At 32.7% G+C, this 144,179-nt stretch overlaps 16 protein-coding genes, 1 long non-coding RNA gene and 1 other non-coding gene across 20 annotated transcripts; 11 read left to right on the top strand and 7 right to left on the bottom strand.

Moving 5' to 3' along the window:
* Positions 1-4,265: 4,265 nt before the first annotated feature.
* Positions 4,266-8,054, bottom strand: LOC105967668 (putative isoprenylcysteine alpha-carbonyl methylesterase ICMEL2). Its single transcript, XM_012992285.2, has 11 exons — positions 7,477-8,054; positions 7,240-7,316; positions 7,063-7,132; positions 6,902-6,982; positions 6,686-6,760; positions 6,493-6,594; positions 6,251-6,388; positions 5,921-5,986; positions 5,686-5,829; positions 4,788-4,878; positions 4,266-4,663 (listed from the first exon to the last, which is right to left on the bottom strand). The coding sequence occupies exons 1-11, from the start codon at positions 7,911-7,913 to the stop codon at positions 4,502-4,504; spliced, it is 1,443 nt and encodes a 480-aa protein (XP_012847739.2). The 5' UTR covers positions 7,914-8,054; the 3' UTR covers positions 4,266-4,501.
* A 2,943-nt stretch (positions 8,055-10,997) lies between these two features.
* LOC105967455 (phosphate transporter PHO1 homolog 1) lies at positions 10,998-14,921 on the top strand. 2 transcript variants are annotated; one of them, XM_088827008.1, is made up of 13 exons: positions 10,998-11,216; positions 11,312-11,687; positions 11,752-12,076; positions 12,169-12,217; positions 12,341-12,412; positions 12,542-12,671; positions 12,767-12,887; positions 12,992-13,244; positions 13,362-13,511; positions 13,630-13,782; positions 13,956-14,234; positions 14,329-14,465; positions 14,565-14,921. In XM_088827008.1, exons 1-13 carry the CDS (start codon positions 11,013-11,015, stop codon positions 14,653-14,655), a joined length of 2,340 nt encoding a protein of 779 aa, XP_088683134.1. In that variant the 5' UTR covers positions 10,998-11,012; the 3' UTR covers positions 14,656-14,921. The 2 variants fall into 2 exon arrangements, with proteins under 2 accessions (XP_088683134.1, XP_012847504.2); XM_012992050.2 differs by having other exon boundaries at positions 11,312-11,606; positions 14,565-14,920.
* Positions 14,922-15,435: 514 nt separating this feature from the next.
* ABCG21 (ABC-2 type transporter family protein) lies at positions 15,436-19,361 on the bottom strand. The gene is made up of 4 exons (XM_012992264.2): positions 18,128-19,361; positions 17,125-17,331; positions 16,823-17,001; positions 15,436-16,284 (listed from the first exon to the last, which is right to left on the bottom strand). The coding sequence occupies exons 1-4, from the start codon at positions 19,140-19,142 to the stop codon at positions 15,631-15,633; spliced, it is 2,055 nt and encodes a 684-aa protein (XP_012847718.2). The 5' UTR covers positions 19,143-19,361; the 3' UTR covers positions 15,436-15,630.
* A 7,047-nt stretch (positions 19,362-26,408) lies between these two features.
* On the top strand, positions 26,409-27,894 carry NUDX1 (nudix hydrolase 1). The gene is made up of 2 exons (XM_012992079.2): positions 26,409-26,709; positions 27,389-27,894. Exons 1-2 carry the CDS (start codon positions 26,565-26,567, stop codon positions 27,697-27,699), a joined length of 456 nt encoding a protein of 151 aa, XP_012847533.2. The 5' UTR covers positions 26,409-26,564; the 3' UTR covers positions 27,700-27,894.
* A 3,256-nt stretch (positions 27,895-31,150) lies between these two features.
* LOC105967456 (dirigent protein 22) lies at positions 31,151-32,044 on the top strand. Its single transcript, XM_012992051.2, has one exon. It carries the CDS (start codon positions 31,308-31,310, stop codon positions 31,890-31,892), a length of 585 nt encoding a protein of 194 aa, XP_012847505.2. The 5' UTR covers positions 31,151-31,307; the 3' UTR covers positions 31,893-32,044.
* Positions 32,045-40,039: 7,995 nt separating this feature from the next.
* Positions 40,040-41,418, top strand: LOC105967477 (protein MIZU-KUSSEI 1). Its single transcript, XR_016034931.1, has one exon. It is a non-coding gene; the product is annotated as a protein MIZU-KUSSEI 1 (transcript).
* A 12,567-nt stretch (positions 41,419-53,985) lies between these two features.
* Positions 53,986-56,954, bottom strand: LOC105967607 (uncharacterized). Its single transcript, XM_012992213.2, has 2 exons — positions 56,091-56,954; positions 53,986-55,448 (listed from the first exon to the last, which is right to left on the bottom strand). The coding sequence occupies exons 1-2, from the start codon at positions 56,307-56,309 to the stop codon at positions 54,234-54,236; spliced, it is 1,434 nt and encodes a 477-aa protein (XP_012847667.1). The 5' UTR covers positions 56,310-56,954; the 3' UTR covers positions 53,986-54,233.
* A 3,775-nt stretch (positions 56,955-60,729) lies between these two features.
* LOC105967567 (nuclear matrix constituent protein 1) lies at positions 60,730-69,283 on the bottom strand. Its single transcript, XM_012992171.2, has 8 exons — positions 68,646-69,283; positions 66,096-66,305; positions 65,648-65,901; positions 65,278-65,548; positions 65,115-65,198; positions 62,374-64,313; positions 61,214-61,415; positions 60,730-61,118 (listed from the first exon to the last, which is right to left on the bottom strand). The coding sequence occupies exons 1-8, from the start codon at positions 68,928-68,930 to the stop codon at positions 60,924-60,926; spliced, it is 3,441 nt and encodes a 1,146-aa protein (XP_012847625.1). The 5' UTR covers positions 68,931-69,283; the 3' UTR covers positions 60,730-60,923.
* Positions 69,284-71,210: 1,927 nt separating this feature from the next.
* LOC105954086 (protein decapping 5) lies at positions 71,211-87,467 on the top strand. Of its 2 annotated transcripts, XM_088827194.1 has the most exons (9): positions 71,211-71,260; positions 81,618-82,147; positions 83,003-83,103; positions 83,465-83,536; positions 83,611-84,555; positions 85,084-85,146; positions 85,742-85,942; positions 86,031-86,141; positions 86,873-87,467. In XM_088827194.1, the coding sequence occupies exons 2-9, from the start codon at positions 81,967-81,969 to the stop codon at positions 87,047-87,049; spliced, it is 1,851 nt and encodes a 616-aa protein (XP_088683320.1). In that variant the 5' UTR covers positions 71,211-71,260; positions 81,618-81,966; the 3' UTR covers positions 87,050-87,467. The 2 variants fall into 2 exon arrangements, with proteins under 2 accessions (XP_088683320.1, XP_012833210.1); XM_012977756.2 differs by lacking the exon at positions 71,211-71,260 and having other exon boundaries at positions 81,549-82,147.
* Positions 87,468-88,293: 826 nt separating this feature from the next.
* On the top strand, positions 88,294-90,917 carry LOC105954064 (clavaminate synthase-like protein At3g21360). The gene is made up of 3 exons (XM_012977734.2): positions 88,294-89,026; positions 89,514-89,767; positions 90,465-90,917. Exons 1-3 carry the CDS (start codon positions 88,664-88,666, stop codon positions 90,811-90,813), a joined length of 966 nt encoding a protein of 321 aa, XP_012833188.1. The 5' UTR covers positions 88,294-88,663; the 3' UTR covers positions 90,814-90,917.
* A 699-nt stretch (positions 90,918-91,616) lies between these two features.
* LOC105954065 (Cytochrome b561/ferric reductase transmembrane protein family) lies at positions 91,617-93,167 on the top strand. Its single transcript, XM_012977735.2, has 4 exons — positions 91,617-92,023; positions 92,136-92,187; positions 92,308-92,504; positions 92,685-93,167. Exons 1-4 carry the CDS (start codon positions 91,898-91,900, stop codon positions 93,006-93,008), a joined length of 699 nt encoding a protein of 232 aa, XP_012833189.1. The 5' UTR covers positions 91,617-91,897; the 3' UTR covers positions 93,009-93,167.
* A 2,942-nt stretch (positions 93,168-96,109) lies between these two features.
* CHUP1 (Hydroxyproline-rich glycoprotein family protein) lies at positions 96,110-102,015 on the top strand. The gene is made up of 9 exons (XM_012977757.2): positions 96,110-97,853; positions 97,979-98,070; positions 98,151-98,984; positions 99,318-100,664; positions 100,761-100,892; positions 101,001-101,182; positions 101,275-101,386; positions 101,482-101,625; positions 101,718-102,015. Exons 1-9 carry the CDS (start codon positions 97,733-97,735, stop codon positions 101,802-101,804), a joined length of 3,051 nt encoding a protein of 1,016 aa, XP_012833211.1. The 5' UTR covers positions 96,110-97,732; the 3' UTR covers positions 101,805-102,015.
* A 389-nt stretch (positions 102,016-102,404) lies between these two features.
* LOC148766576 (uncharacterized) lies at positions 102,405-103,189 on the bottom strand. The gene has a single exon (XM_088826876.1). It carries the CDS (start codon positions 103,075-103,077, stop codon positions 102,583-102,585), a length of 495 nt encoding a protein of 164 aa, XP_088683002.1. The 5' UTR covers positions 103,078-103,189; the 3' UTR covers positions 102,405-102,582.
* Positions 103,190-106,844: 3,655 nt separating this feature from the next.
* On the bottom strand, positions 106,845-108,419 carry LOC148766575 (uncharacterized). Its single transcript, XR_016034777.1, has 2 exons — positions 108,106-108,419; positions 106,845-107,185 (listed from the first exon to the last, which is right to left on the bottom strand). It is a non-coding gene; the product is annotated as an uncharacterized LOC148766575 (long non-coding RNA).
* Positions 108,420-109,056: 637 nt separating this feature from the next.
* LOC148766574 (uncharacterized) lies at positions 109,057-110,693 on the top strand. The gene has a single exon (XM_088826713.1). The coding sequence runs from the start codon at positions 109,272-109,274 to the stop codon at positions 110,355-110,357; it is 1,086 nt and encodes a 361-aa protein (XP_088682839.1). The 5' UTR covers positions 109,057-109,271; the 3' UTR covers positions 110,358-110,693.
* A 5,147-nt stretch (positions 110,694-115,840) lies between these two features.
* On the top strand, positions 115,841-116,507 carry LOC105972840 (putative ETHYLENE INSENSITIVE 3-like 4 protein). The gene has a single exon (XM_012997821.2). The coding sequence runs from the start codon at positions 115,923-115,925 to the stop codon at positions 116,505-116,507; it is 585 nt and encodes a 194-aa protein (XP_012853275.2). The 5' UTR covers positions 115,841-115,922.
* Positions 116,508-118,928: 2,421 nt separating this feature from the next.
* Positions 118,929-121,920, top strand: LOC105954088 (coiled-coil protein (DUF572)). Its single transcript, XM_012977758.2, has 6 exons — positions 118,929-119,048; positions 119,513-119,575; positions 119,671-119,750; positions 120,714-120,822; positions 120,912-121,071; positions 121,150-121,920. Exons 1-6 carry the CDS (start codon positions 119,046-119,048, stop codon positions 121,650-121,652), a joined length of 918 nt encoding a protein of 305 aa, XP_012833212.1. The 5' UTR covers positions 118,929-119,045; the 3' UTR covers positions 121,653-121,920.
* Positions 121,921-129,991: 8,071 nt separating this feature from the next.
* Positions 129,992-131,668, bottom strand: LOC105966490 (uncharacterized). The gene has a single exon (XM_012991045.2). It carries the CDS (start codon positions 131,523-131,525, stop codon positions 130,110-130,112), a length of 1,416 nt encoding a protein of 471 aa, XP_012846499.2. The 5' UTR covers positions 131,526-131,668; the 3' UTR covers positions 129,992-130,109.
* Between the last annotated feature and the right edge of the window lie 12,511 nt (positions 131,669-144,179).

Here is a 144,179-nt window from a genome sequence, read left to right as displayed (position 1 = left end):
CTCGAGCTCGAGTTCGAGCTTTTTTCGAGCCGGCTCGTCGAGTTCGCGAGCCGGCTCGACTCGTTTACCACCCCTATTCCAAACTAACACTAGTAATATTAATTTTTAATCTTGGATTATCATACCATGAAAATGTTAAAAGAAAATATGTTACCTCATTAGTTTATAAGTGATAGTACTTAATCTTGATCCTAGTCGATTTAATCTGCAAAATATTAGAATTTATAAAATATCTTCGAGATATTTTTACCCATACTAGTGATAAGGAAATCAGTTGACTGACATTGGATATAATCATGGTTGTTAAATTGTAAACCGAATCATAAGTCGATTCATCAGAAATTTCAAATCGTAATGAGTCGTGAATTTTGTAATTCTTTCAAAAATAATATAGATAGATAAAATAATGATATAAAAATATTTTAAAGAACTTTGTAGTGCTATAATAAAAGACTATGTCTTCTAGAATTTATACAGTTCAACTATAAAAGTTGTATCATAACACGTTAAAATAGAAATTCTGTAAACGTTGGAACAGAATTTTCAATACAATGAATCAAGAAGTTCAATAAAATTCAAAACTAAAGATAACATGTATAATTAATTGTCATAGTACATGCATTTTTAAGGACTAAGCAATTTTGGATTGCCGATCGAATACGACGTATATCTCATGAGCGAAGCTGATGATTGTTCCTAGAGCCATCGTTTCGCTTCACAAAAAAAAAAAAAAAAAATTTGGTTCGCATAAGTTGGAAGAGATCGAACGAAAGATAATATAAGTAGTTATAAACATGTTTGAGAAATAGTAAAAAGAAAAAACTTTTAGCATATTGGAATTTGAAGGAATGAACTTTTAGCTAAGAGATATTTGTACCTTGTCCTTTTTCCTTATTTAAATTCCATATGAATGACTATTAGCTAATTTAACACTAATAGCACAACTGAATGTGATTAAGATTAAGGGTAAATTACAATCACCTCCTGAGATATGGTCAAATTACAAAGAAAACCCTTTTGTTTGGATAATTACAACCACACCCTTGTGGCTTCAAATTTCGTGGAATTTTCGAGATTATATGGATTATTATTACTTTTGTACTCGTTTTATGATATTTGAACTCCACATTATAAAGCAAGATGATCATAATATGTGTTTTTAAGCTTGTATATATCAGATTGTGGTGCATCAGAAACTGTATTTTTACACAAAAAAATACAAACTAGAGCACATTTCACGAAATCTAGATGATTATGTTGAATTTGACACCATAAAGATGGAGATGTAAGAAAAAATCATAGCTGAGGGGTAGATATAATTATCCAAACAAGATGGATTTTTTCGTAAATTGACCATACCTCAGGGGTGGTTGTAATTTACCCTAACACTATTAGGTCTATAAGTGTCAATAAGGTTGCTAATCAGTAATTAGCCCACGTTTTTGGTGTTTAATGCAACAACTTGAGTTTAATAATAATAATAATAATAGTTTGTAATTGCGTGGAATAATAACATCTTAAAAAGCGCGTGGACCACTCCAGACAAACCCAAATATAATTTTTTTTTCATTAACTTATTGTGTAATAACCAGTACTTACATATATATATATAAATCTAGACAACGAAATTTTGTAATTATATAATAACATTGGAATGTATGTCTTCTTCACATTGTCAATTATTAGAAATTTTGCAGTAAGTCGTAACGTAGAGTTATTTTTTCAAAGTAAAGTGGCGTGAATTAGAAGGTTGGTTGCCGTCAAGACTTTCGTCTTCATATGTTCCAATTTCAAAATAATGTAACTTTGATGTGAACATGATAATAATCACTTCAAACACAAACAAATAGAGTACCAAACTCTTTCTAGATTTAATCTAATCCTATAAAAAAATATACCGCAACTAATTTTTGTAATTACGGTTACACTGTTATTCGATTGTATGAATCGGACTATTTAAAATGGAATAAATTGTATTACCTTCCTACTAACTAATAAATTATTTCTCTTTGTTTCGTAAAAAAAAAAAGGGGAAATTACAGTCAACTCTCTGAGATAAGGTCAAATTACGAAAATTTTGCTCCAGTTTCGATAATTACAATCACCCCTCAACTATGAATCTTCTTACACTCACACCCTTGCGGTATTAAATTTAGTGGAATATTCTCTAGTTTGTACCCGTTTTATCTCATTCGAACTCCATATTTTAAAACAAGATGATCATCTGGTGCATCAAAACTGCATTTTTGCATAAAACGAGTACAAACTAGAGAACATTCCAACAGAATCTAGAAGAGATTATGTTGAATTTGACACCATAAGAGCGGACGTGTAAGAAGATTCATAATAGAGGAGCAGATGTAATTACCCAAATAATAGAGTTTTTTTTCGTAATTTGACCTTACTTCGAAGGATTTACCGTAATTTACCCAAAAAAAGAGATACAACTATATAGGAACAAAACTTATTAGGCCTAATAATACCAGAAAAATTGAGAAAAATGGTAATTAATGCATAATTAAAACACATTAGACCTAATAATACGGGAAAATTTGAGAAAAATGGTAATTAATGCATAATTAAAACTTATTAGACCTAATAATATGGGAAAATTTGAAAAAATGGTAATTAACGCATCATTGAAATTCTCAAATAATAACAACACAAGAAAAGTCCTTCAAATATAGGAAATACAATTTAGGATTAATCACAAAAAGGCCCATGACAATGGCACTTAATTAAAAGAGGGACATTCAACTTTTTTGTCTTTCAAATAAATCCAGCTCATTCAAACTTATTTGCAAATAAGGAAAATCCTTTTATATATACCAAAATTACCTCCAATTCATTGAAACCCAATTTAACTCTAATTTCATGATTTACACCCCAATTTAGCCCAATTTCATCAATTAATCAATTTTAACCATAATTTCAATTTTGACCCAATTTTGACCCGCCACCACCGGAGACCGCCGGTCTCCGGCGTTGACTTTCTTTTCTTTTCTTTTCTTTTTTTAACTTTTTTTTCCCTGAATTTTTTTTTCAACTGCCGTCGACCGCCGGGTCTCCGACGTTGACTTTTTTTTTATATATTATTTTGTTTTTTCCTAAAAAAATATATTTTAATTAATATTACTGTCTTGGCTGCTAAATTACTGTCTCCGGCAGTTATTCAACTGTCGGAGACAGTAATTTAACTGTTAATTGATTTTTTTAAAATATTTTAATTAATATTACTGTATTCGTTGCTAAATTACTGTCTCCAGCAGATATTTAACTGTCGGAGACAGTAATTTAACTGTTAATTGACTTTTTTATTCTTAAAAAAAATACTTTTAATTAATATTATTGTATTCGTTGCTAAATTACTGTCTCCAGCAGTTATTTAGCTGTCGGAGACAGTAATTTAACTGTTAATTGACTTTTTTATTCTTAAAAAAATATTTTTAATTAATATTACTGTATTAGTTGCTAAATTACTGTCTCGAGCAGTTATTTAACTGTCGGAGACAGTAATTTAACTGAACTGTTAATTGACTTTTTGTTTTTTTTTTAATTTTTTTTCTTAAAAAAAATATTTTAATTAATATTACTGCCTTGGCTGCTAAATTACTGTCTCTAACAGTAATTTAACTCTCTTAGACAATAATATTAATAATATTATTGTTCGAGAAAATAATATTCATAATATTACTGTCCCATACAGTAATATTACTGTCTGAGACAGTAATTTAGTAGCCAAGACAGTAATATTAATTAAAATATTTTTTTCTAAGAAAAAAAAGTCAACGCTGGAGACCGGCGGTCAACGGTGGTTGACCGGCCGGTAAAAAAATTCAGGAAAAAAAAAAGGTTTTCAAAAAAAAAAAAAAAAAGTCAACGCCGATGACCGGCGGTCGACGCTGGAATCTGGCCGGAAAAAAAAATTCAGAAAAAAATTATTTTCTGGAAAAAAAAAATTGGGGGTTAATGTGATATATTTGTTTAAATCTGGGGTCAATGTGTAATATTAAGGAAGTTAGAGCATAATGGATAGAATTGATAAGAATTATATTATAGAGGGTATTTTAGGGTAAAGACATGGGAATGAGTTTAATTGAGACATGGGAATGAGTTTAATTGAGAGACTGTTTTTTTTTTTACCAAAATGCATTTAAGTCCCATGTGATCGGCCTTTTTGTCATTCGCCCTACAATTTATTTAAGTCAATAAAACAGATGGCAACTGAACTAAACTTGTATTGCATATTTGGTAAAAAAAAAAAGTTATATTTAGGGTGTTACTTTAATTCATCAAACATAACTAAATCATTTTAGTTTATAAGTCACAACTCCATTACTGTTTCTGTAACTTTCTGATCAAATCTTTCATTTGATGCTAATTACTATCTCCAGTGTTACATATACTTTAGCCACATGCACAAAAGAATATGTTAGCCCCTCACAGAAGAAATAAACACACAAAAGAATTAATTAGTGATCTAATTAGAGCAATAATTTGATCAGAAAGGGCTAACAATGCGGGCCAAGCGCAACATGAGCTCTGGCACTAGCCGTTTTCTTGGTGTGGCCTTAGCATCTTTCGCCGCGGCTTCCGAGTCGCCTGCATGAATCATCCCTACCAAATCTTCAAACAAATCATCTCTTCCTCCTCTCATAGGATCCTATTTAAAAACAAATAAATAAAATCGTCAACATTAATCATTACAACATTATTATTTAATTAGGAAAATCAAGAAAACTTGATTAATGTTAGCACGTTTTAAATGTGTCGTCTAGCTAGGGTACCTGAAGAAACAGATCCGTGTGCGTTTTCCCTTCGTAAAGAACTGATTCCGCTTCAACTCCCATGCTTTGAAGAACCTCCGCGAAATTTTTACTGTTGGAAGAACAAAGAACAATATTTCAGGTCATCGTTAATTGCGAATCTCTTGTCCTGAATTATTCTTATTTGTGCAACATAATTGTATATATTTAATTTTTGTAATGTAGACAAATTGCGACGACATTCCAGCACACAACCTCATAAATGGTGCGTTTTTAGGGGGTAGATTCTAATAAAATTGAATCATATGGGGCGATTTTGCTAATATTTAGGACAAAATGCACTTCACCCCCTATAATTTTCCTATTTTTGCACTTTCTCCCTTGAAAATTCAAAAAAGGGATAGTCCCCCTTCGAAATACTATTTTGGTTGCACTTTGCCCCATAAACCAATTTTTGGAGGGCATTGTGCAATAAAAATAACATTTTAAAGGGGCAAGGTGCAAAAAAATAGTGTTTTTAAGGGGCACCGTGCAACAAAAATAACATTTGAAGGGGCAACGTGCAACAAAAATACTCAATTCCGATTACTAATCCATCGGAGTTTTGTTATGGGGGCAATATGCAACAAGAATAACATTTTGAAGGGGGACATTCACTTTTTTAAAAAAATGAGGGGGTAAAGTGCGAATATTAGAAATTTACAGGGGGCAATGTGCAATTTTCCCTAATATTTATAACACGAGGAGTTTTTAAGCGATTAGAGTAAACAGTAGGGGTACTAAATTTAATAAACCCTATCCGCTATCCGTTACTATATCCACACACAACTGTCGTTACGAAAAAGCCGAATCATCTATAATCTTAAAACAAAAATTAAAAAAATAAAGAGTTGCTACATTAACTAAATCGGATTCGAACCTGGAATCAGAAGGGATAGAATAGTCAGCAGTTCCATGGAAAAGAACCGTATGAGGCAAGAGAGAAACTGCACTCTTATTGTTCGGGTCCTGCACGATCACTTCGGGAGAGTATCTACGTAAAGATTCTTCCCCCTCCATTATGCTGTGCAGTTGAGATAAACCATAAAATAAGAAACGGCATAAAACAAATACATCCATTACAAAACGGAACTGAGGGAAAAAGTAGTTGGTACCTTAAAAATATCGAGCGGTATAAACCTCGACTGTGGAAATGGTCTACCAGGTTGAAAAGATTATACCTGTCCATAACCGTTTGCCGTAGCCAATACATTCGAGTTTCAAAAATTTAATTATGGCTGATTTTGCATGAATATTACTAATTGAGTTTATTGCAACCGGCACCTTTGTGTTATATTGAACCGCTAAAAAACTACCCATTGTTATTTTATCGGCAAAAACACTCCTATGATTTAAACTATGGGGTAGTTTCTTAATAATTCGATATAACACAAGGGTACTAATTGCAATAAACCCGTATTATTAATTACACCGAATAATCTTACCCTCCAGATAAACCAAAATAGGCTTTTATCCGAGACACACTCCACGAAGTTTTCTCGCCCCGAGCCTCTTTAATTGCTTGCTCTAATAAAGCACAAGAAGCGATATGTGCACCAGCTGACTGCCCCATAAGATACACGCTATGCAAATAATAACGAAAAAACGGGGCTATTAAATTATTAATTCTTCAAAAAGATAAAAATAGCATCTTAATATTGAAAAATGAGTTCAAAAAATAGATTACTTGTTCGGGTCGCCTCCGTATTCAGCAATGATATTGCACACGAACGAAATACCTTGAGAAGCATCTTTCACCATATCACCGATAGTTCCTTGAGGAAAATTCCTGCATTGACCAAATTAAAACGGAGAACCGGCAAGTATAATTATCTTAGATTAAACAAAAAAAAAAAAAAAAAACGAAAAAATCGAGTTACCTGTAATCTATGCAAGCCACTATAACATCTCTTTCTGATAGTTGCTGTCCTAAAAGTGAACCCCATGCTTTATAGCTGTACATCGGCAGAAAGCCCCGTTAGATATTAAAACGAGGAAAAAAAGCTTATAAATTATGAATAGCTATAATTCCCGTTTACCCGATTTCAATAAAGAATCCATATATATCTATATCGACAAATGCATACATAACATACCCGATAATCCACGCTCCACCTGTTACAAACGCAACAACCGGTTTCGGTCCGTTTCTATTTTTCGGTAAGTAGAGATCAAGCCTGCGGTAAAAGTCACTTTTAAATGCTGTTAAAAAAAACAGAGTGTAGTTAAAACTTCAATGCAGGTTGTGAAACGATACCTATTTCTCGGCTGGTCTCCGTAAATTACACCTCTACGTATTTGACTCGAGAAGAAGTAGTAGTATCCGACTGTAACCCGAAAGTAAATGAATAATTTAATCAGTCAATATTCAATATAGCATGTTAAAAAAAAAAATTATGCAGCATGTACAAATGTTTATGCACAATGTACAAACCTTGGATAAAACCAGGGAAAAGAAGAACTGCATAACAACCTAGGGCTAGAAATCTGATGATCCATCTGTAGCCTACCCTGAATAAAGAAAATGATTAGATTGTGTTTTAATTTAATTTTAATTTTAATTTAATTTTCTGTCTGAAGGATATTCCACATGTAATAAATAATATAATTGAAATTACCCCTATGCATGCAATACACACACACACACAGAGTAATGAAGATGAGATTTTACCCTAAATATCCCAACAGCTTGAAGCTGAGGCGAGTGATCAGATAGGTGTCGGAGGCAGCTCTGCCCATCCGCCGGAACGGCTGGCGGCGGGCGGCGGAGGGGGTGAAAATGGATGAGGTATCGCTAGCCACGCGCCGCCGTCTCTGCTTCTGATTCAGATTCGGTTTGGCGGTTAGGGCGGCGGAAGGGGGGGCGTATGTGTAGCTTAGCGATCTGGAAATGAGGGGTTTGGATTCGATTTCCTTGTCGTCGTCGTCGGCGGCGGCGGAGGAAGGAGGGATGGTGATTTTTGTGGCGTCGCCGCGCAATTCATCTTCGGATCCGAGCAGCATTCTGGCCGATGCCGCTGCGGCGGCGGAGGCGGTTTCGATCATCGGAGGAAACGAGGATGTGGTGGTGGTGGGATTAGATATATGAAGTAGATGTGATAGCATCATTTATATATATATATATATATATATATATATATATGGATTGAGTAAATTATTAATTAATGGATGTGTTTGGCTGGGTGGAATGAGTTGGATTTCTACATTCTGTTGAATTTAGTTCAAATTCTTGATCAGAAATTTTTGGCTGAGAATTCAATTTTTGCAACATTTTGGGTAGCGTCCACTTTTGCTGACGTGGCAGATTGGGCAAAGTCAGGTGGATGCCACGTGTAGTGTTGTGATAAGCATGGGAAACTTTGGAATTGGTCTATTTGCTATCTCTTTTGTCCTGTTGCTGCTTTTAATGGGCTTTGCTTGCTGTTTATGTTGGATACCTTTTGGTGAACGCATGTTATTTTATTAATTTTAATTTTTAATATTTTATATCCATTTGTACATATTTTAAAGGGATAAATACATTTTTCGTCCTTCAAGTTTGTACCGATTTTATATTTGGTCCCTCATATTCACAAAAAACACATTTGACCCATTAAAACTAACGTAATTAAGCGTGTGACCATCACCTACTTAACTGACCGAGTAATAGTAAACTGACGGAAATGACAAAAAATGTTAAATTATTGAAAAATGAAGGACCAAATGCGTGTTTTGTAAACATAGGGGACCAAATGTGAAATCGGTGCAGACTTGAGGGATGAAAACTGTAATTATTCCCATTTTAAATAAAAAAAATTACAATTTCGCTCTTTCATTTACACTTGCTACATTTAGTGTCGAAGAAATTCGGATGTAAGCAAATTTCTTTTTCTAATATCTACAATTAAATTAGGGAAAATCAGCTTAAACTTGAAAGAGGCTTTTACTTTTCCTAAAGAGTTGCTTGATCGATTTTGTTGGATTAAAACACAAACTTAATTTGTTCGAAATTTTGACCTAAGAAGATTTACATCACCAAGAAAAAAATTAAACATGCGTATGCGATAGGTGCAAGTTCATTGTTGTTGTGTCTGAGCGAGGCGCGGCGCAACTTTGGTGTTTAAGGCATACACAAATTCGTTGCTTTTGCATCTGCAATAAACCCAAGTCTGTTGTTTTCGCATCTGTCTCAGATGCATTTATGCGTGTCGTGCATCTGATTCAATAGCAAAATTGACGAAAAAAATAGACTATAGCCCCATTAATTACCTTGGATTCTGAATGCCATTTCAAAAGAAATTCAAGCAAGTGTTGTGCTATTTCAAGAAATTATGTTGGTGCGACGATCGTACAATCAATAAACCCCAATTGTTTTTCAATTCTTCACAGTGAGAGAAATTTTCATCGCGCGACTCTAAGAGGCGAAGTTATCTTCGAGACCGAAACGAGGCCGGACCATCGGAAGTATGAAGATAGAAAGGTCTCGAGACATCATCAACACGCATGTAAAGTTGTCCGAAAAGAAGAATCTAATTCTAAAAGACATGTAAAAGTTTTATACTTAATTAGTACTGGCTGTTAAGATATATATGCCTAGGCAAATGGTATAATTAATTCACTCGACTCATTACATGAAATTCTATTCCATTTATATATATAAGTGGCACTCAACAAATCTCGGTTGTAAATGCAACTATCTTAGATGTTTCATTTGGAAGTTCATTTATTTATTTATTTATTTGAGCTAATTGTACATAACCCCCTGTGTAATTTCTAATTGTCAAAAAAGTCTTCGTGTTAAAAATATTAGCAAGGACCCCCCGACGTTGTGTTTTACGAAGCACACCGCACCTTACTTCAAAATCGATGGTTGACTTGTATGCAATGACTAAAGTACCCCTAATAAGTTTTTAGTAATTTTCAGTTTTAAACAAAACAAAATGAAAAAAAAGAATACCACAAAAAACAGAGCAAATCAGCTTCTCTCCCATTCATTGCACGGCTAGGAAAAGAAGAATGGTTGATGACAATGGTGGGTGGGGATTATTTTTTTTTTTTTTTTTTTCAGATTGAAAGAAAAAAGGTGCTGCAACGGCAATTTTCTGTGGATGGAAATTGTGGATTCAGAAGCTATAGTAGCGGTGGTAGCATTCAAAGGCAGCGGCGCGGCAGCGAGGTGAGATCGGAGAGTCGGCTTCGAGTTTGGCGGAGTAACTGTGCAAATGATTCTTCGAGTTTGACATTCTTCTTCTTCTTCCTCGGGATATGAATTAGGTTTCACAAATTGGAAGAAAATGGTATGAAAATTGGAAGAAAGTAATGAAGGGTTTTCGTTTTTTTTTTTTTGTTTGGGCAGGGATGTGCTGTAATATTTGAGGCGCCGTTTTTCTTCCCTTTTGTTTTATGGGATTTGGAATAGAAATGAACTTCATGCTCAGATTTGGGTTTGGTTGATGATGGAAAAAACCATGGTGAAAACCGCAGGGATGCTCTTAAGGTTTAAGAAGATGGCTTAATTGTAAATATAAAGGACTCAATTGAAAATTTTTAAAACTTCATTTTGGTACTTATGAAATTTCTGGTTGCATTTTGGTATTTTTGTGTCAAAAAACGAACTCCCACTCGCATTCATGGCGAGTGAAGTGCACGGTCAGCTCTCAAGGGCCTTATTGCCTTTGACTAATTTTTATAGGGGGGGTATTTGCTAATTGTTTTAACATGAGGTCTTTTTCAGCAATTCGAGATTACACATGGGTGGTTTTGCAAAAAAAACCTTATTTATTTATACAAGAACAATATAATATCAATATCTATGTATGTTTCTATTATGGGATACAAATTATCTTGGGGATGAAGGAGAGATTCCAAAATCTGTATTAATTATCAGAACATGACATAATAAAGTAATTACATAAAGTATAAAAAGAATTTATGATATATACCAATTATATCAAGAATAATATTACATATATACATACATGTTTATACTAATGCGAAATACCAAAGCATATTAAAATTGGCACACGATAAAGATGCAAAAAGGATATAATCGAAGGTGTCTGACGAGTGTCGTCGAAGCATCATTACTCACAGCCCGTCAATCGAAATTCCCGATAAATATATCTCCACATATCTATATATATATAATGTGATCTTACTTCTCTACAGAAAAGAAAAAAAACACTCATTTGTCATAAATCAGACAATTATATAATATTTACAGCCAAGATGGTGAAATTCTCGAAGCAGTTTGAAGCTCGGTTAGTTCCCGAATGGAAAGAAGCCTTCGTTGACTACAGTCAACTCAAGAAAGATCTCAACAAAATCCATCTCCTCGATAGTAATCAGATCAGCTCGAATAAATTTGTTTCATCTTTGAGAAAGTACATTTTTCTTGGACATAATAAGCACAAGCAACATAGCCTCATTCAAGTACTAATTAATTAATTCTTGTCATAATCGATAATCGTATTTTCCGACACCCTTTTTTTTCCCATGTAATATATAATTTATCATGTAATTTTCAGGTTCGTAAGAAACTTTCGACCTCGGCTAGTAAGGGAAACTTGTACGAGACTGAACTTACCGAACGATTCTCCGATAGTGAAGAAGCTGCAGTAGTTCGTGAGTTTTTTTCGTGTTTGGATAATCAACTCAACAAAGTGAACGCGTTCTTTAGTGCAAAGGAAAAAGAGTTTCTTGACAGGGGAGAATCTTTGAAGAATCAAATGGAGATTCTCGTCGAGCTCAACACTTCGTTAAGTAAACAACGAGACGACGACTCAAATGAGGATTTTTCTATATCAGCCACTATATCATGTGGTAATGTAACAAACACACGTACACACACAAACACTCGTACACACACACACACATATATATACATATCCTCTGCTTTTATAAGTTTTTTCAATTAAAAATGTCTATTACTTGTACTAATTTTAACAAGATTTTCGATTGTTGATAGACGAGGGCTTCAATAGGGAAATCATGGAAATTGATCTTTCGGACTCTCCTAAATATGGTGCGCTAAAAAAATCGATTGACCGAGTTGTCAACTTCAGACAGAAGGATTTAAGAATTCACATTCCTTTAACGAATCCAACGCGCACGTTTTCAGCTGTCACGTATTTGCTTTGGGATGATCTGATAAACCAATCATCCAAGAAACGTGGAACGGAGGGAAATAACAAATTGCATATTAATAAAAGGAAGTTATACCGTGCGGAGAAAATGATTAGAGGAGCGTTTATCGAGCTTTACAAAGGATTAGGGTACCTCAAAACTTATAGGTATATATGATCACTTGTTCATAGTATTATTATCTTGATAACTTGTAATTAATATTTATGAATTTTGATTTTTTTCTGAAATTGTACTCTAGGAACTTGAACATGCTTGCTTTTGTCAAGATTTTGAAGAAATTCGACAAAGTGAGTAATATGCGACGACGAATCTTCGGTTCGGTTGACATGCATGCATATTATTTAATTAATTATTACCCTTTTAAAAAAAATAATTAAATTCATGGCCAATAAAGTTTAAGTGGTTTTCAGGTGACTAATAAACAAGTTCTTCCCATTTATTTGAGAGTGGTTGAGAGCTCATACTTCAACAGTTCAGACAAGGTGAAAATCACCTAGCCGAAAAATTACATATTTTTCTTTTTTTTTTTATTTCGTTACATATTTTTATTTAATTTCATTAAATTATGTCCGGAAATTTTTAAGTTGAGTTTCCTAAATTTAATTTATCAGGTTTTGAAATTAGAAGATGAAGTTGAGGAGCTCTTTGTCAAGCATTTTGCTAAAGATGATCGAACAAAGGCCGTAAAGTACCTTAAACCAACTCACAGAAAAGAATCACATTCTCTGACATTTTTCGTCGGTGAGTTTTAATTTCTTGCAATAATTCCATGTTGCAATAGTCGAAAAAAAAATTTATTTTACTTTTTAATTTCAACATCTGTTTCTTGATTCCAGGACTATTCACGGGTTTTTTCGTCGCGCTTCTCGTTGGATATGTGATCATAGCGCATACTACAGGAATGTACGAAATTAAATCCGATTCGATGTATATGGAAACTGTATATCCAGTCCTTAGGCAAGTACATACTTCAAAAATAATTACAAATTCAATCAACCATTAATTTTCGATATCTAATTAATTAATCGTATATATACGTACACTCTAAATTTAATTTGCAGCATGTTTAGCCTGTTATTCCTACATTTATTCCTCTACGGGTGCAACATTGTTATGTGGAGAAAGACGAGAATAAATTACAGCTTCATCTTCGAACTTTCTCCGACAAACGAACTGAAACAAAACGGCATATTCTTGATTTGTAGCACATCAATGGCTGCTGTCGTAGGAATCTTTTTCGTTCACCTCTCACTTGTTGCGAAAGGATATTCTTTTATTTCTCGAGTTCAAGCCGTCCCTGGAATTATACTCCTGGTATATATATTTTTCAACATCATTAATTTATAATTAATAAACAAACTCTCTAAGTATCTAATTAGTACCAAGTAAAAAAAATTAATTGATTTTTTTTTTTTTTTTTTTTTTTTGTAGGGGTTCATACTAGTGTTATTGTGCCCATTCAACGTAATCTACAAGTCGAGCCGTTACCGTTTCATTTCCGTAATAAGGAATATAATCTTATCGCCTTTTTACAAGGTTGTAATGCTGGACATTTTCATGGCTGATCAACTTTGTAGCCAAGTAAGAATTAATATATATTATTCAAATATTTATATATAATAAATTAAATGACATATTTATTTAATAATAACTTAATTAGATCATAATTAATTTGTTCTAATGTTTTATTGATGATCAGGTGCCCATGCTTAGAGAGCTAGAATATGTAGCATGCTACTATATAACTGGAAGCTACAAAAATCAAGATTATCAATATTGCATGAGAAACACTTACTATAGGGATCTTGCTTATGCAGTTTCCTTCCTCCCATATTACTGGAGAGCCATGCAGGTTAATAATTATTAGCAAACTCCCCCCTATAATTCAATTTTATTAGCAATCGACCCCCTAAAAATGCACCATTTACGCGATCGTCCGCTAAAAAAATGCATCATAGGTTTTTTTTTTTAATGTCTATAACACGAGGATCGAAGAGTTTAATATCTAATTGTGATGTTTTGCAGTGTGCTAGAAGGTGGTTCGATGAAGGTGAAAAAAGCCACCTACTAAACCTCGGAAAATACGTCTCCGCCATGCTGGCGGCCGGAGCCAAGGTGGCGTACGAGAAGGAGAGAACCGTAGGATGGCTTTGTCTAGTTGTGGTGTTGTCAAGTGCGGCAACTCTTTACCAGCTGTACTGGGATTTCGTTAAGGACTGGGGCTTGCTCCGGTTCGACTCCAAGAACCCGTGGCTAAGAGACGAATTAATGCTTCGACAAAAGTTTATTTACTTTTTATCCATGGTATATATATTCTTTAATCAATATTCCACCTGATTAATTAATCAAAAGATTCCAAATGATTAATGAACTATTTACATATCACATTATTGTACAGGGATTGAATCTTGTTCTGAGGCTAGCTTGGTTGCAAACGGTTTTTCATTACAACTTCGGAAAAGTCGATTACCGAGTGACGATGCTGTTTTTAGCAGCACTTGAGGTTGTAAGAAGGGGACAGTGGAATTTTTACAGGTAATTAAATATACTGAAATTATATTATTCTGATATCAATTTAATTGTGGAAATTAATTAACTTATGAATTATTTTTATTTTTTTTTAATTTGAAACAGATTGGAGAATGAGCATCTGAATAATGCAGGAAAATATAGAGCTGTTAAGACAGTGCCACTTCCATTCCATGTAATGGATGAGAAAGATTGATTAATTTATACTTTGGTCGCTCGCTGAACATGTGCAGGTAGTGGACGCGTTCTGAAGTCTATAAATACCAGTCCACATTGCCAGTTTTCACTACTGATGCTAGAAAAGAAAAACGATTAAAATTATTAATATATCTCTCTCTTAGATTTTGCTGTAAGTATTCATCTTTGGCGCATAGTTTATAAGTTAAGAGATCTGTTAGTTTGTGTTGAAAAAACTTGACTTGACTGTACGAAGGATCTGTTTAAGATACCTTTATAATAGAAAAGATTGTTTACATCCTTTCATGTGTGTTCTTGTACTTGTAATAATACTGTTTAAATAAGTATTTCGCCTTTGAAGACAATCGGTCCAAAGTATTTACTTGTGAATTAAATATTAAATTCCGTGTTTCTTTTCATTTATTCCGTCGTATGTTATGTTAAGTGTTATCACACTTCACATGACATTTATGTTTTAATTATTTACTACGAATTCGGAGACTCTAGTAGAATTTTTTTTTTTTACTACGATCATTAACCGTAGCAAAAGGTATCAAATTCGTACTAAAAACGCCTTTGCTACGCATTTGCTACGTAGCATATACGGGTGTGACAAAAGCTATGCATGCTATGGTAAATGACCGTACCAAATACTTTTTTACTACGGTAAATTTTAGTATTTACTACGACTTCAAAATTGTTCTGTAGTAAAAAGTACATTTTATTACCCTTTTTTAGCAAAAAAAAATGGTAGTAATAAGCAAATTTTCTAAATTGAATTTCATTATGAAGAAATATATAACTAATAAAATCCTCCTCAAAAGGCTTTTGAATTTCATTATGAAGAAGGCAATGCACACAATTCACAAATAAATAAATTAGGTTACACATTCTAAAAATAATATCTAAAATCTAATTCAAACAATTACTTCAATAAATACATTTAGATCTTTATTATTAGCTTCTAGCACAGAGTAACTAACTAACTAACTACTCAGTGATGTTTCTGGCTCAGCCTCAAAGCCACATAAGCCAACACCCTATACCCGACGAGCATCACCGCCAGAGCCGCCACATCAGCCGCCAAATTATGAATACCGAGATATTTTATCGCCGGAGAATCGACCACCCTACACACCGAACCCAACCCACACTCGTAAACCTCGTTTTCCGAATACTGCACCCCAACTAAAAGCCTGTAGCAGAACTGACTAAACGAAACGTACTTCAACCAATCGATAAACGGCGGAATGTGCTGAATATAGTATCCACTTACTAATAAAAAAACAAGCATTAAAACCGACGACAGAGTCGTGGCCTGTTTTACGTCCATTAGAACTGCGCCGAGGGCTAACCCTAATCCCTGCGCGACGAGCACGTTGAGCAGGACAATCGAGAGTGTTAGTAGGAATGTGATTAAGGAGGGTTTTAATCCCCCCATCCAATACGTTATTGTTACGAATAAAGTCGGCAAGACGAGCTCCATCGGTAAATCGCCCACGATTCTTGCTGTGTAGTAAGACGAGAGGCGGTACATTCCGGAAGAAGTTTCTCGCGCGAGCATCGGCTTTTCTTGTGGGAACACGAAGATTGCGTTGAATAGTGGGAAAAATCCCCAGAAAATCGAGAAGAAGAAGAGTAGTCCCACCTGGTGATATAGAAAATCAAAATTTTTGGTTATAAATTATAATGTTGTTTCTCATTTCCAATAATTAATCGTGGATGGCAAAATTGTAAATCATGTCGTCTAAGTTGTCTTATTTCAATTTTACATGCGCGCAGTTACTATGCAAAGTTGGCATTTTTGGTCCTATTTCGCTCAGACTTTGAATTTTATGCAAATTTATTTAAATGGGAGCTTTGCTTGAAAATTAGTACTAGCGCGCTAGCTCTTCTAACTTGGTTTATATACTCGTCCTTTCGCATAAGAATCAAAGTTCTATCAAGGCTGAGTAAGATTTCGAATTATATAATTTTTAAGGGTCATAATAAGTAAAATCCGTCATGTTTATTTGTGTGTAGTAAAAGTAAAATTTGATGCAACATCGGGCCAAAACTAAAACCTATGACAAGTTAGATGACTAAATTCCTAAATAGGCCAAATACAGAGGACTAAAAGTACAATTTTCTCAATCATGGATGCAAATAAAGTGGAAAAAAAAAAATTATTTGTTTAAATTTTTTACCTGATCTTGAATGTGATTTGGATCGGAATGCCACCACAGAATCCCGGAGAGAATCGAAACGGACATGACTTGGAAAATTCGTAAACCGGAAAAGGACTCGTGTTTCCTTTCTTTAAGCCCCCTGCTTAACAACACCCTGAATTGCAACCACCAACTGCTGGTCCATTGATTGTCTGAACCTATACATACACATTAAAACACACACACACACACACATTATGTTAAGGCACATTTAACACGTGTGAATATATATATATATATATATATATATATATATGACATATGCATTAATTGGGACTTACTGGTTGATGATTTAGTGGAATGGGGTTGAATATGATGCTGGGAGGGGAGGTGGTGAATTTCTTCCTTGAGAAGAGGATAAATGTTGTTTTTGTAAGAGTGTATCAGAAATTGTTTGGTTGATTGGATAATATTATCATGCTTATTATCTTGTCTCCCATTTCCATGCAACTCATTTTCTTCTTCCTGTCTTGAGTCTGGTGTCACACCTGCCCATGTTATAAATTCATTACTTAAATTACACAAATAACCCCAAACTGAGAGGGAAAAAGAATTACTTCAATTTCTTGATTTTTTTTTAATAATAAAAAAATCATTTAAATTCATTTATCGTGGATAAGTTATTGATGTATGACTTTGGAGTACTTCATCTATCATCATAATTTGTCAACCGCAAAAAAAAAAATAAAAAAAATAAAAAATAAATAAATAAATAAAAAAAAATAAAAAAAAAATAATAATAATAATATAAAAATAAAAATAAAATAACCATGGGCAATTATGGTCAACCCACCCCTGGTAAGGTCAAATTACAAACAAATCATTTTGTTTGCGTAATTATAGCCACTCCTCAACTATGTGTTTTCCTACATGTTTACTCTTACGTTTTCAAATGTATACAACGGTGTTCATCTGGAGGGTAAACCGACCAAACCAAACGAAAGTTCGATACATGCCGATTAATGAACCGGTAATTCGGTTCGATATTCAGATTTTTATTTTTATATGAAATATTAGTATATAAACCAAAATTAATTAAAAAAAAACAACATTTTAAATATTTTAATAAAATTTCAATAATTCAATTATTTACCAAACCAACGGTATGAAAATTTGGCGTACCGAAATTTCGGCACGATTTTACCGAATGAAAACCTCTAAATTTACCAATTAAAATTATTTTTTCATAAGACAATGAATAGTTGAGGGGTGACTGTAATTATGCACACAAGAGGGTTTTTTCGTAATATCAGAATAAATAAATAATAATAATAAATTTAATACCATTTGCAAGATCGAGTAGAAAATCAGCCGGGTTCACGAAATCAAACCCGGGAGCATACCCAATGGACGCAAAGTAATCCATAACCCGACCCGCACCGCCGCTGTAAATCGGGCAACCTTCCGACAGCACAATCACCTTATCGAACATCCTGAACAACCTACTCGACGGCTGATGTATAGTGGTCACCACCGTCCTGCCGCCACGCGCCACCCACCGGAGCGTCCCCACAATCCTCTGCGCCGTCGTGGAGTCCAGCCCCGAAGTCGGCTCGTCCACCAGCAACAGGCTCGGATTCACAAGCATCTCCTGCCCGATACTCACCCTCTTCCTCTCGCCCCCCGACACCCCCCTCAACAACGGGCCCCCGATTACACTGTTCCTGCACCGGGTCAGCCCGAGTTCCATCACAATGAACTCAGCCTGCTCCATTTTTTCCTCCTTAGTGAGTGAACTCGGTAGTTTAAGCAAGGCCGCGTAGGTTAGGGTTTCCAGAACCGTGAGGTGAGGGTATAGCACGTCGTCCTGCGTTACGAACCCCGTTTTCCGCTTCATGCAGCTCCCGGAGAAGGACTGGCCGTTGTAGCTGATCGTGCCGGAGACTTTTCCGGAGAGTTTTCCGGCGAGGGCTGTTAGTAGGGTTGTCTTGCCGCTGCCGGACGGGCCCAGCATCGCCAGAAGCTCGCCCGGCCGCACGGTGCCCGTAACGCCGTTTAGCAATTTACGCGTTACCTTAGGCTGAGAAGATGCGTAACAATTTGTTCCACTTCTGCTTGTTTGTAACTTTATTGTGTACGAGACATCCTCAAACTTAAGCGTGACGGGGCGTAACGATTCGCGTAAAACGGAGCATCGGACAAGAATTGCATGATTAGTATTATTATTATTATTATTATCGGGAGGCAATTGATGATTGTTATCAAGAGAGGGGCTAGCGTTGTAAATATTGGGTTGTTCAATTTGTATAGAAATGTTGTCAGTTGAAGCAGTAGTGTTTTCTTGCTGAGGGGGCATCATTTTTTTTTTTTTTGTGGAAGATGGATAAGAAATTGGAAATTAAGGGAAAAGAGGAAACTTAATACTGGAAAGAAAAGAGGTGATAAAGGAAGATTAAATAATGGGATTGTTGTGTTTAAATAAAGGTATGTGTGTGTTAAATGATAATTATCACATTCACATGCATAAGAAAAAAAGTGAAAAATAATGCACGAGAAATGAATTGTGTTGCGACTTGTTGATATAGGCCGAAGCACAGTGCGTTCTTCATAAAGTTTTTTTTTTTTAGAAAATATTGTTCATAAAGTAATTAAATGCAAAAAGTCCTTTTTAACCTTTTTTATTTAATTTGAAATTTTGATATTCAAACATATTTAATAAGGTGTCTGTCGAGTGTCGGACACGAAACGTATGTGAAACACGGCATCGTTAATAAGTTGAAGTTTTCATGCTACGTACATAGATAAGATTTCGATGCTCTATATCAGGTTTGTTAACATATATAGGGGTGGTAGTATTTTTGGAAAAAATCCTATATGTTTTAAGTGAAAAACTAATTTCAATTTCATTCTAGAAACATTCGAGAAAATTGAAAAATCAGGACTTCGGAAAAATAGGATTGAAAAAAACTTGTTAATTCCAAAATTGAAAATTTTCGAATCAGAACTGACGGAATTCGAAAGTTCTATTTTTAGTCACCTATAAAATACATATAATAACATTGATAATATAAATGTAATATTTTTAAAATAATCCGGTTTTCAAAAATACTTTCAAAAATTAAAACAAGATTCATAAATTCGCATTTTACGAACAGTAGCAAACCCAAAATAGGTCTGTGGGGGGCAATTACCCCCACTCGCTTTTAAAAAATGTAATATTCATATTTTGCTGCGTGAAGAGAAAATCCTGATTTCGCTACTGATTAAGTGATCAAGAATTGAGGAGGCTAAAAATGCATGAACCAAGTGTTCTAAATAGTGATGACACTAAGGAGATACCCATTTAACGTGTCACAATAATGCAAAGTGAAACTTAATTGTGACGATCGGCCACTTGTTGGAACTACAAAATGCGAATCTAAACCAAAAATTTCTCATCACAATAGTGTAAGTATACGATATTTATTTTTTTCGATCGGTCTCAAATTTATTCTTTCTCCGAATGTCCGAACGCACGATTCAATTTCCTCAATTTCAACTTTATTTTTTAGATCATATTGTTTGATTACATCAAAATACGGGCTGTATATTCGTTAATTTATTGACCGCTATTTTTCTGACATAAATTATACTAAAAAGGGCCCTTAAGATATATGTCCCTACTGAGAAAACTTATTAGAACTAAATGACAAGCTTAACTAAATCTTTGCTACACATTCTTATAAAATCCATTCCAAAAATGTCCCCCACTCACTTAAAATATGCTTTAATTAAAATTCATATTGCATTTATCATCTTTTTAATCTGGAATATTTTCATTTTTCCATCTTATATTTTTATTTTTATTTTTACAAAAGACACATTATTCTTTTTTTTTTTCTTTTTTTCTTTTCTCTTTCTTCATTTATGCATTTTCTACACTAATATAAAACAAAAATAAATCCTATTTTTTCTATATAATACAGAAAATTACAAAAAAAAACATTTTTTTTTATTTTTTTTAATCTAATTTACATATGTTTTTATATTTTATTTTAATTTTATCTGTTGTTAATAATATTGTAGTAGAATTTGGTGTACTATGATATACTACGATATATTATAGTGTACGGTGTACTATAGTTTACTACTGCGTACTATGGTTTACTTCGGTATACTATGGTTTACTACGGCGTAGTATTCCATAACCCTAGCATAAAAAAAAATTATCAGCCGTCGGCAAACCGTAGAGCAAACAAATCACAGCCGCCGCCAACTACTATCCACCAGCACTAGCCGTCAACCAAAACCCTAGCGCCGTAAAAAACCCTAGGTTGATGCAATCGCCTCCAACCATCGATCTAACCTCACACCACCATCTTCAATGGCCACCTCCACCATAACCATCACCTGATCTATAACCACGACCACCACCGCCATCGCCATAGACCCACCTCCGCTGCCCCCTTCTACATCCTCCCCCTCCACTGCACCGTCGCCGAGGTCTCCAAGAACCTCGAGATCTTCAGATCTATGCATCGCCTCCTTCACTCTACTCTACTGTTCGGCGACAGATCTCGATGGATCCTCAAAATCTTCAGATAAACCTAATCTTTTATTATTTATATTAAGGGTATTTTTGGGTTAAACAAAAATAAGGGTGTTTTTGGGTTAAACAAAAATAAAAGGATGTGAGTCAAATTTTATTTTGAACTAAGGATTTAGTTAAGATATTTTATTTGAGGTTGTCATCTACTTCAAATTAAGTTCGTATTGAGGGGCTCCTAGCATATTACCCCACTAAAAAGTGACACAATATTTTTTTTCTCTTTTTTCTTTTTTAAATAAAAAAAAAATTAATGTTAAAAGTAAAAGTGTAATAAAGAAGAGACAAAGGTGGTTTATATATCTAAATTACTTTGTTTAGTCAAAAAAGTTCAAGTGCTGATTCGATATGTGTCAAATTCTTATTCCATGGAGAAAGATAGTGCTGGACACTGTAACGTGTATCTTTGTATACATCGCATTTCTGAAGGTGCATGGTGTCTAAATCAAATGAATGTCTTTTTTTTTTTTTTTTTTTTTTTTTTTTTTTTTTTTTTTTTTAATTTTGGTTTTTTAATTTTAAGTTTTATATTTTACTTTTATATTTTATTTGAGATTTTAGAGTTCTAACTAAGAGCGTGAACAAGCCGAGCTCGAGCCCAATTCGCCTTTTTGGCAGGCTCGAGCTTGAGCTCGAGTCTATTTTGTCGAACTCGAGCTCGTCGAGTTCCTTCTTTTTTGGCTCTAACTCGAACCCAAGCTCATTTTGTTGTTTTTTATTTTTTTAATATATATTTTTTTAATTATTATTTTATTATTATTAAAAAATATTTTAAAAATTTACAAAATAAACAATAAATTGTAATTATATATATTTTTAATATTTATATTTTATTTTTATTTATCTCTATAATTTTTATATTATTATACATTATTTAAATAAAAACTAATATATAAAAAAATAAAAATAATAAATAAGGTTCGCGAGCCGACTCGTGAGCTCACGAACAACTAAAAACTGACTAGTCAGAGAGCTCGACCTCGTGAGCTCGAGCTCAAGCTTGAAAAACTCGAGTCCGGGTTCGAGTTTTTCTCGAGCCGGCTCATCGAGCTCACGAATCAGCTCGACTCATTTACCACCCTAGTTCTAAGACAAATTTTAAATAAATATCGAACAAAATATGTTTAATATTTCAAAAAAATTATATATATAATTACTTGATGTAACAAACAATATATAGAGAGAGTACACTTTTGATGTGTTTGATATATATAAGACTATTTTTGTATATGAAATATATATTTTTTTGGTGATAACCTCATTTGTGATTTAAAAACAAACAATTGTAGTAATAATTAATGCACATTGTATAATGTCCAACAAAAAAATATATTTTACTATTGAATGAAACAATTGGAGTTGATATTTTGGTTCGACAGTCGAGGGCGTCAAACACCATCGATGGCGGAGGTTTGTTAGCCCCTTATTCAGAGACATCGGCTAGGACTCGGGTGTGGCCGAGTCATGACCGAGAAATGGTGCTAAGTGAGGGATAGCAACAAGACAGCCATACATATCGACTATTATTTATATGGTTAAACCATATAATGCGTAAACTTCATGTATTTATATGATTAATAACGCACAAATCCGACTCATCTAAATAGAAAATTCAGATTGCATTGTTGAGCATTTGTGTAATTAAGAATTTTGTGTATTGTGCACCTTATTCTTCCTCTGTATTATTTGTGGAAAATCACTATAAATGTTGCGACTTGCCCAAATTGTGTTTGTGTGTTTGTTTTCGTTGCATACTCTTTCAACTTTTATGTTTGCCTTACAAAATCGTATGTTCTTGTCCGTTAATGGATAAGATCGAGCAAAGACTGACTAGTTTTTCGTGGAAACCAGATCATATGAAGATGAAATTTCTTGTGCAAAGAAACTTCCGTGACAGATACTATAGTGGACTGATCACACCAAACGAAGTGACAAAATAAAATAAACGTACACGAAACTAAATTATATTGTACGTTAGAACATGCATGTGTGGGAACTTTATTAAAGAGAAACCAAATACAAAAATTGTCACCTATATATACTTATCCTCAAACTCATTATTTACGTATTGCATCTTAGTTCATCATCGTAACTGTGTCGTGCCCAATGCTTCCACTAATATCAGTGCCCAATTTAATTTTTAATTTATTGTGTAAACAACCCTTTTCTTGATTGAGACAGGTACATTATCTATATATTGATTGGAAATTTTATTCGGTTTCTTACAAGTCCAATAATTTCTTAATGAAGAAATCAAAAAAAAATTAAGTGAAAAATAAATACTAATTCAATTTCAAGAAAAAAATTCGTAATTATGGGAGTTCAATTTTCAATCTACCCGTATAGAATAAAATAATGCATAATAATATTAATAATATAAATATAATTTATCGAAGGATGAAATATTCAAAATTGTTTTTTTTCTAAATGAAACTCAGATGATAAATTAAAATTGAAATACTATTCAAAAATAAATTAGAGGGAAATTCTCTTTTATGAAACCGTATCATAAAAGAGAAATTCTGCACAGCTATTTAAGACGATATATTTTATGCTTAATAAAGTCAGAAATGATTGATAAGAAAGCACTTCAATTGATGATGACCATTCTTTTGAAAATAAAACAAAAATAAATTAGAAAAGTAAATAAATTTGATGATTACCACGTGGTAGGCAATGACTGCAGCTTCAAAGGTCTATTCTATGCTACACCCGGTGAACTTCACCGAATGTCTTGAGATTTTGACATGTGGTATTTAATAATTAAGTAGTTAATTATGTAACTTTAATTATAGGAAGATAAATAAATTAATAGAATCACTTTATTATAGGCAATTATGATTTTCTCTCTACAATTCTTTCCTTATTCTTCAATTACACATTCGTTAACCATCTTCCACCATTATAATGCATTTCTCCATTATTTGTTTAGATTATGTAACAGTGGCTTCCCACCCAAATGAAGAAATTAAAATGATACTGATAATGCAAACTTTACAATTAAATTAACATAAGCATAAGTGGAAAACCATTTTTGGATAAATTAATGTCTGTTTTTATTTTTCATTTTTTATTTTTGAGTGATCTACAAGCATACCAATATTTGACTCGGAAGTAGAAATTTATCAAAGTCAGATTTCACAAATAAGAGCCAATATCTTATTTTCCAGTGCAATTTATCGTGAAAGAACTTAATAAAAATTAAAATAGTGAAGAAGTGCAGTAATGGTAGAACACAGTTAATGGAGGAGTAAATTTTTTTTTCCTGAATCGAAAAATGGAGAGGTAATTGATAACAAAGAAATAATTGGAGAGAGAAAATCTTATTAACTATATTAAAGCGATTTTATTGATTTAATTTTTTCGCTAACAATTAAATTTTATATAATTAACTATTTATATTATTAAATGCCACATGTCAAAATCTTAAATACCCGGTGAAGTTCACCGGGTGTAGCATAGAATAAACCAGCTTTCAAAATATATATAGTTGGCGGCAATTAGTTCAATTAATATATACCATAGCTTTTTTTTTGACCTATTTTTATTGGTTTATTGAAAAATTTATCTCAAGGTGAAAAGTTGGTGTGGTGTCTATTTGTTGCACAAGTAAGAAAAGAGTGGCATATTATTCTACAAGAAAAGCAATGGATAGTTTGATATTACATTATTGGTGAAGTTGATTTGAAGTCCGGGAGAGACGAAAATACATTAAAAAAATTCTGAATAGAGACGTTATAAATGTTGTTATACACGAACTTTTTTATATTTTTATATAAAATAATACGAACTTAAGAAATGTTAGAGGGACCATGACTCTCTTTGACCATATGCTGGCTCCGCCACTGAATTTGCATCGTCAACTTTGTACATACTCTCATCCATACAACTTTTGGCACTACTAACATTATTTTCTTGTGTGTGGATATTGTAAATAAATTAATATATACTTTATATATAACTATAACATATTTTTCGAAATATAGAATCGAATATAACGGACAATTTTTGGCCTAAAACGGATAAATCGAGGCTGTTTTTAATTTTTTTTTATCTCCTATTATTATAATATGATGTGAAGTTCAATTGTATTTTTAAAATAATTTTCTTCCAACTTTTGTAAATGCAAATATATTGGTTAAATCATCATATATTCAAGTTCTTCTAACATAGGTGGTTAAATATTACTAAAATTTATTAAATATATATAATATAATAACTTCAAAAAAAAGTTTATTAATTAGTTTTGTTTAGGATCAAATCTCTTATTTTTATATTGATGTCAACTTAAAATTAGGTCAACCTGCAGATGATGATGGTTCGTCAGAGTTCGACACTTGTTAATTAACATGCTTAAATATTATTTTGTATTATGATTTGTGATTATTAAGCCAATGCATCGGGAGATCTTTAGTTTAATTAACAATATAATAATAATTGTACGGAAAAACTAACATGTAATTGTGGGATTGGCATGCATGATTATTTAACATGAAAAATCCTTTCATATATATCTCTTTGTACGACTTTATTATAAGTGGGGTTAGTCGTCAGTTTACCTTTATTTTTAATAATATTTCAATTTAAAAAAAATACAAAAATAAAATATAGAATACAAATAAACTAGAAAAAATAAAAAATATTATCTCCACATTAGCAAAAAAATCATAAAAAAAAAGGGAAAACAAAATACATTAACTTCACGGGTATTTGAGTCAAAAATACACTTCCAGTCACAAATTAGGCGAGTGTAGTGCACGAATGACTCGCAGGGGCTTTATTGACCTTGAATAAATTTTGTAGGCGGTTTTTTGCTTATTTTTTTAACATGGTTTTTTTGACAATTAAAGACTACATAAGTGCTAAAAGCCCAATAAATGATATCTGAAATATAAAGAAATAAAATTCAAAATAAAAATAAATGATATATTGGGCTTTTTTAAGAACTTAACTTGGGCCCGAGCCCGTGACGTGTCCAGCCCAAATAAAATTATATTATATTAATTTATTTATGGCCCACATACGACAGCGGGAAAAGACGAATAACCTTCTTGCCTTTCTTCCTGGAAATAAATTTTTGAATTTTGATCATCGTGCCCTAATTTTCTCCCCCAATTCACTATAATATTAATTCAAATGTTAATGATATTTAGTGAAACTGAGAGGATATTAAAATAATTAGTAAGGATAGGAGAAATGGAGAATGGTGGGGAGGAGGCACCGAGGCCTAAAGTTGCGGTGGTGGTGTTTCTGCTGAAGGGGAACAAGCTGCTGTTGGGGCGGCGCCGCTCTTCCGTCGGCCGCGACACCTTCGCGCTTCCCGGCGGCCACCTTGAGTTCGGTCAGCACTTACTAATTTGTTTTTATACATATTTGCAGATTTGTTTACTGTAATTGTTTCCTTGATTTGTAGTAATAAATTCCTCGTCACTGGTGAAACTGTTGAAGACCTAATCAGCGACTAATAGAACATTTAGTAAGTGTTTAGCTCAGAAATTAGTCTTAATTGTTTTCCTTTGATTAATGACAGACACCTGAAACGATGTCGTATTTTATGCCTAGGGTTAGTCTATAAGTGTGAAGAGTTTCTCTATTTATCTGATAATTTGTTTAGAATAAATTATCAAGTAGTTCCCTGGGCTGAGATTAGGAGTGGAAATTGAAACCGAATTTCCGAATTCCACTGGATAAAAAAAATCCGAATTTTCGAACTACATTTTTTTATTCCGGTTTCCGATTTTTTTGGAACGCTATTGGAATTCATATTAGATTTTGATTTTCGAGCCGATTTTATGTTACAAGTGACTAAAAGTTTGGAATTTCCGGATACCGTTAATTTCGATACGGAAATTTCCGATTTTGGGGGGAAAAAAATCATTCCAATTTCCGAAATTCCTTTTTCTGATTGTTTTAGGAGCAAAATTGGAATTAGTTTTTAACTTCCGAAAAAAGTTGGAATTTTTCCCCAATTGTCAATTCCGATCCGATCCGGTTTCGACCCTAAGTTGAGATAATTTCAGGTGAGAGCTTTGAGGAATGTGCAACGAGAGAGGTGAAGGAGGAAACAGGGCTAGACATTCACAAAATCGAGTACCTAACTGTGATCAACAACGTCGTCTCGAGAGTGGATAAGCCTCTTCACATAGTAGCAATATTCGTGCGCGCATTTCTTTCCGATCCAAACCAAACGCCACAAAATCCCGAGCCTGAGAAATGCGAGGGTTGGGATTGGTACGATTGGAAGAATCCCCCACGGCCTCTTTTCGGACCTTTGGAAAATATGTCTGCAAGCGGTTTTAATCCCTTTCCTTTGGATTGTAACGACGATTGAGAGTTGGGTTTTTTTCAGACAGAGAATCATTGGGGAAGTAAGTGTCTTTGTTTCTGACATCATTCTTGATTATGTTCGAATTTGCAGTGAATGATTTTCATGAAATTGGCTGGTGTAGTGTGTGATGTAAAATGTGTAATAGTTGGGAGGTTTTTGTAGTGTGTTTCCTATTACGAAGAAAACGAAATTTTCGAAGTGTGGCACAATATTTCTCATTCCGAATTTTGAAATTTCGATCGATTTTCCAAAAAGAAAACATTAACTGAATTGAAATACATATTCCGAAAATATTTTTTTTGAAAATTACACTTATAGTATCAAGTTTATTATGCATTTTTTTATTAATTATACAAGGTTCTATAAAGTGTGAGTCAGATCGGAGGCGGTTAGGGTGCCTCATGATTAATCGGCACGACGATGATTATTCGCCGTTAAGTCGGAAATAAACCAGTTTTTTAAATTTAGTGTAATATAATTCTAAATATTATTTGTAAATACTCAAAACATATACATAATAAAAGTTTTATGATAATAAGATCATAATTATATATTTAATCATGATTATATTCCCATTTAATAAACACGATTCTATCCTCGTTGATTTGTAGAGCGCCGTTGCTTTCTTTTTTTACGGAAAAAACAGATCAAGAGAGCTCAGTGAGGGAAGAATAACATAGCCCTGCGGTTTGCACTAAAAGCCCTATATTTAACAAAAAAAAAATAAAAAAAATTGGAAAAACTAAATTTTGCGCAATTTTTACCTCTAAGTTTTGACCCGTCTCTAAGGTTTGATCCACATCGGATAGCCTCAAACCACCACACATGCCAAAATCCGATTTTTCAAATATTTACATCAAAATTGCAAAAATTTTGGTCCGCCTCTACCTCGGCGACTGATTTTGGTTATAGTTAATTAAAAGTTTGAAATTTTTGAATTCCATCGATTCTGATCCAAAAAAATCTAACTTTGGAACAAGTTTTTTCATTCCAAAATTTTAAATTCCGATTTCTGATTTTATCAGATTCTTTTGGGGCGAAAATGCAGTTAGTTTATTCACTTCGAGAAAAAAATGGATTTTTTTTCCGTTCGATTTACACCCTATTAACTATAATACATATCTTCTCTCATGGGCCCCACAGGCTGACTGCGGCTCGGTCCTCTAAGCCAACGCTGCACACGGTGAGGTTCTCACCGTACGGCCGTCACGGGTGCTGTTATTTTGTTTGTTCATTGTTGGATCAATTAGAACTGTTCGCACCTTATTGTATATCGTTTAGATGGTTAGTTCAACTTTGATGTACTCTTGATTTTTAATCAAATAAAAATTAATGCTCGTGTTACTTTAACATTATTAATTTAGTGTTGGATTAATTAGAATTGTTTGCACCTTAATTTAAATCTTTTAGATGGTTACTTCAACTTTGATGTACTCTTGATTTTTAATCTTATAAAAAATAATTAATGCTCGTGTTACTTTAACATTATATTGTTTAGTGTTGGATCAATTAGAATTATTTGCACCTTATTTTATATCCTTTAGAGGGTTACTTCAACTTTGACGTACTCTTGATTTTTAATCTTATAGTAAAAAATATGCTCGTAGTCATCTCCATTACTACAAAGCTTGGATTTTCAGTGTTAACTATAAAAATCTCGTAGTCAATTATAATTCCTTCTTTAATTCCATAGTCAAGTAGATTTTATTCACACTTGTTGGCACTGTAATCTGGTGTTTTGCTACAATTTTCTAGTGTTAAAGTATAAAAATTCGGTTATCAACTATAATTTATTCATCAATTAGTACTAGATTATTATTCAGTTGGCTATTCAATTTACCATCTCCCTTTACTAATTGAATATATCCCAATAAAAAGTACAAAAGAAAAATAAAAAAAAAATTATGGTCTGTTGTGTTGCACTGGTTGCCACGTGGCAAAAATCCAATGCAGAATCACACGCGCGGCAGGGATTTATTTGCAAAATTGTATAGATATTATTCACCGTTGACAATATGGGTTTAATTGTACGGTAGAAGCTGAAAGAAATTTCGTACAAATGGAAGTTTAGCTTAACCACTCTACTTTGACTTTTATAGTACTTCATATCGAACCTAGAGAGAGAGAGAGAGAGAGAGAGAGAGAGTAACAAGATCGTAGATCCGAGCCTGACTCGTTCAATGCCCTTAAATAAAATCTAACGTTGATTGCCATATACTCCATGTATCTATATATTTTTTTGACTTGGTAAGTAATTAATATTTACATTTCCTTTCTTTAATATAAAATAAAATAAAATTACTCAATTGGTTGGCTCAGTCAAATAATTAATTAATCCTGGAACGAGTATAATGAAATTAATTATGAAATACATTAATTAGTTTTCCGTGCGGATAAAAGGAAGAAAAATTACTGATTTCAGCATACTTTTCTTGGCCTAGCTAGGTTCAATTAATATACCTTGAAAGTTTACACGTACTCTTGAAAATTCAAACACATAATATAATATTATATAATATAATATATAGATTAGGTTGAGAAATAAGGACTAATTATTATATAGTTGGTAGATTGAATTTGAAGAATTCAAAAATCTCAAAACTATATATGTTTATAAGCCACATAATATAAATATTGTATGTATCCCTTTCACCACACAATGGCTTCTTCCTCGAACCAGATTTTAATTTATTATATATTAGATGCTAAGAGTTAAAGTGACGGTTTGAATAATGTTGTATTTTTCGAGTTAGAATTAATTAGTAGAACCGTCGTCTAGTTTATAATAATTAATATTCAAATATGAATTAGTATAATACAGTTTGGACTAGCAACATTCTATTAATTTAGTAAAATATTAAATTATTGAGTTAATAATTTAGTATATTTTTACCTACTCGGAATCAAAAGAAATTATTATTTTAATTTATTGAGTATTAAGTTATCGAGGTTCTACTATAACATGATCTAATTTATAGAGAGGCGGCTAAGTATTATTATACATGCATGTTAATTGAGAGTACAAAGTATATATATATTTCATAATTTTTATTATTTGGTATTACTACAAAACATAATGGAATGGAGGCCAGGTAGCTTTTTATGTATAATATATACCCAAGTGTTACATACTTTAATTAGGCTGCGGAATTAAGTACATGTGATCAAACCCCTAAGCAACTCCATCACAAATAAAAATGAAAAAATAGAAGGTGAAATTAATCACAGCTAAACCTCTATGATTTAATACTGCCTGAACTAGCAAAATTTTATTAATTTATAAAAACCTTAGATTACTGATCTAACAATTTAATACAGTATCACCGAGTCAGGATCGGGATAAATTATTATTTAAATAATGTTATTAGTTTATTGAGGGTCCAATATATATATATATATATATATATATATATATATATATATATATATATATTAAAGTTTTGTATAGTAGCATGCCACGAATTTCTCCATGTTTGAATTTTTCCGAAGCCATCTTAGCTCCCAAGCAATTTCTCCTATAAATAATCCCCATAGCTCCACAACATCAAAACCATCATCAATTTATACACCATACTGCATTTACTAAAATAAAAATAAAAACAATACATACAATGGAAAAACTCTGCAGAGTTCTGATTCTTTGCTTACTGCTCATCTCAGCCGCACACGCCACTTCAAGAAGAAGAGAAGCGAAAGAAGACGAAGCAGACAAATGGTTCAAAAGCTTCTCACAGCAAAAGCAAAAATTCGCGAAACTCCGTTTCTACATCCAGGACAAGCTCGGCGGGCCCAACGCCACCATCTGGGAGGTTGCTCGGGCGGAGATCACCGCAACTTCGCCGACGATGTTCGGTCAGGTTAGGGTTTTGGACGACCTGATCACGGCGGAGCCCGACCGGAACTCCGCGAAGGTGGGCCGGGCTCAGGGGCACATCGCCTCGTCGGACTTGACGAACTCCGCCCTGACGATGAACCTCAACTTTGTGTTCACCGCCGGAAAGTACAATGGGAGTACCCTCTGCATATTAGGGCAGAACCCGATCGGGAGTAGCGATAGGGAGCTGCCGGTGGTGGGTGGGACCGGGGTTTTCAGGATGGCGCGTGGGTTTTCGATCTCGAACACTTACTCGTACGATGCTGTCGAGGATTATGGTGTTTTGGAGTATACTGTTTATGTGTCTTATGTTGACGTGTGATTTTTTTGATCATAATATTATTGCATTTATTCTTTTTTTTTTTTAATTTAATTATTATTGTTGCAGATTTATTTTGTTTCTAGTAGGCTTCAGCGTGTATTTTGTTCTTCAATATATAATAAAATAATAACGGTTTGTGTGTTTTTTTTTTATTCTTTAATAATATATTTTGTTTAATGTTTTAGTTTGAAGATTTCGGTTTAATGAGGGAAGTAATGCTTCTTTGATCTTTCACTAGGCGGCATGATATTTTTAATACATGGCATTTTTGTAATATAGACATAATACACAAGACTTTGTGCTAGTAGCACTGAAGAGGTCAAATTAACTAAAATTTAGTGTTTTTTTTTTCAAAACCTAAATAAGATGCGAATATTTAAAAGAGATAGTTCGACAAAAGATACTCAGCACAAATTTTCATAGAGGAGATGATAATTAAGGTAATTGTTGTGATTCGAGAATACATACAATGCGAAAATAAAGAACGAATTCACAAAACGACGACTCGTAATTTACACGGTTCAAATCTTTTGACGACCCTAGTAAATGGGAGCAGTAAGAACTTTTTATTACTATCAAATGATCACAAACATTACGAATTAAATACATCAAGATCACTCATTTCACATAGAAACCCTAAACGAAATGAAAACCCTAGCTCTCTCGCAATTCGTTATGCTTTCTCTCGTGTATGATTTTACAGAGTGTTGTTTACAATATAAGAAGTCTTTCTTGATCATTTGAACTAATCTTTTAACCACTAGTAGAAACATTGGTTTTTACAATCATTAACTGTAGCAAAATGTACTAAATTCGTTGTAAAAATTAAGTTTTTTGCTACGGTAAATGGCCGTAGCAAATACTTTTTTGCAACGGTAAATCCTAAACTACGATGCCAAGATTGTCAAGTGGTAAAATGTACCTTTTGGCTTTTGCTACGGCTTTTTACCGTAGTAAAAAGTCCTGTTTCTACTAGCGAACAGTAATTAGTTTAGGTTTTAATTAAATTACTACGGATTTCATTTTTGCAGATGACCTCCGTTTATTGTTTCGTTTGATTCAAAACCGGCCCTCGCCGGTGCAAGTCGCCGAAGCCATGAACTAACCTTGATCAATTACATTAGTCCACTTTCTTTTTGGGCCAAGCCAACCAATATTTCGGATTAGTCAACTTTTACAAGTCAACTAACTATTCACTAAGTCAACTTATTATGTCATAAGTCAAACGATATAAGTAACTTATCAAGTCAACTGGGTTGGTTTGGCTAAGTCAGGCAATATCTTTTCCTTAGGTCAACTAAGTTTTCGATCACTTGATCTATCTATTATTTTATCCTCTGCCATATTAGTCAAATAATTTATTGTTTTATATTATGTTGAAGTTCTAGAAGATATTCAAAAACAAGAACCAAAAATACAGTTTAGAAGATACAACCATTACAATTTAGAATAAAAAAGGTATTGCTACTTTAATTAATTTGTTAAGCTCGAATTCGAACTTGAACTTTTCTTATCCAGTTTATCGATCAATAGGTGATTGAAATTGACGGTTTTTTTCTTTTCTTTTTATACGATTTTTATATAGGTAAATTTTGCAAAAGATATATATATATATATATATATATATATATATATATATATATATATATATATATATATATATATATATATATATATATATATATATATATATATATATATATATATATATATATATATATATATATATATATATATATATATATATATATTGATCTAATAGAAAATCCAATTAAAACTCTTAATTTTCAAACATATTTTGTCACATTTATAATTTTCAATATAATCAAACTAATTGAAAGAGGTTTATGAACAATCATGTTTAATAAACAACGTCTTCTAGAAAACACGGTAATCACAAGAACAAAATATTCAACTGCTTGTACAAGTGTATATACATGCATGGTTGATGTTTGTCTCATAGTTTCACCAACTTATTCACAGATTTGAAAATGATATTTTGTCTGAATCTTCAAATAAAATGATACATATTCCATGTTTTGAAAATTCCACATTAATTTAATTAAACAGAGATCAATTTCTATTGTTTTTAGAGTCAATAACAATTTGCTGATGTAAAATAGATGATGTAATAAAAAGAAATTGTATTGCTCTCTTATTTTGATTGCACAAAATAAAGATTCGGAAACATTCTCTATGAATAGATAAGGAAACTTGTAAATCACACAGGATAATTATGTAAGGGCTCGTCCGGTTACCTATATATTGAGTTAAATTTGATTACATGATATTGAATTAACTCTCTACTGACTAATTAATTATTTAGTTAGTAGAATGTTCGGTTTCTTAGATTAGATTTTCTATTAAATTTGTTAAAATCAGTTATTACATATGAATTGTCTATAAAACCACTTAGTTTACAATAATAAAATATAATTTTAAGGATAAAATTGTATTTTTCCTTTTTAGTCACCCCCTATTAAATTAATATCAGGGAGAGGGGTGCTACTAATTTAATGAAATAGTAACATTTAATAGCGGAGTTTGAATTTAATAGCGGGTTTGAAAAAGTGTGAATCTTACAAACCGGACATGTTATTAGCCCCTACTATTTAGTCAGTAGAACCTTATAGCGGTAACCGAACGATCCCTAATTAGTATAAAATCTCGGATAAATGGAGGAACTCTCAAACAGGAAATGTCTATTGTTGAAACTTTACTAATGAAGTTCACTAACCAATTATTCAATATTTAAGAAAAAAATTTAGAAGTTGTGTTGTCAAACATCGAAGTTCGCGATCAATATTATGCCAATTTTCGAAAGTTTGGTATCGTATATCTTGTTCAAATAATCTCAAAAGTTAACCAACAATGTTCATAATGTAAGTTCGATGTCAATTTGAGAATGTTGCCAGCAAATTTTTAAAAATTGTTCGTAATTACTGCCAATTTCATGCAAATTTTAGAAGTCCGCTGACAAATTTAAAAGTTCGTCTGCAATTTTCGAAAGTTTACTGCCATTTTTTGTTAAAATACTCAATTTTCATAAGTTCACTCGCAATTTTGAACTACTTTGTGAAGTTTAGTTCTATTTTTTTTGTTAAACACTCGATTTTAGAGTTCACCGCCACTTTTCTTTCTTTTATTATAATAGAAGTTCAATACGAATTTGCAACTAATTTTAGCAAGTTTTGTTGCAATTTTGCAGCCATGTTTGTCATTTTTTTTTTGTATATACCAAAACTTAAGATTTTATAATTAGTTTTGTTAAAATAAACAAGCAAAAACAATTTATAAAGCATATAATTATACAACATCGATAGAGAGCCAAAATCATATGACCTAGAAACACGAAAAATAGATATAAAAAGTTCGACAAATCTGAGTCATCTCAACGTCTAAAGGGGAGTTAGATGTTACACTTGGTTATTTACAACGGTTGGCTTTGAACCGTAGATTTATATAAATAACTATTTACTAAGCACACATACACATGGATGTGTGTGAGTGTGTGTTTGTGTGTAAATCTACGATTCAAATTCTCCCGATGTAAATAACAAGGTGTGACATCTACCTTCCAATCAAATTTATCCACCATTTTGAATCATCACCAACTAAAGAATATTAGCTAATTTTCCCTGTAACAATTCAATTCAACTCTATTGATTAAAAAAAAATTCAATTCAATTCATTAAAGAAGATTAAAACTGGCCATTATATTGGGCCACAAGTTTCAATCAATCTTTCAACTTATTCATAGATTGTGACCGGCCCAACAAAGAGTTTGTCCGATCTAGCTCGGGTCGACCGGATTATTTAATTGTTTATTTATTTATTATTTATTTTTTAGATTAATAGTTGGGGAATAACTAAAGTGGTCTATTTTAGGGTCTAGTTGTTGGGTGCAGATGATGATTAGTTGATCCATAAAATTTTGAACCCCATAACAACATATTATATACCATTAATTAAAGCAGGATTTCAATAACAAATGTCTTTTGAACTATATTATATATATGAAATTAGTCGAATGTAAATTATATATATAAGGAGGAAGCTAAGGTTTGACATTTAATTAATACTATATGCACAAACAATATGTGGTGCATATTGACTCGCCGGTGGAACAAAATTCAACAATCAAAACTAAGTAATTATTGGGAAGCACTATCTATATATATAGTTAAACTTTAATAAATTAATACAGTGGAAATAGCAAAATTCTATTAATTTAGCAAAATATTGACATACTGAACAAAAAAAAAAATTACTATTTATCGAGTCGAGACGGAAAGAAATTATTATCTAAGCGAAATTATTAAAGGATTGCATATTAATTTATCGAGTTTCTACTGTATTTGGCGAAATTCATGTGGCAGATTAAGGTTTTATTGGCTCAAAAGCAAAGAATTATCAATACTTCACCATTACAGTTATTAAGATTTTTGGCTCTCCCCCACTCAAATTCTATGCTTTAAATACTTGTAGTTTATATATTTTGGTGACTCAAACTTGCACAAGTATATATATTAATATAGGTCCGAATTAAAGAATTAATCATTTTATAGTAGATTAGTGTAGATATCCAATTAAACTATGGAGTTAAGCCCTCCGATTTGGCTAAAACTATAACCTACTAAAACGAGATTAATCATTAGATGTTTTAGAGCTTATAACTTCTTTTAAAGTGTTTGTATTTTTTTTAAAATAAATCTTAAAGATTCTCAAAGTAAGCTATTGCAGAGCTTTTAATATATTTTTTTAAAGTACTACCCTACTTTTTTATTTAAGATCTTACGATAAATAAAAATAGCTTATAAGATCATTATCCAAATACTTTTAATTCTAACAACTTATCAGCTATTAAAACAGTTTATCATACGTAAGGGTTTATCAACTATTTAAAATGCGTCTAGCTAAACGGGCTCTTAGTTCAATCCAGATTTTCGTTACATTAGTGGCCGGTTTATATATATGTTGCTGAAGGTGGTGTATATTGAATGGAACCAGAGCCATTTCAGTAATTTAATTTCATATATTTTAATATGCTAATTAAAAATAATAAGTATAATAAGTTTCTTTCTTTTCCTTGTATATATACTGGTGCGTTCAAATGCTAGAAGTAATCAAATGTAGGCTTTTAACTTAAAAACAAGTACCGAAGCTGCTTTAGCTTTAGCTTTTAAAAATAAGTTAAAGTAGATTAGCAATTCTGGGAAAATCTCCAGGTGATGCTTTTTAACTGCTTCTCCTATTTTTGTACTTTCACTTGAACTTATTTAATTTTTGTAAGCCCTCATTTTCAGTCTTCATATTTAATTCACATAAGTTTAATAAAAGTGGATATTTTAATAAAAAATGTAACCAAACTTAACCTAATGCCAAAAGAAACTCACAACCAGGGATGACAAGTTGCCCGCCCCGATGGATTCCCGCATCTCCCCGACCTGAAATTCCCAGGTATCACCCGCCACGAAAAAAGTATGTGGCGGGGAGAGGGATTGACAAAAAAAGTTTGACCGGATACGAGGATGGGGACTGGTTTATATGTACACGGCCATAGACTCGACCCTGTATATATAGTTTTTGTATTATTTACTAATTATTATGTTAAAATGTGATGCATATTTTTAATTAATGGGTTTTTGTATGAGATTTGAAGTTAAAGGGGGCAACTATTTTAAATCCCAACTTTTGCTTACTTGAATACTACCAAGTTTAAAACCAAAATTGAGTACATATTTATCAGTTTTTTCTTACTTTAATACCAAAATAAAAAGAAAAGTACAAAAACACCCTTTCATACAAAATATCAATTATATCAATTTTTTTTAGAAATTACCTATTCAAAAACCAAATAAAAAAAAGAAAAAAAAACCCTTTGTTGTAAAAAAAAAAAAAACTTCCACCATTTCTTCTCCTCTCCAACCCTCACCGCCGCCGCCGACGCCGAACGCCACCGTACGTGCTCGTAACTGCCGCGACAACCCAATTAACCCTATCTTTTTCATCTTCTTAAATCCTCCAAAACATCTCCAAATTCAAAAAATCAAAACCTCACAAAACTTATAAAATGGAGTTATAAGACAATAATATGGTAGTATATGTGGAAAGAGAAGCCATTAAGGTAAGTCTTTTTTGAGCTTCGAAGTCTTTTTTGAGTTTCGAAGTCGATTTTGAAGTTTTTTTTTTTTAACCCGTCGGCAATTTTCGACACATACAGGTCGATTTTTTGGTCAATTTTCGACACCAACGTGTCGAAAAAAAAAAAAAAAAAAAAAAAAAAACAAATTTCGACACCTACCTGTCGAAAATTCTCCAAATTTCGACAGGTATGTGTCGAAAAACACTATTGGTTAAAAAAAAAAAAAAAAAAATTTTTTTACCAACAGTATTTTTTCGACACATACCTGTCGAAATTTGGAGAATTTTCGACAGGTAGGTGTCGAAATTTGTTTTTTTTTTTTTTTTTTTTTTTTTTCCGACACGTTGGTGTCGAAAATTGACCAAAAAATCGACCTGTATGTGTCGAAAATTGCCGGCGGGTTTCAAAAAAGAAAACTTCAAAATCGACTTCGAAGCTCAAAAAAGACATCGATACTTACCTTAATGTGTTCTCCTTTCATATATACTACCATATTATTGTCTTATAACTCAATTTTATATGTTTTGTGAGGTTTTAATTTCTTTAGTTTTGAGATTTTTTAGAAGGGTTTGTTGTGAGATTTTTTAGAAGGGTTTGTTGTGAGGAAGATTTTTTAGAAGGGTTTTTGGGGAGGGAGAAGAAGGAGGTGGAGAAGGAGGGAAATGGTTTTTTTGAGTTTTTGATTATTTGGTATTTAAGAAAGAAAAATAGTATTTGTAATATTTTTTTTTTTGTTTTAATTTCATTAAGGGTATTAAAGTAATTTACAATTAATTATTTATTTTTTATTTTTTTGGTATTCAAGTAAGCAAAAGTTGGAATTTGAAATAGTGATCCCCGAAGTTAAATTTGCAATGTATTTGTTTGTTGAAACTTGAAACAAGTCTTTACAATTAATAGTAAATTTTGCATTTTTATTAATAAAAAGAAATAATGATTGGGAATTTTACGAGGCGAGTCTCTGTAGGGATTTACGGGACGGGTCTAGCGATTCCAATTTATAACATTTGAGAATTTTAACGGGATGGGGATAGAATACTCTAGAACAGGGCGACTCGTACCCAGTGGCCGGTTCCATTACCATCCCTGCTCAAAACCAATAATTCGAGTATAATAAGTTGGAATTTACAAAAGTAGCCACCAAAATAAAGAAAGAAGGTGGCAAATGTTTCTCATGAATAAGCGTGCAATTGTGTTGTGTGTGTTTTGGGAGAGTGGTCCAAATTTGGTACAGTTTTGGTGTGTGTGAGTGTGTCCTTAATAACTGTTTCCAATGCAAACTCTCTTTAATCAGTCAAGCCCCCACTCTCTCTCTCTCTCTCTCTCTCTCCTCTTTCCAATAATTTCAAATAAAAATTTAAACTTTATTAATTCAAGATTCGATTAATCCCATATTATTATTATTATTATTATTATTTATAGCGTGCAAATTTAGACCGGATAACCTGTTTTAATAGGAAAATCGGATGCCATAGGATGATTGACACGTGGATAGTTTAAATAAAAATATAACTAGGATTCTTATAATTGGAAAAAAAAAAAACTCAGCATAACCCGTAATACCTATAACCCTAATTATAATTAGCATAATTTATTAAGAGTTAAGACTTAGGAATATCACATGTCAAAAAATTAATGGAATCCAATTTATATTAAATATCGGCTGATCCGCTCATAATTTAATCTCTTATTCATATTACCTTTAAATTATTTTTCAAAATGTCTACCTGTCTCTGTGTGTGCAGTGGTGTGTCTGTGTGTGTGTTTCAATTTCTTGTCTCCAGACAATTCTTCTTCTTCTTTGCATTTCTAAGATACTAAAATATTTAAATTAGATTCAGTTAATTAATTAGGTGGGGCTGCTCACCTTCTTTTTTTGTCAGCATTATTTACACCATCTCACCCTGACAAAAAGAACCCTCTCTAACCTCACAATAAATAAAATAAATAAATAAATAACAATTAAACCACAATACATATAAAAGGTGGAATTCAGATCAAAGCATCACAAAAATCTTGTTGTTTATCATTTCTTTTCTTTTTTTCTTTAATTATTATTTTTCAATTTTCACACACACACACAGACACACATTCCTCAGGCCAGACAAAAGCAAACCTCCTCACCCTTTAATTTATTCCTTGCTTTAATCCCTTTTTCTTTTTTTATTTTATTTCTTGAGAGAGAAAAAAAAAAAAAGAAAAAAATGAAAACAATCATGGCTAGAAACCCTCACGACTCATTCTCATTCTCCAGAAGATACTTCCACTGGAAAAACAAATTCCTCGACGAACAAGACGATGATGACGTCATCATGCACGAAATCCTAACCTTCACCACCGGCATCACCTCTTCCTCCTCCTCCTCCTCCTCCGACGACAAAAAAACCGCCAAATCAGAAGACCCGGTAACTAATAATTTCCCGCCAACAATGCTGCAGCACTCACTCTCCGTCGGCGGTGGGGGGCAAGCGAAGCCGCCGGCGAGGAAGAAGCTCTCGGTAATCGCGCTCTCCAGGCAGCTGCGTTCGGCCCTCGCGCTGGGCCGGGCCCGAACACGAGGCCCGTCTCCGCACCTGGGGTCGAAGGTGGTGGGCACGCTCTTCGGGCACAGGCGGGGCCACGTGCGGTTCGCGTTCCAGGAGGATTTCAAGGCGGCGCCGGCTTTTCTGGTGGAGCTGGCGACTCCGACGAGTGTCCTGGTGAAGGAGATGGCTTCGGGCCTGGTGAGGATTGCTCTGGAGTGCGACAAGATCAATAAGATTGAGAAGAAGGGTAGTTTGGTGGTGGCGGCGACCAGGATCCTCGACGAGCCCGTTTGGCGGACTTACTGCAACGGGAAGAAATGCGGGTACGCGCTGAGGAGGGAGTGCGGGCCCGATGAGTGGAAGGTTTTGAACGCCGTCGGCCCGATTTCAATGGGGGCCGGGGTGCTTCCCGGGTCGGAGCCTGATGGGGAGATGATGTATATGCGGGCTAAGTTCGAACGGGTCGTCGGGTCTAAAGATTCGGAGGCTTTCTACATGATGAACCCGGATGGTAATGGAGGCCCGGAGCTCAGCATTTATTTGCTCCGAGTTTGATCAGTTTTTTTTTTTTTTTAATAATTTTATTTTAATTATGTTGTCCAATGGGGTTTTTTTTTTTTTTTTGGTTTAATTTGGTGATGTTATTAGGGGTTATTGGGGGTTGAGGTATAGTGAAAAAATGAGATAATATGAGATAGCATTGGTGGGGTTTAATTTGGTGGGAGTTGATTAATTAAGGATATAATCTTGTGAATAGTTTTTTTTTTTTTTTTTTTTTTTTTAATTTCCTCTTATGAATGAATTGAAAGTGGGAAACAAATGCAGTAATTGTGTTTGTCTGCCCATTTTTGTGTCACTTATCTTTTGATTCTTGAATTTTGTACCTTATGTTATACTCATATGAGTGGAGTATTTATTTATCGTTTCAAAATAAGTGTCGTTTAAGATTGATGCACATCGATCAAGAAAGTTGTTTAATATTCTTGATTTTAGGGGAAATAGTTCGTATTTGATAAACTTACCCCTTTTGTGGCTTCAAATCTCTCTTTGTTACTTCATTATTCTGTCATTTTGAACCAAAACAAGTTGTCATATTTTGAAATTGTAAAGGAAACGACACTTAAAAAGAAACGTAAGGAGTATATTAGTATCTGAGTTTCGAAGATGCTTCCGATTCTCTTAATAGAGTTTATTAAACTAAATAGTATTAATATATTGTAGGATGATGAGTGGAGGAGGGAACATTAGCAATGATTAATAGGCATGATTAATAACACAAAGCAAATGAAGTAAACACACATGTGAATGGTTAATGATTGGTTTCCGGATAGATAGATATTACCCAACACGGGGGTGATGATTTCCTTTTAGTTTCTTCATTTCTAAGTTTTATCTCTACCTTGTGATTGCTTTCATAAAGGAAAATTGAAGAAACCTCGTGCAAAATGTTCGATAATTCGACGTTAAAATGGAAACTAATTTTTAATCTAATTAAAATTAGGGTAAATTCAACTTTCCATTTCAGCTTTGTATCGTTTTACCTGCTTCTACTTTGAATCGTATCGTATCGCTATATTCCTTGGGTCTTGAAATCGCTTCAATTAAAAGCTTCCCTCAAACTTTTGTCGTCTTATCACTTGCGCATTCAAATGCCTCATTCTCACCCTTAGCTGAACTAGAAAATGTTATTATTGTCCTTAAACTCCATCACCACGACACATTCTCTCGAAAAATTTAGTCGATCATATTAGGTGATTGTATCAGTGATCCATCCATACATTAATCTTTCTTCTTACAAATTTAGATAGAACAACAAATTATAATTGAAAAGGAGGATAGTTACTAGTTTTTCAATTCCCCTCATGGTATCTCGAACTTATGATCAAATAGTCATAGGTGCAAGGTGCTTACCAACAGGCTACTTGTCTTTGACAAAGATTTTAGTTAACCACTAACATTGTCCATGTAGATTTAAACAAAATAATAAGCTGGAGGACCTATATTCGGCTGACCATATTCAGTCAACCTACCTAATTCATCATTCATAAATTTTGAGTTGGGAATAAGTTCAAAAAAAAATGGAGGTAGATCGATGAAGTAAGGAGAGCGCGACGTATAGACATCAATCATCCTTTCAAACAAGTGAAAACCTATCTGGGAATAACTATCTATATTATATTTTAGATAATTAATCCATCAAACTAAATTAAATGAACAGCTCGTTACATTACATATAACAATATACTTACATATATTGTATATTTTTAATTTTAATTTGTAGAGAGAGAGCATAGTCAGTCTTATGAATGATAGTCACAGCTCAATAAGAGTTGAAACAAAATATGAATAATGTTGTCTTGTCTTGTAATTGATCAAATGAAGAGCGCAGAGAATGTATCAGTAATTGTTGGGGTTCAGACAGCGCTGCCAAATATGTTCATTGGGATTCACTATTTTAGTCAAGTCCCTTTTTTTCTTTTATTTATTTTCCCACTCCAATTCCAATAATCCTCTTTCTTTATTTTTATTTTTATTTTTGTTTAATTTATTTTATTTTTGTGTGTTTGATTTTCAAAAAGCTTTTGGTTCTTTTGATGCACTAAAGCTTTGATGGATGCTTTACACATCATCGTACCCTACCCCCGCTTGTACTTATTTTAACCTTTATTATATTTTCTTTTTCTTTTCTCCCCATTTTAAAATATTTGATTACTAATTTGTTCTTTTCCCATAAAAATGTGGCTCATCTTGTATTCAAATTTAAAAGTAATTAGATTGTCATTCAAATCTTCGTGTACGTTGTAATTGTTACTTTCTCTCTTCCATGTTATATTTCTTCTTTTGTTGTTGGTCACATATAAAAAAAAAAAATCTTATGGTCAATTTACGAAAAAATCATTTTACTTGGATAATTATATCTATCCTTTCAACTACAATTTTTTCTTACACTTCCATCCTTATGGTATCAAATTCAACATAATCCACTAGATTTCGTGGAATGTGTTGTAGTTTGTACTCGTTTTGTGTAAAAATACAGTTTCTGATGCACCACAATCTGATATATACAAGTAAAAAAACATATATTATCATCATCTTGCTTCAAAATGTAGAGTTTGAATGGGATAAAACGGGTACGAAAGTAATAGTATGCCATATAATCTTAAAGATTCCACTAAATTTGAAACCGCAAGGATGGACGTGTAAGAAGATTTATAGTTGAGGGGTGGTTGTAATTACCCAAACAGTAAGGGATTTTCGTAATTTGACATACCTCAAGGGGGATGACTGTAATTTTAAATAAAACCCAAAATAAATATTATTAATTCTAATTGAAAAATAGACATGACCGGACTTGGACCAGCAACTCATTTGGTTGGGCCTAGGATTGAATTTTGTTTCATTGGACTAATATATTATTCACATAATGGACTTAACCCAATGAGAATGCACTAAAAATATAGTTAATCAAAATTGAGGAGGTATGCATGTACACTAAACTAGTCATGCCCACGGGTCCGAACCCGCCTGGGTCACGGGTCGGACTTAACCGGTTTATTCACATAATGGACCCACCCAATATTTATTTTTTGTTTCGTATGTTTTTGTTTTGAAAACACTTGAGCTTAGCTCTAAATTTAAAATTTAAAACTAAGCTTATATATTCGATATTGAGACGAGAGAGAAATTAAAAAAAATGAAAGTTGTGACAGTGAATTGTTAGGACCAAACCGATTTTTTCTTTTATCGAAATTAAGAAGTAATTATGTTCCAATTCCACTCATATAATTTATGGTAAATTGTACTTAGAAATAACTGGTTCGACATCCAACTCATTCGATTCCATTTTACTATTTATTACGATACATTCACTTGCGTACGTATTTTCGACTAACAATCAACATACATCTAAAGTTCAAATCTTGCTCTTCCCCTAGTTTTCTTTTCTTTTCTTTTTTTCTTAAATTGTAATTTAAGATTTCAACTCTTGAAAAAGAAAGGTGACTACATACAATACCCTAAAAAATTGGACTATGTCAATTTAATTGACAAATGGAACGTAACATAAAGTCAAATCACACGGTGCAATGGTCATAATATGACAGTTTCAAACTCAAATTAAAGTGGGGAGATGTAATTAAACTACATGTAGCTTTCCTGGAAGTGAAAGCTCTTCAACAAACTAAAATTGACAGAAATATTAATTTGGTATGGACCTAACAATTGATGCAGCTTATTAATTGAATTGAAATTACGAAAATAATACAATTGGGACCAGTCAAATTCTATTAATTTAGCGAAATATTAATTTATCGATATAATCTTTAACACGTCGTCCTCAAATTGGGATAAAAATAATTAACTGAACGAGATTATTAATTTATCGATGTTCTAATGTAATTCTCATCAACCAAATACACGTATTAGAAACCCGCAATGTAAATAAAGATAATATAAACAAAACTAAATCAACATATAAAAATTATTTGCATTACAACAATTGTGTTCAAATTTCTCCACAATCGAAACCATCAAGACCCTTTCACAACAAATTAAATGAATAAATAATCCTGAGAAAACCAATCCCCAAAATCAATATATATATATATATATCATACATTTTAAAAGAAATAAATAAGAAAAAAATGACCCCAAAAAAAAAAAAGATATACATACATATATGATAGATGATCAGTCTGGAGGTGCAGAGTTGTGCCTTTCGGATGGGCCAGAAGGAGGAATAGGCACATCTTTAGGGAGCCTAGCGAAATAAAGATTTTCTGCAGGGACTAATTTTTCTCTTTCTTCAAAAGCCATAAACGAAGAAGAAGCATATTCCTTCACCTCCACACTCATCATCTTTCTTCCTGCCATGCAAGGATTCATCGTCTGAACAAAAATAAGAAACATTATTACCAGGCTAAGTTTCGCTGAAGAACCCATTCTCTCTCTAGATCTCTCTCTCTCTTTCTCTCTCTAGGGTTTTGGTAGATGAAATGACTTTTCTTGGAGAAGAAGAGAGGGATTTATACATACGCGGATGGCAGGCAATTAATTAAAAGAAAAATATAAAATAATAAATAAATAAAGTTAGGTGTGATTGAATGGAAATTAATTTGAAGAATTGAGAAATTAAAAAAAAAATTGTATATTGTTGTTGTGAGTGTTTGACACGGAATTTTGTTTTGAATTTTCATTGTCAACGCTTTGTTATTATATAGCTAGAATGTATTTGGAGGATTTCTATTGGATGCTGCCTCAAGATTGTATTTTTTGAATTTCTTGTACGTCAAAGGTTGTTATTTTTGTCACACTTTATTATTTTGTAAATTCTTAATCGGAATTAAGTGGACTTAGGTAAGATTGTGATCACAGTGTCATATGACACGTGGCGAGCTGAATTAGCTTGCACAATATGTGACCTCCACCAACACTTATTAGCTACTTTAGATTTTTTTTTTAAGAAAATGTACTTCTATTAGACTTTATTAGTGTAATTCTCTATATTAATCGTATCATAATAACCGGTACTTTAGAAAAATATTTTTGTTTCATATTATCTGTCAATTTATAATTTCAATACTGTATCAATGCATTTTTTATGTTTCACTCATATTTATTCAACTCTAATTATTAATTCTCTCCATCACATCATTAAATAATCAAGGTTATTCTAGTATTTTTAATGTGTTTTTCCTAAAATTCAGCAACCTTGAAAGTATAATTGTTACTTTCTCAAATTTCAATTCGTTCACTCAAAACGAAACTTAAAGCTAAGCTTAGATCGTTTGATGAATTTGACACTAGTGATTAAAGCCGAGTTCGTTTCTTTGAGTTTTTTTTTATATAATTATTGTGAATGGTATACTATGAGAATATCATGTAGGAAAATCCATTCTACGATGATTTTATATTCCGAATCTAATTTTTAATCTATTTTGTAAGTCATTATATTGAAATTTATAATTCACATTATGTACACACACTCATTTGAAATCCTTCATTAAAAATTCAAATAATATTAATATATATATATATATATATATATATATATATATATATATATATATATATATATATATATATATATATATATATATATATATATATATATATATATATATATATATATATATATATATATATATATATAAGTTAGGTAGAATAAAATTTAATATTTCAAGTCAACTGATAAAGGAAAATCTTGACCAGTAAGTATACTTAACTACTACGTAAGTATATCTTATCATTTGTCAAACTATAATTAGGTTAATAAAACTTAATATGGTAAAATTAGCTAAATTCGGTGACTAATTAAAAAATGGGGTTGTTGAGAACGGAATGTAAGTCCTATTAATTGATGAAATGAGTAATCACCAAGAAATAATACAAGACTTTGTCAAAAGGGTGTGCATATTTGTTGTGTTATGAGCACTTGAATTAGCATTAAATAAAATGGGAAATTAGCTGAAAGCCTCTAAAAAATATTTTCTAGAGCTTTAGAAACAAATTAATTTTATTTTTTTGTTAAAAGTCTGTGTATCATATCTCGCTCTGGATCTGACGTTAGATCTAAAGTTCCGCTAACAAAATAGTTTATGAAAAACAACAGTAAAAGTGATGGTGATTTGGGCAGTTTAGTTAAAATAAAACTTACAGTAACGGTGACAGTGATTTGCACTACTTACATGTATTAATAAGCAACAATTAAATAAAAAATGCACAGAAGAAAAAACTTAAACATGAGTAGATGCATCCCATAACACATACACAACTTATTTACAGAATTTAGTTACACTAATGAACAAAAGTCTAGTAAAAAAAATATATTTCATGTTAATTAGACAGCTTAATACGTTTACTAATGTTGAATTTTGATTTTTATTTCTTATCAAATGTGATATTTTATTTAACTTTGAAAACGAAAATATCAATATCTGTAAAGTCTTGTTATAGAACGAGCGAAACTCGAGTGACTATTATTATTTTAATAATCAAATTGATTCTTGTCAATCCGAAGTGGGGCATCAATACAACTAATTTACTTTATTTTTTTATTCAACGAATTTCATATTTGAAAGAAGGTTCGGTTAATTAAGTTGTTTGGACATGTCTGGTCAAATGCTTGTAATTTTTGAACTCGAAATACATTTTGATAGGTGATTAAATAATTTACATTAAAAAAATATATAAAATATCTTCAATATTTTATCATTTCCATAAAATAAAGTAGAATACATTGGTTAATGCAGTTGTCCCTCAATATTTATTATACTAGTATTTTTCCCCGTGCGATGCACGGGATATTATTTCAAAAGTGAAAAAAATAATCAATTTAATGCATAATACGAAAATATAGTACACTAATATAGTAAAATTTAATAATGTAGTATTATTACCATTAGAATTTTTTTTAGAGTTATCCAGCGTTTCTTTCTTTTATATATAAGATAAGATATCATATATTATTTAATTTCAATAAATAAAATCAACGGACAACGTGTTACGAGTATTGTGTGAACAATTAAAACCCATTTAATAAATTCAGCATAATTCTTTGGGCCAGGCCGGCAATGTAGTCCACTTTGTAACAGTGTCATTCTATTATTTTAATTTTAAGATATAAATTTAATAATGTTAAAATATATAAATAATCATGAAAATGTATTGTAGATGTACAGTTAAATCATGAAACCGTGTATCTTTTTGTGAAACATTTGTAATTTCTTAATTTTTATATAACAATGTGCCAACAAGTATATTGTTGACTTTGTTATATAGCTACTTATTTATTCATTAATGTAATAATAAAATAATTAATTGATTCAGGCAGAAAAAAGGAAATAACATGAATTAAACATTCTAATCAAACTCATCATGCCAACTTTTGTAATTTATATTCTCGCCCCGGCCCCTAAATACGTCAGACCAGCCATGAGTCCTAGAGTGCGGATTCCGAGTTTGCTGGAATAACAAGACGTTTAAGTGGTGTGCAAGAACGACAAAATACATAAAAAGAACGTCTTTAGTGTTTTTATTAAGTCCGTGTATTGTATGCATAAATCTTGACCAGTGAACCCTTGTTTGCATGCCATGGTTGTTGTAGGGCACATTTGTATAGCCATGTTAAATATTGTGTGTTTTAAATGCTTTACAAACTTATAAATTGCACACAAATGTTTGTTGAAACATAAAACTTGATAGAACAATTTATCTGTTAGAATTAACTGGTAGATTTTTATAGACATATAAATCAATAAGACTTAATTAAAATATATATTGTATGTAATAATAAATCATTTAAAGCTTTGATTAGTTATCCCTAAATTAGGTAGTTGATTACTTAAAAAGGAAAAAATAAGAATTATTACATAAATAGCAAAAGATGGGAAAAGATCCGAAATGACGTGTCTGTCTAAGTGGGAAAAAAAATATGAGTATGAATTGTATGGTTATTTATTTATATGCTATACTGGGTGATATTTTACCGTTGATCTACACACACAGCTATGTATGAGTATTTGTGTGTATATGAATGGTAAAAATCTACCGATGTCATCTGGTGTGTAGCATAGAATAAAACCAAATCGTATGTGGGTAGTGTATGTTAGAATTCTACATATGTAGGGTGGCACTTTACTTTGATATATTTTTAGGAGCTTATTGCAATTAGTATCCATGTGTTTTATGGTATCGTTGAAAAACTATTTTATATTATTTTATCGACAAAAATCCTCTATAATTTTATTTTCTTTAGCAATTAGTACATGTTTAGGGGTTGTGTGCTAAAAAAAATTGAATAATAGGTCGATTTTTACAAACAAAATAATGTAGAGTAGTTTTTTACCAATTCGATATTACATGTGGGTATTAGTTGCAATAAACCAAATTATATAAAGATATAGAGGGTGGGACGGAAATTGAATTACTTTGTATTATTTAGTGTGAAGAACTTAATATTTTTTTTTTAAAACGACACACAATGAGGGTGGGGTTTGGGTTTGACCCCAAACCTGTCTATAGATTGTTGGAAATTTCTGCTACAAATGAATGTTTGCCGAGGTGAATTGACTTTATCCTTAAGACGAAATTTTCCCGCAACAGTGCTAACGGTTTGAACGGAAATCGTCTCCCAAGATACAACGGCAAAGACTTGGAATATGAGCACTTCAAATCCCAAGTACAACGAACTGTACATTGTGTAGAACTTTTCGAGAGAATCTATAGAGGGTAGGCTAAATATGCAGTAGGCTGTTTTTGGATTGAAGTGAGGAATTGAGGGAAAGACGAGGTCTATTTGTAAGGTTTGAAAAGTAGTCTTTTGGGCCGAATAGTTGCACCATTTCGAGTTGAGCCGATTGGTTTGCATTGGTTCGGCCGCACCAATTTAAACCAGCCAGACCATTCGAGATGGGCTTCGGGAACGAACGAGCCGAGCTGGCCAGATGGACGGCGGCGGCGCGTGCGCGCGTGTGGGCACGATTCGAAACACATAACATATAGGTTTTTCTCACAAACAAAGTTGAATGCCCAAAGGGCGTGACCCTTAGTCCAACATTGAGATATATAAATAGTTCAGTATTTTTTTACTTTTCCAATGTGGGATAACTCAAAATCCCACTTTCCTTATATTTTGGACTAGTAATTCTTCATTCACCACAAAATTGGTTTTAAACTAATCTAATCCAAAAATAAATTTATATAATCAATTAGACCATACAATAAATAATATTGATAAAAAATTGTTCATGACTCAATTTTTAACCAATTTTCCCAACAATCCCCCACATGAATGAACACGAGGACGTCGATTCTCTCTAGAGTTCCCACGAATAGGATTGCATTGGGATAGGTAGCATATAACTTTGAACCTTCCGTAGTGGAGTTACATTGGATTTACTAGGCTGAGTTGTGAACGCGATGTCTTGAACTGTCAGCTGTTCGTGTAAACCAAGACAATGCAACCCACACAATACTATTCTCACATTTCCTTAGTTCTCATGATTGTGTCCGTTTTGGCCTTGGACACACATCTTGGATTCATAAGTGTTTGTCAAATTTTGATGCGGCCCTCACTTCATACACTTATATAGGTGATCTCCTATTAAAAGTATCCTGCCAATACCTCACATTTATTATAAGGTTTTGGAATCATTAAAAGCGTTTGTTTATCATTTACCCTTTCTGCAGGTAGCACTATTATCTTTCGCATGAATGAGTTCCTTAGTGCTTGACTGAACTTTCTTAGCTTAGTTGTCCCTTTTGAACCAGTTCTTGGGATCTCCAGTCAGCATGGTTGGGTTACCACTAAGATTGTCCTTAATTGATGGGTTTTAATCACATTCCCCTAGATAGGCATTGTAGTTGATATCTTGGTAAACCTTTAGTCAACGGATCCGCTAAATTGTCTTTAGACTTTACATAGTCTATAAAATTACTCCATTTGAGATCAATTGCCTTATGGTATTATGTCGGCGAATGTGTCTAGACTTACCATTATACATGCTTGTGTGCCCTTCCAATTGCTGATTGACTATCGCAATGTATCAATATTGCCGCCAGTGGTTTATTCCAACACGGAATATCTTCTAGGAAATTACGAAGCCATTCCGCTTCTTCTCCAGCTTTATCTAAAGCTATCAACTCCGATTCCATTGTGGATCGAGCTATACATGTTTGCTTTGTAGATTTCCATGACACAACAGCTCCACCTATAGTGAAAACGTAACCACTTATGAATTTTGAATCTTTAGTATCGGATATCCAATTAGCATCACTATAGCCTTCTAGTACAGATGGATATCTTGTACAATGCAAACCAAAATCTAGAGTATATTTCAAGTATCTAAGTACTCTAGTTAGTGCATTCCAATGGTCATTTCCAAGATTGCTTGTAAATCTACTTAATTTACTAACCGAATGAGCAATGTCCGGAAGAGTGCAGTTCATGACGTACATTAGACTGCCTATTATTTGAGAATATTCCAGTTGATCCACTGGTTTTCCACGATTCTTGCCTAAGTGTATTTTCAAATCGATTGGGGTCGTAGCAGGTGGACAATCAAACATTTTAAAATTTCGTAGTACTTTCTCAATATAATGAGATTGAGTAAGAACTAGTCCATTGTCATTTTTGATAATTTTTACTCCCAAAATTACATCGGCTAGACCCATATCTTTCATGTCAAAATGTGTCGATAAGATTTTCTTAGTTTTCACGATTATATCGTGATTGCTGCCCATAATTAACATGTCATCCATATAGAGACATATAAGTACAAATTCATTTGGTGTGTTTTTAATGTATACACATTTATCGCACTCATTTAGTTTGAACCCATTTGCTAGTATTGTTCTATCAAATTTGGGAGCTTGTTTTAGTCCATAAAGTGACTTCACAAGTTTACATACTTTGGACTCTTGTCCATGAGCAACAAACCCTTCGGGTTGTTCCATGTATATTTCTTCTTCTAATTCACCATTTAAAAAGGTTGTCTTAACGTCCATTTGGTGAATTTCTAGATTGTGCAAAGCAGCAATTGCTAGAAGTACTCTAATTGATGTGATTCTCGTTACGGGCGAATAAGTATGAAAAAAATCTAGACATTCATTTTGTCTAAATCCTTTGACTACTAATCTTGCCTTGTATTTATCAATCGAGCCATTGGCTTTGTACTTTCTTTTGAGAATCAATTTGCAGCCTAACGACTTATTTCCCGGAGGTAGATCAACCAATACCCACGTATGATTTTGCATAATCGAATCAATTTCACTATTGATTGCTTCTTTCCAAAGCGGCGCTTCGGGAGTGTATAAAGCTTCCTTTATGGTCCTTGGATCATTTTCCATAGTATATGTTAGGAATTCCGGTCCAAAGGACTTAGCAATTTTTGCCCTAGTACTTCGTCTAGGTTCTTCATCACTTTGAAGACCACCATTAGCAGTTTCATATGTTCTTTTGTTAGAACTAGTTGCTGGTTTTTCTTTATAGGGAAATATATCCTCAAAAAATGCAACATTTCTTGATTCAATGATTGGGCCTTCATTCATGTCAAGAACATCAGACTTGTGTATTAAACATCGATATGCACTACTGTTGTTAGCGTAACCAATAAAGATGCAATCAACAGTTTTAGGCCCAATTTTTATTTGTTTTGGTTTAGGTACTTCTACCTTAGCCAAATACCCCCACACTTTTAAATATTTATAAGATGGTTTGTGACATTTCCATAATTCATAAGAGGTTTCTTTCTTTTCTCGGTGCGGTATCTTATTAAGAATATGAGAGGAGTGCTTCCCCCCACAAATTCTGAGGTAAACCCGAATTTATTAACATTGCATTCATCATTTCTTTAAGAGTCCGATTTTTGCGTTCAGCAACACCATTCGAGATGGGGTGAGAGGTAGGAGAGTCCAATTGGTTGACGGCCCATGACCTAATGTTTTTGGTCCAAAAAAATATAGTGATTTGGGCCCAAGCCCAAATCCAATCCGATCTGTCCGTCCCGCCCTGACGGCGGCGCGTGCGGGCACGATTCGAAACACATAACATTAAGTCCTTTGGACCAACATTGAGATATATAAATAGCTCAGTACTTCTCTACGTTTCCAATGTGGAATAACTTAAAATCTCACTTTCCTTATATTTTGGACTAGTAATTTTTCATTCACCACAAAATTGGTTTTAAACTAATCTAATCCAAAAATTGATTTATATAATCAATTAGACCATACTATAACATTGATAAAAAAATGTTCATGACTCAATTTTTAACCAATTTTCCCAACATAGATAACCCAAAAAATGGCTAAAGATAGCAATTTCCAAAATATAAAAATCGACACGGGCAAAACAGGTAACCCAAACTAATAATAAGAGAGAGGGATGAGAGTGATCGCATTGAGTTTCGGTTTCGGTTCCGGTTCGAAACGAGTAATTGATGCCTAGATAAACAAATATTTGAAAGAGCCAAACTCACAGAAATCAGAGCTGACAGCGCAGGCTGAATGATCTGCTGCGATGCGGCCATTTTCACATTGAATGATTTCTATCTTCTTCATATGGTCCTCACACTTTCACTCTCATCATCATCATCATAACAATATACATACACACACATATATGGACCACATTGAATCCCTATGCACCCGCATGTATACTATCACTGCATGCAAGTGTGTAGAAACTCCAGCGATATAGCCAAAAGAAAATTACAGGCTAGCTAGCTAATTAATTAATGGTTCTGATCTTAGATATTGATCCTTCCTTTTCAGCTCGTTTATTAATTGTTCATCTACTTCACACAAAAACACACACACCCATGTGGGTGTGTCAATTGCAACATAATATAAATATATTGCTAATATTGCAATATTACACAATCAAGGATAAGAAACTTTAAGACTACTTATGAATATAAATGCGAAATATGAAATAAGATTATATATATATAATTAATTAATCGCGTAACTCGGAAATCTAAAGCCAGCCCCCCTCGATCGAGTGGTTTAACGTTAGAAATGCAACGAGTTCACCTTCGATACAGAATTGTTAGAATTTACATATACAACAAGTACACAATATGTAGAAACATCAAATCCCCCGAATATCAAGATTCGGTTTTTTTTTTCTTTTTTTTTTTTTTCCTGCACTAGAAGTTCTGCCAGCTACACTTAAAGGGAAAGGTTAAAGAATAGAACCATCAATGCCGCAACCACCAAAACTAATCCCAAACAAGAACCAATTCGGTTGGAATCACTATTCCCATTCCCATTCCAATTGGAATTGGAATTGGAATTGGAATTGGAATTGGAATCATACAATCTCATAACTTCCTCTTCACATTGTTTCACCCCAACCGGCACATTATCCTTCCTCTCAATCAATCCAACGGGATAACAAAGATTCGGATTATCCCACGCACCGAATCTCCTGCCCATCTTCCCGTAAAACCACTCCGAAAATTTAATCTCCCCCGTTAAATTGTTCCCATGAATGTACACCGCGCCCACATTCGGCAAACTAGCAATCTTGGACGGAATATTCCCCGTGAGCTTATTATCATTAAGCCCCAAAAACCTCAGCATTATCAGCTCGGAAATCGACTCCGGTATGCCACCTGTCAAGCTCATATTTGACAGGTCCAATGCAGTTAGCCCCCTCAGATTCCTCCACTCGACGCTCATTATATCCCCACCTGCACTAGGGTTGTTCGAAAGAACCAATTCTTGCAGAGAACTCAATTCTTGAATTGATTTTGTCAATCCACCGGATAATCGATTATTGCTCAAGTCCAAAAGTGTCAAACTTTTCAAATTTCCGATTTCTTGCGGGATTTTTCCTTCGATTTTGTTGTTACTCAAATCGAGCTTCAATAGTGAATTCAACCCTCCGAAACTTGAGGGCAAAATTCCGGTGAGTTGGTTTCTACTCATGTCGAGAATCAAAAGACGATTAAGCCCTCCTAAACTATCCGGAACTTGGCCTTCGAACGAATTTCCGGCGAGATTCAATCGCCTCAAGTTGATCAACTTGCCAAGAATGTTCGGTAGTTGGCCGGTTAGTCGATTTTCGGTTAGCACTAAAGACTCGAGATTCGTGAGGTGACCGAAAATCACGGGAATGCCCCCCGTTAGGCCGGTGTTGGATCGAAACTCCAGCGATTGTAGACTAGCCGAAAGAGAATCCCAATTCTGAGGAGGAATCGAAACGGGGTTCGAAGAAGAAACGAAGCAGTTGAAGAAGGAAAGGGATTTGAGATGCCTTAGTGAAAACAAATCAGAGCTGAATTCGACATTTTCGGCACAGCTGAGTGAGTTTTCATGAACCGGGCCTACGCTCAAATCGGTCACGTACCAAAATCCATCATATAGATCACAAGAAACACCCTGTATAAGAATCAAGAAAATTTGAAAAATGGGATTAATTTTTTGTTTAGTATTTGAAAATTATATATTTGAGGAAAATGGAAAGAGGGCAATGTGCTACAGTGCAACTACTTCTCATTTAATTCCCAAGAAGAGAAATTAAAAGGGATAAAAATGGAATCTTGAAACAATGGTGAGATTCACAAGCAAAAAAATAAAATAAAATAAAATAAAGATCTGATTTTTGAACAGAGAATAAAACTGGAAATAGCCAATGGGAATCTCAGAAGATGTGTAAAGTGAGCAAATACCAAAAATATAAGAAACGACAAAGTTTTTAGTTAAAACAAAAGTGTACATTACATTTTTTTTTCCTACACACCAAATGAATGACTTTGTGTGGGCTATTATTCTAACCAATCAACAAACTAAAAATAAATAAAAATAAATAATAAAAAGAAAAACCCAGATAATGATTCCTCTGGTTGAGATTTGACAGTCCCTCACAACTGATTGAAACCCTAAAAAAGTTGCATGAATCTCCAAAAAGCAAGAAACCAGAGAAAAATTATTACACACACTTAAATTTTATTACAGCCCGTAATTCTGAATTTGGCTGAATTAAATCCCAAAAAAATTGGATAAAGATTAAAGAATATATACCTGTATAGGAGTCCAGCCACAGGGATCTGGATAAAGATCTGAACCATTCCACCATTTGCCAACAAAACCCTGAATAGCAGAAAACAGAGCATCTTGCTCTGTTTTCTTCATCGGAGCAGCCACCACTAAACTTTCATCTTCACCGTTAATGCATGCTCCGTACAGATGAATTATGAAGAAAACAAGAATTGGGAAGCTTAAAAATCTGATCTTTTTCATGTCAGTAACCAAAAAAAAAATTATATATGTATAAAAATGGAGTCTTTTTAGTTTCAGAGGAAAGATGAAGCAATGAAGAATAAGCCCAAGAAAGAAGTGAAATGAAAAGGGTTTGAGGAAGTAAGGGAATGGAATAAAGGGGAGAAAAAATGGGTGAGTGAAGAATTGGCAAAATTGCAAAGGGAAGAAAATAGACAAGGTGGAAGTTTCTTTCTTGGGGGTGTTTTATAGGAAGGGCTAAGGTAGTAAATGAACAACACAGTAAAAACAAACAGTGTGGCAGAGGTGTAGCAGAAGAAGGGCTTAGCTCTAGGGTTTCTTTGCAGCTCAAAAAGTTTAGATTGCAGTTGTGTCAGTAGTGCTGCAATAAACCCTAAAATTAAAGAAATAAATAAAAAGGGGGGAGCAATTATGGTAATGTCAATAATAAGATCACAAACAGTGGAAAACGGATGGAGAAAGGTGGGTTTAAATTACTGAATCTCCACCGTTAAAAGGGTTGTCTGTAATTTTTTTGCTTTTATCAAAGAAAAGATTGGTTCTTGATTCTTGATTTCTTGATTTCTTGATTCTTGATTTCCTGTTAATGTTTTAAGCAGTTGGGAAAATTTATGGTTGGATTTTTTGTCTAGGTTTTCTTGATTAAAGGCTTTGTAGGGGGCTGGGGGTGGGGGGTGGTGAGACAGGGGACCATTTTATTTATTTATTTTTATTTATTTATTATTTTTTTAATTTAATTTGGAATATGAGAGAAAAGTGGAGATGGGCATGGAAATGCATGGAAGACAAAGGTAGTTGGTTGTCTTGGGGTAGCTTATTTTTCAACTTTTGGGGTGTTGGGTTTAAAAAAGAATTTATGTAATGGAAAGGACAAAAGGATTGGGTATGGACAACTTTTTTCCCGGCTAATTATGGGCTTCCGGGTTAATAACTTCACTGCATGTCATTTACGTAATGTCAATTTTGTCAAATCCAAACAAAAAATAAATAACTTAATAATAATATTTAATGGGTTTTTTTATTGAGCTATAATTTTACTTTTGAGTGTTGTATTATGAATTAATAATGATGAAAGTAGTTTATAAGATTTTGGAGAACAAGAGTCTACAATGAGAGTAAATTGCAACAAGTACTCCTTTGTAATCTCGAAATAGTGGAAATTATTTTGTTATATGAACTAGCAAAAAGAGCCCCACTGAAATTTAGTCAAAAGGAAAAATCTCTCGAGTACACTTTTGTGTGGCACGCTCGCGGGATAAGCGATTGGTAATGGATTTTAAGACCTAAAATACCAGAATTGCCCCTATAACACTCGATCAACCATCTTTCTACCATCAGTTTGAGTCCCGAGTCCAGCCGCCTACAACCACCGCACTCCACCATGGGCTGCTCCACCGTGTTGCTCTCCAATCGTCGTCGCTATCACCAAATCTTGATGCCCATGTCCTCTCCTCTCTTTAACCTCGAAAATCTGAAAGTCATATTCATACCACTCCAATTGAATTCTACTCATAAGCTTTTCGATTTGGAAATTGCGGCGGAGGGATGAAGAGGCGGCATAGCAAGCGGCGGAGGGCTGAAGAAAATGGTGTATGTGTGCTTAGTTGGAGGTTAGAGTGGTGGAGGAGGTATTCCAAGCAATGATTTTTGGGGAAATTGCAATCAAGTCCCTAATATAATTTTTAGAGATTTAGCATAAATTCCAATTTGGTCTTTACTTTATTTTGGATTCAATTTGGCTTCTATTTTATGTTATTTTAATTTCATATCATTTTATTGAAGGGTATGTATGTCCTTTCATCTTTGTTCAACCACTAAAATCACAATGATTCTAGTGTGTTATTTTTTTAAAAAAAATTATAGAGAGACTTTTTACTAGTATATTTATCACAAGGATATTTCGCTACTTGAAGATTATACAAGGATATTTTTGCAGTTTGATCTCCATAATAATAATAATTCTTCAAAGACAACGTTGTGATTGTGACTCTTTAATTATTTGATTTTTTGTCCCCCAAGACTTCCTAAATAAATTCTATATTTCTAAAAGGGATTTTGTTTTTCTGCATTAAGTTATGTATTTCAAGAAAAGAAGTAAATTCAGAACGACGGTATATTATTTGATGCTTGTCACTATTTAACCGTACAACATGTTCTAAGGATGTCATCTAATATCCACAAGACCAAAATGATGTAAGAAAAAAGGTAAATAACTTTACAATGAAGGTGATCTCTTGCTTCTAAATTGTAATTTTTTAAAGAAAAATGACACTTTTCTAATTTATTTGAACACTTTCCATCCTAACATTAATTTGATGTTTTGTTAAGCTTATAAGTTGTTAAAAAAAGCTTATAAATTCTTTCAAAATAGTTTGGTAATATATTTTGAAAAAATATTTTACAGATTCAGAGAATAAGCTGATGGATAACAAACAAGATCTTTCTAAAAAAATGCATTTTAATTTCCCCACTTTTTAATTAAGACCGTGTAATATGTAAAAATAGCTTATAATCTCATTATCCAAACACTTTAAGAATGAATTATAAAAATACGACAACTCTAATTATATTAGCTTATCAGATATAAGAGCTTATCAGTTGTTTAATATAAGCTTAGCCAATCGGCCATAAGTGGGTGTTTGGCTAAGCTTGTAGCATGTAGCTTGTAGCTTATAAGATGTTAAAAAAGCTTATAAGTTGTTTAAGAGCTTATAAGTTCTTCCAAAGTATTTGGTAATTTTTAAAATAGATCTTAAAAATCCAAAAAATAAGATATTGAGGAGCAAATAAGATATTTAAAAAAAAAAGACATCTACCCCACATTTTCATTTAAGATCTTATGATGAGTAATAATAGCTTATAAGTTCATCATCCAAACACTTTCGAAATTAATTCTAAACTAACATAACGTACAACTTATCAGCTCTTAAAACAGTTTATCAAACGTAAAAGCTTATCAACTGCTTAAAATAAGTTCAGCCAAACCCTAAATCCTATTTTCATCACTTAATTCTACATGTTTTTAGCTTTTCATCCTAAATCACCAAACCCTCACCATTATACATAAAATTATGTATGTGTGTATATACACACACATACATGTGCAATTGTGCGTGTAATATGCATGTGTCTAACCCAGAAAAACACACAGACACACATTGTGTGTGTACTATGATTTAGAGGGGTGGGGGACCAAAGAGATAAAAAAAAAATGGTGTAAATTGGGACTTAATGAAAGATGGAAGCTTTTGGTGTTATTAAGAGAAGTTTTAGGACCACTGGCAAAGCGTAGGGCTACCCCCAAACTCTACACTACTAATCTCGCCCCCACCCCCACCCCCACCCCCTAACACTCTGTATTGTCATTTTCTCCACTTGTCTCATTACCAACTTTGCTTAATTACATTTATTACCACATTTTTCATCATTTTTTTTCCTGCTAATTTATGTCCTTTTGTACAATACATTTATCTCAGGATAAGGGTTTAATCTAACGGATAAGGGTTTTGTTTATTTTAATTTTTTCGTGCTAATCCAAATTTCACAATTAAATAGGACTTAATTCCACTCTGCACCTTGGAAATGTGGTTTTTTGCACTTTGCACCCTTAAAAAATATTAATAGCACTTTGCACCATCAAAACACAATAATTCATGCATAATGCACCATGAATTAATTTTTAAAGCTAGTGAAGAAAATTTAATATTTTTAGCAGTATATTTTTAGGATGTCAAATGTCAAATCAATTTGGTTTTATATTTATCAATCATTTCGAAACTACAAAGTGTAAAAATAAAAATACATCTCATCAACATATTAAAAAAACAATTTCACAAAAAATATTTTTACGAAAAAATAAAATGAACAAAAATTCCTTCAGCCATTATGTTATTTTTTTCGCATTTTGTATGTTCAAAATTATGTTGAAGGTAGAAGAAAATAATAATTTAATTTGTTATTTTACAACCTGAAAATAAAAAAAAAACCAATAAAAAATGAAATTACTTACCATCATTAAGTTTTAAATATTCAATTCATGATGTATTGCGAATGATTTATTGTGTTTCGAGGGTGCAAAATATTATTAATTTTTTTCAATGGTGCAAAGTGCCAAAATACTGCATTTTAAGGGTGCAAACTGTTATTAAGCAATTAAATAGAGAGAAAACTGGATAGTGTTTGGACCAATAGGTTAAAAGTAGTTTGGACCACTTATATAATGCACAAATTATATCCAATTATCAGTTTATTATATAATTGGAAATTGCATAAATGTAGTTTCCCGACCATAATGCCTTATTGGAGACATAAATATTAATTGTGGTTTTATTTAGGAGACAGCGCAGTAATATTTATTGACCCATGTTTCCACTACTAATCAAGAATGGATTAATCCTAATTCCATAATAAAAAATAAAAATTAAAAATTAAAAAAAAAATTATTGAAAAAACAAATGTGAAAACCTGATTACAAAGATTATAACAAAGGGTTCTACAGGAATTAAAAAAAAAAAAAAAAAAAAAAAAACATCCTCGGATTTCTAAAGGTTCCCTAATACACCACAAAGTGTGTTTTACAAAATAGACAAACTACAACATGTAATCAAAAGGGGATCAAGATGTGAAAAATGTCCAAAGTTTTTTAGGTATGGAAGCTTCACCAGGAGCATATTCATCGCCTTCTTCATCTTCGTTTTCTTCATCACCGGTGTTGTACTCTGGAGTACCACTCACCTCCTCACTCAAATCGACTGTCTCTGTCAATTTCGCTGCATCAGCATTTTCATCCAAGTTTTCCCCTGCCTGAAACTGCATTTCAAAACGAGGAACAAAGTGAATATAAGAAAATAATTGTTATGCCAAGAATCATTACATAATGCCGAGGGAGAGAAGGATATATATACCCTGACTACCCTTTCGACCGAGACCATTTGGGCCTGTTTACGAGAAGTAACCTGCACCAACTGTGCAGAGCTCCTTTTCTGACTGGTGACTTCTTCTGGGGGCGCAGAAGTAATTTCGTTATCTCGAGATACGGTAGCATAACCGACTTCCTTATCTGGTATTCTCTCACTGTCTGTTGAAATGGCTACTCCTTTGCTCTTTCTGAACATAAATATACATTGAATTTAGTATACCTTGTATTTTCAGATATACATATAAAACTAAAAGGTCCCAATAGTACATTTAGCTGCTTCGACTTGCTGTCTTACAGGACTTGGTGTAGCTTCAGTTGAAGAGGTTGTGAAATTTAACTAACCATGTTCTCATTCATTAAGCAAGCTTGTCAGAGAAAGGTCCCAAAAACTAGAAATATTTCTACTTTTCCAGATGATAAGTTACTTAGGAACCGAATTCAGATGAAACTAATGGAATCAAGTTCCACAAATCTTTTCCCGTATAACACACTGCCCGGAAAATAGAGATGCAACATAAATACTATAGTTCTTATCGCGAATAAATGAAGAAATCTGTGATCGTGCTTGGAGGATATTAGAAGGGTGTCAAAACTATTACCCAGTCCTACACAAACAAAGTTCAATTCTTCGATAAAATAATGGAGAAATTAGCTGGATAAAGAACTAAAAACAATTATAACATACTTCAAATATGCATATCTCCTCGCAGTATAATCCCCTAAATTCATCTGCTTTACCATTTCATGTGCTTGCATCATAGCCTTTACACAAGCACCAAAACTACCTGCCTGATTAAAGATTCAAGAAACTATCAATTCCTAGTCATTTTCACAAGCTTTGATTATTCAATCCTCGACATTTTATTGAACGAGTTATGGTTTGTGATAATTCATATCCGTCTCCACTGCCAAGTGTATTTTCCCCTTAATAAAACTGATTGATATATAAATAACTCATATAACTCTTCGAGAATTCTATTGATATGTTTTAGAGGATGCAAAGGGTCGAATTTTCAGTTTGAGGATGGAGAAATGGATATAATTCAAAATTGCACAATTCTAGTTACCCAGCATGACTCATCAGCTTAAAAGAGACGTAGTTTCAATTAACATAGTAAAACAAATAAAGGGGAATAACGAACTTACGCCGTATGACGTCGAAGATTATAACGTGTCTGCCCAGAATTTTGTACAGCTGGAGCAGCTGTTTGGTGCCTCTTCCTTCGGCCACCTGCAGTAACACTTTCAGAATGACCCTCACTGTCATAATCAGCATCCACACTCTCAGTCATCTTAGAAGACTGTGCACGTGTTCGCTTTCTTCGAACAGCACTAGCTGCTTTCCCAACAAGGCCAGACTCTCCCCGGCTTTCTTCATCCTTACTTTGCTCCTCATTCAATTCTACGTCTCCCGATTTCCTTCTCAAGAAAACTTCAGCATCTTCAACTACATCTTTAACAGAACGTGTTCTGTGGACCCCACCGAATTTTCTACTCGATTTCCGTCGACGATTCTTCAACCCTGAATTCTGAGAATCTTCTGGAACTTCATGATTATCTGGCATGTTGGATACTCCAACATTTTCAGCAACATTGACCAGTGTATCAGTCAAAGCTTGGTCCAAGTTTTGAGGAGGCATCTCTTGAACTTTCTTGGTAGGAGAAGGCGAGTTAAAGATTCTCGGAGTGCACTTTCGAAGAATCCAAGACATACGCCCACCAGATTCTGACAATTTAGGATCTTCCTCAGAAAGAGCATCTTTCTTAGCATTCGATTTGTAAGAAGAAACTTTTTCCAAAAGTTCTTCACCCAATGCTTGAAGTGGAGACGCCTCCTCCTTGTCTGTGATTTGAAGGTCAGATAAGATATACTCTCTCGCCCTATCCCCACAGTTTTCACAATCCTTAAGCGTCTCGACAAATGAAAAGAATCGGCTTCTCTCCTTGATGAATTGTTGCCTCTGTAACTTAAGCTTTTTGCTTAAGACACCAAGTTCGTTAATGTCCTTGTGCATTTCGAGCTGCTGCTCTTCGAGTTGTGTCTTGTTCAAGGTAATGCTCTGTTTGTCCTTCTCTAATCTGCTCCTCTCTGCCTTCATATCTTCCGTTTCCTTTTGCAGAACTTCCTTCAAACGACTGATATTACTAAGTTCTTTCTCAGTCTTCTCCTCAAACGCTCTCTCTCTTTCCTGCAAAGATCTTTCCATTTCTTCTTGCTTATTCAGCATATCTGCCTCGAGATCCCTTTTACGAATTTCGTAATCACGAACTAACTGGTCATGCTCGTGTCGGGATTTTTCGGATAGCATTGACTGCTCGTGCTCCATTGTGGCAGCAAATGATTCTTTCTCAAGTTTAAGAGCCTCCAACTCTCTCTTGACGTAATCCTCGGTGACGATTTTATCTTCTTTCAATTGCTTTTCTAAAGAGGACTTCAATTTTTCAATTTCGGTTTTCTCCTCTTCAAGTTGCTGCGCATCTCTAGTCAGTTCTGCTCTTTTTTCATCGAGGGCCTCCCACTCTTCCTCGAAATTCTTTCGGTCTTGCTTCAGATCATCACTTTCCTTAGAGAGCAAATCTTTTTCATGTTTGTACCTCTCTATCTCCTGTTTTAAATTCATTAACAAACGGTTATGCTCCTTCCTCTCTTCATTAGTGACACTAAGCTTTTCCTTTTCGTCATGAATTTCCAATTTCTTCTGACTAATTTCAGCTTTCATCTTCTCAAGCTCGTCTTTGAGAATTTGCAGACTTTCTTTATCAGAAGCTGTTTCTCTCCTCAGCAAGTCCAGATTTTTCTCCTCCAGCTTGAGGGCCTTCTCTTTTTCCTTCAAGCCTTTCAACTTTAATTCAATGTCCTTCTCTTTCTCGTTAACCCTGTCCGACTTCTTTTCCAGTGCTTGATCCTGTTTTCTCAATTTTTCCTCCATATGGTTGATTTCACTCTCCTTCTTAACCAAATTCTCATGTTTAATTTTAATCTCCTCCTCCAGAGACTTCCTTCTTTCTTCGATTTCCAATTCAAATTCCTGCTTTTTTATGTCCAAAGCAGATCTATGTTCATCAAGAAGGTTCTGAAGCTCCACCTATTATAGAACATATATTAAGGTCAAATATTGGCAACTCTGATAGCAAATTTGAAAACGAAATTGAGAGTCAGCTGTATAAATTGGAACTAGTTGCAAGAACAGAAAGATAAATCAGACTTCCAACTGATACCTCCCCCCACACACACCCACCCACCCCCCACAACAAAAAGTAATAATAAAAAAAATGCATACCATATCAAAATAATTTATAAGCAATCTCACGTTTTTATGATCCTTTATTGGTTAGAGAAGTATAATTGATACTGAAGCAACAACACTACACAGTTAAACAACGAGAAACCATAATATGATATCTCCTAGTTCCACAGAGAAAGTTATCTCTGAAAGTTGAATCCATAAATCTCTTCGAAAAACTAAACAGATAAGCATCATAAGTCGATTAATTTTTGCGAGCGTGAACAAGCAAGCAGTGAGTGAATTCATCGTGACAAGTCACACTTTCGGTGACATAAAGTGATAAAGAGGTTTCATGTGCGTGCATCAGGCCTTTAAAAATTGAAATCATAAATGGGAAGCTAAAACCTCGATTACAACAATGAAAGTAATTATTCTTTCAGGTGATGAGCATGCAAGATCTGTAGTGATAACTCCAATGCAAACCCTACATTGATAACTCCCAAATACTTGGTGAAAAAAACAAAGACAATCACTAAGAAGGCACAGCCCAATCTTCGTTAATGAAGGATGTCAACTAACTTGCCCATAGGTAAAACAGTCTCTATCACGAATGCAGAAAAATGTAATAACTCTGCAACAAACCAAGAGCAAGCAACTCACTTTCTCTCTAGAGCTCAACTTCTCCGTTAACGCAGTTAACTGCTTCTCCTTCATCTCTAGATTACTTCTGACAGATTTAGCTTTCTGCAAAAAGAATAAAAATTAAACATCTAAAGACATTGGAGAAATATAGCTTGCACATTGAAATGGTTCAAAAACTCACGTCCTCTTCTACAATTAGCTCAGCTAGTTTCTTATTAATCTCGTCTTCTTTCTCCTTCAGGGTCAAATTTGCCAAATCAGCCTTCTTCTGTTCGTCTTCAAGCTCCCTCTCTCTCTCCTTTAACATCCTACTGAGTTCATTTACCTTTTCCTCTCTCTCATTAATATTTCTCCGATTCTGACACAGTCTCTCTTCCCCTTCTTGAAGCTTCCTTTCCCACTCCCGCATATCTTCTTTATGTTTCAAAAAGTTTGCTTCATGCGCTTCCCGTCTGGAAAGATGATACAAAAGGATAAATTAAAACAAAAAAAACGAGCTAACAAACTTACTAAAATAATATCGTGGTTGAACATCAAATATTTAATCATACTCGGAAATAAAGGACATGCGCTCCCTCTTAAAAACACTTTCTCTTGTTTCAACCTCCTGCAATTTCCTCTCCAGTTCTAAAGCTTTCCTGTTTGCCTCCGTAAGCTTTGCATCAGCAGAAAGCAACTTCTGTTGCACCTCTAAAGACCTGTCCTCAATTCCAGCTACCAAATCATTGGCATTAGCCAACTTAGACGCTGATGTCATCTTGATTTTCTCATGCTCGGATCCTATATCACGTAGGGACCTCGAAAGCTGCAGAAAGCAAGTATTTTCAGCAAGTGTTAGAGTTGTTAAGATATTTTTAAGATATTAGGAAAACACAGTCCATCGACCAACTGAAAGAAGACAAAGAAAATGCACAGTCGGACAATTGCCAATGCATATTTATCTTTGAGGAGAATAAACAATCACAAACCAATATGTACGTGCGGAAGAAAATATATCACCTCATTCACACATTGTCTCTCAGCATCCAACGCCTTCCTCAAATTTGATTCCCGCTCTTCTACTTGAGAAACTGCAATCAAATGAGCAGTTTTTTCACGTTTGAGAAGCTCCTGCACTTCTTGAATAGATTCCTGAAGTTCTTCATGTTTTGAAGTCCACTCCTTTTTCTCAATTAGCAGCAGTCCCATATTATACTGATAGTCGAAGAGCTGCCAAGCAAAAAATAAATAAATAAATAAATATTAAACTCAAAACTCAGAGCTACACCTTGCACCTTAATGCGCTCTAAATAAAGACACCCAATTCATTGTGCATTTATTAAGATAAAAGGTCCTTATTGACATTCTTCTAGCAGAACGAATTATTCAGAAAAGACAAGCAGGGAAAAGGAAAGATGCATTTTGTTATGAAAAATAAATATGAAGAAATAACCTCAGGACGTTATGCTGAAAAACACAATATTGGAGTATAGTATATATGTTGTACTTGCTTGCTCACACACATGGAGGCGTGCACATCTTAGCATTTTTTCTCAATCTGGACATTCTCAGGGTGCAGTACCAACGCTAGAGAAATGGAAAAGGAAACTTTTTCTTTTCACATTATTTGCTGGTTCAATAATAATATCACAAAATTTTAGGCTCGAGGGTTATATAACTGGGGAAACCAGAAAGGGGAGTACAAAAAGGGATCACCAGAAACCTAGTACACCCAAATGACTGCTGAAATATTTTCTAGCCACTTCCAGCGGCTTAATGAATTTGATCCATTAGTCGTTTCTGCCTTAGTGAAAATAAATGCAATAGTGTTCTAAATAATTATGCAGAACGAAAATGGGCCTATACTTGAATTAACGTACTTAAAACTAAAACCATCATACACAGACACTAAAAATGAAACCAACAAATACTAAAAAAGAAAAAGAAAAAGAACCATACGGCAAAATGTATTGTCACGTGAATTGCAGAGATTCATGTTGAAAATTTTACAGCTCATTTAATGATTGAACAAGCCAACGCTTGAGCAGCTAAACAATAGACATCAAAATAATGAGTTCGATATTAATGGCTAAGAACTTCTCGATTTCAAATGTAAGAATTTGAAACCAAATCACAGTTGCATAACAACTCCATAACCTTTTTACAAAACCAAAGGATGGCAATTCGAGACAAGATACGTAACTTTTAAGACATATAGGACTGCACCTTTACGAATAATTAAAATACATAAAAATCCACATTTTAATCTTAAAACCAATTGATATGTTACAATGGACAAACCTAAGGCAAAGCATGCAACAACCCAAACATCTGCTTCCACTGGATTGCCAACAAGAAACTAATTATACTAATCCTATATCCGAGAGAAAAGTAAAATATACAGTGAGAGTAACTTTTAAGAGCTTGGTCCCATAAACTTCTCTCTTTTCTCCCCCTACCCTTTAGTCCTGAGTAGCCTATAACAATCCTAAAGGAGGTTAACCATTTACAAGGAATAATCTAAACATGTTTTCTCTGCTAAATGCACTCAGATTATTCAATTTAGAACGTAAAATGACATGGAATATAGAAGCAACAACTGTGAAATTTTGTAACAAGACTTGGAGACCAAAGGAGATAGATGCATAAACTAGTGTTAACTAACCAAAGGTACAAGTCAATATTCGTTCTTCTGGGATGGTGATGGATAACTTCGATAATACAAAACAAAAAGTTGTTGTTACATTAGATAATTATAGAAAACTATAGCACCGTCTATCTTGAATTCACTCTTGTTATCCAAATATAAGACTCGTAATTAGAACATATCAACATATAAAACATGGACGGATAAGCAACAATACAATAAAGAAGAGGAAAAATTATATGCAATATATGGAGGCAGGAATATCTAATTCTTGACAATTCCGAAACATATAAACAGTTCAGGTTCGATAAATGCTGAATTTTCAAGCAAAAATTTCTTAAGATTTCAAATACTATTAGCTACATGATCCTTGAACGTTGCCTGGAAAATGCTAAATATTTCATTACCATCTGCAACCGCAAAGTTTCTTCACTAGTTAGTATCTTCTCCAAACTAAAAAAATGTAAAACATAGGATAGAGGATCGCACGGCTCACTCTTAACTGGTTATTATTACAAGTCATAATATTCTTCAGTTGTAGAATTATGTGATGTCGTATATCATCAAAAAATTGTTGTAATGTTTAGCATAGCACCAAGACACCCCCCCCACCCCACCCCCACCCCCACCCCACACCCCATAAGAGCCTATAGGTGGCAAAGAACTTTGTTTCCTCATTAATTGAATAAACAAGCACTAGCTAGCAATGAACACATATACTTTTCCTCAAACAGGTCGATAATCTAAGTTTCACGATTGATCGTAATAATATCCATAAAGGAAATTAGACTAATAGATGATACAAATGTACTATTATGAAACAGAAAAAAAAAAATACCACTTGTGGAAAACAAAATTTCGAAAAGTTAATAAGAAAAAAGTTGCAAAATTACAAAACAAACTATGCTTCATTTCTGTCTAACCTCTCTTTCAAGCCTTTGGGTCCTCTCCACCAGCGCCTCACGATCGCGCCGCTCCAATTCAACCTCATCCAACAGTCCGACCTCATGAAACCTCCTCCAATCCTCCATATTTTCCGCCTGAGCTGTATTCCCATTCGCGCTCAAAAAACTCGTCGGCGGCGGCGGTGGAGGAGTCCCGTCGGTAAAAGCCACCATCTTATCTTTGCGACTAGGGTTCGGCGTTGCGCGCACTTCAGTCTTCGGTGTCATTGGTGCCCCCGGCCACTGCCTTTTCGGGGTAAACATCGTTACCTTTGTTCCGTATTGATTTGTACTTCAAACGTTAATTTCAATTCTGAGGAAGTTGGAAGAAACCCTAATGTAAAATTTGTGAGAATTGGGGTTTAAAAAAACCAAAATGAAAGGTGTTTAACGTTCTAAATGTTGACGGTTGAGTCGTCCAAAAGCAGTAAAAGAAGAAGGGAGGAGTGCTCCCCAGACGGAATATTCGGGCTCCGGTGAACGGAATATTCAAAAACAGTGGGAACGGAGAACAGAGGAAAGTGAAAGAAGCCCTTGTGACGCGGAATACCTACCTCTTATTTCTTCTAGTTGGGGGGGCTTGGGCCCCTTGGTAGTTTCAAATCTTTCAGTCGGATAGGATTTTACCGATCTACCCTCTCGATAGTGAATGCTTTTTCCTTTTCCTTTTTTTCCTCTTTTGCCCTTTTCCTAGTAATAAAGTAAATATATATTACTGAATTTCCTATTTTGTGTGAAAAGTTTTTTGACTTTACAATCTTGTCCTTTGTTTTGGGTCTTCAAGTAAATTTATAGAATGTTAATATTGATAAATTATATTTAAAGAATGAAGATGAAGGGAGAAGATGACTCGTCGATTCTAATACGTGTCTTCTCCTTAAAATTTACTTAATCTTATAATTATCCTCTTAATTCTTAAACGTCAGATCCTTGCTGCCCAAGTCTAAATATATAGAATTATTATCTGCCTTAACTATTCCTTAATACTATATCAGCCCTTGTAAATTACTTTATTTATTCTTATTCCCCAACTTTATATATCAATAACATCTAAGCGACATAATAAAAATTAAGGGGTGAACTACAGTTGAACCCGCTTTAGTTTGAAAATTATGCATGCTTGTGTTAGATAATATTTGGCCATTTGACCGTTGACTTAAAAAAAATATGTTTATCTATAACTAAATATTCAGGAAATTACATTATGATATCTTAAGGTTAGATGGAAGTATGGAACTATATATGAACTCCTTATTTTAAAATATTACAAAGACCCCTTAATGTTTAATTTAATTAATATTTGAATTTAAACTCATTAAATAATATTTTTATTTTTACTAATATATTTTAGTAGTTAATAATATTGGAAATTAATTTTACACCATTTTATGGAAACTAGAATAATATTACATTTTTCAATGTTGAAAAATTAAAGATTAATTATTTTACATACAAAATAATAATCATTATAATTGATGTGGGTATCAAATGTCACCCATGCGCAACCCGTTAAAGAAGCCCAATCCACTTGGGCCCAATGAAACAAGGAGGCCCCGAACCATGAGCCCCACTAGAAAGCTCGTCCTCGGCAAACCACATGAACGAGGACGACCTTACAAGCTGATGTCGAGCTCGATTCAGGGTGAATGGATATGCACATATATTACCTCGACAAGCGCATTTAATGCGCATTAATATGTCATGAGTCATATTAATGCGCATTAATGTCCAAGTCTTCGTTGACAGTCGAAAAACAGGAGAAGGTCATGATTATGTAACTAATCGGAGTGTTAAAACTCCAACGTCAGTCATGTTCTTCTTTTCTTAGTAGGACGGCCTTAGCTTGTCGTGGCGTCCCATATCCAATCGCCTCAACAAAAGGACCCCATAATATTTTCGGAGTTTGTCGGATGGATCAAGAATCATCACATATATAATCAACATGAACTATAATCATGACTTTACGGTCATGCAAATTTATATATACTAATATCATTTCTAATAATCATCCAATCAATTTTTATTTTTATTTTTTATATTATAATTTTTATAGTAACTAAACATATTTTGTTTCCCACACATTAACTAATTACTCATTTTCAATTGAAACGTAAATCAAATCTATTTTTCTTTTATTCACATAACATATCAACACACACATATCACACCAAATCATTTAAAACATTATAGAAATTATAATCTAAAATAATATGTCTTCCAATTTAATTTTTTTTTTCTTTTCAATTGTGCAGTAAAAAAAACTTCATTTTAGCCATTTTTTTTAAACACAAATTTTGGGCAAAAAAAAAAACCGACCTTCACTTGAGTTCCAATATTACGGTTCAACCGGTCAAAATGGACCGAACAAAACAATGGCAGCGGTTTAACCGGCTGGTCCGATTCGAGTTTCAAAACACTGGTTTTGGACCAGCCCATTTCCCCCGAGTTTTGGACCAGTCCATTTCACTCATTTATTTCAACTATTTCGTTATGTATTGGGTTGTATTACATATATATTGCACCTTTATTAATTGCAATCCATTGACAATATGTTTCTTTAAATATTTTTAATTTTTTTTACATAATTTTATATAGTTACCATTAAAATATATATTTATATATATATAATGTTGAGGTGGGAATATATATATATATATATATATATATATATATATATATATATATATATATATATATATATATATATATATATATATTATATCTTGTAAACGTGCAAGAAAATATGAATAGTGCTTCTGAATTTATTTTTCATTTTCTTTTCGCAGTTTTACCCCAAAAACGGTGTCGTTTTTTCTTTATATCTACCTTTCCAAGCACAAAGTCAATTTCTTTTCCATTTTCATTTAATCAATTTTTTTTCGGTCGGACCAAATATGTGGGCCCGGTCCCACTATTTTCCATTTATTTTTCGTTTTGCAAGCAGCTAAATTTTGCTTAAAAAATCTGGAGGGCCCACGTGCATTTAATGCCTCGTGGTGGCAATGTTGTCTATCTCCCCCTCTCATTTTTTATTCTTTAAAAAAATAAGCTTATAAGAATTCATATATAATAATTATTTAAAAAATATATTAATAATAATATATAATAGTTGCTAATTACTATCTATGTTTTACTATAAACGTGATTCATTTTGAATTAACTCAAAATTAATAAGTTATAAGAATACTACATTTTAGTATGAACGTGATTCATTTTGAATTAGCTCAAAATTATTAAGTTTTAAGAATTAATATCTCAAATTTACTATATTCACTATAACTAGTAACTCACCCGTGCGATGCACGAGGTCAATTTTAAGTACAATTTTTTAATGACTAAAAGACGCCAATGAGGTAAATAAAACACATTTATGAATGAAAAGAGAATGTTAATGCGATGCATGGGGTAATATAAAAAATAAAAATATGAAATCGAACGAAAACTTTGAATAGTCAATAGTTGATACATAATACGATATCATCTAAAAAATTTAAAAACTATATCAATTCCATTTATTTAAGTACCAATATAAACAAAATAAATGATAAAAGAAAATATAAAAAATGAAAATTGTGATATATAAAATAAGATACATTATCTGATCCAAATGGTACAACTATGTCGTCCAATACACTCGGATCCTTAACAAAACTTAATTATCAAAGTAGTGTTTTACAGCACATCCATTGACATCTCCTATAACTCTCTTTGCGAGTAACATACACATTTTTCATTGCTCAAATGCAATCAGTGATACACATTACTGAAACATAATCACTTAAAGGTGTAAAAAATAAATACAATTTGTACTAAATCACATCGATTCTAAAAAAAACAAATTCAATGGAGTAGACAATAAAATGTGCGTAAAGTGCAAATAAACTAAAATAAACTAACATGGTATATATATATATAGACACACACACAAATAACAGATGTGCATTCGATTCACAATATACAATTTTTATGATGTAAATTCATATTCCCTGAAAAAAATCCTTGTAGATAATATTGCAAGTAATATTAGTCGTCTATTCCGGCTTGATGATATCTTTATGTCACCTCTACTCTTAATTCTTCATAGTGTGACGTATAATAGTTCATGCCACCTCTACTCCTAACTTCCAAGTTGCAAAGTATAATAGTCCATGCTACTTCTAATACAATACTAATATTAATACTAATACTAATACTAACATTATTATTAATAATACAAAAATCAATACTAATATTAATATCAATATTAAACCAATATCAGTACCAATACCAATACCCATATCAATACTAATATTTATACCAATACTAATACCAACATAAATACCAATACCAATACCAATACAAATACAAATACCAATACCAATATCAATACCAATATCAATAACAATACCAATACCAATAATCATACTAATACTAATGTTAAAACTAATATTCATACATATACTAATAATAATATTCATACCCATACTAATACTCATACACGTACACATACTAAGACTCATAATAATACCAACATTGATACTAATACTAATACTAATACTAATACTAATACTAATACTAATACTAATACTAATACTAATACTAATACTAATACTAATACTAATACTAATACTAATACTAATACTAATACTAATACTAATACTAATACTAATACTAATACTAATACTAATACTAATACTAATACTAATACTAATACTAATACTAATACTAATACTAATACTAATACTAATACTAATACTAATACTAATATTAATACTAATACTAATGCTAATACTAATACTAATACTAATACTAAATACTAATACTTAATACTAATACTAATACTAATACAAATACTAATACAAATACTAATACTAATACAAATACAAATACTAATACTAATACTAATACTAATACTAATACTAATACTAATACTAATAATAATTATACTAATACTAATACTAATACTAATACTAATACTAATAGTAATACTAATACTAATACTAGTACTAATACTAACTATTACTAATACTAACTATTACTAATACTAATACTAATACTAATACTAATACTAATACTAATACTAATACTAATACTAATTCTAATGCTAATACTAATACTAAACTAATACTAATACTAATGCTAATGTTAATGTGCTAATACAAATACCAATATCAATACCAATACCAATATCAATACTAATAGCAATAGTATTAGTAATAGTAAGAGCATAGGAGATTCTAAATCTGTAATAGCTAATGAATAGCGTTATACCACCTCAGATTTTACTATTCTACTCCAACCATAGCATTTAATAGTTAGCATTTATTGTATGATATTAATTTTCAACTATTTTATGAATTGATATTTGTAAATTGTACTCCCTCTGTCCCATATTATATGTCTTTTTAGAAAGTTTTTCTTGTCCCAAATTATTTGTCATTTTAGATTTTCAATGCATCATTAATTGCACTATTTTCAATTTTACCCTTTATAACTCCTAATTAGTTAGTTGTAAAACAATTAATGTCAAGGATATATTAGTATTTTCCTATGTTTTTTACTATAATCTATACACATTAATTGATTTTCTTAATATGTGTGAAACAACCCAAAACGTCATTTAAATTGGGACGGAGGGAGTATTTGTTATACATATTATATCTATAATATAACTATTTAAAATAACTATTTATTAGTTTATTAATAATAATATATATTTTTTTGAACAAAATTAATACTAATATATTTAAAACACTGAAAAAACTAACTAAACCTAGTATGTAAAATTAGATTTATGGTACATGGCTTTTATAAATAAACAAATTAAACCTAAGTGGAAAGAAATCTCTAGAACCAAAAGAAAAAAAATCAAATACACAAAAACTCATGTACAATAACTGGTATATATAGATATTGGAGGATTGATTTTAGTTGTCGAACAATAATTTATCACCTACGATGGAACATGTTTTTTTTTTCTTCGCAAATGCTATATGACTGTGTTTTAGTTGAAGGGGGAATGTGTATGTAACCCATCATAATACTAATCCTTATGTTAATCCTAATTATAATTTAGAATACTAATCATAATCATATTCCAATTATAATGCTAATGGTAATTGTAATATTAATACTAATAGTAATCTTAATTCTAATCATAGTACTAATACTAATGTTGATACGAATATTAATCATAATCACAATCATAATCATAATTTTGATACTAATCCTAGAATTAACTATAATCTTAATACGAATACTAATAGTACAACGCTAATGTTAATGCTAAAGAATCATTGATGCTCAAATCATGAAATATATGCAAATATGCGTACAACTAATTATTGCGCGCATAAAATTAAATTAAATAATTTAGATAAAAAAATCCGTAAAAAAATAAGAGAAAAAATTCGCATTTAACACATGGAGTGACATTGTTCAAATCATATCACATCTGCAAATAAATTTGTAAATATCCACCAAATTGTGTTTCTAAATTGTAATAAAAAAATTATATTTCAGAGCATGTATTTGGAATCCATCTATAAAGATAAATATATAATTTATATTTTAATTTTAGATATTGAATAATAAATTTTATTTGGCATCCATCTACAGTATAATCATATATTTATATTGTAAGCATGATACGGAAATACTTGTACAATAGCAGAAATATTACAAATGATCAATTATTATATAATAGCAAAAAGTCAAATTATTATTCAAAACAAAAAAGAGCAATATGGTATCGAATAAATATACAAAAAATATAGACATATTTGGTAAGAACAATACATAATTAAATGATTTGTTTCACTATAAATTGAAAATGACAGATTACAGTAAAATATAATGTTTAAAATGACAACTTCTAAAATATACTACATCATAATTATTTGAAAATTTTACTACACGATCCCCCAATAAAAGACATAGGCAATACGGCACGTTTCACCGTTTTGGTTTGATTAGATTCTCCACTCAATGTTGCTTCTAATCAAACCAAAACGGTATATGTTGGCCTCTATACATTATATAGTTATACATTATAGATATATATATCAATTCAAATTTTATGTTTTAATGAATATATAAATTGACTGTCAAAATAAAATTATAAATTAAAATATTAAAATAAATGGAATAAAAAACGAAAAATACAAAAGATGGATAGTTTGGACTTTGGATCTAGCTTTCTTCATATTGTCCTGTTATTCACCATTCTTGACACATACAATACAAACATTGGCGAGGTTCTGGAAAAGAAAAATAAAAATGAAAAAAAAAACTATAACAACTTATAACAATGAACAATGAACTGGATAATATAAAAACAAAAAATAAGAACAAATAATAGTGAATAACTATAAAAAAATAAGAAAAAATGGGATAACAAAAAACTAAAAACCACAATAAATAAATAAAAATGTTCCAATGAAAAAAAATAAAAATCAAGCAAATGAAAAAAAGAACAACTAATAACAATGAAACATCAATAATAATATAAAAAATAACAAAAAAAAAAAATGAAAAACAAAAGAAAGATTTGAAATCTTCCATTTCAGTCATCCCACATACAATGCAAGATCCAGAGCGTGGAACGACTTTGATTGATTCCCTACATGAGACGCACATACATGGATCGAAATTAGGATCAAAATACGCGTTACAAAGAACACATTGTTTGGACTGAGCGCAAACAATTTTTTTGATCATCATAAAGTACGAACGACTTTATTTAATAAACTGCATGAAAACAATTAAAAAAGTATATTAAAATAAAAACCCAAATGAAAGAAATACAAATAGTACTAATATGTATATATAAAAATAATTATGAATATAAAACTATGCATATATATACTTATAATAATCTATAAGAAATGATAGAAAAAATGTAATATGAAACTGTATAATACGAACATTGTGCACTTTGTAATCGAATGGTGGTAGATAAAAATGAAATGAACATTGAGGGGTTTATATAGTATTGAAAATGAACTTAATTCTATGGAAAATTTAAAAATTCAAAAGATTTATATATTAGTAAATGAAATCAAATCAAACAAATAAAGGAAACAACCCAAAAAAAAAAAAAAAAAACTTGTGGAAAACAATTTTGCAATATAAAAACATTAAATATGAAGATACAATTTTTATTTTTTACCATTCAATTTTGAATTAAAGTGTAAATTAAATCAATCAAAGATGATATGAAGGATCTTGGAATATTAAAGATTCCTTTGTATTGGTGATTTGATATTTTATTTGAAATAGTAATTGACAAATATAATGCATAATCCGGTTTATAGTTCGAAACATATTATATATTAAATAGTGTTTTCGAAATATACTGATAAACTACTGCATTTAGAAAACAATTTCTTGTCCTAACAATTGCGGGTTGGAGATCACAAAAAATTTAGAAAACAACAAATATGCTTTAAATTGTTAAAATATACTGCATTTAAATTGTTAAATTTTCAAATTTCAAAATATTGCATATTTATTAAATAGTATAATTATTTTTAATTTGAAATATGGTATAATAAAAATTATATACGAAAAAATAGTGTATATTTATCAAATAGTTCAATTAAAAAATAAAACATTTTTTTATTATTATTTTTAATGGAATGGATATTCGAATATTCTAAAATATTGAAAATTAAAAAAAAAAAAAACAACAACATATTCCTTTATTTTAATATTTTAGTATTTAAAAAAATAGTTTTTTTATGAAAATTATTTGAATATTCGTAAAAAAATTGAGTTTCATGTATTTTTTTCAATAAATATATTTTGAAATACTGAAAATATAAATAACATTTTTTTTATTTCGAATTTATAAAATATTAACTTTGGAAATAATATATATACATGTGGTAATTATTAAGTGATTGTGTAAATGTAAAATAGGAAAGAACTTAAAAACATCCATAAATAAAAATGCCACCTAATCAATTGAAGAATCCACCTAATCAATTGAACTCCAACTAAGCAATTTTGACAAATGACATCATCATTTGCCACATGTCAATCATTGAGGGCATAGATCCTCTTTTTATATTATATATAGATTAATGAAATAGCTATTCAAAATGATTAACTAATGACCATAATTTAATTTAATCTTTAGTATGTTTAATCTTTAAGTTTAAAATTAAAAAAAAAAATTTGTCTCTTATATTAAAATGAGTGTAGTTATTTTTCCTTTTTTTATTTATTTACTTATTAATATGATTTATATAAGAAAAACAAAAATCATAACTTATAACTATGAATACATTATGGTTCTACATTACTTCAGTTAAATAAGTAATTTCAAAGTTTATCTGCTGAAATAATTTTCCTAATTTCTTTTATATCTTAAATTAACTTTGTTATTTTAATATTTAATATTTTACATATATTTTAATAACTACACTTAGATTGTGTGGGCCAATTTTCTCTCTCCTACTACGCATCACTCACTCATCCACGCGCTTTGTCTGAGTTTCTTCACGTGCTTCCATTTAATGTATCATTTATCTGCAGCCACTTACTACAATAAAACGACGTTGTTTTAATTAATGTTTACACTTCCCCATGCAAACTAAAGATAATTACAGCTGCATTTATTGCCTTCTTTCACATCTTTCAAAAGGAGACCCAGCACCACATTCTTTACTTTCAATTTCTTTTTGACATCTCTCAAAAGAATTTTGAGGCCACCGTTTGTTCAGTATCACATCAAACCACGTGGGAATAATTACACAGAAATTCCAATAACTAATAAATGAGTAGTTAATTATCAAATATAAATAAAAATAGATTGAATAGTTTTTTTATAATCAGTTTATACTTATTAATAAATATAAATATAAAAGTTGTTATCTTTATTACAAATAAAAACTTCTATATAATAAAAATATCTTATTTACGAATAAATACAAAATTATTACTAATTAAACTTCTAATAATTTATCAGAAATTTATTATATAAGACATATTGCTATATTCATTACAAATTATTAAAACATATAGGTATTAATAATATATATTAGTAGCTATCTATCATCTGGGAAATGCCCACATCATATCTTTTTATATTATATTATAATAGTTGTTTTTATTAATTGTTTTTATCAAATAATATAATATTTTATAGGATCATCATGATATATCTTTTTTTTTTTTTTTTTTATAAATATCATCATGATATATCATAGCTTATTGTCTAGACCAAATATAATTATTCATTTCTTCTTACTCTTGCTTCTCCTTCATTCGACCAAAACAGATACCAACTCGCCATTTCTATAACAACCACCATTTCTCATGCTTTACTAAAAATCACATTTTGTGCTCTTTGTTTAAAGAATCCATTTCTAAATTTTATTTTCTGGGCTGATATTCAAAGAAATCATATTACATTTACTGTGTTTTACATTAAGGTTATATCAAAAACTTTACTGTCTTACTTTATTGTGTGTTACATTTATTTCTACAAGTTTCATTTCCATTTTTTTATCCATACATTTCAATCTAGAGATTTCCCATTCTCTTTCTTCATTCTTTGTTTGATAGTTTTCTGCTTATGTTTTTGCAGGTATCTTCCCACTCCATTTCGCCAACACTCTTGTCATCTCAAGGTAAATGACTTTATAATCCCATGCTTTTGGGTTTTCTTGGTACTTCATTTTTAGGTTTTCTTGCTATTTTGTTCCAATGGTTTTCAAACTCATGTCTGGTGGATTTTTTCGTTGCAAGATTTTTTCCAAGTTCATTTCTCAAGATTAGTCATATTTCTATTATTTTTATGCTTGGTAGAAGCTCCTATAGATTTGGGATTTCTTATTTATATTGTTTCTTGAACCCATTACGCATTGTTTTTCAAGAAATAACATATTGTTTTTCAATAAAATGTTATTTCGTTTTTTCCAAGTAAGCATTGGGCTTATGGGAAGATTGAAGTTAGATTTGATTCTTTAAGTTTAGATCAACTTTTACTTGCCCGTGTGTTTTTTTAGAAAATGAAGATGAGGTTTTTTAACCTGACAAGAAAGCACAAATCATTACCTCTGATTTCATTTACTTCGTACTTGTTTCTTCTTGATTTTGCCATTTTTTTTTTCATTTTGGGTATTCTTAACATACTATGTTTAAAGGTTTTAATGGTTTTATGATTGGCCATTTTTTTGTTATAAGTATTATTGTAATTTCTTTTTCTCAAATTTTTCCTCAATAAAATTTTCTATTTCTGTAGGTAATTACACTGATGATGTAAACTGCATGCTTTCTGACTTTATTTAAATTAGACCAACAAAGCACATTCTTCCTCAGGTTCTTGCTTTGTACCATAAGTCTCTATTAGTAAATGTTTTATTGATGTGCATGGTGGTGTTTCGTTTTTTGTTCATAATAGTATTTCTAATGATAGAAACCTTAATCATGAATAGGCAACGAATAAGCTCATTTCAGCATGTTTTTGCTCAACTTGGACAGAGAGAGATCTTGTATCTCTTTTATTTTGTTTGTGTGTTTAATTCAGGTTTTGAAGGGAGACATAATCTGGTGAGGTTTGTAAAACTATTCAGAAAGCAGGAATATATCTTTTTGGAGTGTATGTTTTTGCATAATGTAATTTTGGATTATTATAAAGCTCTTGCCTAGCTAGATCTATGTTCCAAACAGGATTTGTGCATAACCGGTAAAGTTTACACCTAAGGGGATGTGTTCTTAATTTATTAATGTTTTTTTTTTTTTTATAGATTATTTGAAGCAGCATCGATCTCTTCGCTAAAACTTTGGAAGGTTTGTGCATATTATTTTTTCTTATTTGTATGGTTGTATTATATGTTTCTTTTGTTTCGAGAATTCAATATCTACTGTATATGTTGTTGTTCTATTTATTTTATTTTTTAATGCACCTTATCCTATAATATAGTTAACTGTGTTTATATTCCGTGAAATAGATATTCTATGTCTAAATCTTTCACGAATGTTGTCATTTTTGTTTTATCTTTTGTGCAACTCGAAAATAGTTAACTCAAATATTTTTTTTGAGATTTATGTAGAGTTATGTGTTCTTCAAAGCAAAGAGAAATCAACAATCAGATAGCTCGCATTAGATATCTTGCAATTGATTCGTACGTTATGTTGGAGGGGTCTCGTTTGGATGGTGAACAACTTCAAAAGGAACTTAGAACTAAATCACTTCAAGGAATAATAGTTGATTCCTTGGGCATCTATAGAGAAAATGACTTCGCAAACCTTGGGAATTTTTTTTTGTTGCCTTGGAAAACGATTGAACAAAGAGCCTTTTCAGGTAAATTCTTCTACAACCAAGGATTTTCGTAATGATTATGGGACTACCGAGAAAATCGTAGGTACTAGGAAGCTTATTGGTGAAGGTAAACTAATAGTCTTACATTGCAATTCTTTTTTTGTTCTCTCAATTTCGATTTAACTATTATGGCTAAATTTTGTTACATCTTTTTTCATAGATAAAGCTCATGAGCCGCCAATGCCGGTTGAAGATGATTATGTTACATCTATTAGCCAAATTCTCTAACTTGGATTGCTAATACAACTGTTGGAGAAGCCACTTTTAGACATGCATTTCTCTTCGCTTTGCCACAAAATTTGTATCATACAATTTGAACCATTTTGAATTATGTATCTCTTTATGAAATATAACTCCAATTCTGCACTTGTTTAGAATATGATAATGTATGAAAGACTTTTTGTAATATGCGATGTTATAAATTAGTTTATTCTATTGTAATATCTCTTGGGAATTAATTAAAATAAACATATGAATATGGTATTTTATTATCCATGTCTATGGGCATTACGTACTGCGCATAGCGCGGTGTGGCTCCCCTAGTGTATATATATATATGTATGTCTCTGGGAGGTTGGGGTCCCCTCTTCCGGTCTTCCCCTCTTTCTCCCTTTTCTATTTTCTTTCTTCTTTTCTTTCAGCCCATTTACCCAACGAAACGGCGCCGTATACACCATAAAATATATATTTTATTTATGGTGTAGAGAGTGATAGAGTTACTTTCGTTTACCGTAGAACCACAACTCCAGTCACCATCTGCTGTTGTAAATTGAAACTGTGAAAATTGTGTACACTGATAAAAAAAAAATTTGAAAACCCTAAATTATCCACATTTACTTCAGAGAAAGGGTCAATTTTCTCTCTCAGTGAATATTAAGACTAGGGAGTCCTTCGATTTTCTCTTTCTACAGTTACATATATATGTTGGTGACACCGTCTCTGTGTATAACACACCGGATTAAAGTAGGGAAGCAGTAGTAGAAGAAGAAGATGATTGCGGGGGAAAGTTCGGCGGCGGCGGCGGCGTCGAGCAGTAGATCTGGAGGCGGCGGAGCCACGGCGGACTCGTACATCGGCAGCTTGATTAGTTTGACTTCGAAGAGTGAGATTAGGTATGAAGGCATACTCTACAATATCAACACTGAAGAGTCCAGCATCGGTTTGCGCAACGGTGAGAACAATGACTAAAAGCAATTTATTTTTTTCGTGTTTTTAATCAAAAATTGTTGCAATTTTTTGCCCTATCTATTTTGTAAATTTGATTTTTTTGGATTTAATTATTTTCTTGTACTTAGCCCCAAATGCTATCTTTAGTTGCATGTCAGCAAAAGCTAAACATTGTTATATGTATTTTTTAGGAAACGTTTTTTTTTTTTTTCCTTCTTTGTTTTAACAGTGTGTTCAGTTTCCAGAAGTGGCGAACACATTGTCAATTCATTTTTAATGAATTAACTATTGCTACTTATGAATTCGGAGTTCACAATTAGTGCTGCAGTTTATATGCAATTCGGGTTTAGGTTCTCCAAGGAGAAAGTAATTTGAGCTTTACAAGCGATTAATTAGAAATAATAATTTTGTAAGCCCTTTATATTTTTTGGATTCGAGAATCCCGAAAATCTAAAATGCTGGAGTTATTGCTAGGTCGTTATGTATACCACTTGAATTGCTGAAACGTCGTTGGTTTAAGATCCTTTTAAGTTTTATCATAAAATGAAGTTTCAAATTGGTATAAGTTAGCTTTTGTTTTTACATCTTTCATGAGATTTGATTAAATTCAGTTTTTGGATCAAAACTACATTAAATTTTATGCTCACCTAAAATGATAAATTTGAGGTTAATTTACTTGCTCCATGAACTAATGGGAACATTAATCTTAAAATTTGTATGGTTGATCATAGTTTCTTTCAGCCAAATCTTGATATCGTGATTGTTTGTATGTTCATCTATAACATAGTACAATAACCTTGTTTGCTAGGTCAGTTGAGGTTGAAAACTAATTGTTTTTGCTCTAAATATCTTTTGGCAGTGAGATCATTTGGAACCGAAGGACGGAAAAAGGACGGCCCACAAGTCCCTCCTAGCGACAAAATTTATGAATACATACTGTTTAGAGGAAGTGATATCAAGGTATTCATTGGATTTTGTTTGCATCTTTTGCGTTGAATTATTTGATTTCTTGAGTTGTGTTCAATTGCATGTATGAGGAATTCATTATTATCCATTGCCTGTTGAGAGATGTTCTGATCTCATTCCAGTTAGTACATTGTTTTCACATCTGCTAATCACTATGCAGAGGAAGTCAGCCGTGTATTCTGTCATTAAGCTTAAGTAATTTTTAGGTGAACTCGTGCAACTATAATATATATGTGAAACATTCCCTTCTATGATCTGAGTCTCTTTATTTTGTGCTTGTATGTACAAGTGCCGTTTCTTCACCTGATATTTCTTTTCAGGCTAAAGTTTCTACCACAATTTCTATTTTCCACAGGATTTACAAGTCAAAGCATCTCCGCCAGTTCAAACAACACCACCGATAAACAGCGATCCTGCAATTATTCAGGCAAGTAGTACCACAACTGTTATTGTAATGGGATGTAGGAGGAATTGACTCTTAACCAATCTATTTTGGTGTAGTCACATTATCCTCGTCCAGCAACTCCACCCACAAGCTTGCCTAGTGCTCCTACTGGATCTTTAGCGGATCTTGGTCCCCATCCTGGTCAAATGGGACTCCCTGGGTCAACTTTCCAGAGTGGTCTGCCTTTATATCAACCCGGAGGAAACTTGAATTCGTGGGCTCCTCCTCCACCAAATGCAAATGCTAGTGGCTTACCTATGCCTATGTATTGGCAGGGATTCTATGGCACACCTAATGCTCTTCCTCAACTGTCTCAACAATCACTGCTTCGACCACCTTCTGGTTTGCCAATGCCTCCTTCTATGCAGCAGATGCAGTTTTCTGGTTTCAATGCATCATTGCCGATGGCAGCATCGAACCTGCCCTATCCTAATTTTACGGATCAATACTCGTCCTTGGTTCCCAATACGAGTTCTTCTAGTTTGACCCCTTCTTTTCCTGCTTCAAGTTTGTCTTTCAGTGTTCCGCCTTTGCAGCCTGTTTCACTAGCATCTGAAACAACGATCGATTTGCTGTCAAACAAAGCTCCTATCTCTGCTATCCATACATCAACTCCTAGCTCTAGTTTGCCACCATCAGCTCCGTATGCTACTCCAGTTCCTGATAATTCGGGAATAAATCCAGTTGCTAGCAAACCCAGTGCAGTTCCTGGTCCAGCAGCCTTGTCACAGCCGAACATACCTCAGCCAGTAACATCTGTTGCTGGGGCACCTGGTTCGGTTAGTTCAGAAATACTGACACATTCACTTATCACCCCGGGGCATTTGCTGCAGTCTGGACCCTCCACTGCTTCTTCTCCACCTCAGCTTCTTCAAACAACACAGAAGGATGTGGAGGTTGTTCAAGTGTCGCCGAAGCAATTATCAGAATCATCAGTCCCTGTAGTGACAGAATCTCAACCACCAATTTTACCCTTACCGCCCAATGCTCGAGCTCATAAGGTTTTCTTCTTTTCCTACACAGCTATGGTTGCACACACGCAGTTCATGCTTTTAGCATGTCCAAATATTAGTTTGTTCTTCATAATTCTATAAAGAAACTAATGTCAGAAAATGAGGCAACATATTGCAATTATCGAGCATAAACCTGATCTAGAAAAACACTGTAGTTTTTGGCTAACAACAATATAAGTATATACTATAAACAAAGTTAGAGAGATCTTCAATTGCATAATCAGGGTCAATATGGTGAAAATGACCAACACTTAATATTTATTGATTGCATAGTAATTCTCTCACCAGTAGCCACTTAACAAAAATGCAATGCCTAAAATAGCTTTGCTTTGTAGATCTATAAAGATAAACATTTCATGTTGCATTTTACTAGTAATTCTTATTGTTCAACTATTGAAACTTGTACTTTTAATCTCTCTGTTTTATCGACCCAAACTTCTCTGTGATCGTGGCTTGTAATAGTTACTTGATAACTTGGAGTTCGGAAACTAATGATGTATTTTTGTATTGTTTAAGCCAAATGGAGGTGCTTATCACATGCGTAACAATTACAGAGGGCGTGGTGGAAGAGGACCTGGGGTAAGAACTCGCCCCATTTTTAGTGTTTTATCATTCTTATAAGTTATCACTGATTTCTACTCTTGATTAATTAACACCTCCTTCAGTATTTATCCTATTGAGTTTTGTAGGAGTTTCCTTCATGTGTTTCATAGTCAGTTAGGTACATACGTCAGATTTTTTGGTAGTGTGTTAAAATTGATTCTCTTTGTGCTGCACTTCTAATTTTTCCTTGTTCATTTGAATAACATTTTTTCGGTAGTGTGTTAATAACCAATGTGTATTATTTACATTAGATGATGTGGAAGTCATCTGTTGGCATTTCTGTAGATATTGATGCCAACTTAGTGGCTAGGTGAAGTAATAACTCACACAATTTTATATTTTTAACATGTATGTATTGTTTCGGATGCTATAGTTTGTAGCTCTGTAATTCAAGGGCAACCACTACCAAGAATTTGTGTACATGCTAATAAATATTCCTTATTAGATGTTGCCAACTATGAATTGCTCGATTATATGTGTTGCTGGTTGAGAGAATTGCTACAAAGCGAGGATAGCCAGCTACAAAACTGTTGACCAGTCTGACCATTGAGCATTTTTCTTTTGCCTGCAGATTTTACGCCCTGTGACAAAATTCACAGAAGACTTTGATTTTACGGCTATGAATGAAAAATTCAAAAAGGATGAAGTTTGGGGTCATCTGGGAAAAAGTAATAGATCCCAATATAAGGATGGAGAAGGAAATGAAAATGCCAGTGACGAAGAAGATGAACAAGACGAATATGTTGTCGAATTGCCAAATATTGAGATCAAGGTGATTGTTTAATCGATGTCTAAGTCAATACTCTGAACTGGGAACTTGCAAGAGATTTGACTTTTTATCATGCTTGTGCACTTTGCAGCCCATTTACAATAAGGATGACTTCTTTGACACTCTTTCTTCCAACTCTGTCGGCAACGACCCTAATCATGGAAGGACAAGGTTCTCAGAGCAAATGAAGTTAGACACAGAGGTATGTCCAATCCATTGTATCAAATTCCATATTGTACAGTTTTCCAAAAAAAAAAAAGGAGAATCCATATCGTATCGTGTATTGTTTTCCTCAGCATTAAGTCATGAATCATGTCGTGATTAGTAATGTACATAACCAGCTATAACACTTATTATAAATTGCAGAAAACTTATTTTCACAAAATAAAACATTACTAACGTGTTAAAAATCTAAAATTTTATAGGTAAGCCACTAGTTTTGAAGTAAATCTAGGTTCAAAAGTTTCAACATGCAAGTTTTAAAGTTAGTTATAAAAAACCATAATATTTTAAAATATAGATTTAATAGCATAAAATCCACTCCAATGCCAACACTTAATCAAAATAGCACAAAGCCCACTGAATCGCATTGAACAGTGATGCCTGTCAAAATTGGCCCCGAATACCCTCTGAATTGTGATTACATTTTAGATATTCGACTAAGACTGCGATTTTAGTTGGCAAGATTTGCAATATTATGATTGTTTTTGAAGAAACTGAAGAATAAATCATTGGAATTTGTCTCTGTAGAAAAATAGTAAACGGAGATGTTTTAGTACAGTACGGTTGAATCCCGATTAGGTAGCAATAAATAGATTTGAGACAATATCATACAATACCATGTACATGGCACGACACTCATTAACATTGGTCCAATCTCCTCCACATCTTAAAATATTTGAAATTGGCTGATGTAAATTCGTGAATGTGCAGACGTTTGGAGATTTTCCAAGGTATAGAGGTGGTGGTAGAGGAGGCCGTGCATTTAATCGTGGTGGTGGTGGATTTCGTGGTTCCTATAATGGAAGAGGCTATGGTGGCGGTGGTGGTGGTTATGGCTATTATGCGGGTAGGGGGCGTGGCAGAGGTGTGCAGAATCGTGCTCCCTAAAGCAGTAGAGAATATGGCTTGCTATTAATAGTAAGGTAAAAAAAAAACTAACTCCGATCTTGTCTTGTGGTGACAGGAATTGATTAGGAGACTTACATGTAATGTCTGTGCATTTTCTATTTTCTTTTGTTTTGTGTAATAAAATTAGGATCCGCGATAGGTGTGTTTGATCTCCTTCCTGGATTTTTTCTTTTTTTTTTTGGAGGTTGAAATAGAAGTTTCATGTCATCTCTGCTCTTGCAATGGAGATGATGGTAGCTTATATTCCGTTTGCGCTTTTTACTTCTGTTAGATTGTACTTTAATGGAAGAAATTTTAGTGATTTTCTTCTGAATGTTGTTATTAAAGAGTAGTTATGTGCTCTTGCAAAAAACCCGAAGAAAGTATTATTGAATTTGAATTTGTAGTTGTGTATTCAGAAGTTGTCTTATTATCTCAAGTTGATTGTGGTCGTTTGATCCCCACTTGAAATTCGTCAGTTGCAAAAGTACACGCTTGCAATGTAGTTTGATAGGTTTATTCGTATGTATCCCATTAGTTTATGTCGCAACTAGTTGATATATGAAAGTGTATGTTTGAATTTGTTGAGACTGTTCATTGTTGACAAAGGCATATTCTTCATGCATTTGAAGCAAAATATATACATGTTTACAAGACAAGTATCTATATTAGATAGCAAATGCCATCAAATGCATCGATGAATTCTAGTCCATCTGTCATCTTTCTGAGCCAATAACTTTGTAAGAGTAGTTGGATTCTGCATCTCTCCAGACAGATTCACTAAAACCATAGGTTGAAACGAGGTTGGAACGGAATTTACAAATTCCGACGATTTCAATCTGATACTTGCTGATTTTGGAACGAAACTTTTCATTCAGAAGTTTTGATTTTTCAAAAAAAAAAAATTGGATTGGAGTTCGAATATATATATGAGATCCCGTATTTATTTTCTGAAAATAATTCCGAAAATTTACATTTTTTCCAAAAATTACACTGTAGTATCGATACTATAATGTATTTGAAATTTTATGGGATGAAAAAATTGGAACTCTTCCGAATTTCGCGGACTTCAAGTCTTGAATTTACGATTTTGGAACGAGGTTCATTTAATTCCAATTTTCAAAATTCCGATTGTTCCAAGTTTTTGTAACAGAATTAGAATTAGTTTACTTCCCAAAAAAAAAATCAGATTTTTTTCAAAAGTACTAATTCTGATTCAATCCGTCCAATTTCCAACCCTAATGAGACGACTTTCTTTAATGTAAAAAAAAAATAAACTAATAAAAAATAATTATAATTTACACCTTCCCAAAGCCGGCACTGAAAGAACCTAGGTTTCCAATGAGAAACAATTGCTTACAAGTTCAAACAAAGCATCAACAAACAACACATACAGTTAAATTCGTTGTTAACCAAGAAACTGTAATAGGACAAAAACCAACGACATTACTAATTATCCTTAATTAAACCACACAACAAGAATAAAGATTCCCCACACTAACAAAGTAAACCTCCTATAAATTTACATCAACTGAAATATAACAACATCCACACTCCAAATCAAAGAGCCAAAAAAGAAAAAAAAAGAGGGAAATTAATTTTAAAATATCGAAAATGGAGTTCACCTGCAAGGACTTCAAGGTGGGGAAATGCGAGGGGGAGAAGCTGGTGCACGGAGAAACCATGCCTCTAGTGCTCCAGCCCCCGGGCCCATGGACAGATGTCGAGTCGTTGTTGGTTAGCATCGAGAGGAACAAGGAGTGGTTCGAGGATATGATCGTCAAGAACAGCGCGGTTCTCATCAGGGGGTTCGACGTAAGTAACGCGGTCGAGTTCAATGACATCGTCGAGGCCTTTGGATGGGAGGACATACGCTACGTGGGGCCCGCGCCACGAACCCACATACACAAGCGTGTCTGGACGGCCAACGAGGGGCCTCTCTCCGAGTTCATATACTACCATCACGAGATGGTCTTGGTGAGAGCCCTAATCAATATAATTGGCGTTTCAATTTTATTGGTACCGTCAAATGTGATTTTTGACTAATTTTTAGTCGAACATTTGGCAACGCTTATAGCACCAACTTTGTAGTTATTTGAGCTGACTTTCTAATCAATTTTGATTCAGCTAGATTGGATGTTGGCTAAGACAGTTATGCATGAATGAGTTACAAACTTACAGTCCAAATCTCAGAAAACTCAAAACATCAAATTTGTAGCCATTGTTCATTCATTCATGCATAACTATCTCACACGACGTCCAATCTAGTTGATTCAAGTTCGATTAAAGAGCTGGCTCAAATGACTATAATTTTGGTGTTTTGAGTTTTGCGAAATTTAGACTGAAAAAGGGTCAAAATCACATTAGAAGCTAAATTGAAACGCCATATAGCAATTCAGAATAGTACTTATGTACCGTTGCATACATTGTTTTAATTTGTTGATGATATTATGAAAATTTGCAGATAAAGGAATTTCCGAAGAAGGTGATACTATTCTGCGAGGTGGCTCCACCGGAAGGTGGGGAAACGCCGTTTGTGCCGAGTTTTCGTGTGACGGAGAGAATGATGGAGGAGTTCCCGGAGTTTGTGGAGGAGCTGGACAAGAAAGGGCTGAGATACACCTTCACCGCCCTAAGCAAGGACGACACTTCTTCCATGAGAGGCCGAGGTTGGGAAGACGCCTTCGGAACATCCGATCGTGCAGAAGCAGAGAAAAGGTACTCTTTCCTATATACATTAATCTCTCTCTCTCTCTCTCTCTCTAAATTTGTTCTTTGGTGGTCTTTCATTGCGTTATGGTATATATAAAGGCTCTTTTAAGGTTGATCTTTGAAGGAGTTGTATTCTCTACTGTACCTCTTCTATACAGCCCCTTTAAGGAGGTTTGTACGGAATTTTCAAAATCCACCGGTTCTGATCCGATTTTTTTTTTAATTTTGGAACAATATTTATCATTCCGAAGTCAGAAAGCCCCGTTTTCCAAATTTTTTCCGAATTCTTTTTGGAACGAAATTGGAATGCATACCAGATCCCGATTTTCAATCCGATGTTAATTCATGAAAATATTTCCAAAACCGAAATATAGATTTATATTTATGTGAATTTTGAATTCTGCCGATTTCGATCAGAAAATTTGGATTCTGGAATAATTTTTTCCAATCTATTTTTTCCGATTTTTCTGGGAACAAAATTGAAATTGGTTCACTTTCGGAAAAGAAAAATGGATTTTTTCCGGAAGTGCTAATTCTGACTCTATCTGCCCGATTTCCACCCCTAATTTGTAAACTATGTTGTATCAAATTTGGATCAACAAAATGCTCAACCTCGAATAATGCATGGCTATTTAAAGCTCCGATATGTATTCAAAATCCTAAGCGAGTCGAGTTTGAACGAGCTTTAATCCGACATCCGCAGGGCAAAAGCACTAGGAATGGACGTAGAATGGCTACCAAATAACGGCGGGGTGAAGACAATATTGGGACCAAGGAATCTGACACGTGTATTCGAAGGGAGAAAAGGGAGGAGAATGTGGTTCAACACTTTGGTAGGTATGCATGGCAAGGAGCTGAGCTCCGCCACAATGGCCGACGGAACTGAAATTCCGGCGAACATTGTAAGGAGATGTGAAGAGATAATAGAAGATGAGAGCATTCAATTCAAGTGGCAGAAGGGTGACGTTCTGTTTCTTGACAATTATGCCCTTCTCCATGGGAGGAGGCCTTCTCTTCCACCTAGAAAGGTCTTGGTTGCTACTTGTAAATAATCGAAAAATTAGTGGCCTTTTATTATATATCAAGAATGAGCAGCTATACTAAATAAGCTCTTCTTTGGCACTACTAAGCTTTTGTTTTGGAATGTAATGAATAAATAGCCAACTTTTGTGGTGTTATTTTGTTGGTTCCTTGTTTTCTATTAATCTTTATGAAGTAGGGTAAATTACGACCAACCAGCCGAGTTAAGGTTAAATTACCAAAAAAAAAAAAAACTTTCCTGTTGGGGAAATTACAACTATCCTCTCAACTATAAATCTTTTGTATGTCCATCTTTGCGGTGTAAAATTTAGTGGAATCTTTTAAATTATGTGGCATATTCTCCAGTTTGTACCCATTCGAGCTCCACATTTTGGAACAAGATGATCATAAAATATCAGATTGTGGTGCATCAGAAACTGCATTTTTGCAGCAAACTAGTACAAACTAGAAAACGTTCACACGAACAAGAATTTTTTTTTCGTAATTTGACCTTACCTCAAGGGTTATCGTAATTTACCCTATTTTATATATATATATATATATATATATATATATATATATATATATATATATATATATATATATATATATATATATATATATATATATATATATATATATATATATATTTTGTTAATGAAGAAATACGCAGTCAACCACATAGGTGCACTGAATAAACTTACACTCTCATATAATAACTTACAAACCATACGAGAGCCGTAAACCACAGTATATTGACTTAACCATTTCTGACAAATTCGATTTGTACTTAGTTAATCATTAAATGGTAATAAATGACACATGGTGTGAGCTTAATCCCATTTGACTAATTAACTATTACAATAAAATAACACCCAAAAAAAAAAAAAAAAAGTCCAAATAAAGTAGGTTCCCAAGAAGAAAGACCATTGCTTTTCTCAACAAATAATGTCAATTCTTGCCCTACTCAAATAAAGTAATAATATTTCAAATATATATACATACATACATATATAATGGTGGTGTGTGTCAGATCTATAAATCTAATATTATTGTGTCGGTTGTTTTCTTTACTAAAGTACAGAGTTGAAAGAAGAGAGAGTTGAGTTTGAAGCTATGGTATTTTGTACTCTGTTTTTTGCAAGATTATCAGCTTTTATAGTTGCAATTCTTGTACTCATATGGGCTCTTCATTTCAAGACTAGCTTTATTTCTCAAGAGGAAGATGACCTCATCTTTGCTGTAAATACAATATTTATTATTTAATAATATATACTCCCACTTCTTGATTATTTATTTATTTATTTATTTTATAGTCTACATTTGCATGGATCTATTTTTGTTTGTTGAGCAGGTGTTGCATCCTTTGCTAATGGTGATTGGTTTCATTGTTGTTAGTGGAGAAGGTATGTATATGAAATTATATTTCATATATTATTTTATTTGAGGGCTCAAGATTTTAATTTAATTTAATTGACTATTAATTTAGTTTTATATTTTTGGGTTTTTTTTTATTTGTTTTGCAGCAATTTTAGTGCACAAATGGTTGCCTGGATCAAGAAATTTGAAGAAACTAGTGCACCTTTGTCTCCAAGGTTTGGCTTTGGGCTGTGGCATTTTCGGTATTTGGACAAAGTTCCAAGGTCAAAATGGGGTTGTGGCTAATTTCTACAGTTTGCATTCTTGGATGGGTCTCATCTGTGTTACAATGTTTGGTGCTCAGGTTTGTTATTCTAATTGCTTCTTAGACATTATATTATCTGCAAATTATTTTGCTAATTGAAGTTAAATTAGTTAAACAAACTGTAATTAGTGAAATCAAGAACAACCAATGGCATTGCAGCCCTACAAGTAATTCACATTTGTTAGGGTAATGGTTTAATTTCATAATTGTGAATTGCAGTGGGTATTTGGGTTTGTGAGCTTTTGGCACAAAGTGGAGGTACGAACGACGAGGCTGAAGGTACTACCTTGGCATATCTTCCTTGGATTGTACACTTACGGCCTGGCGATAGTAACAGCCGAGACGGGGCTTCTTGAGAAGCTCACTTTCTTGCAGACCGAAGGTAATGTATTGAAACGTTGCCCGGAATCAGCCGTTGTGAATGGTTTAGGGCTTTGTTTGGTTGTGTTGAGCAGTGCTGTTATAGTAGCGGCAATTTCCCAGAAACAACAAACTTCAAATTCTAAGATCGTATTTTCGGACAGCAGTTACTCTTCTTACTAATAAAAATACTGTCACATTTGTACATATATCCGGTTTTGATTTTTTTTTTTTTTTTTGCATTCTGCGTGAACGGATGTATTTTGGGAGTGGATACACGTTGAAAAAGAAGATGGTCGATGAATTTTTGATACATTTATACATAATAAATGATTTTGTGAACTTGTTTTTTCTGATACTTAGCCGAATGTTCTGTTGCTACTTGCTAACACCTCTGCACTTTGTATATACGAATTGTATTTCCCGGGGGTGCCCTTGACAATTAAGTTGCGAAGATATTCTCCGAAAGCAAAACTGCCGAGCTGTTGTTCCTCTCGGAAACGAGGTTTGGATTGGCGGTCGACAAAGTTGGTAAGTCTGAGGGGCTTGTGTAAGTTGAGTTCCAGTTTTTTCCAAGTTTTCTACAATTTTTTAGTTACAAAATATTCTACTTTATTCAGTCAATTTTCATAAGTTCACTCGTTAAAACAGTCAATTAGGTCAATGCCATATTATTTGCTGATTTTTTTTATATTCTAATTACAGTTATTTTTTACTCGGGTATAACTTTAGAAAACTTCAATTCTTCTCCAAGTGAAAAACTAATAATAATTTCGTTCCTCAAAAAAAATAAAAAATTCTACGATTTTCGAATTTTGAAATTCAGAATGAAAAAAATTGCACCAAATTAATATTATAAGTGCAAGTTTTGAAAAAAAAAAAGAATCCTTGGAACTCAATATTGGATCGAAAATCAAAAGTTATACGTATCCAATTTCCATTTAGAGGGTGTTTGGCTAAACTTATTTTAAATAGCTGATAAGCTCTTACGTCTGATAAGATGTTTTTAGAGCTGATAAGCTGTTACATTTTATTTTTAGGATAATTTTTAGAGTGTTTAGATAATGAGCTTATTTCCTATTTTTATTCATTATAAGATCTTAAATAAAAAGGTGGAGTAGAGTTACTTATTTAAAAAGATCTTATTTGCTCTCCAACAGCTTATTTTAAAAAAAATTAAGATCTTTTTAAAAAAATTACCAAACACTTTGGAAGAGCTTATAAGCTCTAAAACATCTTATAAGCTCTTTTTAACATCTTATAAGCTTAGCCAAACACCCTCTGTTAAGTGTATATTTTTACACTTTATCGTATCTTTTTATTTGATCTTTTTGTGTGAGTTAACGATAATTGGTGGTTAAAAAGTTGATTCATTGTATTTTAGGTATAAATTGAAGAAGTGGAAAAGTTTGAGGTCAAAACTGCAAATTTGGAGAAAATATGGGCCAAAAGTGAAATAATCAAAAATATGCTGAAATTGGCTGAAAACAGGCCCGCACGGCCGTGCCAAAATTAGCCTATTTTGGCACGGCCGTGCCAAATGCTGAATTTGGGCAGAAGGTTCGGCGATTCTCGCGCGGCCGTGCGAGAATTGCACTGATTTTCGCGCGGCCGTGCCAAATCACGTTGGAGGCAATTTTGGACTTTTAAACACACAAGGAAACCTAGAATCATCTACCAAGTTGGGACATCTATTTAAGCCCAAACCAAGCACGAATCACGGGGGACTTTTGACACAACCTTGGAGGGAGAGGAGCGAGAGAACGAAGAATCGAAGACGGAGAATTGACAAATCTTCATCATAATTCTTCTTTCACCTATCTTTTCTTAATCTATGACTTTTATTACGTTTATTATGTTTTTCGTTATGATTAGCTAAGTTTTTAATCTAGGATTTTGTTGGAACCCTATGTAGGGATTGCGAACCCTTTTTCTTGAGATTATGCAATTATGATTTTATGATTATTTCTTATACTTGTTATGATTGTTAGTGCATGAACTTGATCAATTTATGTGCTTTATCTGTGATTATTGGGATTGACTCGACAGAGCTATTTTGATAATTAGACGGTAAGTATAAGAGCCTTCGAGTAGTTTTCACCGGATGAGTGTGTTAATTGCATGTGGTGTCGTAGACATACATATATCACCTTAGGTAGCCATTTACGAGACTTGTTAGTTAATGCTTTATTTATAATTGGTTTGCATAGACATATAGTGAATCGTTTATGAATAATAGGCTCATAATACACGCGACAGCGGGTTATGAGTAAATTAGTGTCTCAGGTTAATAATCATGAATCATATATTTCATAATTGAGGGGTTTTGGGTGAGCAATTCTTGCATAGGGGAAGATAAAATCCTAGGTCCGTTTTTATTGATATTTCACGTGTTTATTTGCTTTTATAATTAGTTTAATTTATTTAGTTGATTAATTTGACAACCTTGCGTAGGCTGGATAAAAATCATAATTGTTAGACTTTGGTACTTAGGATTAGATAATTTACGTATTCCCTGTGGGATCGACATCCGACTCTTACGAGTCCACTTTTACTACTTGTTTGCGATACGTGCACTTGCGTGTTAGGTATTTAGCACCCAACAACCCTCTAAGAGGAAAAATATAAAAATCAGAAAAAATGTTTTTTTCTTCAGAATTCGTAATAAAAAAAAAGATAAATAACAGTCAACCCCTGTAATTTGAAAATTGTGTACACAACTCCTTGTATTTTCAATATAAACATATAATCCCCGTAGTTTGAAAATTGTGCATATAATCCCTTGTATTTTTAATATAAACTCGCACCCCCATAGAATTTCACGTGGTAAATAATTACTCTAATAAAAAAGATGAGATTTTTGAAAGTATTATGCGCACAAAATTACGGTTACACCCTAATTATTGCCAAAATCAATGTAGTAAATTTCGGCAGTGGTTTGAAGAAGTGTAAATATGGGTTACTTTTGGCGGGGACCCAAATCAAGAAGCGCCAAAGTATGAGGATAATCATAATACTCTGTGGGAGATGAATGTGGCCCAGAAGTGTCTTAATCTTCTTTTTTTTTTTTTTTAATAATTTCTTTTTGTTTTTTTGTCGAATTAACCAATCTTTTTTTTTTGAACCGAAAAATTCTTGCTTGGTTGTTGGACTCCTCACACTGTCTTGAATTTGCCGGGTTCATTTTGTTTGGAATTTACACATGCTCAATTCTTGGCATTTTATGGCTTTTCTTGCTCCAAAAGTGGGTAGGGTTGGGGCTGCAAACAGGCGGTGAAATACTGTTTTTTTTTTTTTTTTTTCCCCAATTTGTATATAGTATTTATTTTCAAGAATGTATTTTTGGGGGCCATGGTTAATCTTTTGGGTAAATTACGGCAACCCCTCTAAGGTAATGTTAAATTATGAAATTTACACTTCTGTTTGGGTAATTACAATCACGTCTCGACTATGAGTTCCTTACACGTCCATTTAGTGGAATCATCTAGATTATGTGAAATATTCTCCAGTTTGTATCTGTTTTACCTCATTCGAACTCCACATTTTGAAACAAGATGATCATAACATGTGTTTCTTGGCTCATAAATATCAGATTGTGGTGCATCAGAAACTGCATATTTTCGTGCATATTTACATAAACGAGTACAAACTAGAGAACATTCCGCGAAATCTTAAAAATTCTGTTGAATTTAACACTATAAGGGTGAACGTGTAAGAAAATTCATAGTTGAGGGGCGATTGCAAGTACCCAAACATGAGAACTTTTTCATAATAATAATTTTTTTTTTTTTGCTTTTCTTATTTATATAGTATTTATTTTCAAGAATGTATTTTTGGAGGGCCATGGTTAATCTTTTTTCATAGTGCATATGCAAATGCAATACTTATAGAAGAAAGCCTTATCTTTTTGTCACATATGTGAAGCAAAAATGACAAAAGGGACCTCCACTCAAGTGGGCTTATCTTAATCTGCTTTCTTCTTCTCCCTAACAGTATCTTACATTTAAGCATTGTCCATTTATTAAATGCCAAATTGACCTTTCCCAACCTACTTACTTCAAATTTCTTTCCCAACCAAATCACATGAAGAATGCAATTTTTGTATCCCTCTCATTAATCTGCAAATTAGGCTGCTCTACCCTTTTTGTATGACAAAGTAAAACTTTCCTCATTTGGGCACATTTCTCAAACACTTGCAACTGTTTTCTAAAGTTCCAAACTGTTTATGTGGGTTAGTTGTTTCGGTTAAAAAACTCTTCTCACCAGTTTTCCTCTGAGCAGTAAGTTTGTTCTGTTCCTATGATTAAATGAGTGGTCATATTCCAACCAGTTAGTCCCAAAGATGGCTTTTTTTTTTTTTTCTTAATTTTTTACTAGTGTTTTTTTTTTTTTTTTTTTTAAATAAGAGGATAGTTACTGGTTGCCCAATTCCCCTTCTGGTGTCTCGAACCCACGACCAAATAGTTCTAGGTGTAAGGTGCTTACCAGCGGTCTCGACCTTTTTTAGTCTTGATACATACAAATTAGTTGCATTTTTTGTTTTTAACCAAATGGTAATTCACATCATGTAGAAATTTCAATCCTCTTTGGAAGAAAACTGACCACTAGAAACCAGTGGCCCTTGTGGCTCTTTATGTATACATGACAGTTGTGCTGAAAATGGTATTTATCAGAAACTTTGTGCACAAAATAAAGTTCTTTTTTCTGTTTTATTTGTTTTTCTGCCAAGGGTCTGTATACCTCATGACAAGATAATGCTTGCAATATCGAAAAATCCCCGTTTCGATATAGTAATCGAAAAGGCAGGGGTTTTGCATCCTTTGTGTGGATGATTGGTCTAATGAAGGGAAATGGAGGCAGTTTTTGTATGATTGGAGAATTCGGTATTTTCGATCAATAGTGTTTACATGATTGCTCGGTTAGGCTTCCTTGTTGCTGCTTCTATTGCAGCTTATGCAGTTAAGCAGATTAATGTCAAAAGTCCGAACCCCGTCGATTCCGATTCTCTAACCAAGAAGCCGCCATCAGGTACTTTCTTTATGCTTTATGATACTTTACTTGAATTTCATTTTGTATGGAACATGTTTTTTTTTGGTTGGAAAGAATAGTAAAAGAACCTGTAATGAAATTTTTCCTTCGACTTATTACATTAGAAAACGATGAAGTGCCGGTCGACAAGTCTTGGGATGAAGAGGAAGACGAGGAGCAGGTTACGTATTCGGATAATGTCCTCAAAGAGATGCTTGTAAGTATTTCTGTTTTTCTACATTTCATTTTCATCGTTTTCTATATCCGATTTTTCGTAACATGTTCGAATAATTGCAGGCCGAAGAAGAAGAGGAAGAAGAAGAAGAAGAATTAAAAGAAGAACAAGAACAAGAACAAGAAGAGGTTGAAAAAGAAGAAGTGAAATTAATAAACAGCGTAATAAATCCGACTGTAATGAGCAGCACCCAATCCGACATCGAAGATGATGACGATGATCTCTTCCCGGAATTCGAAAGCCTTCTCTCGGGAGAAATCGATTTCCCGATCCCCACAGACAAATACGACACCTCGGCAAATTCCAAATCCGAAAAGGACAAGCTATACGAGAACGAGATGGCGATCAACGCAACCGAACTCGAACGGCTCCGGAATCTAGTGAGAGAATTGGAGGAGAGAGAAGTGAAGCTCGAGGGGGAGCTGCTAGAATACTACGGACTGAAGGAGCAGGAATCGAGCATATCCGAGCTGCAGAAGCAGCTCAAGATCAAAACAGTCGAAATCGACATGCTCAACATCACAATTAGTTCGTTGCAGGCCGAGCGGAAAAAGCTCCAAGAGGAGGTCTCCCATGGAGTTGCCGCCAGAAAAGAGCTCGAGATTGCGAAGAAGAAGATGAAAGATCTTCAGAAGCAGATTCAGCTCGAGGCGAACCAGACGAAAGGCCAACTTTTGCTGCTCAAGCAAACAGTCAGCGGGCTCCAATCGAAGGAGCAGGAAGCTGTTACGAAAGATGCTGACGTGGAGAAGAAGCTCAAAGCTGTGAAGGAATTGGAAGTTGAGGTGATGGAGCTCAAACGAAAGAACAAAGAACTCCATTACGAGAAACGGGAACTTGTTGTTAAACTCGATGCCGCTGAAGCCAATGTGAAAGCCCTTTCTAACATGACGGAGGTAAAATAATTCTCGCATGGGATGTGATGAAATGTCGTTTCTGTTTTAATACTACCGTTTTGACTTCAAAACGTGATTTTGACCATTTTCTAGTCTGAATTTCGCAAAAACAAAATAAAGGGATTTGTTGTTCTTTGAGTTAGCTTTCTAATCCAACTTGAATCACCAAAATTGAATGTCGGGTGAGAAATATATGCATGAATCGATGAACATTGCCCACAACTCTGATGTTTTGAGTCATCTAAAATTTAAAATATAACTCATTCATGCATAACTTTGTCACCTTGACATCCAATCTAGCTGATTCGAGTTGGTTTTTTGTGTTTTCTTCAGACAGAAATGGTGGCGAAGGTGAGAGAAGAAGTCAACGAAATGAGGCACGCGAACGAGGACCTGGTCAAACAAGTCGAAGGGCTACAGATGAACAGGTTCAGCGAGGTCGAAGAGCTCGTGTACCTCCGTTGGGTGAATGCTTGCCTGAGATTCGAGCTTCGAAATTATCAAACACCGTCGGGCAAAATATCGGCCCGAGATCTCAATAAAAGCTTAAGTCCAAGAAGTCAAGAAAGGGCCAAACAGCTCATGTTGGAGTTCGCAGGGTCCGAACGTGGAGGAGGTGGCGACACAGATATGGAGAGCAACTTCGATAATACGTCAGTCGACAGTGAAGATTTCGATAATGTTTCGATCGACAGTTCGACTAGCAGATTCAGTACCTTAAGCAAGAAGCCGAGTTTGATCCAAAAGCTGAAGAGATGGGGCGGTAAAAGTAGAGATGATTCGAGTGCCTTTTCTTCTCCGGCGAGATCTTTCGCCGGAGGATCGCCTAGCCGGAGCAGCGTAAGCCAGAAACCGAGGGGCCCGCTCGAGGCACTCATGATAAGAAACGCGGGAGATGGTGTGGCGATCACTTCGTTCGGTACTGCTGAGATGGACGAGTCTAATAACAACTCGCCGGTTACTCCGAAACTGCCTACTCCCGATTCGTTGAATTCGGTTGCTTCGTCTTTTCACTTGATGTCGAAATCGGTCGAGGGTGTTCTTGAGGAAAAATACCCCGCGTATAAGGACCGCCATAAGATCGCTACGGAGAGAGAGAAGCAGATTAAGGAGAGGGCTCAACAGGCGAGAGCGGTTAGGTTCGACGCTAAACCTGCGTTTCTGCCGCCGAAACTCGCTCTTATTAAAGAGAAGCCTCTTATCGTCTCTGCCTCTGCCGGTGGAGAGTCAACCGAACAACAGTTGACCGAAAGCAGAGCTGACTCTCCGGTAGTTAGCAAAATGCAGCTCGCGCAGATGGAGAAACGGGGTCCGCGGGTCCCACGGCCGCCTCCTAAATCGTCAGGAGATTCTCCGGCAGGTGCGAACTCGAATGCTACAATACGAGCTCCGGGAGGTCCTCCACCACCGCCTCCGCCGCCGGGTGCACCGCCGCCGCCTCCACCGCCAGGCGGCGGACCGCCACGGCCGCCGCCTCCGCCGGGAAGCGGCGGCAGAGGGGGTGGCGGCGACAAAGTCCACCGGGCGCCGGAGCTGGTTGAATTCTACCAGTCGTTGATGAAAAGGGAGGCGAAGAAGGATACTAGTATGGCTTTGGTTACTACGTCGTCTTCGAACACTTCAGATGCTAGGAGCAACATGATTGGAGAGATTGCGAATAAATCTTCGTTCATGTTAGCTGTATGTTTTATTTTATTTGTTTCAATAATTTTTTTTTATTTTTTAATTATTCGATATATTAAACAATGGACGAATACGGAATATTTTTCGAAACAGGTTAAAGCTGACGTGGAAACTCAAGGTGAATTTGTCCAGTCATTGGCAACTGAAGTACGGGCGTGCTCGTTTACTAAAGTTGAGGACTTGGTCGCATTCGTGAACTGGCTCGACGAGGAACTCTCCTTCTTGGTACGTATTTATTATTGAATAAATTATAAAGAATCTTGATTTTTAATAACCGCGATTTTTTTTCACTATTTTCTTACGAGTTTTTATGGATGATCGTGTGTTTGTTAGGTCGACGAACGCGCTGTTTTGAAGCATTTTGATTGGCCGGAGGGAAAAGCAGATGCATTACGAGAAGCAGCTTTCGAATATCAGGACTTGATGAAATTGGAGAAGACAGTTTCGACTTTCACCGACGACCTTAATCTTCCTTGTGAGCCTGCTCTCAAGAAAATGTATAAGTTGCTCGAAAAGTAAGTTTTTTCGCATTCTCGATTTTCTCGGCTTTCATAATTTAATGCCTAATGTTTATTTCCGTATAAATAATAAACCCGATTTTTAATAGGGTGGAGCAGAGTGTATACGCATTGCTAAGAACACGAGACATGGCGGTTTCCCGGTACAAGGATTTCGGCATCCCTGTCGATTGGCTAAGTGATTCCGGAGTAGTTGGCAAGGTAATAAAAAGGCGTTCATTTTTCGAAAGATCTATTTTTTTTTAATATTTTAATTTCAATAAACGGCCTTACGAAACACGTATGCATATATGCAGATCAAGCTTTCATCGGTACAGCTGGCACGGACATACATGAAGCGTGTGGCGACGGAGCTTGACGCGATGGATGAACCTGAAAAGGAACCAAACAAAGAATTTTTGCTCTTACAAGGTGTTCGCTTTGCTTTCCGAGTGCATCAGGTACGAAATACCATTTTTGCCCCCACCCTTTATATATATATACGATAAAGAAGGTTTTAACAAGTGTATAATGAATCGAAAACTGTTTATAGTTTGCGGGAGGATTCGATGCGGAAAGCATGAAGGCCTTTGAAGAGCTAAGAAGCAGAGCTAGTTCTCAAAACAAAGAAGAGAAATAAACCTGGAGATTGAGTTTTTTTTTTTTTTTTTATTTTATTTTACTTTTATTTTATTTTTTTAATGTTACATGTCCAGTTTGTAGTTGTACATTTTCATCATCATCTGAGAAGAGAAGGTATACTTGTAATGGAGTTTATAGGATCAAAAAATCTGTTGTACACAACGACTCGTAAACGCTTACAGGTATAATATAATCGATAATATTTTCAACGGCTGCAAGTTAGGTTGACTAATCATAATCGCTGACTAAACAACTTGATTAAGGTGGTGTTTGCGAAAGCTTATTTAAAAGAAGAAGTTAGTAATTGTGAGTTAAGTCGATTTTGAGTGTTTATTTCTAAAAGTTAGGGTGTTTGTAAATATACCGGAAAATGAACTTAAATAGAAAAAGCAGGTTTATGGATGCTTTTGAAAAAATAGCTCAAAGCAAATTATTTAAAAAAAAACAAAAAACAAAAGTTGATTTTGCAAACACCTAAAAACAAATTATGAGCAAAAAAAAGCTTAGAATCAGTTTCAAAAAAGCTTTCGCAAACATCATAAATAATTGTAATTTACTGCATATTTATGACGTGTAAACGAAAATTAGATGTCCGTTCATTCTTAAATAAACTTTGATGAAAATTCGGTACCAACTACTATGACATCGGCTTCTAGTTTATCGAAGAAAACTACGAAATTAAACAAACAAAATTCACACAAAATATAAAAAAAAAAAAAAAAAAAAATTCTAGAGCAAGAATCACATAATCATACCAATCCCGTATCGTGATACAATTAGTAACGATAATTGTCGTTACCCCCGGCAGGAAAACTAAAATTTTTCAAAGGGCTCATTGAGCTGGCTCTAGGTGATTTCGGCATCTCCGGGATTCTGTTCCCGGAGTAATCGTAGTAAATGACACCCGAGAACTCCAGAGGCTGGCATCTCTCTCCCATCAAGATTGCCTTCTGCCACAGCCCATCCGTACTATCTCCACTACCCTTTTTGCTATTCCCGCCAACAACTCCGGCATCGGATGCCGATCGCTTATTCCCATGAATCCGAGGCAACATCGACGCCTTGTGGCTTATAGTTGCTATAAGCTGCTTAGGGGATGGTAGTGGTGACGACTTGAAGGCCGTGTTTGGATCGCTCGTTTTGGAGGAGTACTTTCTTGCATGTTTTGCACATAGGCCTACGAGGAGAGTTACCGAAACGAAGAGGCCTATTGCAAGTGGGATTGGGGAGATGCTTTCGCCCACATGGACGATTCCGATGGGCCGTACCATTTTCCCTATGTAATTTTGTTTTTTGGGCTATAAAGTATATACTATCAATAAGTATTTGAATTCTTGAAGAAGAAGAAAAGATGCAATTGTGTCGAAAAATGAAAAGAATTGTGTGGTTTTTATATGTGTAGAGTGTTTTTTGGGTAGCTGTTGGAAGGTGGAATTAATTGGACATATTCAACTTAGGTTACTTGTGGTCTTAATAAATGATCACTATATATATATATATATATATATATATATATATATATATATATATATATATATATATATATATATATATATATATATATATATATATATATATAATGTGTGTGTGTAGTAGTTTAAGACCGAGTATACTTTATCTTGAGGTCATTTCATGAGTAGGCAAATGCCATTATACAAATTAAGTGAAATTAAGGGAGGAGACTTTGATGTGAAATGAATAATAGACCACTGAGTGCTTATGGAGGTTTTGACTTTTTTTGGGGAATATTTTAGGGCAAAATTTGGGTGGTTCACATTGTGATAATAATTTTGGACACTGACACATGTATGGTTTTACAAACATGTATTATAATTTACGGTAAATTACGGACAATCTTCTGAATTAAGCTTAAATTACCAAAAACTCATGTGGATAATTATAAATTTATAACTATCCTCTCAAATATGTAGCGTCTTACGAAAAAACTCTTCTTTCAATTGGTAAATATGGTACCATAAGGGTGCACGTGCAAGACAATTACATAATTAACGGGCGATTGTAATTATTTAAATATGTAAGGTTTTTTTTTTTAATAATTTAAGCTTATATCAGGGATCGACCGTAATATGCCCTAAATTATTCAAGAGTATAAATTGGAGTAATGTGGGCTCGAACTTGATTATTGTATATTTTTTAGACATAAATTTTCATGAAATGTAATAAATTAGTGAATTTTGTGATAATAGGTGTGTGTGTGTGTGTGTTGACAATTTTAGAGAACCAAAATTAGCTGACCAAAGTGTCAACTAGAAGCAACTTGAGGCAGTTGGGTCAAGTCAACTGCAATTGTACAAAAGCTGCATGGACCAAGTCATCTTTGTTTATTTATTTAACTTAATATTATTTTCTTGACTATTTTGATCGTTAAGTATAATGCATTTATTTACATATCAAAGGCCAAATATAATAATTTAAAAAAAAAAAAAAAGACATTTTTCAAATCTATTATGTCATGATTAAACTTGCCCAATTATATATATAATTTTTTGCAATTGGCGATTTGGAGGTTCATGGGTCACTTCTTAGAGCATGTACAATGGCCTCCTTAAATGTGAAATAGTGTCAGATTTTTCCAACTCTCCAAATTTTGGAGAGTAAAAATGGTGCAGTGGAACGAAATACTACTCAATAGCACTCTCTAAATTTGGTCAATCTTTAACTTGCTAGCCACAGTTATGGAGGACTTTAACTATAAAAGGTGGACCTACAATCATTTTATTATCTTTTATTATGTATTTTATTATCTTTTATTAGCTAATTTTTAACTTTTTTTATATTCATTTCATTAATAAATATTATGAAGTTTCTTTTATGGCTTTTAGATAAATCATTTTATTTTTTTATTTTTTAGAGTTCTATGTATTTATTATTATAATCAAAATTAGTTTTAAATACTTTAAATTGTATTTAACAAATAATTTTTTATTTATAATAGATGACCATTTCTTATTAGGGGTTATATGAGATAACCCCCTTATGCAATTTCCTTAGAGGTTTAAATCCATATTTTTATTTACTATTAGGGATAAACCCCTCATTAAGGTTAATATCTAATTTACCCTTATTATATTCATAAAAATATAATTAAATTATTATTGCTAAAGTAACTCCCCTAAAATAACTTCCCTTAAATCTCTCACCAACTCCCCCAAATCTCTCATTAAATGTAAATCACGTATTTCAATTTCCTTCTATTCTTTTTACAATCATTTTGTAATTTTGTTTTAAAAAATATATTTATTTTTTTAGTTTAACAAAAAATTGAAATCCACTACATACTTACATACTCATTGAATACCATTATAAATTTATCTTTTACAATCTTTTTTAATTTCGATTTAAAAAATATATATATTTTTTTTTCAATTTTCATTTTTTTAATTGGTTTTTTTACCGCAAGTTTAACGAAAAATTGAAATCCACTATATACTTATTGAAAACCACTATAAATTCATCGAAAACCACTATTCGAATAATGTAGAAATCAGTATGAAATTATCGTAATCAACTTTAATATTAATATAATGCACTACAAACGTATCGAAAAATCGAATAAAATTTACATAATACACTACGAATTAACGTAATCCATTACAAAATTATCAAAATCCACTACATTAACGTAATATATGGATTGAAATCCACTACATACTCATTGAAAATCACTATAAATTCATTGAAAAACACTATTCGATTACGTAGAAATCAGTATGAAATTATCGTAATCAACTTTAATATTAATATAATGACTACAAATGTATCGAAATCGAATAAAAATTTACATAATCCACTACGAATTAACGTAATCCATTACAAAAGTATCAAAATCCACTTTATAGGTTAAAGTAATCCACTACAAAATTAACGTAATATATGGATTGAAATCCACTACATACTCATTGAAAACCACAATAAATTCATCGAAAACCAGTATTCGATTAAAGTAGAAATCAGTATAAAATTATCGTAATCAACTTTCATATTAATATAATATTAATATAGTGCACTACGAACGTATCGAAATCGAATAAATATTTACATAATCCACTACGAATTAACGTAATCCATTACAAAATTATCAAAATCCACTACAAAATTAACTTAATAACGTACCGAAATCGAATAAATATTTACATAATCCACTACGAATTAACGTAATCTATTACAAAATTATCAAAAACCACTACAAAATTAACGTAATAACGTATCGAAATCGAATAAATATTTACATAATCCACTACGAATTAACGTAATCCATTACAAAATTATGAAAATCCACTACAAAAGTTATCAAGATCCAATACAAAATTAACGTAATACATGGATTGAAATCCACTATTCGAATAATGTAGAAATCAGTATGAAATTATCGTAATCAACTTTAATATTAATATAATGCACTACAAACGTATCGAAAATCGAATAAAATTTACATAATACACTACGAATTAACGTAATCCATTACAAAATTATCAAAATCCACTACATTAACGTAAAATATGGATTGAAATCCACTACATACTCATTGAAAATCACTATAAATTCATTGAAAAACACTATTCGATTACGTAGAAATCAGTATGAAATTATCGTAATCAACTTTAATATTAATATAATGACTACAAATGTATCGAAATCGAATAAAAATTTACATAATCCACTACGAATTAACGTAATCCATTACAAAAGTATCAAAATCCACTTTATAGGTTAAAGTAATCCACTACAAAATTAACGTAATATATGGATTGAAATCCACTACATACTCATTGAAAACCACAATAAATTCATCGAAAACCAGTATTCGATTAAAGTAGAAATCAGTATAAAATTATCGTAATCAACTTTCATATTAATATAGTGCACTACGAACGTATCGAAATCGAATAAATATTTACATAATCCACTACGAATTAACGTAATCCATTACAAAATTATCAAAATCCACTACAAAATTAACTTAATAACGTACCGAAATCGAATAAATATTTACATAATCCACTACGAATTAACGTAATCCATTACAAAATTATCAAAAACCACTACAAAATTAACGTAATAACGTATCGAAATCGAATAAATATTTACATAATCCACTACGAATTAACGTAATCCATTACAAAATTATGAAAATCCACTACAAAAGTTATCAAGATCCAATACAAAATTAACGTAATACATGGATTGAAATCCACTACATACTCATTGAAAACCACTAGAAATCCATCGAAAACCACTATTCGATTGAAAACCACTACATACTCATTGAAAACCACTATAAGTTCATCGAATAACACTACAAGCTTATCATCACCCAACATGGTCCCACTTGCTGCCATCACCCGCTTGTGCTTGAATCTAAACCAAAGAAAAATAAGACAACAACGTGTCAATTTAATTCATTCACTAAAAAAACAAGAATTTAAAATCCACTATAATCTCGTCAAAACCCACTACAAAAATTATCGAAATCCACTAAAAATATTAACATAATCCACTAAAAAATTACAACAAAAAGTATAATAACAAATACTCAAATAGTGACCGAAAACGTGAAGGATCCTCAAAAGTCTATTGAAAATCTCATATATAGCTCATTCAACAATTCGACTAGTTGTCACTTCTATTTTGTTAACCATCGTGTAAAATTTATTTATGGATATAGAGAAAAAATAACAGCAACAAAAACAGCAGCAAACCAACATCTTAAACAGCAGCAAAACAACACGAAAACAACAGCAAAACAGCAACAAAATCAGCTGCCTCAGTAAAGCCAAAAGAAAACAACAGCAAAAACAACAACAAAAAACAGCAGCAAAAAACAGCAGCAAAGAAAATCAGCAAAATAGCAGCCAAACAATAGCCAAGCCAATTGCAGCTGAAAAATACAATAAATAAATTATAATTCTAAATTTTCAGAAAAAAAAACCCAAAATTTGAGAATATTTTTGGAAATTATGGAATTTTCGATAATATTTAGCGTTTCACCTTATTAATTCGTATTGTATTCCTTACTAAAAATTATCAAATCTCAAAACCCAAACATGTTTGAAATCAAACATTATCAAATTTCAAAACCAAAACATGTTTGAAATCAGAAGAACTTTTGCACTCATTCACCCTTATCACAAAATTATTCATGTGAATCAAGTTTTATATTTTTGTGGAGTTCTCTTTTTTTCATGAATCAACATTAGTATATATATATATATATATATATATATATATATATATATATATATATACACAGGGGAAAGAAATTCCCCACAAATACGTACCTGGTCGAAACACCAATATCACGAAGTAATGTTCTGCACAAAAATCCCTCACAAAGATCTGCTTGTCGATTCCAGATCCGATCATCGGGATTAAGCCTTGTCATCATCGATTTTTTTCTGGTCCTGTCTTCTTTTGCGTTTTATGTCATGGTGGTCCTTCATTCCGGCCGTCAAGAGAAGAAAAGCGGAAGAAATAGTGGGTGGATGGGGAAGATGGACATATCAGATTCCGCCGAGAGAAGAATGGAAGAAAGAGAGGGCGGATGGTACGGTGGATGGATCGAGAGAAAGAGTGTGGGAGAGAAAACGTGACTAGGTTAAACGGCGTGAGATTTGGGTGGGTTTGGTAAAGGGTATAATTGTACTATATATTTTAAAATTAAATTATGGATTTATCTCAAAAAGGTGAAAAAAGAATGGACCCCCTCTAATAGGAAATGTCATATGAGGGGGTTTTGTCAAATAATCCCTTCTTATTAAGGTTATTTTACTTTACAACAAATCGATTTTTTTTTATTACTACACATAAATAATTTTATCATTCCAAGAAAATAATTATTTCATTAATTTATAATGCCTATATTTAATTAGGTATTTCAACTTCAAAATCAAGTTTATAAAAAAATTGAAAATTTAAGTTTGTATTTTTTATATTAATAGTGAATATTTTATTATATTTTAATATTTGGAGAGTCATTTTGGATAGAACAAAATATATCCAATGGAGCAATTTTAATTTGGAGAGTGATTAATGTGGGACCCATTTTTAGAGAGGAGTTAAAGTGGATGAAAATGGGTATGTGGCATGTGGAGCCCACTATTTGGAGAGGGTGATACGTGCAGAATTTAATATAAGTATTAGCTAGATTAATTAGTAAATTAATTAGTGAATAATTAGTAGACTTAGTCATGCATAAAAATAGGGCTTATTAGTTGGCAGAAGTGGAGTGAGGCTTATTCCCACGTAGTGCTCAATTCTAGGGAATGGAGTTAGTTGCTTATAATTTTGTATTATAAATAGAGAAATATGTAAGGAAGGAAGGGACAGAAAAGAATTATCCTCTTGAATCTTCTTATTATCCCTCTTTTTCTAATCTCTTTTCATTCTTCAAAATTCACGTTCCTAAAAGACTTGGAACATATCAGTGGTATCAGAGCCACGCTTCATGGAAACTCGAAATAAATCCAATGCCGAGTTTCGCACTGAGGTTTTCGAAATCCTTGCAAAACATGAATCCAATTTCGATCAAATACACAATACCCTCCAAATTGTCCTCAAAGAGCTTCAAGCTCTACGGGCTTCTTCTGCACAACATAAAGTTTCCGAAAATGATGTCAACCCCTTTGCTGCGGCAGAAACATCACAAACAGTCAAGCCAAATACAACCATAGCGACAACTCGCCCACCTCCAACTCTTCTTCCAAACACAAACCTCAAGTTGCAATTTCCAAAGTTTGCCGGCGATGATCCAATGGGGTGGATATACAAGGCGGAGCAGTATTTTGAATTTCAAAATATTCCAGCGACGCAACATGTTCAACTCGCTTCCTTTCATCTTGAGGGGATCGCCTTACAGTGGCACCGGTGGTTAACAAAATTCCGAGGACCCTTGTCGTGGGACGAGTTTTCAAAGGCTCTTTTAAGCCGATTTGGACCGACTGATTATGAAAATCCTTCTGAATCTCTCACCCGCCTCAAACAAACTACAACCGTGGCTGTGTACCAGGAGGCTTTCGAAAAATTATCCGACCAAGTGAACGGTCTTCCGGAAAACTTTTTAATCGGTTGTTTTATTGCAGGTCTTTCCGATGAGATTCGTCTGGATGTGAAAATTAAACAGCCTAATTCTCTAATAGATGCTATAGGCGTGGCACGACTTGTAGAGGAAAGAAACATGCTACAACAAAATCCACAACCCTTCTACTCTCAAACTACACCAACAAACTTGAGAGGCACAACTACTTCCACGTCCGGTATTCTAGGCCCTCCACCCACCATTTCAAGCGCTGCACCAACTACTAATAATCCGAATATTTTGCCACCGACATTTACAAAAATAACTGGCCAAGAAGCCCGTGAACGAAGACAAAAAGGCTTGTGCTACTATTGTGACGAAAAATTCAAACCAGGTCATCGTTGCCAACGACCACTATTCTATATGATCGAGGATGTGCACGTGGAAGACTTCCAGTCAACCGACCCTCCAAACACTCAAAACAATCCCATACATACATCAAGATTTTATCCTTGAGGACAAGGATATTCGAAGCGGGTGGGAATGATACGTGCAGAATTTAATATAAGTATTAGCTAGATTAATTAGTAAATTAATTAGTGAATAATTAGTAGACTTAGTCATGCATAAAAATAGGGCTTATTAGTTGGCAGAAGTGGAGTGAGGCTTATTCCCACGTAGTGCTCAATTCTAGGGAATGGAGTTAGTTGCTTATAATTTTGTATTATAAATAGAGAAATATGTAAGGAAGGAAGGGACAGAAAAGAATTATCCTCTTGAATCTTCTTATTATCCCTCTTTTTCTAATCTCTTTTCATTCTTCAAAATTCACGTTCCTAAAAGACTTGGAACATATCAGAGGGTTATTTGGCTAGTCCATTGTACATGCTCTTAGAGGCTGCCTAACATTAGGCATGCTGGTTTTTAGTTTTTACACATTGGGATTGCTTGATTATATTTATTTGTAATTAGTTGACTTCATTTTTATGGTCAACTATAACTTCGTGTAAGTACTATGGCAAGTTTATTCGCACTTGGTAACCTAATAAAGTATAATTATTGTTCATCTAAATGTAGGTTTTTTATTTGGAAATTAAATTAGATGGATCGGTTCAACTTAAAATAGAGTTATATTGTGGATTTTAAGCAGTGTTCTAAATATCGGTTGTGGCGGTCGATATATCGGCCGCTGTGTCGGTGGCGGACATAAACCTTTACGATATTTGTGTGGCGGTTTTAAAAATCGGTTTTTTGACGGTGAGGCGGTCCGAGGCGTTCTGTGGTGGTCTGTGGCGGGTCAAACCGATATATTGGGTCAAACTTCGAGCGATATATCGAAAAAATATTTTTTCTAATTTATTTATTTATTTTTTATTACAAGGAAAATATGGTGTTTATTTATTTATTTTTCAATTCCAACTCATTATCTATTTTGATCAAACCCAAACTCACCGACCCCGTAAGAAGAACCTGGCCTAAAAAATCGTTTAGAACGATGAGGAGAGAATCAAGTTCTAAATGTTAAACTTTTGTTATGTGATTAGAATAAATAAACGATGAGGAGAGAATCAAGTTCAATTTTTTTTATACGTTTTAAGTATTTATAAATAATATTTAGAAATATATTACACTAAACCTAAAAATCGATTTATTTCCGATATATCTCCGATTAATCACCGCCCCACCGATTTATTGTGTGGAACCGCCTCGGACCCGATAACCGATATTTAGAACCTTGATTTTAAGTAATTGAAGACTGAAAATCAATGTATCGATGCATATTCGGTGGACTAGTTGACGAATTGAGAAGTACAAAGATGGGAATGATTGACCTTTAAGTGTCATCCTTTTAAAGGGGCAGAATCAGTATCAATATATAGGGGGAGAGCTAAATTTTCGGAGTTTGGGGAGTGCCATGAATTTTTTTAGGGTCTCAAGACATTGTAAAAGTAAGTTTATATTATTAATTTTTAATTAAAATAATATATATTATAATTTTATCATATTTCAAGCATGCAAAAAATAAAATCTAATCAATCCAAAATAATTCTAATAATGTATTACACTTAATATTTTGGTGAAAAAAAAGTAAGTAAATATTTATAAATTTTACTTAAAATAGTACAAAGTTGTAACCCTTTTATCTTATATTGTTATATAAATATGATTTTTATATTTATAATTTATATAAGATTATAGAGGAAACAAATATAAAAATAAAAGATTAAGATACATATTTACAAAAACTTTAAGGAGTTAAAATTAATATTAAAGAAAAGTAAGTATAAAATACCTATTTAAAAAGAAAATCTTGAGGGTACACAGCCCCCGCCCTCGCCACTGCCCTTTTCGAACAGTTCAACGAACACCTTAGAGTATATGTCTTATGTGTTACCACATTAAAATTTCGTGGGATATGTCTTACGTGTCACCACATTTTCAATAATCCAGATGTTTGAATTTGGCCTAATCGTCGATGTTTTTGTGATTCTTCTTTTTAGTAAATGAAGTCGATTCTATGCTATACCCGATAAAGTTCACTCCAATCATATATGTACATATAAAAACATGAGTACGTGTATTTTTATGTGTAGATAAATTGTAAAGATAGTTGAATGTAGTTTACTACATGTAATATAGAATAAATTGTAAACAATTAGATTTCTTTTTTTTTTTTTTTTTTTTTTGAGTAAATTCAAGTCCATTACAAGGGGATGAGGGGACTCGAACCCTAGACCGTTACCCTAGTGGTAAAGGCTAGGTACCAACTCTCCTAATGAGGGTTCGTAACAATTAGATTTCTTCAAGTACACCAATAAATTCTTATGCTATACCCGATGGGCTGGGCTTGAATTCATACTACTAGCAGCCAGAGTGAAGTATGAAATCGGAATTCTTGAGGCCCATCGTGTTGTAAATCTTAACCCTAGAATCAATATTAGGAACAAATATTATTAGGTCTCGTTTGGTTCGTAAGATTAATTATATTTAATTAAATAATTGGATGTTTAATTAGTCCAATAATTTTTTTCTGGTCAACATACAACTGTTGAGCAAAAATGACTAATCTTAATCGATTAAGAGATTTATGTATTGGATATCCTGTATAAATATAGTACAACAATATATACAATTGAATTTTTATAAAGTTATTTAATTTTATTTTGATTAATCTTATCTTAGAAATCAAACAAAGTCTTAGCATACAGTGTTAAGAAAGAAACTGAGACATCTAAATTTAGCACGTGGATTACCAATTTATTGATTTGTGGGTTGTAACTTATTATATCAACAAATATAGCCCAATATTATAATCATATAGAAGCAAGAAAAGAAGTAGCCCTAAGTTGTGCGAATTAATGGCTAGTTTTTTTTCAGTCCAAGTGAATCAAATGTGCATTATTAATAATAATAATAATAATAATAATAATAATAATAATAATAATAATAATAATAATAATAATAATAATAATAATAATAATAATAATAATGTTGAAAAAAATAAAGCCAATAGAAAAGAAACAAAAATCCCAGAAATTAATCTGCATTGACTATGGTTCAAGGCAAAAACTGACCAACTAAAAGTAGCAGATTAAAAACGTGTTAATCTTTTGTCTTTTTCCATTTTGGAACTAAATACTGAGATATATAGTCGCAAGAATTTAAGGCAAAATTCCACATTGGCTAGCAGGAAACATGGATTTGTTTTCAAAGTAATTAAGTCTCCTAATTTTTTGACCAACATAATTAATTAATTAATTAATACAATTATGTGAACTAAGTAGCTAGTTAGTTCCATTTTCCCTTGCCGTGCCGTCACATCTACATATCTCACTTGAGATTTCATTCATCATTTCAAACACAAAAGCAACCAATTGCCCATCACTTTACTCATCAATTCAACACATATATGTATATATCAAGCATCATTATTCATCATTCATCATAATCAAAACTCAAAAATAAAAAAATAAAAAAAAATAATCATTCAAATATATATGATATGATTTGTTACAAATTCTATGATCAATGTTTCTCACCATACAATTTACAAAATTCAAAACTCAGCTATATATAATCATTTCAAGAATTCAAAAAAAAAAAAAAAAAAAAAAACGAATAAATAAATTGAGAACTAATTTCGAAACAAATTGAATCACATTACACTAACCATTATTTTCTCGATCAACACGTATAAGTCGTTGTATGTGTAGTTCGTCCCCACGACGCCCTCTAAAAGCTTCTTATAACTAATGATGCAAAGGGTTTGGACCGGAAGGAACAATTCGCTTCTCGACGTCATAACGAGGATCAATTTCGAATCCACCTGCAGGTGGCGGAAGCCCGGCGGTCCGGTGGCGGTGGTGGTGGAGAAATGGGGTGAAATCAAACTTGCTAGATAGAGCTTTTCTATGAGGGATAATGAAAGAATAGTGAATATGTGTGGTTTTATGGAGGTATTTTAAGCTATAGAAATCATGAAATAATAGTATGAGGAGAAAGAAGCAAAGGAAAGGGTAAAATAGAAGAGGGATTTTCTTCATCATGGTGTAAAGAGTATTTGGCAAAGGAGAAAGGGTTTGAACATATGATTAAGCACAAGTGAAATGAATTGTGGATTTATTATTTTTTAGTGGGAAATTGAGAAAATTATTCAAGGGTTTGACAGCTTGAATCTAATGTGTATACCAACAATATAAGATATGTTGAGAGGAGGTTTGAATTAGATAGTACTACGTGTTGCCTTAATTCCATGTGAGACTATATATGTTATTATTTATTTAATTTGTAGAGAGAGAGAGAGAGAGAGAGAGAGAGAGAGAGAGAGAGAGAGAGAGAGAGAGAGAGAGAGAGAGAGAGAGAGAGAGAGTGGGGGTGGGGTGAGGACGGTTGGGTTTCCAATAAATGTTACTTAGAAATCAAGAAACCAAAAAAAGGTCATTATGACGTGGATTGTTCAAATCCTGAATTATATATTGTTTGAGTATGTTTAATAAAGTTTTTTAATTTTTACTATTTATAATCTTGAAAGTGGAGAACAATTATAGTAACATTTCCTCTCTTTGATTATGAGGAAATAGGAAGAACCGCTCTCTTATTGGAGGAGTTGAAAAATAATTAGATAATGATTTTTTTTTCGTTTCAAGATGTTTGCAAAATTTATTTTTGCTTTTACTTTAGGGGGAATATGTCAAACACCCTTCATTGGGGTTTTTATTCTTGATAAATCCTTAATTAATTAATTAATGGTATTTGAGATAAATCCATTGGACTTCAAAACCCATATATGCCCCTACTTATTAGTATAATTATTAAATTAAATATTAAGGTAAATTAATACTAAATCCCTCCAAAAAATAAATCAATTCCAAATCAATCCCAAAATCACATTGCCGTATAATTCGCCCCTCTTCCCCCAAATCACGGTAGAAAACATAACCGTATAATATGCGGTCTTTTTTTTTAAATAGTTTTTTTTATATTAATTTAAAACATAAGTTTTTTTTTTTTTTTTTTTTTTACTTTTTTAAATGGTTCATATTTAAAAAAAATTAAAATCCACTACATACACATCGAAAACCACTAAATTTATCGAAAACCACTATGAAATTAAAGTAAAAATTAGTATAAAATAAGCATAATCCACATTAATATTAACATAATCCACTATGTAATTAGTGAAAAACCACTATGTAATTAGTGAAAACCACTATATAATTAGTGAAAACAACTATGTAATTAACAAATTTCATTACAAAAATTCACTAAAAACCTATCAATTAACAAAAATCACTATTAAATTAACGAAAACCACTCTGTAATTAACGAAAACCACTGTATAATTACAAATTCCTAGACTCTGTAATATTGATGTAATTCACTACAAACTTATCGAAATCTACGTAATTCACAATGAATTAAAGTAATCGAATATATATATATATATATATATATATATATATATATATATATATATATATATATCTTTTTGTTTCTTCTCTATTCCTCCGACCAAAAACACCGGCGCCGTAATTAGTGCATTTTGACACCAGCAAAAAAAAAAAGAAAAAAAAGAAGACAATGGTGCAGTTAGACGGTGAATTTGAGCAACCAATAATCCGAGCGGCGGAGTTGAACGAGGACGAAGAAATCAGCTACGACGATCTGGAGCGGCGGATGTGGAATGACCAGGCCCTGATGAAGAAGTTCAAAGCCCGGCCTGGTCCACAGCCCCGGGTCGAGCAATCTCGCCGGAAGAAAATATCCCGAGCCCAAGATTCGATTCTCAAAAACATGGTCAAAATCATGGATGTCTGCAAGGGCCAGGGCTTCGTTTACGGCATCCTGCCGGAGAAAGGCACCCCGTTGACCGGCTCGTCGGAGAGCCTCCGCACCTGGTGGAAGGATACGGTGGTTTTCGACAAGAACGCTCCCGCCGCCATCGCCGAGTTACTGCCGGAGATAGTCGCTGGAGTAAATTTGGATCCGGTGTCCTGTATGCATCTGCTGCAGGAACTGCAGGACACAACTCTGGGCTCGATCCTCTCCGCCTTGCTCCCCCACTGTCTGCCGCCGCAGCGCACTTTTCCGTTGGACAGAGGTGGTGGTGGTGGTGGCGGGGCAGGGCAGCATAAGTGTGTAGAAAAGGATGAACGACAAATCTAGGGTTCTAACAGAGAAATATTGAATAACTGAGTATAAAATATAAAATATAAAATATAAAGAAACGTGATAAGAGAAAAGGTTATAATTGTCAAACTATATTAACTTTTATTAATTTTAATTGTTTTGGATTTAACTCAAAAATAAGAAAAAAATTTGGACTTATTGTAATTAGAGGGGGCTAATGAGGGGTGTTTGTCAAATTATCCCTTTACTTTAATTATAATAATTTAGTTTAAGCGATGATTTTAAAAGCACATTTAGGACCCGTTTGGTTAAGCTTGTTTTGAACGACCGATAAGTTTATACATCTAATAAGGTGTTTTACGAGTTGATAACTTGTTGTCTTATTTTTAAGCTTAAATTTTAAGTGCTTAAGCTTATTTGCTATTTTTACTCATAATAAGATTTTAAATAAAAAGATGAGGTAGATGTACTTTTTAAAAAAGATCTTATTTGTTCGGTAGCAACTTATTTTCTGAATATTTAAGATCTTTTTGAAAAAAATTACTACACACTTTGAAAGAGTTTATAAACTAGGGTAAATTGCATTTAACCCCCCTGTGGTTTCACAGTTTGGCACTTCACCCCCCTCTGATATCGATTTAGGCACTTAACCCCCCTGTGGTTGTCAGATTGTAGCGGCCGTGTAATAAACTAACAGAAAACGTTAAATATCTAAAATGCCCTTCCATAATTTAATTATAAATAGCCCAAATTGAGAGGACTAAACTACAATTTCCATAACTTCTTAAATCCCTAATTTTCTTCTTCTTTTCCTTCACCTTCAAATTCGCCCCAACTTCGTCTCAAAAAAAAAAAAAAAAAATTCGCCCCAACTATTCCAATCCCTTAAAAAAAAATCCATCTGAGACGACAAAAGAAAATCATCGGAACAACAAATGCGTCTCAAAATCCATTATTCGCGCTTTTTTGTCTTCTTCGAGGACATCTATGCAACTTAAGGTTCTCCTTGGTCATGGTTCTGTCTCCTTATCGTCATTCCTGTGGTTGAAGGTTTTTTCGATTCTGAAAATTGAAACTAAAAGAGGTACACAATCGAAAAAGAGGTCATGGTGATGGTCGGCGGCGGATTGATATTATGGTCATGACCCACGACGACAACGGTGGCGAAGACGATGACGACGGCGGCGGACTGAACATAGAACTGGAAATCTGCTTTGGCTCCAAAGATCGTAGCTTTGTAATTGAAGTAAGGAAAATAAAAAACGGATGTTCAGAACGGCAACAATTTGGAGAAATTGAATGGATTGACCGATGATTGAAGAACAATTTCTTATTTCTATTTCTCTCTGTTCTCCTGGGTGTTGTATTATTCACGCCTCATTATATTTTTCTTTCAGATTTTGTAATTTATTTTTTATTATATATATATATATATATATATATATATATATATATATATATATATATATATATATATATATATATATATATATATATATATATATATATATATATATATATATATATATATATTTTTTTTTTTTTTGCTTAAAAATAAGAAGGCTGGAGTTCAACTAATCAAACATAAATTTATTTGAAAAATATAAAATAAATTACAAAAGAATTCATATATGTATAATTTAAAAAATAATTAATATAAAGGTTTAAATTATGTAATACGGAACTAAAAAAATGTTTAGAAATTTCTAATTTTGTTTTTTTAATTAAACTAAAAATGAGAGATTAGTCTAGGGTTTTTATTGAAGGCAAAAGGACAACATGGTCATTATCAAAAAATTCAGCTGGAGAAACATTCAACCACTTCAATTTTGGGCGAGTGAGATACACTCACGGTTAACTTTAACGGATTATTAGACGGCCGCTACAATCTGACAACCACAGGGGGGTTAAGTGCCTAAATCGATATCAGAGGGGGGTGAAGTGCCAAACGGTGAAACCACAAGGGGGTTAAATGCAATTTACCCTATAAACTATTAAACATCTTATAAGCTTTTTTTAACAACTTATAAACTTAACCAAATAATCTCTTAAATGTCACTTGTAATATAAATACATGATATATGATTATAAGTATTAACTTTTTTTTTAAAAAAAATTGAAACTTAATTTCCAGAAATGCAATTTACCCTATAAACTATTAAACATCTTATAAGCTCTTATTTGTGTTAAGTTGATTTTTTACCGTATTATCAAACACTGATATAAGCACTTAAAATCAACTGAAATCACAATTATTAACCTGTTGCATCTACCACCAAAAAACAATTGTTTCTCTCTATAATTTTCGGCCAATTAATTTTTTGTATTGTGATTTTGGGCTTTTCCCAAATATTAGGCCCACTAGCCTTTCTTATGGTCCATAATCCATTACAAGTAATGGGCTTAAAGCCCAATCTGAATACGGACTCCTATATAAAACCATCTGAATAAAATAAATTCAAAGAAATAATATTTGGTCGAAGTCGATTCGATTCAGAACTCCATTAAAATCAACACTTGAGAGATCAGCAGAAATTCATCGAGTTCTATCTCAGAAGATAACCGGATTGCGAAATGGTATGTATTTGTTTCTTTTTTTGATTCAATTTGTTATTCATCAATTTAGGGGTTAGGGTTCGGAATCATGATTTACTATGATGAATTCATTACCACAATCGATGTTATCATATGGAAGTTGTAATATGTTTGTAGAAAAAAACATCGTTTATCTTGTTAGATTAGATGCCGTTCTTAATTGCTTTTCCTAGGGTTCGATTAGGCATAAAAAAAAAAAGGTCATTTTTTTTCTTTCGAAACAACCTAGTCTGAATTGTTGGAGGAGATTGTTGTAGAATTTGAGCATTTAGTAATTCCTCGTATGGAGAAATCTGTAGTGTTAATCGGTCTTTTAGTAATTCGATATTTTAATTATCGATGAGATGTTTTTCATTTACTTTCTATGTTTATTCTTCATGTTTTTTGGTTTTACACAAAGAAATTGTTTTTGAGGTATTAAATTTACTTTTTTTTTGTTTTTGCAGTCGACTCTTGCAGCAGCAAGGGCAGATAACTTTTACTACCCACCAGAATGGGAACCAAAGAAGGTAATTTTCGGGTTAATTTTATACAAGCAATCAAGCATGGCTACAAACTATGTCGATATATATTTTTCAAAGACTCACATCACTTTCGATTTCAGGGTGGTTTGAACAAGTTCAATGGTCAACATGCTTTGAGGGAGAGAGCAAGAAAAATAGATCAAGGCATCTTGATTATAAGGTACTACTACATCAATTGAGTTTGATAACTAGTGCTTCACAGTCAAAATCTTCTTTAAAACATTAGAGTGCGTTTGGATGGAAGGATTTGGGGAGGGATTTGATTTGGGGAAGGGATTTGAAATGACTCCAATTTTGGAGTCATTTGAAATCCACCTCAATTGCTCAAAACATAACTAAAAAGGAGGGGTGTGGATTTGAAATTCATCCCCAAATCCCTCAATCCAAACAAGTCCAAGGGATTTGTTATTATGGATTTGAAATCCCTTCCCCAAATCCTTCCATCCAAATGCACCCTTAGATTTTAGAGCTTTTTAAGTTGTTCTTTTGCTTCCGTGACGGAATGATGATAGAAATGATATGTAGAATTGAGATTTCTATATGCCCTGGAAAACTTCTGCTAGCTATTTGATTGACGACTGAACACATTAATACTGCTGAAAACAGTAATACGACAAAAATAGAATTTGGAGGATAAGTTATTCGTATGTTTTTTGGTTCTTCACATATCGAACTTTTGAAACATTTCAATAGCTTTATGTGCTATGCTGAATATTCTTTTTTACTTCCTCTATCCAAATTTATTTTTTCTATTTATCTTTATGTCGTGGTGGAGGGACTGGATAAGAGTTTGGCTAGTACTAGTTTAATCCTAACTAGCTGTCTTCTTTGTATTCACATCCGTTTTTTCGGACCGTCGTGGTTGGTAGACGTGCAAACTCGTGTTTTCATGTTCGTACAAGTGTTTTGAGTTGAGTACTTTCTAGAAATAAATTCCTAATGCATTTTTGACTAATGAATTTCGGACAAAGGAATAGTTCTTGTCTATCTAGTGACATGGACACATGGTTATCATAACCGTTTAGAAAATGATATGTAAATGATGATGTTATGTAAGCTTATATAATCCTTATATGTTGAGATTTTCGCGACTGTATCTTTATTGTATGCTTCGGTATTACAGGTTTGAGATGCCTTACAACATTTGGTGTGGTGGATGTGAGTCCATGATTGCAAAAGGTGTAAGGTTCAATGCCGAGAAAAAGCAAGTGGGGAATTATTACTCGACAAAGGTACTTTGTTGCTCTAAATGAACGCTGAACTTGTTCGTATCTTTAGACTTCTTTGGGTAATGACCCCCCGCCCCCCAAATCGTTTTCAGATATGGAGCTTTTCAATGAAAGCAGCATGCTGCAGGCATGAGATTGTAATTCAAACAGATCCACAAAATTGCGAGTATGTGATAACTAGTGGAGCTCGAAAAAAGATTGAGGAATACGACGCCGAAGATGCTGAAACAATGGTGCTCCCAGTTGATGATGGTTAGTATATTTTGCTAGCGACTTGAGTAGTCGAAGGTCTCATAAAGCAGGAAATTTACTTTTTTGCCCCTTTTGCAGATAAAACTAAGCTGGTGGACCCTTTTAAACGGCTCGAACACCAAGAAGGAGATATGAAGAAGAAGAAAGAAGCCGAGCCAGTATTGGTTCGTCTTCAACGGATTTCCGATTCGAGGCACTTGGATGATTACTCAATGAATAGATCACTACGTGCGAAGCTCAGGGGTCAGAGAAAACGAGTGGCTGAAGAAGAAGCTGTTTCTCGAAAATCAGGACTTGGAATTAGACTTCTCCCAGTTTCTGAAGAGGATTCTGCCGCTGCTTCGCGTGTTAAATTTGCTACAAAGTTTGAGAGGAACAGAAAAGACAAGAGGGCTCTAATTCAGTCCACTTCGATATTTTCTGGTTCGTCTTCTTCTGTGCCTGATAAAAGGCGTGTGGAACTCGAAGCTAAGAGGAGGAAAATAAATGCTGGCACTGCATCGAAATTGCTGTCTGGAGGAATCAAGCCATCTTCGCTGGCTCGGGCTTCTGTTCCTAGTCGGAAAAAATTCAGGGCTTGAGAAATTATTGGACGTGCCACTACAGACTATTAGTAGTATACTTTGCGAGTTTGCTAGTTTGAGAATTTGCAGTCCTTGTGTAGATATTCTGTATCCTATATTAGCTGAATTGCCTATTAATATTTGATTTATGTTTTGCTTGTATTTTGTATTTGTTGTGTTGGATGTAGGAAGTGTTTGTTCTTTCTATATTTGGTGAAATTGGCTTTGTTCTTGTCTGTGAGGGGGACTTATTAATGGTAAGTTTTGTGTACGTGCGTGCATACAAGAATTTGTTCTAGATGAAATTGTAGATTACGAGTTTAGCTACTCATGTTGTTCAAAGAAAAAAAAAAAAAAAATAGTAAAGATGGTTTAAGAAAATACGAATAAGTGAAACTATAGTTAAAAATCGTCAAATCTTCATCGTCGTTTTTTCCGTCTTCTTGCTCCAGGTTTTCTCTTAATTTCGCTGAAAGACTCATTTCCAGCTTGCTTTGAAAACCCTTCTTTTATACCTAAGTTTTCAGCAATTTACCACACAAAATACTTCTAGGACCGCGGTCTCATAAATTGAACTGAAAAGTGAGATCGCGGGATCATAAGGCAGATTGTCATCTTACACTGGAGTACGAGATTCCTTCACAATTATGGGACTGAGGTCTCATAAGGCAGCACGTGTTTTCGTCCGATTTTCTCGATTTTTTGCGTCATTTCATTTTCTTATCTTCTACAACCTCGAACTCTCTTTCTTCTTTTACATAGTCAATTAAACAACATATCAATGGATTTATGGTATCAAATCACACAAAAATTCAAATTAAACTACGTATAATACAATTGAGAGTAATTTGTACACTAAACAATTTCCTAAACAACAAACACAATAACAGTGTCACCAATTGAATATAGTAACTAACGAAAATGAATTACCATGCATTTGATGACAAGGTTTGTTTCAAATAGGAGGGGAATTATACAATCCGGCAAAAGTTTTATAGTTTTATTTTAATTTGTGTAGGATTATTTATTTTCCTTGTTTTTAGGGTTTTAATTTTCTTATCTTTAATTGGTTATCATTGTACTATATTCTCATAAAAAAAATTATATTCATTAAAACTTAGGTTTTCATAAAAATTATTAATGATACCCATATGATCGTATCATATTTTACCATCATAAAAAATGTCTATTCTATGCTACACACCTGATGTACTTTACCGAGTTATTCAATTTTGAACCATCGATTTACACACAATATAATCACACCCTTAATCATACATGCGTATGTGTGTAAAACGGCTATGAGTCTATATACGTGTACGGTGAAATATAATAATGTGAAAGCAAGTCACATGAAAAAAGGGGTCCCCTAACTAATAATTCAGAACATGCAAACTAAAGAAGGCACAATTGAAATATTTAGGGGGGCTTCGAATCTGTATATACATGTTGTAGCAGACAAGCATATATATATAAAATGATGAACCGTATCTTCTTTATTTATCAAAACCGAAATTTCTTCAACTTTCTAACCGTACAAAGTGCACTTTTAAAATTTTTAATTTTTTTTTTTTTTTTCCTTGAAAAAGAAGACGCTGCAAACATGGAGAATCACACAACAAAAAAAAAAATTTAAAAAATAAAAAAATAAAAAAATAAAAAAATAAAAAAATAAAAAAAAAAAAAGAAGAAGAAAAAAGACATGTGCAGCGTATTATAAGGTACCAGGTACCAAACACTTTTGTTTCACCACGCAACCCCACCATTTTTTCAACTGCTATAGTTCTTCCATCCCACTGTAAGAGAACACGTATATTGACTAGCAGATTCACTTTTTTTTTTTTCCTTTCCTTAATTAATTAGTTGGTCTTTTTTCTTTCATTTTCTGTATTTGTTTTTAATCAAGATTTGTGCATTTTGTAAGAGAAAATCAGAATTATTTATGCAGTGGTACAGTCTTTCCGTTTCTATTGTTTATAGCAACTGCAACTTTGACAAGTTTATGGTCTTGCGAATTTTTATTTTTTATTTTTTGTATACCCTTTACGTATTAGGATTTTTATTAATTAAATTTATAATAATTACTAGAAACCCTAATTCTCAAATACACATAAATTAAACTAAATTTAGAATTATTGCTCCTAACTCAATGATTGTTACTAGGGCCCCTAATTATTAAATTGATAATGTATTAGTTAGTTATTTTTATTCCTACAACAATCTCAATATATTAATTAGTGTTTCACATCAACTTAATTTTATTTTCAAATATAACTTTAAAAAATCGATTTATGCTATTTTAGTTCAATATATATATATATATATATATATATATATTACTTGTTCTAAGGCTACTTTATGCAAACAATCACAAAGAAATTTGGGGCGCCGCACCCAAACCCTTGGAAAATTAAAGTCCATTATATCAGAAATTTCTGGCTTTGCCAATTGGTCAGATACTTTACAAAAACGAGTTAACATATATAATTTTACACAAAATGAGTTTTAATTGTAAGAGGGCCCCATTTTTTAACACTTTTTAAATTTCGCCTAGGCCCCTAAAATCTCAGGAACGAGCATCTGAGTTGAGTTTATAGTTTTGAATTATAATTAATTAAAATGTCATTGTTACAGAAACAGTAACTAGGGTTCTCTTTTTACACCTAAACATGCATGCCATGCGCATGCTATATGTCTTTCTGTCTGTATCTGTGTGTGTGTATTTGTGTGTGTGTGTGTGTGTGTGTGTGTGTGTGAGAGAGAGACAAATCACCGCATATAAAGGATTTGTAGCTCGAAATTTACCTTACATCAGTCTATATATATATATATAATATCTTCTTTTTGCAGCAGCTCCTTATAATTCCAGTTTTTTACTTGTTTATATAATATATAGTCAAAAAAGAAAAAAAAAAGCTTTTAATTTGACAGTGATAAGTTGTTATTGTACGATGCTGTTTTGGAGATTGAGACGACAAATTCCGATTCATTATTTTTCCAAATAAGGGAAATTCTCAACTGTGTTACAGGTGAACATTCTCTTATATCAAATCCTCCATATATATATATATATATATATATATATATATATATATATACACACACACATGTATGTATGTATATTCTGATGTAGTTCACCAATTAAGTACTTGTTATTAGTTTCTGTCACAGGCAGCACATGCATATTAATATATTTAAATTGGAATTTTAATTACTACTTTTAATTTTGTGATTATCATATATCCATGAAGAAAAACTGTGATGGTTGCCCTGATCTACCCAATGTTTTCGAGTTCTGATTATTTGCAAATTGGTCCTTGCCGACATCCTTATTTGCCTTCCAATTCTTTTCGACACAACAAAAAAAAATGATCCAATATCCATTCAGCATATGCATTTTTCTGATCATATAAATTGCAAGTAACACTAGCGGATCGGAGTAATGTTTTTTTACTCGAATATAACCAATTTTTTTTGGTTTTAATCAATGAAATATTTATTCATTCATTTTTTTCGGAATTTAGGGTGTGATAAATTAATTAGCGGAAAATTCAGGGGCGGAAGAAATAACGATAATCTCGAAGAGGTGATAATTTGTAGAAAACATGAACAGCGAATCCAAAACCTCAAAGTAATTGATGAATTAAATTCAACATTTTCTTTTTCTTGTGCATTATTAATCAAATAAATATCATAATTAAATACTAAGACTAAATAAACTACAACAGTGAATACACATTCACTAGCTTATTGTGTGGACCATTTGCTGTCGTTCTTTCAATTTGTTTTTAATGGCTGTCTGTTTCTGTCTCATTGAATAATATTATAACTTTTTTTTTTTTTTTAAATAATTTTCCTTAGTCAAAATGAAAACAACTCAAAAGAAACATAATGAAACTTTGTCTCGCTAGGGATTTGACCTAGCGGTTCTAGCAAGTTAGCCCTTTCGGCAAAAAAATATCTTATCTTTCTCGGAAGTGAAAAGAAATTCCGAAATCGAATTTCAGAAATTGGAATGGGAATTTTCCAGCTGAATTCAAAACTTCCAATTTTAGTCACTTGTAATATAAATACATGATATATGATTATAAGTATTAACTTTAAAAAAAAAAAAAATTGAAACTTAATTTCCAGAAATGTTTTTGAAAATTAAAATCCAAATCTAATATGTATTCCATTCCGTTCCAAAAAAAAATCAGAAAAATATTGTTCCAAAATCGGAAATATTCGAATCGTAACTGACCGTATTCGAAAATCCCATTCCAATATTCACCAATGGGAATTTTCTGATAAATTCCATTTGAAAATGTATAATTACAAAATTAATTTAGTTCAGCTTTTCTGTCGGATGAATAAAATGGGAATTAATTAATATGCCGGTATTTATTTAAAAAACAATTATGTGCCTGAGCAAAGTCTAGCCCTACAAGCTGGTACAATATGCTATATTTCCAACATGATTACAAATTATCTTTTGTTTGAAGATTTCTGTACTGTGAGTGTGAGTGTTATATATATAGTAGTAATTATTAACTAATATGTACTTATACTAATTAACAGCTTAATTATAAAACTTTTCTTTGCACTGATCACATGAATTTATGTTACTACATACAACTGTGGCTTTGCTTTTGGATTTGCCGCCTTAATTTGCATTTATGTATTCGGACACCCCTTTTTTTTACTTAAGAGGCAACATATACCAGGCAAGGTTCTAAAAGACGGTTATCGGGTACGTGGCGGTTTGGGACGGCCACACGATAAATCGGCGCGGCGGTGATTTATCGGTGATAAATCGGTTTTTAAATTTAGTGTAATATATTTCTAAAAAATTATTAGTAAATACTCAAAATATATATAAAAGAATATTTAAACATAATTCTATCCTATCATTCATATGTTATTATATAATTCTAATTACTCAATAAATAACAAAAATTTAAAAATAATAAGATCATAATATAATAAAAGATTCTTACGAAATACAAATACTACGCAAGTCTTTCGCATCAACAATTAATATAAACACAACAAAGCATAAATTGCGGGATAGTACTTGATTTGGTTTTGGAAGTTGAAAGAATTGGAGAAAAACAAAAAATCAAAACATATTTTCATTTTGATTTAAATTATAAAAAAAAAAAAAAAAAAAAAAAAAAAACCGATTTGTTGACCGATATATCGGTTTGACCCGCCAAAAAACCGCCGCAAACCGCCTCGCCGTAAAAAACCGATATTCCAAACCACCTCAACAAAATCGTAAAGGTTTATAACCGATACCGATATGGCGGCCGATATATCGACCGCCACGACCGCTATTTAGAACACTGATACCAGGTATGAAAAATCATTGCACCACAACATTTGCTTATTAAAGAAACTTATATATTTTATATTATACCTGAAACTCGAAACCCGAAAACCGGAAACAATGTTAGTCATGTCTAGGGTACTGAAAACATTTCAGAAAAAAAGAAAAAGAAAAAAAAAACCTCATTGAATACGGGTATATTATATGTAGTCGTAAAATTTAAATCGTGAGGGCTATTAATTTATTGATGTTTAAATTCTGCAATGTCATATCATCATAATAATAATAATAATAATACCAATAAAATCATATATATATTGTGCCACCATTTTTAAGACCCTGTAAATTATTATTTATATTTATATCTGTGCAGCTAATAAGATTTATATCTGCATTGATGTTAAAATCTACCGTCTACTGCAATTCATGGCATCATACTTGTCTCGATTAAATTTAAATTGTTTCTAATTAATTAGCTGATTCATTTATATTGAAATGAAGAATCAATATATATACAGCTAGTGCACCAACATAATAACTTATGACTATACATATATATATATATATATATATATATATATATATATATATATATATATATATATTTTCCTTAAGCATAAAAAGAACTCATGATTTGAGATTCTGTGATTTAATTTATACTAAGAGATATGTATAAATCATCTATAACATGCCATAATAAATAACTAATTGTTTCTTAATCTGAATTATTTGTTTATTTTCTCTTCTTACTGTTGTGTATTTTTTACGGTTTTTTAGATGCTACACCCAGTGAATACACTGGGTGATCCTTCACCATTGATCTACACATAATATCAACATAATATGTGTGTTTAGTGGGTAATTATTTGTATAGATTTATGGTACAAAATCAACCGGTGTTTTTCATCCTGTGTAACATCTCATAGACCTATTTTTTACCCACTCAGTAAAAGTTAAAAATGATTAGTAAGAAGGTAGATTAACTAATAAGAACAACCAAAGAAGAGAAAGGGGAAAGGGGAAACAAAATTAAGAAAAGGAAAAATATGAAAACTGAAATGAGGAGAAACAAAACTAAATGGAGAAAAACTCACTAGTAGAAAATTTGCTTATTACTACGAATTTGTTTGCTACGGTGAAAAATCGTAATAAAATGTACTTTTTACTACGGAATAATTTTGAAGTCGTAGTAAATACTAGGATTTATTGTAGCAAAAAAGTATTTGCTACGACCATTTACCGTAGCAAAGCTTTTGTCACGCCCGTATATGTTATACGGGGTAAATTCTTAGCAAATGCGTAGCAAAAGCCTTTTTACTACGAATTTGATATTTTTTGCTACAGTTAATGATTGTAGTAAAAAGTCATTTTTCTACTAGTGACTGGGAATGAATACTCAGAAGAATAAAGATAAAACACGGGTGGTTTTACACCATAGATCTATACAAATAACTATCCAATAAGCACACATACACATGGATGTGTGTTACCATATGTAGATCAATAGTGTATGATCACCCTATGTAGCATCTACCAAACCGATATACAGCAAGACCAAATCTAGAAAAGGGTTCAAGGAGAGAAATTGAAAGGAAAAACAAGAAATAATAATATATAGTAAACACTCAGGAACTTTACTTTGCAATTTTGTATAAAGTAATAATATATACCATAATTAACTGATTTATTTCACATTAAAACCTCATTTCTAACAATATAAATAGTTTTCCTTTTCCTTCTAAAAGGACAAGAGGAAGCTAAAATGTAAAAAAAAAAAAAAAAAAAAAAAAAAAAAAAAAAAAAAAAAAAAAATTTCTATGTTTCATATGTATGATACCAAACTTCCTAGCTAACCCCCTTCAAATTTGGACTAAAAAGTAAGTTTGAAGTACGAAATATGATATATAGCAAAGAAACTAGACTTACTGTACTAGAAAAGAAATATGTCAAAGTATATTAATTGCTCCACAGTATGATAATTCTTATTTGATTCCAAATTATTGCATAATTGTAACAAATGTGCAACAAGCATATATCATGAAAAACTATAAATAAAATGTGTGTGTGTGTGTGTGTGTGTGTGTATGTATATGTTCATGAATTCATCGAAATTGCACATATAATAGCATCATGAATTATATATCTGCCTGCAACCACTCTATTTATAACAATATCAAAAAAATATTTATGTTATAGAGCTATATATATAACTGGTACTGAATGCTGGTTGTTCATTGTTGTTCACTGCAATAATTATCAATATTTAATTGTTAGTGATATATGTACACATTATATGATACATACAAACCTTATAAATTTCAAGCCTGTTCATGAATATATAACAAGAGGGGGAAATTACTTATGTATAGGAAAGCCAGATTCACTTTTGTGTTCATCAAAGCATCGAAATTCAGACATGGCCGATTATATTTCGAAGCATAAGCTTAATTATCGAAGGTACTTGTGTTTTCAAGTTGATTAATGTTATTACACTGTCATTTTGTGACCTTCAAATTACATAGTTCATGTAGAATCATATTGTGTTTAATTTGTTTAGCGATTTCTAAATCATCAAATAAATGTGATTAAGATTGTTCTTCACAATATTAATTTTCTAGATAATTAACTTTTCAAGAATGTATATATCTTATTCGATCAACATTTTTCAAAGGGTTCTCTCACAATAATGGAACTCGACATTCTGAAGCTAGCGTTATAAACATGCATGTTCGATTTACCATTAGCACGTACTAGTGAAGTTTCCTATAAAATCTTGTATAAAGACTTAATAAGTATGTAATTAAACATGACAATTACGAAACAAAAAAAGATAAATAATAATAATAATAATTAGTATGAGCTCGTCTTGCCTATATCATGATCATAATCCTTCTCAATAACTGCATAATAAAATATCGAAAAATAAATAGATAATATATCGAAGAAGAAGTTGTCGAGCATTATAGAAGAATTATTGAGTCTTGATTCAACACCAGCATACATACAATAGAATCACATTTATTTACCCTAATTATCAATACAGAAATACACAAAAAGCTAGGGATTAATTCAAAAGTTGTAATAAACTTCAAACACATAATAATTAAGTAGTAGTTTAATTTATATATATAATAATACATACCTGATGAGCTACACCCCTCTAATCATGAATGCTTCTCTTGATGAAACAATGGAAAATCCAGGGTGGTTGCAGCTGAGTCATCAACTGAGTTAGGGTTCTGTTTTTCTTGATGAAACAATGGAAAGTCCAGGGTTGCAGCCGAGTCATCAACCGAGTTAGGGTTATCTCCCAATCGATGAACCTCGTTCGTGACTGCATCTAATTGATTATTGAAATTTAATCTCATGATGTCACTGTTCATCAAAAGATCCCAACTTCCGAAAAACCCCATGAAACCGCTGTCGGAATCCACGAAACAAGAAACGGCATCGGAGACGACAGGGGCGCAAGATAGTGTCGTCGAAGAGTTCGAATTTTCCAGCAGCTTCTCGATCGTGCCGACGTCGTCAGCCAGTAGTTGCTGTTGGCTTACAAGTAACTTAGCGGGGTAATATTCATCACTACCATATCCAGAACTAACCCTTTCGGCCAATTGGCTGTTGTAGCAGCCAGATTCTTGATCGAACGGGCTGTTCGAACAAGACCCTAATTTCTCAAGAACATCGTAATAATTAGGGCTTGAATATTTACACCAATAATTATACTGGCTAAGATCTTGATCAAGCCCTAATTTGACCATCATTTTCTCTCTTGTTCTGCACCTCGCCCTTGCCCTCGCCTTCTCCCTCGACTCCTTCGTGTTAGGTCTACTCGCATTTTTTTCCGATTTTTTCTCGATATTCGGCACAAACCCTAATTTCTTGGGCTCGAAATTCTCCTCGATTATTCGAGGTAATCCCACTTGTTCAGTGATGGATAAGCTATGATTATTATTATTATTATTATTAGTGTCTTTGTTGACCATGAGCTCCTTAATGGCTTTCTTGGATTTACTAAAGAGCCACTCGATGGTCTTGCTCGCTTTATCGTAGCCCAACAAATCTTGAAGATCGAAGAATTTACGAGCAGCTTGTAAAGACAACCTCATCCTCCTGTCTCGAATACCCTGCGCGGTGCGAATCTTGCTGTGCCGATCTTTCTTACCGGTCCTCTTCTTCGGCCCAACTCCGCCGTGATTAATCCGCCTCAGTACTACTCTCTGATCGCACGATGCTTTTCCTTTCGACTTCGTAACCCCATTCTTCACACTACTACTGCATTTTGCTGCGGTTTCCTTTCTGGCATAACAATTGTCGGAATCTTTTACATTCCGATCTGCTGCTACAAAGTGATGAATATTCTGATCAGACATGAGATTGTTATACGGGTTCGAGGGCAATAGTAATTCGTGGTGGTGGTCGAAAAGCGGCAACGGAAAATGGGAGAGATCGAACGAGTAGTACTTATCGGCCTCTTGTTTGGAGATAGGGTTTTGAATTTGACGAAAAGAAGACGGGGTTTCGAACGAGGAGGGATCGATAGGGTTATCGATGTTGTTGTTGTTGTCCGAATGAAACATGTTTGTAAAATGCACCACTTATAATATTTTTTTCTTTATTAACTTTTTGTGAAGGAGAGGTTTTAAAGGGGCTACTGTGGGTAAAGTGTTTTTCTTAGGAGGAAACTGGAATATGTATGAGAGAGAGAGAGAGAGAGAGAGAGAGAGAGAGAGAGAGAGAGAGAAGGGGTTGTGGTGAATTAATAGTACATTTTGGTTGTGAAAGTTAGGGCAGAGGAGAACGTGCGTGGCTGGAAACTGATGATGGACTGATGGTGATGGTGATGGAGGAGGGTATGGTGGGATGGCCGGATTTTAACTAAAGAAAGTGATGCCTATATATATAATTGGTGTATGTATGTATATATATGTATAGATTGTCATGTACCTAGTCCCATAGCTTTATGTTTTGTCTTAATCAACTCTTTTGGAGAGAGAGAGAGAGAGAGAGAGAGAGAGAGAGACTCACGTGGAAGCAGGAAACTCAGACCTAGAAATGGTGAAGAAAGACAGTGGGTTTAAAAAAATAAAAAATAAAATCCTTCGTGCAAATTGTGTCATATATATTAGGGTAAATCTACAACAGGGAAGAACAAATTAAAAAATAACTCTTTCTATTAGGGTAATTACAACCATTCCTCACTATGAATCTTTTTACATATTCATCTTTGTGGTATATCAAATTTGGTAGAATAATCTTCTAAATTATGTAGAATATTATTCAGTTTGTACTTATTTTACCACATATGACCTCCACATTTAAAACAAGATGATCTTAATATGTGTCTCTTGGCTTGTAAATATCAAATTATGGTGCATCAGAAACTGTATTTTTGCACAAAACGAGTACAAACTAGAGAACACACAGTATATAGAAGATTAAATTGAATTTGACACCATATACAAGAGTGAACATGTAAGAAGATTCATAGTTGAGGGAGCTAGTTGTAATTACCCAAACATGAGAGATTTTTTTCTTAATAATTTGACCTTTCCTCAGGAGCATCGATGTAAGATATTTGTTGATAATGTATATATATTGAATTCACCATCCTATAAATTAATTCACAATATATATTGTATATGTATATATAGAGGTTGATAGCCATGTATATGTAGTAGATAGATAGGTGTACCCCAAGGGTGAAAAAAACCAAAGGGCTATAATTAAGGTAGAGGACAATTATTTGAAGCAGTAGTAATAAAAATGCTTTATTTCCATTGAAGGCCAGGCCATGTTTCTTTGACTGTGTGACTCTCTCTACCTGTCCCTTTCACTACTAAAGTTCATCTAAACCCTACCTCCCTCCCACCCTCTTTCTTCTTCTTTATTATTTTACTCTATTTTTGTTTACCACTTACACATAGGGCTGTTCACTCGGCCGATGCACCGATCGTACTGATCCGAATCGAAAAATTCGGTACGTGCCAAATACCAAATCCAAAATTCGCGCTTCGGTATTCAATAAAGATTTTTTAGAATTCTGGTATTTGGTACGGTATACAAATTTGATATCCGGTATAATGTACTATACCAAACACCGAAATATTTAACAATTTTTTTTCTAATTTTAAATTCTTTAAGGTTATAATAAATTATAAATATTTTTAGATTGATGATTTCTTTCATTATTTACAAATGAGAGCGGCTATAATAAATACTGTTTTTTTTTTTCACTTCAATACCACCAACATAAAAATAAAAAATAAATAGATAATAAATAGGTAATGACATTATTACCTTGAATGAAAATCAATATCACACACAAAATTTGTGTGGAATTGATTTTATTAAGGTTATTAATGTCCTTACCTGTTTATTTTCTATTTTTTTATGTTGGTGGTTTGAAGTGAGAATGAAATGGTATTTGTTTTAGCCGTCCCCTTTACAAATTAGTCTCTATTGGTAATCTTTCTTTGTTGTAGGGCCGATTACTAGAATTTGAATGTTAAATTCAAGAATTTATTAGTTTAAATATTTATTTCTTTTATTTTTTTAAAATATGAAAATATATCTTCTATTTTACCGTTGCCAAACCGAAAAAATCGAATAATTAATTCGGTAACAAACCGTACCGAAACAAAATTTCAGTTTACCGAAATTATAGTACGATTCGGTATGGCATTACCGAATGTAACACCCCTACTTAAACAAATCCACGGGCCGACCCGGTTCGACCTGTGAAATTAAACGGCTCATATTAGTCACAAATTAAAACGGTTAGCTTGGTTAACTGTTTATGATGATTCAATCCATAAATCATGAATCGAACTGTCTAGTATAACAAAATATAAGATTTAAAACTGAAACATAGAACTATACAAAAACAAAACTCTCTTGCATGTTGAATATTAATAATTGGTTCATAAGGCAAGACAGCCTTATTTAATCAACCATAGTAAAGTTTTCCAAATTAATGGCCTAGCTAGCTGTAAGATTAACTTGAAATTGATTCTGATTATCTACTTAATTAATTAATTAAACTAAAATGGTGATTGGTGAATATTAATTTCACAAATTAAATTCGGATGAAATAAACTTGTCACCAAATATGAAGCACAAAGAATCTGACTGCATTGACTCGAGATATATGTTGGCTGATGATGATCATGAAATTCCTTTCCCTTTTGTGAATTTATCCAATTCTTTGAAGAATTTTCAAACCTCTGAAAATGAAAGGTCTATCTATATAGCCTACCTTATCTCCAAAATTCCTCTGAAATAATGTTTAATTACAAAAAAAAAAAAAAAAAAAAAAAAAAAACTATTTGAAGCTAGACTCATTAAATTGTTTCTAGAATTGAGTTTAATCCCGAATCACTTACTACATGAAATCGAGCAATTGGTTTTTAGAATATTGAAATTTTCCATTTAAACAATGATGCTCGAATGTAATTACATTAGCAAAGAGGACACACTTGCTTAATTTACAAATATACCCCTGCATTTTTATTAGTTAAAAGTCCGATCCATAACAACAGTGTGACATTATGTGAGTATCATGCAAACAGAGTGGGCACGCTTGTGAATAGTGCAACAAGCGCGCGTATTTGACACAAGGGTGCAAATATAGACCGGATGGCCTGATTTAATAGAAAAATCGGATGCCATAGGATGATTGACATGTGGATAGTTTAAATAAAAATATAATTATGATTCTAATAATTGGAAAAAAAAAACCAGCAGAACCCGTAACCCCTCTAACACTAATTATAATTATCGTGATTTATTAAGAGTCAAGACTTAAAAGTGTCACATGTCAAAAAATTAGTGGAATCCGATTTATATTAAATATTGGCTGATCCGTTCAGAATTTAATCTCTTCAAACAAAGCAAGGTGTTCCCTATATAAATTTTAGGAAGGTTAAAAATGCGGAGTACTAAATCGTCAACTACTTTCACAGTTGACGGGAATCGGTATAGAACTTTGATCCAAAATTATTGTCTAACATACATGAGTTATAAATAACCATGATATTTTATGATCTGTAGGCAACACAAAAAAGAACTTCAAGAATTATAATTATAAAAGTCCCATGATTTTATTCAATTATAATTATAATTGCATATACCAACATGAATATATACAATTGACAACATTTATGAATATATATATGGTTACATCAACACATATTTGTTTCGACACCCTAGTTGCGCTACCTAAATAATAATATAATTGAGCATGGACCACATATATAGTAGTAGATAGCTTATTTATTATGTTTGTTTTTATTCAAGAAAACCACAAGACTTTTCCTTATTCTACCACCCACCGACCGCAATAATGCAGTTAATATCATTATCTAGCTCAAATATTTACCCTTTTGAATTCTGATATTTACATTAATTGTATGTATGCATGAATATTTATAAGTTTTTTTTTTCATCTCAAAATAATAATAATAATAATAATAATGAATAATAAATAAAAAAAATTTACCCTATCAATTTTTTAATGGGTCTTCTTATAACAAGAGGCCCATTAATTATCATCAAATGTGACTCAAGCCCACATTGTTAAATCTCCATATTAATGGGCTTGTAGCCCATTAAGAACTTTGAATTAGATACAATTCCTTCTACTATTCACGACTCAGAGCGTCGTCGAGTTTTCGCCGAAAATATCTACGAATTATTCACCCTACTCTTAATAATTGTTAATTCCACATAACTCTCTTTTTCGGAACAGTTAGTTCGTGAAGTTTTATGAAAATTCGGAATAATTTGTACCCGTTTTAGGCCTGTACTGATTCCTAATCAGTTCGAATCCCTCGGTATTGGAGCCTAATGGATTTTTTTGTTGTTGTTGTTGTGAATATTCACATATTATTTACACATTTAAAATGATGCGAAAAATAACAACAACTAATTAACAGTTTAACCCATTTTTTTTGGCAATGGATCTTGGGCAAGAAAAAGTAATTATTTTCCCTCCGTTTTTAATTAATTGTCGTTTTTTAGCTTTGCACAAGTATTAATTATCTTAATTATGTTTCATGACTGCCCGTATGGGTATAGCTCAACTGGTTTCGGGATGGTAAGTTGGTCCAAGGTCGAATTTCAACTCCAATGAAGGTTGATTCCTTGTTGGCACCAGATCCAGGTCCACTATCCTAACGGACCGTTGAGTCACCATGATTTACATTCCTCCATCAAATACCTGTCGGGCCAAATGATGGGGCTCTGGGGGCGAGGGATTTCACCTTTCTAGTCCAATTATGTGTCTTGACTCTTGATTTTAGTAAATATACATTAAAAGAGTAAGATAACCTTGATCATTTAATAATATCGCAAGAGAAGTTAATATTTATAGTTGAATTAATAAAGTTAAAATAAGAAAAATACATTTAATACAGTATTAAAAATCTAAATTGACATATAATACGAAACAAAAATATTTTAAAAAATAGCCGTTATTATGAAAAAGAGGGACTATATGATTGTGTCATGTTTCAGCCTGACTTGAATCTTAAAATTGTACAATAATATATGTCCTTATATATAACTTTACTTGAAGAATAATTTAACTAAATTGGTAGCGTGAAATCTAATGTTGTCTGAGGGCGTTACTTTAGGCAGTGCATGCATGACATGATTTTACAAATTGTAAGAACATGTTTTAGATATATGATTAAAGCAAATTAAATGATCCACTGGTTCAATATCGATGTGCCTCATTTTTTTTCTTCCATTTGACTCCAAATATTTAGGTCAACAAAAATGGTGCAGCTCAATTCTTGATTCCGACGACTTTTTGACTTTTATTCTGCTTTCAATAAAATATTTTATATTATCTCTCTTGAAAATGACAAATTGATGTTACTTCATCTCCTATTGCAACACATTGACTTGTATAAATAATAAAATTGGGTCCATGAAATATATATATATATATATATATATATATATATATATATATATATATATATGATGCTAATTACTTAGATCACCTAGATAGTGTGGTAAATGAGTTGGAAGAGCAAAGCGGATCAGTAGCTTGCCAATTTGATGGTCTTGAGGTCCCTGCGAAATGAACACACATGAACTAACCCGAGGTTGATCCGGCGGAAACCCCTCTGATGCTCAAGTCAGATGTACGGATCGTGCAGATGGTAGAGAGAATATGTGCTCTAGAATACTTGTGAATAATAGAACGTACCTTATCAAATGAATAAAAATCTCTATTTATATGTCGTTGATTGGGTTAGGTTACTTTATTGGGTCCAAGCCTTATTTTGAAGGTATTTGGCTTTCGTGTAGCGGGCCCAATTATTAGATAAATTGTGGGCTCATTGGGTAGGCCCTATTAGGTATATCAATGTCTTTGTGGAGAAGGGAGACAAAATATATACGATTAGAAATAGTCTTATGTTAAGTAGGGCCGGGCATGGGTCGATTTTATTAGTCAATCGATTCATTTGTGATCCACTTGTCTTGACAAATAATCGGTCTGTGATTTTCAGTTTACTCAAAAGTCGATTGATTGATATTACCCGATCAACCGACTCTTTTAATAATAAAATTTTATTATAAATACTTAATTGTAATTCTTTTTTAAAGTTAAAGTAATATATAAAAGAAATTAAAAATGAAAACGCAAAACAAAAATTTATAAACATTTACGTACAATTTGCATTTTATAATAACTTAGTTCATATTCTTCGTTATGTACTTATAATAGAAATTTAGTGAAATAGACTATTAATTAATTTTAAATTTTTGCAGCATAGGTTTTCCTAAAATTTTGAATATCTTCTGAAAAAAAAAAAAAGTAAATCTTGTTACTGTAAAAAAATTAATAATTAGATGGCCGATAATACTCAATAACTGACTCATTTTTTACCCGACGAAGTCGATAGCAACGATGATCTGACCCAGGGCCGTTCCTGAGATTTTGGGGGCCGTAGGCGAGATTTGAAGAAGGATAAAAAATGGGGCCCCTTCTCCAATCTACAATAAAACTTTTTTTTTACAAAAGGTGATAAACTCTATTTTAACTCGATTATAACTCGATTTTGTAAGGTACATAGCCAGTGGCAAGGCTAAAATTTTGTGATATAGTAGGGTTAAAGTTTACGGGGGTTCGGGGGCAGCGCCCCCGATTTTTTTAAGGATAATTTGCATGAAGTAACACTAAAACAAGTGAATATATATATATATATATATATATATATATATATATATATATATATATATATATATATATATATATATATATATATATATATATATATATATATATATATATATATATATATATATAAAAGTAAATAACTAATTCATTACAAATTTAATAATTAGGGGCCCCTGATTATAGGAATTCTAGAAATAAGTAAGAATTGTTGATATATAGCTATTTATGAATTAAAGTTCTCAATAATTATATATATATTATATTTTTTTTCAATAAATGTTCATATATAAAGGGTATTTAAAAATTTGGGGGTCCTAAATATTTGAAAAAATCCGGGGGCCCTAGGCGACCGCCTACTTCGCCTCCCCTCAGAACCGGCCCTGATCTGACCTATAATAGTCGGCCCATAATGATTTCCAATATTCAGTAAAATTGGTTGGTCGGATCAGATAGGTAATTGGCCGATAATTACCCGACACAACTCATGCGCAACCCTAGTTGTATGAGTGTGACCATACTAAAATTTTAAGTAATTGATCCTAGAATTAATTTTACCAACCCTCATTAGGAGAGTTGGTACCTAACCTTTACCAATAGGGTAATGGTCTAGGGTTCGAGTCCCCCCCTCCCCTACTTCCCCTTGTAATGGACTTGAATTTACTCAAAAAAAATAGAATTAATTTCCGACAGGTGGACAAGATTAGTTCATAATCCATGAGAATGAGACCACTTAGATTTTTGTTGGTCCACTAACACCAAATGTCACATTCACCACATTCTCTTCTTTCATTAAACTAATGTAAAACAATTTGCTTTCTTCATATTTTTGTTTGATTTGTCAAAAAAATTAACATTTCCTATTTGTTTTTGGGGAAAAAAAAGAATATTCAACTTTTTTTTTAATTAATTAATTAATTAACAAAATATGCATGAAAATAATGGAAACGAAAACACGGGTAACATGCTTTTTTTACAGCATGCAATATGCATCAAGAAAAATACATTTTTCTCTTTTGTTGATATTATAACAAAGACGAATTTATAAAATTATATCATATAGTTGTCCAGTTTTAATAAATTTAAATGGTTTTTCGTATGCTATACTCGGTGAATTTCCACAACAATACTTTTATGTAAGTTTATTAGAATTTTAATTCCCATAAAAATACTTCTATTAATTTAATTTCTTCAATTTTCTACACTCTGCATGTGACAGCCACTAGATAAATGCCAAATGAACAAAACTAATGACTTACATTAAAACATTAAACTATTTACACAAATTATTAATTAGTATATATATTACAATAAAATATACCAAATAAAGTGAAGAAGCTAGCCAGCAAGTTCTTGGCCGTTCCCTCACACCACCTTTTAGAAAAAAACATGAGACATACTAAACGTAATTAACAAATGTGATGCAAATATGAAAAGGTGATAAAAGGCGGCCCATTAATTATGATTAAATCCATGAGCTTGGAAGTTAGAAGTAATTATTATAATTAGGGGTGTAAACGAGTTGAGTCCGGCTGTTTTGGCGAGCTCGATCTCAACTCCATTTTAACCAGCTCGAGCTCGTCGAGTATTTTTTTTTGGACTAGAACTCGAGCCCGAGCTCAAGCTCATTTGATATTTTTTTTCCTAATTTATTTATATTATTATTATTATCAAAAAATATTTGTATTATAATAAAAATATTAAAAAATAAATAGTGAACTGCATGTAATTATTATTATTTTTAATTTTTATATGTAATTTTAACATTATTATTATTATAATATTTTACATTATTATATATTATATAAATTAAAAATAATATATATAACCAATAATAAAAATAAAAAGTGGGCTAACGGGCTCAGAAACAATTAAGAAAAAACTCAAATTCAGCTCGTCAGAAATCTCCACCTCACGAGTTCGAGCTCGAGTATTTGTCGAGTTGGGTCAACTAATTTACACCCCTAATTATAATTACCATTATGTTGTTTGTGGGGCTTATTCGGGAGGGACTAAGGAAATTACATACGTCATAATAACATCAGAATGATGTCATCATAAACCCCACAATCAAAGGTCTATATTTGTAGTAGTGGGGGTTGCTGCTATTATCAAATCTTTGGAACAAAAAGGGAGATTTATTAAATTCATTACAATAAAAAATAATAATAATAACTAATATTGGAAAAAAGGAAACAAAGGGGCTATGAAAAATAGGGACCAAATGCGTGTGACCATTTAAAAAGAATTAGTTTAAATTCCTTTTCAAATACTAGTATATGTACTTGTGATGAGTATAATTATCGATCATTTGACTAAGAAAAGTATTTTACTTATTCAAATCCGTTATATAAGTGAAGCCAACCAACAATTAAATGTTATTATTTAATTTTTTTTAATGAAAATGTTACTATTTCATTAAACATTTCCACTGAAATTAATGATGTAGAGAGTGACTAGACACATAAAATAGTAATTAATATTTTATCCTTATAAAAACTATCTCTATTTTAATTTTCCTTTATTGATAATGACATTCATATTACATTTGCATTTTACATTCTGAATTGACACCCCCATTATTGTCCCTTTGTTCAATATTCGATAAAACAAAAATGTAAGATCGCAAGGGTTGGTTGATTGGAGTACGTGAGCTTGTATCAATTTATTTAAGTTTGAATTTTCTTTTCAATGTTGACGGGTCGAGTTTGTCACACATGATTAGCCTAATATAGTTTACGTTTGTTATATAATTTGCAAGTTGTTATATAAAAGTATAGGTTTATCCAGTGCACCTATGTAATTGGTTTTCGGAGTTCCTTCGTTGAAAAAAAAACATGTAGATCGATTCATGGGAAATTATATATGCATAGCATATCCATTGAAAGTGGACTGCTAAAGTTGCGATTCACTTTTTTTAAAACCTCCCCGACCCCCACAAAAGAAATTATAAAAAAAGAAAAGGAAATTTAGAAAACGAAACCAAAATTCAAGTTGTTATGAACCGAAATATTGTTGGTTTTTAAATTTCTAAAAATCGATATAATTGGTTAATGTATTGTTTTACTAAAAACTGAACCGAAGAGAGAGTAAGTCGCCATGTAAATTGATTATTTGTTACTTCTTCTGTTCCACAATATGTGTATTTTTTGAAAATTTCATTTGTTACATATTTTCTGTCACTTTACAATTTCAATTTCAATACTGCATTAATTATATGTTTTTCAATTATACCATTATCAACTCTGCAACATTATTTCTGCATTTATTAGTAAACAAGGGTATTTTGGTCTATCAATATCTATTATCTTAAAATCTTGAAATCTTAAAATCAAGACATAATTATTGAGATTCATAAAACGTGTGCCAAGGTGAAAAACGACATCTATTCAGGAACAGATGAAGTATTACAATAGATGCACCAAAAGAGCTTGAAATGTAAAATAATTGAAACTCCAATACCAGTTAGAACGGTAAATTTTAGTAGTAAAATTATTGTTCAATAATTTTATATAATATTTGGCGAATTTTACCAATATAGATTTCAACATACATATATATTGTTAACTACTCCCTCGGTTTTAAATTAACTGTCGTCTTAGGGGATTTATTTTTATTTCATATTATATATCCTCACTTTACAATTTCAATGATCCATTAATTACTTTTTTTTCTTTTTTTTCAGTTTTGCCCTAATTACAATTTCAATATTTTAGTCACATATATTTTCCCTAAAAATCATTCACACATATTTATTAATTTTTTTAATGCATGCGAAACAACCTAATACAACAATTATTTTGGAAGGAATGGGAATAATAATTTAATATATTTCAGGACTATATGTGTATATATTATGAACAAATTCCTACTTTAAAAAAATAAATAAAAAAAGAGCAATAATTCCTAAGTTACTATATCCCTATATTATATTGTTCATTCATTCAAAGTTGAGATGCAAGCAAGCTAGTATTCAAAAATCGAAATCATAACTAATAAAAAAACCCAATAGAAATAGAGAAGAAAAGCCTGTGATGAATGCATAAAGGAGATCTAAGGCGTTACAGTTCCCATTTGTATTAATATTTCCTGCTTTCTCAAAAGCATACTTCTACTACTCCATATAATTTTCCACACTACTATTTCATTTAACATCATTACTCTACCTAGTTTGTCTCTATCATTCTTTTTTTTTTTTTTTTTTTTTTTCAGGTAACGATGAAGCTCGCAACCAATTATATATAGATGCACTAAAGAAATTACTTATATTCTCGTATAAAAGCTTGTAAACTATACGGGAGACGTCAACTACACCAGGTTAACCATGTGCGACAAATTCAACCTAACAACCGTTGACAAGGGAATCCGAATTAGGGCCAATTAACATATGCTCACTTATTTCAAGCGCAGAGTCATCCCTTGCGGGGCGAAGTCTCTATATTTTCTCTTATATTTTTTTTTTGAGTAAATTCAAGTCCATTACAAGGGGAAGTAGGGGAGGGGGGACTCGAACACTAGACCGTTACCCTATTGGTAAAGGCTAGGTACCAACTCTCCTAACGAGTATATTTTCTCTTATATAATGGAGTCATTTCTTCATTATATTAAGGGTAAATTCCACTTTACCCATCGTACTTTGCCAGAGAATCATTTTACCCCCTCGTACTTTCAATTTCATCGATTCCCCCTTGTACTTATACAATTTCCCAATACAATCCTATCCGTCATTTTTTTCGATTTTGACTCTGATGCCAAAATTGAGAGTACGACGGGGTAAAGTACTCTCGGGCAGAGTACAAGGGGTAAAGTGTAATTTACCCTTATATTAATGCAGTTAATTATTTATGTTTTCAATAATTTCCCCAGTTGTATAATTACTAAATAAATTAGTTAATGCAGGTGCTTATGGTCTGATTGCTTTGGAAAGAATTTTGAAACAGAAAAAAGGACAACAATTAGTGATAGCCGTAGTAATAAATTACAAGTAAATGTTGTCATGAATGTACATGCAGCTGAAACCGAGGAAAATTAAACTAAGAATATACTCCCTCCGTCCCAATTTAAGTGACGTTTTGGGTTGTTGCACACATATTAAGAAAATCAATAAATGTGTATAGATTATAGTAAAAAATATAGGAAAATACTAATACTCCCTCTGTCCCATATTATATGTCTTTTTAGAGAGTTTTTTTTGTCCCAAATTATTTGTCATTTTAGATTTTCAATAAAGCATTAATTGCATTATTTTCAATTTTACCCTTAATCACTCCTAATTAATTAGTTGAGAATCAATTAAATGTCGAGGATATTTTAGTAATTGTATTGTTTTTTTACTATAATCTATGCATATTTATTTATTTTCTTAATATGTGCAAAACAACCCAAAACGACATTTAAATTGGGACGGAGGGAGTATATCCTTGACATTAATTGTTTTACAACTAACTAATTAGGAGTGATAAATGGTAAAATTGAAAATAGTGCAATTAATGATGCATTGAAAATCTAAAATGACAAATAATTTGGGACAAAAAAAACTCTCTAAAAAGACATATAATATGGGACAGAGGGAGTATTATGCAATAACAAAAGAGAGAACCTGGGTGAAGGGGTGGGGGTGGGGGTGGGGTAGGGTGGGGGTTGTTGGAGTGGAGGAGTGTGTTCCAAGACACAATGATTATATGGGTCCTTGGGAAGCAGAAAGGTTTGGCGTGGAAATAGCTATACTTAAAGTGCATATATACTACTATTTATTTTTATTTTTTAAACTCAAAAAATTTAAATAAATAAAAACAATGTGGGAATCTTCACCATGGTTAATTAGTACTAATGGGTAAGAATTATACCTGATTTTTAAGTTTCTTTGTCTAACACTTTCTAGATCATCTAGCTCGTTGCACATACAAGAGTTTTGTCGATCAGTGCAGTTTACGAGTTATTGTACGAGAGTGGAGTTTTTTGAGTGCATTTTAATTTGTGATTGAAATATCTTACTTTCTTTTTTTCTGTTTTTTCCTTTTGGGTAATAAAGGAATGCACCCAA

The sequence above is a fragment of the Erythranthe guttata genome, chromosome 12 (assembly GCF_056151865.1).
Source record: "Erythranthe guttata isolate IM_541 chromosome 12, IM_541, whole genome shotgun sequence".
Classification (NCBI taxonomy): Eukaryota; Viridiplantae; Streptophyta; class Magnoliopsida; order Lamiales; family Phrymaceae; genus Erythranthe; species Erythranthe guttata.
This window is presented reverse-complemented; position numbering and strand designations above follow the sequence as displayed.

Bases quoted from the DNA above. Each gene is read 5' to 3' on its own strand.
- LOC105967668 (XM_012992285.2), bottom strand. From the start codon at position 7,913: ATGATGCTATCACATCTACTTCATATATCTAATCCCACCACCACCACA. The intron at 6,761-6,901 runs GTATGTTATGTA...GCCGATGTACAG, and splicing joins GGTGGAGCGTGGATTATCGG to CTATAAAGCATGGGGTTCAC. The intron at 6,389-6,492 runs GTAATCTATTTT...TTATTTGCATAG, and splicing joins TACGGAGGCGACCCGAACAA to CGTGTATCTTATGGGGCAGT.
- LOC105967455 (XM_088827008.1), top strand. From the start codon at position 11,013: ATGGTGAAATTCTCGAAGCAGTTTGAAGCTCGGTTAGTTCCCGAATGG. The intron at 11,217-11,311 runs GTACTAATTAAT...TGTAATTTTCAG, and splicing joins AGCAACATAGCCTCATTCAA to GTTCGTAAGAAACTTTCGAC. The intron at 13,512-13,629 runs GTAAGAATTAAT...ATTGATGATCAG, and splicing joins CTGATCAACTTTGTAGCCAA to GTGCCCATGCTTAGAGAGCT.
- ABCG21 (XM_012992264.2), bottom strand. From the start codon at position 19,142: ATGATGCCCCCTCAGCAAGAAAACACTACTGCTTCAACTGACAACATT. The intron at 17,332-18,127 runs GTATTAAATTTA...TAACATGGGCAG, and splicing joins TCTACTCGATCTTGCAAATG to GTGTGACACCAGACTCAAGA. The intron at 17,002-17,124 runs GTAAGTCCCAAT...GTGTATGTATAG, and splicing joins TTCCACTAAATCATCAACCA to GTTCAGACAATCAATGGACC.
- NUDX1 (XM_012992079.2), top strand. From the start codon at position 26,565: ATGGAGAATGGTGGGGAGGAGGCACCGAGGCCTAAAGTTGCGGTGGTG. The intron at 26,710-27,388 runs GTCAGCACTTAC...AGATAATTTCAG, and splicing joins CGGCGGCCACCTTGAGTTCG to GTGAGAGCTTTGAGGAATGT.
- LOC105967456 (XM_012992051.2), top strand. From the start codon at position 31,308: ATGGAAAAACTCTGCAGAGTTCTGATTCTTTGCTTACTGCTCATCTCA.
- LOC105967607 (XM_012992213.2), bottom strand. From the start codon at position 56,309: ATGAAAAAGATCAGATTTTTAAGCTTCCCAATTCTTGTTTTCTTCATA. The intron at 55,449-56,090 runs GTATATATTCTT...ATTCTTATACAG, and splicing joins GTGGCTGGACTCCTATACAG to GGTGTTTCTTGTGATCTATA.
- LOC105967567 (XM_012992171.2), bottom strand. From the start codon at position 68,930: ATGTTTACCCCGAAAAGGCAGTGGCCGGGGGCACCAATGACACCGAAG. The intron at 66,306-68,645 runs GTTAGACAGAAA...TTTGCTTGGCAG, and splicing joins CCCAAAGGCTTGAAAGAGAG to CTCTTCGACTATCAGTATAA. The intron at 65,199-65,277 runs GTGAGTTTTTGA...TTCTTTTTGCAG, and splicing joins AGCTAATTGTAGAAGAGGAC to AAAGCTAAATCTGTCAGAAG.
- LOC105954086 (XM_088827194.1), top strand. From the start codon at position 81,967: ATGATTGCGGGGGAAAGTTCGGCGGCGGCGGCGGCGTCGAGCAGTAGA. The intron at 83,104-83,464 runs GTATTCATTGGA...TATTTTCCACAG, and splicing joins TTAGAGGAAGTGATATCAAG to GATTTACAAGTCAAAGCATC. The intron at 85,943-86,030 runs GTGATTGTTTAA...TGCACTTTGCAG, and splicing joins TGCCAAATATTGAGATCAAG to CCCATTTACAATAAGGATGA.
- LOC105954064 (XM_012977734.2), top strand. From the start codon at position 88,664: ATGGAGTTCACCTGCAAGGACTTCAAGGTGGGGAAATGCGAGGGGGAG. The intron at 89,027-89,513 runs GTGAGAGCCCTA...GAAAATTTGCAG, and splicing joins ACCATCACGAGATGGTCTTG to ATAAAGGAATTTCCGAAGAA. The intron at 89,768-90,464 runs GTACTCTTTCCT...CGACATCCGCAG, and splicing joins CGTGCAGAAGCAGAGAAAAG to GGCAAAAGCACTAGGAATGG.
- LOC105954065 (XM_012977735.2), top strand. From the start codon at position 91,898: ATGGTATTTTGTACTCTGTTTTTTGCAAGATTATCAGCTTTTATAGTT. The intron at 92,024-92,135 runs GTAAATACAATA...TTTGTTGAGCAG, and splicing joins AAGATGACCTCATCTTTGCT to GTGTTGCATCCTTTGCTAAT. The intron at 92,188-92,307 runs GTATGTATATGA...TTTGTTTTGCAG, and splicing joins CATTGTTGTTAGTGGAGAAG to CAATTTTAGTGCACAAATGG.
- CHUP1 (XM_012977757.2), top strand. From the start codon at position 97,733: ATGATTGCTCGGTTAGGCTTCCTTGTTGCTGCTTCTATTGCAGCTTAT. The intron at 100,665-100,760 runs GTATGTTTTATT...TTTTCGAAACAG, and splicing joins AATCTTCGTTCATGTTAGCT to GTTAAAGCTGACGTGGAAAC. The intron at 100,893-101,000 runs GTACGTATTTAT...TGTGTTTGTTAG, and splicing joins ACGAGGAACTCTCCTTCTTG to GTCGACGAACGCGCTGTTTT.
- LOC148766576 (XM_088826876.1), bottom strand. From the start codon at position 103,077: ATGGTACGGCCCATCGGAATCGTCCATGTGGGCGAAAGCATCTCCCCA.
- LOC148766574 (XM_088826713.1), top strand. From the start codon at position 109,272: ATGGAAACTCGAAATAAATCCAATGCCGAGTTTCGCACTGAGGTTTTC.
- LOC105972840 (XM_012997821.2), top strand. From the start codon at position 115,923: ATGGTGCAGTTAGACGGTGAATTTGAGCAACCAATAATCCGAGCGGCG.
- LOC105954088 (XM_012977758.2), top strand. The intron at 119,576-119,670 runs GTAATTTTCGGG...TTTCGATTTCAG, and splicing joins CAGAATGGGAACCAAAGAAG to GGTGGTTTGAACAAGTTCAA. The intron at 119,751-120,713 runs GTACTACTACAT...TCGGTATTACAG, and splicing joins CAAGGCATCTTGATTATAAG to GTTTGAGATGCCTTACAACA.
- LOC105966490 (XM_012991045.2), bottom strand. From the start codon at position 131,525: ATGTTTCATTCGGACAACAACAACAACATCGATAACCCTATCGATCCC.